This window comes from Triplophysa rosa, linkage group LG12 (assembly GCF_024868665.1).
Source record: "Triplophysa rosa linkage group LG12, Trosa_1v2, whole genome shotgun sequence".
Taxonomy (NCBI): domain Eukaryota; kingdom Metazoa; phylum Chordata; class Actinopteri; order Cypriniformes; family Nemacheilidae; genus Triplophysa; species Triplophysa rosa.
The window spans coordinates 20352140-20476230 of record NC_079901.1 but is presented as its reverse complement, the minus strand read 5'-3'; the positions used below and the strand labels follow the sequence as shown (position 1 = coordinate 20476230).

The 124091-nt window shown below is 38.9% G+C and overlaps 5 protein-coding genes across 14 annotated transcripts; 2 read left to right on the top strand and 3 right to left on the bottom strand.

Moving 5' to 3' along the window:
- Positions 1-2436: 2436 nt before the first annotated feature.
- Positions 2437-11454, bottom strand: slc23a4 (solute carrier family 23 member 4). 2 transcript variants are annotated; one of them, XM_057348192.1, is made up of 12 exons: positions 11231-11454; positions 10318-10455; positions 9899-10056; positions 5773-5932; positions 5495-5676; positions 5105-5225; positions 4856-5012; positions 4234-4487; positions 3827-3991; positions 3634-3742; positions 3297-3392; positions 2437-3181 (listed from the first exon to the last, which is right to left on the bottom strand). In XM_057348192.1, the coding sequence occupies exons 1-12, from the start codon at positions 11276-11278 to the stop codon at positions 2916-2918; spliced, it is 1854 nt and encodes a 617-aa protein (XP_057204175.1). In that variant the 5' UTR covers positions 11279-11454; the 3' UTR covers positions 2437-2915. The 2 variants fall into 2 exon arrangements, with proteins under 2 accessions (XP_057204175.1, XP_057204176.1); XM_057348193.1 differs by having other exon boundaries at positions 5495-5640.
- Positions 11455-13722: 2268 nt separating this feature from the next.
- On the top strand, positions 13723-45274 carry bicd1a (bicaudal D homolog 1a). 5 transcript variants are annotated; one of them, XM_057348168.1, is made up of 9 exons: positions 13724-14332; positions 28014-28226; positions 28995-29147; positions 29893-30369; positions 33383-34486; positions 34600-34751; positions 35797-36007; positions 42518-42603; positions 43036-45274. In XM_057348168.1, the coding sequence occupies exons 1-9, from the start codon at positions 14117-14119 to the stop codon at positions 43142-43144; spliced, it is 2721 nt and encodes a 906-aa protein (XP_057204151.1). In that variant the 5' UTR covers positions 13724-14116; the 3' UTR covers positions 43145-45274. The 5 variants fall into 5 exon arrangements, with proteins under 5 accessions (XP_057204149.1, XP_057204151.1, XP_057204150.1 ...); XM_057348167.1 differs by having other exon boundaries at positions 13725-14332; positions 43033-45274; XM_057348170.1 differs by having other exon boundaries at positions 13725-14332; positions 42528-42603; positions 43036-43148.
- Positions 45275-46043: 769 nt separating this feature from the next.
- Positions 46044-85789, top strand: fgd4a (FYVE, RhoGEF and PH domain containing 4a). 4 transcript variants are annotated; one of them, XM_057347439.1, is made up of 18 exons: positions 46044-46393; positions 63690-63776; positions 70148-70288; positions 71868-72027; positions 74985-75360; positions 78391-78480; positions 78662-78807; positions 78890-79046; positions 79134-79272; positions 79364-79422; positions 79751-79897; positions 80137-80309; positions 80395-80425; positions 80560-80640; positions 81281-81415; positions 81499-81645; positions 82858-82998; positions 83085-85788. In XM_057347439.1, the coding sequence occupies exons 1-18, from the start codon at positions 46279-46281 to the stop codon at positions 83340-83342; spliced, it is 2583 nt and encodes an 860-aa protein (XP_057203422.1). In that variant the 5' UTR covers positions 46044-46278; the 3' UTR covers positions 83343-85788. The 4 variants fall into 4 exon arrangements, with proteins under 4 accessions (XP_057203422.1, XP_057203425.1, XP_057203423.1 ...); XM_057347442.1 differs by lacking the exon at positions 46044-46393 and adding an exon at positions 57407-57428; XM_057347440.1 differs by lacking the exon at positions 46044-46393 and adding an exon at positions 59039-59166 and having other exon boundaries at positions 83085-85789.
- Positions 85790-85865: 76 nt separating this feature from the next.
- nup205 (nucleoporin 205) lies at positions 85866-100620 on the bottom strand. The gene is made up of 41 exons (XM_057347438.1): positions 100512-100620; positions 99709-99851; positions 99292-99463; positions 99039-99183; positions 98695-98854; positions 98387-98615; positions 97975-98139; positions 97710-97885; positions 97477-97593; positions 97118-97255; positions 96841-96991; positions 96529-96737; positions 96258-96440; positions 95738-95788; positions 95453-95662; positions 95142-95379; positions 94839-95028; positions 94633-94753; positions 94066-94144; positions 93647-93811; positions 93425-93549; positions 93226-93340; positions 92887-93036; positions 92725-92799; positions 92030-92187; positions 91862-91942; positions 91578-91769; positions 90499-90703; positions 89938-90036; positions 89716-89861; positions 89326-89639; positions 89105-89243; positions 88830-88956; positions 88642-88715; positions 88401-88532; positions 88214-88319; positions 87978-88135; positions 86778-86907; positions 86525-86629; positions 86372-86430; positions 85866-86185 (listed from the first exon to the last, which is right to left on the bottom strand). The coding sequence occupies exons 1-41, from the start codon at positions 100585-100587 to the stop codon at positions 86033-86035; spliced, it is 5961 nt and encodes a 1986-aa protein (XP_057203421.1). The 5' UTR covers positions 100588-100620; the 3' UTR covers positions 85866-86032.
- A 1087-nt stretch (positions 100621-101707) lies between these two features.
- On the bottom strand, positions 101708-122306 carry fam107b (family with sequence similarity 107 member B). Of its 2 annotated transcripts, none has more exons than XM_057348433.1 (4): positions 122133-122306; positions 107407-107584; positions 103140-103296; positions 101708-103060 (listed from the first exon to the last, which is right to left on the bottom strand). In XM_057348433.1, exons 2-4 carry the CDS (start codon positions 107532-107534, stop codon positions 102941-102943), a joined length of 405 nt encoding a protein of 134 aa, XP_057204416.1. In that variant the 5' UTR covers positions 107535-107584; positions 122133-122306; the 3' UTR covers positions 101708-102940. The 2 variants fall into 2 exon arrangements, with proteins under 2 accessions (XP_057204416.1, XP_057204415.1); XM_057348432.1 differs by lacking the exon at positions 122133-122306 and adding an exon at positions 108617-108781.
- Positions 122307-124091: the final 1785 nt, after the last annotated feature.

Sequence of the window (124091 nt, the reverse complement as noted above, 5' to 3'; positions counted from 1 at the left end):
TGGTGTAATGGTGTGGGGGATGTTTTCTTGGCACACTTTAGGCCCCTTAGTGCCAATTGGGCTACAGGTGCTGGTCATATAATTAGAATATCATCAAAAAGTTGATTTATTTCACTAATTCCATTCAAAAAGTGAAACTTGTATATTATATTCATTCATTACACACAGACTGATATATTTCAAATGTTTATTTCTTTTAATTTGATGATTATAACTGACAACTAATGAAAATCCCAAATTCAGTATCTCAGAAAATTAGAATATTACTTAAGACCAATACAAAGAAAGGATTTTTAGAAATCTTGGCCAACTGAAAAGTATGAACATGAAAAGTATGAGCATGTACAGCACTCAATACTTAGTTGGGGCTCCTTTTGCCTGAATTACTGCAGCAATGCGGCGTGGCATGGAGTGGATCAGTCTGTGGCACTGCTCAGGTGTTATGAGAGGCCAGGTTGCTCTGATAGTGGCCTTCAGCTCTTCTGCATTGTTGGGTCTGGCATATCGCATCTTCCTCTTCACAATACCCCATAGATTTTCTATGGGGTTAAGGTCAGGCGAGTTTGCTGGCCAATTAAGAACAGGGATACCATGGTCCTTAAACCAGGTACTGGTAGCTTTGTCACTGTGTGCAGGTGCCAAGTCCTGTTGGAAATTGAAATCTGCATCTCCATAAAGTTGGTCAGCAGCAGGAAGCATGAAGTGCTCTAAAACGTCCTGGTATACCGCTGCGTTGACCTTGGACCTCATAAAACACAGTGGACCAACACCAGCAGATGACATGGCACCCCAAACCATCACTGACTGTGGAAACTTTACACTGGACCTCAAGCAACGTGGATTCTGTGTCTTTCCTCTCTTCCTCCAGACTCTGGGACCCTGATTTACAAATGAAATGCGAAATTTACTTTCATCAGAGAACATAACTGTGGACCACTCAGCAGCAGTCCAGTCCTTTTTGTCTTTAGCCCAGGCGAGACGCTTCTGATGCTTCCTGCTGTGTGCGTGCGTGCTGGTTTAGCTATATTTGTGAGGGCCAAATGTCCTCAGTACCACAGTGAAATACGTGTGAACCCACTTGTGAGGACATTTTACTGGTCCTCACTAAATAAAAAGGCTTATAATTCGCTCAAATAGTGTTTTTCTTTAAATGTAATAGAGTGCACATGTTTCTGTGATTATTAGGGTTAGGGATAGGGGATAGAATATATCATAAGCCTGATATAAAATCAATGGAAGTCTATGTAATGTCCTCACTATTATACTCAAACAAACCTGTGCGTGCATGCGTAGGTAGGTAGGTACGCACACACACATATACACTTTTCTCTCCTCAGGGCGTGACCCTCCTCCATTCTTGAACTGATTTCCTCATGTCCTGCTCCCCGCCCATATTTGCAGCTGCATACGACCAATAGTTGCGTGCTCAATGCACAATGTCACCGCGGCTTTAACGCATGGTTTGTGTTTGTAATGGGTGTCACACAAACACAGTTACACGCACACAGTTGTAGTTGCATCTGTAAGCCCATTGTTCTGTTTCTTCAAGTTTCTTTCATCACTAGTATAATAGCTGAAGTGTGGAACAGCATCTTTTATTCTGTGATAAATTGAAGACTTGTCTTTCTGATCTGCTGAGTGAACACCATCCGGGAAGAAGTCTTAAATTAGATCTGCCAGAGACTGTTAACTGTTCCAAAGTCCAAACTAAAAATCCGCTTTTGCGGTAGCCGCAACTAAACTCTGAAACAGTTTACCTATCAGAACTGCACAAACTTTATACACTTTTAAAGTAAAGTTAAAAACGTATCTTTTTGCTACATCTTATGACATGTGATGTTTCTTGTTGTATGGTGTTGTTGTTATTTTATTTGTACTTATAACATTGTACACCACATTGGTCAATCTGTGATTGTTTTTAATTGTGCTTTATAAATAAATTGAGATTGAGATTGACATGAGTTTGCTGTGTAACTGATCAAAGTAGTCAAATTGAATAGTAAAATTCTATTGAATAAAATTGGTTGTTTTGCGTATAGTGGATAAATTTCACTGGTAACTGGAAGGTTTGATGTGATCGCTATATGACTAGAGCAACAAGCAGGGCCTTACAGCATATACCTTTGAACATGAATGCTAGAACGCTGGCAGTTTGTAGGATATATGTTCTAAATGAATTGTAAGCGACTTCAAACATTAGTGCCATGCAGCTGAAGGGATACTTAGAATTTTTTGACCAGTCGTTTCTCAAAACTGGATGAGTAGGAATAGCAATATCTGTACAGGCTAAAAGTCATTGTATGCGGATGAAACAACCACAGGTGTGTACTGTAGGTTGTCATGTATTGACTTTAATCACAAATTACAAGATTCATATTTTCTTTTGTAGTAATAAAAAGGGTAAAAACAAGGTTAAAGAAAGGACAAATGTCAGTTGTGAACAATTTTATGGCTTTTAAATGTGTGTACAAAATACAATATAGTATCAACATAATCTCTCCATTTAAAACGAGGCATTAAAAATAATTGAAAAGACAGATATAACATGGTAAAGCATTTAGATAAATGTTAAATGAGGCACTTCCATGTTCAATCTAAATCACCCCCTAAAGAGCCAACAAAAAAAAACAGAAAATAATAAGTCAAATTGTCGAGATGTTACTTTAAACACCACTATAATACTTTAAAGTAATTCTTTGCTTTCTCGATCCAGTGTTCATTAAGCGTAAAATGTGATAAAAATGGTCTCATACAATACAAAAACACTACCGTCCTGTGTGGGATTAGAAATATAAGGTTTTAAGGGGTTCTCAAAATGAGACGTCATGGTAGCTACCTCTCAGTTCAGTGAGTGTGTGTTCCACTGGTGACAGTGAATACAGAGCCTTTTCTATTTAAAACCAAGCTTTCACGTATTATAATGCCACCCCCACTATAATGTGTGAATCATCTTTGTTAGGCTCTGTTTTGGTGTCCAAAGAGTCCACGCTGGACGGTGTGTCATCCTCCACTCTGGGTTTGTGTGAAGGGCAGAAGGGCACATATTTGGTCCAGGGGAAAGATGAGAGGCCGGCGCTTATACCGAAGGGCAGCCCGTAAACATCATCGCTTTCCACAGTGTTGTCCGATGCTTTGTGGTGGACTCTGTTCCATACGGTGATGCCTCGTTCGCGTTTTGTTCCTGGAATACAGTGTTTTGCATTTAGAGCATTCTAAGATCAATGTACTGCTATTTTTTATTAACTTGTGATTTTTTGGAATGGTTTTTAAACCCATGCAGAGAGTGTAGAACGTACCGGATATTGTGTTATCCAGAAAAAAGCCAAAAAAACCTCCAACAAACATGCTTGTTGTGAGAAGTACTTGAAGCACCTGGTCCAGTTCAACAACACCTAGTGGAAGTTAAAGCATGTGGGAAATGTTAAGACTGGTTACAAAAAAATGTGTTTTTGCTGACCACTGTGCTGCTTTCTTTCTGTTTCTATGTAAAATGCTCTAGACGGACTATTTCGAAATGATACTTTTTCAAAACAGTGGGGTTAGGCATCACAAATGTGTTGACAAGCACGACCTCAGTGTTAGGAGTGGATGTGGCTACTTTCTGACCGTAGATCATTCATACAGTTTATGTACCTGTTGCAATGGCTGTGGGGTTTTTCAGTATCCAGTTGGGAATCACAAGTCCAGTGAACATGGAAAATCCAAAGATGAAGATGTTGCGTGAGGAATTCATGTCGGCGTACTAAATGAAAAGGAAGTCACATTAATATTGTAGGTACTTCTTTTGGTGAGTGTTTTGCTTTTTGCACAAGGCTACGATATCTACCTGTAGGTTTGAACATCCGGCAGCAGTAATGACCCCAAACATGACCAGAAACATCCCACCAATGACAGGTGTTGGTATTGTAGTGAATATGGCTGCAATTTTCCCAAACATTCCCATTATAATCATTAAAAATCCACTGGCCACAATCACCATGCGACTGCCAACCTGCAGTTTAGACAAAATGTTAAATGCTCTCTTATTTGTCAGTCACTTTGGATAAAGGTGTCTGCTAACATACTAAACATGACACACAAGTTATCACATTTAAATGTGTCATAAAAGATAAAGAAGACGCTTACATGCAGCAGAGGGGTCTTGTATAACCCTGAAAGGGTTTGTTTTGCGATAGCCAACTGACTTGACATTTTTGATTGACCAATGTATGTGATTGCTGTGAAATCTTGTACCTTGGTGATCCCCAGAGCTCCTACATTCTCACTGTAAGAGGTGGTGCCGTTTCCTGTGCCCCAGGCACCTGCCAGGAGACATCCAATACCTTCAATACCAATGCCCCTGTTGATGGCATGTCTGGGGGGTGGTGGGGCACCAGATAACCTGGCACAGGCGTGATAATCACCCACTGACTCAATCATTGAGGATATGACTCCCGCCAGGATTCCAAAAACCCCGGCCAGGCTTACGGTTGGTACACCCCATTGACCTGGAAATTGTATACTGTATCTAACCTTAATTGTACATTTTAGGACAAAAAAATTGCTGATTATTTTTAATAGACAAACAACTATCTCAGATGTATTATTCATCATTTATTCGTCCTCATGTTGTTCAAAACCTGTATGATTGTCTTTCTCCTGCGGAACACAAAATAGAAGATATTTTGAGAAATGTCTCAATGTTTTTGTGTCCATACATTGGAAATCAGTGGGAACCAGTGTTGTTTAGTTACCAACGTTCTTCAAAATATCGTCTTTTGTGTTCTGTAGAAGAAAGTATGGAATGACATAGGGGTGAGTAAATAATGGCAGAATGTTCATTTTTGGGTGAACGGTCCCTTTAATATTGCAATACCTGGATAAGGAAATCTGAACCAAGGAGCCCTGCCAATAACATCCCCTTTAACATCAGTGCGGGCTAGATAGCCATATTGGACAGGGTCAGAGGGTAGGACGTTGTAGATTGTCAAGATGTAGCAAATCAACCAAGACAGAGTAATTCCAAACAGGACCTGAGGAATCACGCAAAAACAAAAAACACATTGCTTGAGAAGAACTCACTTACTTTTGTGATGCATTCAGATGCAGAATTTGAATGACTTACTGGTAGAATCTGAAATATGTACATCTTGGTGGTGTGAAATTTCTTGGCTTTGCTGTATGTCGGGAAGGGTATGGCAATATGGCGGAGGTACTGAGAGAAGATCACAATTAAACTTGTTGTCCTGCAGATGACAGATAGATGGGTGTTATGGTTGGGCGTCTACATTTTTGTGTATAAAAAGCTTACGAGAGCTTAGCCTCCAACATCTCAGACCTATACCAACATGAATATGAGAAACATACGAGTTTCAAACTCTCTTCTTTTTTCTGTTTTTGTTCTGTTACAGGTCAGAGTTCAACGTGAACATTGGTAAACAGCACAAGACGTTACATTGGAAATCAGCTCTTCTGTGTTGCCATGACACACAGATGGAGTTATACTACTACACACATAGCAGAGATGCCCCAGTGGTGTCCTGCGTTCACGCCAGCAGAGTCGAACAGCGATAGGCCGATCAGCGAAATGGTTGGTGCGATGGTCAAGGGACCAATGAAACGCATGAAGAGGCCAATAAGACCGGTGAATCCCACCAGCACCTGAAACAAAGATCCAACCATGATCGATCCCTGAAGCTGTGCAGAAAATAAAACAGGAACGGGAGTTTTATCATGGCTTTACAAGGAAGCTTCTTAGGATGTCTGATTCAACCAGGCTGTTGTGATACTCACCACCTGTATGCGACTCCGCCAAACTTGAATGAATTCAGGTGAGGAGACATTGACCAAACTGGAATTCTGTGTCCAGGCCGGGCAGCTCCACTCGGGCATTGAAAGCAAAGCCATGCAGGGTGAAAGAAGAGTAAATGTCCCACCCTGGAGAATGGGTAACCTTGTAATATAAAAATAGAAGAAATATTACACACAACTTATGATGCTTATGAAACTTAGTGATGTGTTTACTTCCGTCGCAGCTATCGTCAAGAAAGTACAGAACTTAATGCCAACAAACAAATTACTGTACAGTTTTTCAAATAATTTCCAAACTCTATGATTTCTGACTAAAGGGCTTAAAGGTGCAATGAACTAGGACCACAATTTTAACCCGAGCTTTTGTTATGTAAGAGGGAATCGTATTCAAGCGAACATCCTGTAAGTGTCAGATCTGAAAACGCCCTTGTTGCTGAAATAACAACTGTTATTGACACGAGGCCCAGCGAACGCCAGGTCCTGGAATGCACCTATCTATAGGTTGAACACCACCTCCACAGAAGAATATCAACGACTACTTCTCGAGCCCTGCCCACTGGTTCGCGCATGACAGTACTGAACACAAGCTGCACGGAACCAGATAGAGCGAGTGTAAGCATCATGCCGTTAAAGATCGCAAAATATTGTGCAGTGCCTGGTTGTGGAAGAACACAGTCGCTGCATAACCTTCTTTAGGATTCCGACAGTAGGAATGTGTGGTTGAAGTTCATTTTTAAAGACGTTCCAGCTCACGTGGGGAAAACATTCAGTGTTTGTTCGTTTCATTTCAATGCGGATTCCTTGAACAAGTCTTTGCGGAGAGACTAAAATTAAAAAGCAGTGCTGTGCCGTCAATATTGGATCCGATAGGAATGGCGCAGCAATCTTATGTGAGTAAAACATATTTGTACTATGCGTCACTATTGCTTTGTTAGAGATCGCTTGATATGCCCTGATAGTATTACCTGGGGACCTCTAGTCATTTGTAATAATTGTAATCTGCATCTCTGTGATTTGGCGGGCTCATATGCAGGTGCTGGTCATATAATTAGAATATCATCAAAAAGTTGATTTATTTCACTAATTCCATTCAAAAAGTGAAATTTGTATATTATATTCATTCATTACACACAGACTGATATATTTCAAATGTTTATTTCTTTTAATTTGATGATTATAACTGACAACTAATGAAAATCCCAAATTCAGTATCTCAGAAAATTAGAATATTACTTAAGACCAATACAAAGAAAGGATTTTTAGAAATCTTGGCCAACTGAAAAGTATGAACATGAAAAGTATGAGCATGTACAGCACTCAATACTTAGTTGGGGCTCCTTTTGCCTGAATTACTGCAGCAATGCGGCGTGGCATGGAGTCGATCAGTCTGTGGCACTGCTCAGGTGTTATGAGAGGCCAGGTTGCTCTGATAGTGGCCTTCAGCTCTTCTGCATTGTTGGGTCTGGCATATCGCATCTTCCTCTTCACAATACCCCATAGATTTTCTATGGGGTTAAGGTCAGGCGAGTTTGCTGGCCAATTAAGAACAGGGATACCATGGTCCTTAAACCAGGTACTGGTAGCTTTGGCACTGTGTGCAGGTGCCAAGTCCTGTTGGAAAATGAAATCTGCATCTCCATAAAGTTGGTCAGCAGCAGGAAGCATGAAGTGCTCTAAAACTTCCTGGTATACGGCTGCGTTGACCTTGGACCTCAGAAAACACAGTGGACCAACACCAGCAGATGACATGGCACCCCAAACCATCACTGACTGTGGAAACTTTACACTGGACCTCAAGCAACGTGGATTCTGTGCCTCTCCTCTCTTCCTCCAGACTCTGGGACCCTGATTTCCAAAGGAAATGCAAAATTTACTTTCATCAGAGAACATAACTTTGGACCACTCAGCAGCAGTCCAGTCCTTTTTGTCTTTAGCCCAGGCGAGACGCTTCTGATGCTTCCTGCTGCTGACCAACTTTATGGAGATGCAGATTTCATTTTCCAACAGGACTTGGCACCTGCACACAGTGCCAAAGCTACCAGTACCTGGTTTAAGGACCATGGTATCCCTGTTCTTAATTGGCCAGCAAACTCGCCTGACCTTAACCCCATAGAAAATCTATGGGGTATTGTGAAGAGGAAGATGCGATATGCCAGACCCAACAATGCAGAAGAGCTGAAGGCCACTATCAGAGCAACCTGGCCTCTCATAACACCTGAGCAGTGCCACAGACTGATCGACTCCATGCCACGCCGCATTGCTGCAGTAATTCAGGCAAAAGGAGCCCCAACTAAGTATTGAGTGCTGTACATGCTCATACTTTTCATGTTCATACTTTTCAGTTGGCCAAGATTTCTAAAAATCCTTTCTTTGTATTGGTCTTAAGTAATATTCTAATTTTCTGAGATACTGAATTTGGGATTTTCATTAGTTGTCAGTTATAATCATCAAATTAAAAGAAATAAACATTTGAAATATATCAGTCTGTGTGTAATGAATGAATATAATATACAAGTTTCACTTTTTGAATGGAATTAGTGAAATACATCAACTTTTTGATGATATTCTAATTATATGACCAGCACCTGTATAATTTTTCAAGGTTTTATTCACCGTTTGCGAATAATGGAGGCTGTTTTGAAGTGTTTTAATATTATTTGCTGGTGCTAGGTCATATCCATATCTGCCAACACTGTCATTTTGGCCGGGAGTCTACCATTTGTTTATTTATCATGAAAACTATGACATTTGAGACCCGCGATCGCGGTGATCTTCTGTCCGGTTCGTGGGTCTTAAATGCTGACATGTACGGTCATATATCACTAAACACCATACAACTATAGGCTATACAAACTAAGTCCTTAGTCGTCTGTAAATTTGAGAAAAATCACGTTACGTGTCTAACCAAATTCACAGAAGGCTCCAACTAAGTCAACTACGCAAGCTGCTTTCCAATCATAGCAGTGGCCGTTTACTTCCAAGTCTTCTATGAGGCCCGTCCTTAAAAACCGAGCGTTTCTCCAGCCGGCCTCAAAACCAGGGTAGAAAATAGCCTATTACTTGTTGATTTTGATGTTTTCGAATGTAAAAACCATGTGAACGTCATAAGTAGACATCAGACAATAGTATAAAACAGTAAAAACGGCCAGTTCACTACACCTTTAAATGTACTCATGTAACCTACCCTGAAGCAAGGTTGCCAAAGTGATTGAATGAATATGGCTGTAGATAAGATTTAAAGTCATACAGCCTGATTAAAATCTTGTGAAAGAGCATGTAATACCTTTACTGTAAAATGAATGTCTGGACACGCTGGATTTTTCCAACCTCTTATTTTAGTCGGTTACTCAGAGGAATTATTATCGTTTTGTTCAATTGTACAATAGCTGAATTTAAACAATCGTACAGCTTTACAAAAAAAGGGAGCTACACGGCTAAGAAGAGGCTTAAGGAATGTGGATTTTAAATGTGATCAACCTTTAAGCTAATAAAATGGAAAATTCTTAATCTTATTAAGGTTTCTAGCTGCTTCTGAAATACATTTCTGTTTCATATTTGTCATGTTTTATTAAAATACAAGTATGTTACCCGTAATGCTCCTGAGGACCAAGTAGGTTTGTCGAGTTAGCGTAAGAAAACGTTCTTTTTCAGGTCCAGAATCAGCTCCAGCAGAAGAATACAATAGAGATTTAGCCTAAAACACCCAGAGGCTTATAAGATTGCTTAGGCGACACTGCTCACACTTTTCTAGGTCAATGAACCCTTGGTTTGAAAGTTTGAATTATATTGCTGAATAGGAGATGGCCACTTCTGCCTATTTTTTTATATAAGAACAAAAAACTTTTAGTCGTTAATTTCTTCTTTAAAAGTCCTACATTTTAAATTGATAAAGAATATATTTTATGGCTGCTATTGTTTATAAATGGGCCCATTTTTTCGGTGAATCTTAAAGTGATGGTAAACCGACCACAGCGGTACCCATTTACTTCTATTGTATAGACACCAGTACTTGGCTTTATAATTTTCTCATGGTTTTGCTATTTTCTTGTGCTGTTCATTAGGTTTCCAATGAAGAACATTTTGCCAAGACCGAGTTAAGGAGCCGTACCTCACTCCAAAAGTGACCTGCAGTAAGGTGCACAGGCCTGACACGAAGAAGATGGTGCTGATGAGGTGACTTTGCGTGAGACCATCATGCTGTAGACACAAGCCCTGAGACAGGATCAGAGGAATGGCAATAATGCCACCAAAAGCTGTAAGACAATGCTGTTGGAGAGAGAGGAGGTGTGTGTTGTTAAGAGTAGTTTTGAGGAGCCTACTGTACAACATAAACAAATGTTATGTGGCCCAATTTTAACTTCCGGTAGACCTCCACAAAGAATCAATAACTGTTGAGCAGTTTTAATTTAATATAAATTAATATAAATTAAATATCAAATAAATTGTTATATTATAACCAAACACAGACTGGAAGTTAACTTCATCATTGACATGCATTTGATGAAACCGTCCATACATAGTACTCACCTGAATCCCCAAAATAATGCAGAGGTACCATGGTGGAATATCCGTGACACAGTATGCCAGTTTATTTCTTTCTCCGTCCTCTGAAAGCGTATCGTTATCTTTTTCCGGCAACTTGCAGAAGCGATCGACACCTTCAACCTAAAAGCAATAAAGCAGAGTCAAAAATATTATTTAATGTGACAGATTGAACCTTACTATGCGAGGTTGTTTGGGGTTCCGATACACATAGCTCCATAGTAACGGCACAGTTTCATTTGGTACTTTTAGAATTGCTTCGGATTATCTTTTTTTCTTAAGAAAATATACAAATTTTACAGATTCTGTAAGGAGTGCTTAAAGATGAGTAGGCCTGCTTGAATGTAAGGTTCTCGAAACACAGACACACAAACACACACATCTACTAGCTCTATCTATCTGAATAAGGACATATACCTTGAATGTTTATATGCAGATCTTTCTAAACCACACTAACTAAAAACCTTGCATTGCAACAATTCTTGTATTAGAATTGAAAACACAATTCTTCTATATAAAGAGTACATCCCAAATCTTGCATAGAATAGCAATGGCAACACACACACAAACAAAGTGCTTTAGTCACTAGAATGTGGAGCAATAAGCATGACCAAAACAAAACATTAACCCTTAGGTCAATCTTCGGTTACAGTGTGGTTGATAAGGAAGAATTATCACATAAAATAGATTTTTATCACTGTGTTTAAGGATCTTATAACCGCTCACTGACATAACAACTAGAAAGAGTGATGTTACAAAAACAAAACCCAATACACACCTATAATAATAAAGAATTACAAAATATTTAATCTGGTAATTTAGTTCCCAGACTCATCGTAAGTACAATTTAGTCATTTCTGTAAATCTAATGAGCTTTTTCATAACGCAAGATACTCACAGTAAACGCAAAGTTGTCCAGACCGTTGCCGTCTTTCTCTGGAGCCATGAGCGTGGCGTGGGCTCAGGAGGTTATGTAGAATTCTCAATGGGAATCCTAACAACGAAATTTACCAGATAGAGATAAAGATCGAGAGAGAAGGGCTAGTTAAGGACAGTATTAAAAGAAAAGATGTGGAGAGGAAAGGAGGGGATAAGAGAGAGGCACGAGACGGGTCAGTGGCTGCTGATGATTGTGAAGGCAATGGAACCAATCAGCTGCTCATGTGAACTTCATTTCACCACAACTAACAGGCAGCTGATCAGAGCCACGTGCTGGCAGAGCTGAGCTCCTTCTGGATTATAGGAATACACAAACTAATGTGTGCATGTGCACCAGGGCATTTGCCTGTGATATTAATCGTCATGCTTTTTTTTTACACATATAGGACCTTAAAGGTATGGAAGAAGATGCATCAGGGGTTTTGTGTTCATCAATGAAAGTTGGTGGGCCCCCAAATGGTTTGATCACCTTCAAAATATCTTCTTTTGTGTTCTGCAGAAGAAAGCCATATTTGGAGTAGATGATGAAAGGATTTTCATTTTTAGGTGGATTATCTCTTTAAAATGGTCCCTGTGTGGAATTGTGGAGGTACTTTTGAAAAACTGTTGACTGTATTAATCTAATAGGTTTGAAAGAAAAACTACAATGGCAGCAATAAGGTTGAACTTTGTTTTCAGGACAATTTTTCATTTATTTTAGGTTAGGAATTTCTTGAGACAACTTGTTTTGTGATTGATGTATACATTTAGAACTTTTGTTATACAAAACTATGCTGTTTTAGTTTTTTTTCATTGTATGATCGTTTCATTTTTAAATTGTATTTTAATCTAGTTTCCTATTATGCCAGCTAATTCACAACATGCTGTCTGTCAACTTGTTACATGAACACAATTTTCTCTGGGCAATCATGCAAAAAATGTTCAATGGCTCATTTGTATCCGCAGCTTTAATGAACATGCTTAAAGGCCTACAGAAATTTACAGACTTTCAAAATAAAAAACCTAAGAGGTTAAAACTGTGACCCCAATCCCCTGCGCATCATTTCTTTAGTATGCTAAAAGGATGCACTGCCAAGCCAGAGATTCAAAAATACTAGGCTACTGATCACATGTTTAGCATTTTGGAGACACTAAAATGGCAAACATAATCATTCTTTCATCACTTCAGCCCAGCAGGATGCCCGGCGGCCTACAAATCTCTCTGTGGCATATCTCTGAAAATATTTCAATGTTCCTTAATAAGATATGAAAGCATGCCATGTACCTACCTTAATGGACATTCCACAGATGTGAATCCTGCTGTGTGTTGACCGACCTCTCCTATAGTTAATGATTGTGGCGTGAGACACCTCAAGGAAGTTGTTCACATCGTACTTGTAGCATCTGACCTTTCCCCCTGTTTGATTGTGCAAACTTATGGAGACTTATGTTTGAAGGCCAATCAAATTAGTGTGAATTGTTGCAGCACTTAATGATATATAATGGAGAGGGTTGTGTCACAGAGTGTCTTGGAAAATGAAATCACGTGCAGATTCATACTGTCAAAAACGATTCTGTACAGTGTGTCATGAGTTTAGTGGCTTATTTTCCGCATCCTTCCCATAATGTCTACAGATCATTCGGTCTCATTCCCATGCACACTGCTTTGTGTGTGTTTGTTTACAAGGAATGTTTCATTTAGTTGAAGTGAGGGAGAGTCTAAATGGATGATGTATTATCAGTTTTCTTGCCAAGGGTCAGCGATTGCAATAGATACACAGAAACAGTGGCTGTGGCAGAAACAAGCATTAAAGTAATAGTTCACCCAAAATTAAAGATTCTGTCATCATTTACTCACCCTCTTGTAATTTCTAACCTGTATGGCTTACTTTCTTCCGCACAACACAAGAGAAGACATTTTGAAGAATGTTGTTAACTGGCCCCCATTCACTTGCATTGGTTTTGTGTCCATACAATAGAAGTGAATGGGGGCCAGTGCTGTTCAGTTACCAACTTTCTTCAAAATATCTTCTTTTGTGTTCTGCGGAAGAAAGGTTTAAAACGACAAGAGGGTGTGTAAATGATTCAGAATTTTCATTTATGGGGAACTATCACTTTAAGCATGCATTTTCTGCACAGCTCTATTACCATGACTGTGAGTCTATTATGTAGCTATGTTGTCCTTCAGGAATCTGAAGGAAATTTGTCTTCTTGTAAGTCGTTTCATAAATCTTTTTATACTGCACTAAGATGTTAATTTAATTAAATTGAGCCTGTTACATGTTATTCTACGTATTTGCATTTATTTTAGTATTTGACAGGAAATCAGGTGGCGATACAGTTTATTACAACGATGGATGATGATTTCTGTTTATAGGTTTTGTCTGTGTGCGTGCGTGCGTGTGTTAAACTGAGTAAATAGGAGGGGCGGTGCTGGTGCGTGACGTCACTGGCTGACAGACAGACTCAACTTCTGCTCGCTTTGCACTCCTGTGGTGGAGGTTGATGGCGCCGTTCCGAATCAGGTTTGATTAAATCTGCCCTTGTTAAACGGGGCAATGGTGCAATAGAGCACATCACATTAAAACAAGGAAGGAATCGCATACAGCCCGAAGTATGAACATATTTTAAACCTGAGCAAACAGGAGGCGCGTCGGGACTGACTGCAGCATCCACCTGCATCCCGCGGGCGCATCTCTCTCTCTCTCTCTCTCTCTCTCTCTCTCTCTCTCTCTCTCTCTCTCTCTCTCTCTCTCCCTCTCTCTCTCTCTCTCTCTCTCTCTCTCTCTCTCTCTCTCTCTCTCTCTCTCTCTCTCTCTCGGAGTAAGCAAAAGTGTCGGGACTGAGCTCCTAAAGATTGAAAGCGATGGCTGCCGGCGCAGGATGCGGGGAGTCGGTGGATCAGTACCGGGCCGAGGTGGAGAGGCTGACCCGGGAGCTTGCCGAAGCCAACCGGGAGAAGATCCGGGCTGCGGAATGCGGTCTGGTGGTGCTGGAGGAGAACCAGACACTCAAACAGCAATACGCGGAGCTCGAGTCCGAGCAGGAGGCTTTGAAACAGGAGCTAGAGCAACTGCAAGAGGTAAACAGTGATGATAGTCTGAAGTATCTTAAGATAGATGTGCATGTGTTTCATTGCTCTGTAGAGATACTGTATCAGTGCCAAATATCGTTACATTAATACTGTCTTAGTTACGCAGATAACGCCTGTTTTGGCCCTATCAATTTTGACAAGAGAATTTTGGCCTCTTGCAGTACTACTACATTGTCAATATCATTTACCATGCTGCAGTACCACCCAAGAATCTGAATTTATTATTGGCTACTGTTAAAATAATTTAAAATACTCTCTGACTTTTTAAGAGGGGGGGCTTTAAACATGTTATTGCATTTCTGTGGGTGAATGGTTTGCATTTATGCATTTAGCAGACGACTTACATTTGTTTGTAAGTATGTGCATGATCGAACCCACGACCTTGGCATTGCTACCGCCATGCTCTAACCACTGAGCCACAGGAAAGCAGTTTGAATGGTTGAACCAGAATGGTTACTTTAGATTCAAAATTCAGATTTGGAAGCTAAATCTTAAAGTGTGGCGGGTTGCTCATAACTTCATAATTGTGTAAGTGTGTTGTTGTACATGACCAACTGCAGTCTAGAAGTCAACATGTATGTTTCTTATAAATAAACTTGTACTGCAGAGGTTGGGGGGCGAGTAAAGTTGCATGATGAGCTCTACATTGTTAGGGAGCCCGAACACACCCTATTAAACTCAAACACAGATGCTTGCTTTGTTGTTTTAAACCAGCATTTGTCCCATTTCAAGGAGTGTGTCTTAGTTATTTTTATAACTAGGTACGAGTATTATTGTATGTTTCCCTACGGACCCCTAATTTCCACTGAAAGTAAAGCACACTAGAAAGTAAAAGACTCTGACTAATGGCTCTTTGTGTTGCGTTACGATGAGTGTGAATGCTTATCCCAAACATAGTTATTTACTGACGGTGCTGGCAGTGAGTTACTGTCATACGGTTGTGTTTGTCAGTAATTATGTTTTGTTTATAACAAGATCTGTATAATCTGACCTGTTTGATTGTCTTAATAAAGCAAATAATTTTTGTTGTTTATGATGACCTTACGTCTTTTTTTAATAATCATTGACTTGGAAAATCTGTAGTAAGTATAACTTTAAGTTGTTTGCAATACGTTAAACCTATTTTATTTTTTTATATTTCACTATGTATAGAATGGAATCTTTATGGTTATTTGGAAAAACTATGAGCGCAGTGCAGACATGTTCAACTGCAGATTTGTCTGCGTAGGCTATTTATCACGATCAATAATGCACATCTGTGTTTCTCCTTGCCTTTCAGATATCTATATCTCTCTGTCTGTTCAAATCAGCTGTGCTGTTTATAATTCAGTCTGTCTGTGGCTGATATTCTTGTGAAGGGCACAACTGCTGCCTGGAGGTGATATTTCCCCATGACGGAAAAAACCTTCCATATCTCTGTCTAGTTCTTTATTTTGATGAATATTAAGTGGAATGTAAAAACCCCACCGCCCCATATGCCTGGCAACTCAATTCATTTGAGAGTTGTCCATGAATTTACTTGCAAATCAGATTTTTTTGTGTTTGGTGTTGGACAGGGTTTTCCATTCACAGTAAGAATAGCTATTAGTACTCATTGCTCATACTCTGTAGCTGCAGTAAATTCGATCATCATTTAAACTTGTATGACTTTCTTTCTTTCGCAGAACAAAAAAAGAAGATATTTTGAAGAAAGTTGGTAACTAAACAGCCCTGGCACCCATTCAGTTCTACTGTATGGACACAAAACCATACAGTAAAAAAGTGAATGGGTGCCGACGCTGTTCCCTTACTAACATTCTTTAAAATATCTTCTTTTGTGTTCTGCAGAAGAAAGAAAGTCACACAGGTTTGAAATGACAAGAGGTGAGTAAATGATTTTTCATTTTTGGGAACTATCTTCAGTTTTTCACCATATAAAAACAATAAAGAGTAAAAATGATTCACTATAAAGCTGTGTTAAACAGTAAATAGATCTTTAAATGTTTTAGTCCCTCATGACATGGACTGTAGGAAATAGACTACTAGTGTTTTACTCAAATGGAGAAAACTTATTGTGTTAGTATGTACTTGAACAGTGTAGAGAACAGTATTGCCCTAAAGTTCTGTTTCCACTGAAATGCTTTGATCATGACTTGATACATAGTGACAAGACTTTTACATTTACATTTAGTCATTTAGCAGATTTACAAGTTGGGTAAACAATGGAAGCAATTAGGAAAACAAAAAGCATAAGTGCAATAAAACATGTGTTACAAAGCCTACTACAGTGTACAGAGCTAAGTTTTTTTTATATATATATACAGATAGAGTAAAAAAGATATAGAAGTCAGAAATGATCGGTCAGGTGCTGACGGAAGAGATGTGTTTTCAGCCGATTCTTAAAGATGGCCACAGAATCTGCTGATCTTGTAGCAGCAGGGAGATCATTCCACAAATGTGGAACCGATCCAGAGAAAGTTTGTGAGAGCGATTTTTAATTTTTAATTTTGGGATGGCACCACAAGACGTCGTTCGTTTGCAGAGCGTAAGGATATGGCGGGTACATAAGTCTGCATTAGTGAATGAAGATAAGGGGGTGCCAAACCAGTGGTGGTCTTGTAGGCCAGGAGCAGAGTCTTGAATTTGATGCGAGCGACTATAGGGAGCCAATGTAACTTAATGAAGAGAGGGGTGACGTGTGCTCTCTTCGGTTCATTGAAGACCACTCTTGCCGCTGCATTCTGGATCATCTGTAAAGGTTTTGTTGTGCAAGCAGGAAGTCCAGCTAGTAGCGCATTGCAATAGTCCAGTCTGGACAGAACAAGAGTCTGTTCTAGGACCTGCGTAGCATGCTCGGATAGGAAAGGTCTAATTTTCCTGATATTGTAGAGGATGAATCTACAGGACCGAGTGGTGCTGGCAACCTGATCTGTGAAGTTTAGCTGATCATCGATCACCACTCCCAGGTTTCTGTCCTTTCTGGAAGATGTGATGGTTGATGAGCCCAGTTGAATGGAGAATCTTAGGGTCAGACGGGATTACAAGCAGTTTTGTTTTAGCAAGGTTCAGCTGCAGGTGATGGTCCTTCATCCAGAGCGAAATGTCACTCAGGCATGCTGAAATGCATGCAGAAACAGTCGTATCGTCAGGCTGAAATGACAGGTGGAGTTGTGTATCATCCGCATAGCAGTGATAGGAAAAGCCATGTTTCCGAATGACAGAGCCAAGGGATGTCATGTATACAGAAAAGAGCAACGGCCCAAGCACTGAGCCCTGAGGCACCCCTGTATCGAGATGTTGGGACTCAGAGACCTCACCTCTCCAGGATACTCTAAATGACCTACCTGAGAGGTAAGACCTGAACCATTGTAGCACCATTCCGGAGACGCCCATAGCCTTGAGGGTTGACTGGAGGATGTGGTGGTTAACGGTGTCAAAGGCGGCAGATAGATCCAGTAGGATGAGTACAGATGAGTTCGAGGCGGCTCTTGCCAGTCTCAGGGCTTCAATGACAGAGAGCAGTGTAGTCTCAGTGGAATGACCGCTCTTGAAACCTGACTGGTTGCTGTCCAGGAGGTTGTTCTGCGTGAGAAAGGAGGAGAGCTGGTTACATACAACACGCTCAAGAGTTTTAGCAATGAAGAGGGGAGAGATACCGGTCTGTAGTTATCTAACAGTGCAGGATTAAGAGTGGGTTTCTTCAGTAGTGGGGTAATACGGGCTTCTTTGAAGACTGCAGGAAATGTACCAGTGGTGAGAGACGGGTTGATAATGTGGGTCAGCGTTGGAACACAGTGGCCTGGAGGAGATTGATTTTAGCATGGTAGTACTGAGTTTTCGCAAAGGAGACATCAGCAGAGAAAGAAGAGAGGAGAGACTGATAGAGACCGAGGTCAGCGTGTTCTTTAGATTTTCTCTCAGCAGACCTGAGCGTGGCGCGATGCTCGTGGAGAACATCAGATAACCAGGGGGCAGAAGGGGATGCACGAGATGGCCTAGATGTAAGGGGGCATAAGCTGTCTAAGCAGGAGGTAAGTGTGGAGCAAAGAGTGTCGGTGGCGGTGTTAGTATCTAAGAGAGAGAGCTGTTTGGAGGGAGGGAGCATGGCGTAGACCGCAGTCAGGTTGTTGAAGTCGGCAGCCTGCGGTTTTTCAAGGTGGATATTGAAGTCTCCAAGTACCACCAGAGGAGTACCATCCTCGGGGAAGGATGACAGAAGCGTATCCAACTCCTCTAAGAAATGTCCAAGCTGACCTGAGGGACGATAGATAACTACAACATGAGTTTTAACAGGGTGGATTACAGTAACAGCATGTGACTCGAATGAGATGTTGTCACATGAGGGTGCCAGCTGTTTAAATTTCCAGTCGTTAGGGATAAGTAGACTGGTTCCTCCACCCCTCCCTGATATGCGTGGGCTGTGGGAGAAAGTGTAGTTATTGGAGAGGGCAGCCCGTGTGGCACTGTCCTCATTTTGCTGAAAAATTTGGAAAATCAGAAAAAGCAGTTAGCAGTGCACAAATAAGTCACTGAAGTGTTTGCATATCTTGCTATAACATCTCCATGTTCTTACAAGAAACTCAAATAATGTTTTTTAAGAAGAAAATTTATTTCATATAATGAAAGTAAATAGGGACTGTAAGCTGTGAAACTTTTTTGCATTGAATAAACATACTTTTATGTTGTAGTCCTTTATTAACTTGTGTTATGTGTAAAACACACAGATGGATCAGAACACAAGGGTTGGTAAATTATGTCAGAATGGACTCTCCAGAAGTCGGGATATTGGTTTCCAGTTTACTTTCACATCGCTCAGGTGGGACTTTCTAAAAGCCCTAAGGGGCAGTCGTGGCCTAATGGTTAGAGAGTCGGACTCGTGACCAGAAGGTTGCCGGTTCGAATCCCAGGGCCGGCGGGTAACGACTGAGGTGCCCTTGAGCAAGGCACCTTACCGGGCGCTGCAGTGATAGCTGCCCACTGCTCCAGGTGTTCACGACTTGCTGTGCGTGTGTTCACTACTCTCTGGATGGGTTAAAAGCAGAGGTCACATTTCGGGTATGGGTCACCATATCTGACTAATAGGTCACTTTTTTTCTGTCTGATTTTACTTGCAATAAACACCAGCTTCTGTCAAAAGAACAAGCTATTATTCCACAGATTAGAGGAATAATTCTCCCCCATAGAAGTCTATTAAATCTTAAATCTGCATTCCAATTTTTACCGTCGTAACTGAACTTCTTTAAAGAGGTCTAGATCTCTGTTTTTGAGTAGGGCTTTCACAAATTAATTGGACGGCAGATTTAAGTATGGTCTGACAAAATATGTCTGAACTCTGATGTCCAGGTCTTACTCCTGCAAGTGTCAGGCCTCATTTGAATATTCACAAAAGGGCACGGAGCGCTTCTGGGTCGTCCATATGGACTCATAAATCTTGCTTTCCTTGACTGAGCAAAACAAGCAAGGAAAAGACAGAGGGACACAGTAGAAAGCAAACCTTATATGACTCCTGCTCACCCTCTCTGTCTACATCAGCAGGGGTTTCAAGGAATCAGATCGATAAAGACTGGCCCTGCAGACCAGAGTTTGTCTGCCCAACCCCCAGCACTGGGCACAAAGAGCCCATCTCTTAAGGTCCCCTGAGGTGAGAGATATTGATTTAGGTCTCTCTCGCCAGAAGGGTTTTTTGTTGTTGTTGTGATTGTGAAGACGCACCACACTCTGAATTATTACAAATAAGCACAAATTTGTATTGCTACTCCAGAGAACAGACTTGTAACACACCTCATTAGTTACAGTATAGACCACTTCGGAAACATAACAATGCTGGTCCAGAAGCTCTTCCTGTCTCTGTTTTTTTAAACATTACAGAAACATTTGAACAAAATATACAACCAACTGAACATTTATAACCAAATCAAAATGTTAAACGAATATCTTTAAGATTTTATTATATATGTAAGATTAAAAAATATTCATATTATATAAAAAAAACTGAAACCTGAAGTGCTTCTGAACCAGTGTTTACATCTTGCAAAGTGGTCTATAATGCCAGACAGATAGCAGTGGGGTCTGAATGAGTTGATATGAATATTTTTATTGCATTTGTATTATATTTTGACTCCTGGATTCTTTTGAACCTCATTTTACATATTATTAATTCTGTAGAAAACAATGCATTAAGATGCTAGTTGTTTTTGTTGAGAAATTATTTAAAATAACACAAATGAAAGAGAAAAAAAGAAGATAAGAAAGACCATTAGAAATTTGTAAAGCATCTGTTCTGTGGTTTTGCATAACTGGCTTCAGATTGCTAATGGATCAGTGAATGAATGTGAGCATCTCTTACATTTGGCAGACGCTTTTATAAAAAAAGCGACTTACGTTGCATTGTACTATACATTTGTCTCTGACTATGTGCAATCCCCTGGGATCAAACCTATGATCTTGGCGTTGCTAGCGCCATGCTCTAACCACTGAGCCACGGGAAAGCTCTTCATGTTGAAGCTGTTTAGAACTTTGCAGTTTTATGTTCAGTATGAGTCTATTTCTGCTGCAGTGCGACGTGGGGACTTTACCCAAGGGTGTGTGTATTTATCATATAGCTTTACTTTAGCTTCCTAGGTTCAACATCTACAGTAACCAATTGATTCTCACAATGTACTGAATAAAACCTGTACTTTGCTCTTATAGGGCAGGCAGTTATGACTGTTTCCGGCTGTGGACCGTAGATTCCATAATGCTTCATTAGTGTGATAAATCCATTTGCTGCCTTATAGACTCCATCATGGCACAGAGAGATACCTGAGGATTAAAATGATATATAATGTATATTATAATTCATATGAAATACTTCTGAAAATATTGAAAACTAACAAAAATGCAATTGTAGTATACAAAGCTTTTTGTTATATTGTTTATTCAGAAATATATACAAATGTTGTAATAGAAAGATTTTTGGATTGCAACATGTTGGTAAAGTATTTTACAAAGTTTTACAAACCCAGAATAAAAGTTGTTTACACAATATATGTCTGTGTACTATGCATATTAATTTTGTATAAATAAACACAGACGCATACATGTATATATATTTAGGAAATATTTAGATGTATTTATTTATACTTACAAATAATTGAAATTATACATAAACAATTTGTTTTATTGTTCTTATATATATGCATGTATGTGTTTATAAATACAAAATGAATATGCACAGTACACAGACATATATTATGTAAACGCAAACTTTTATTCTGGATGCGATTAATCACGATTAATCGTTTGACAGCCCTAATTTTAATATATATATTTAATTTATAGCAACTTGCCAAAAAACACTTGCAAGCTGAATGATGACACGTTCAATTGTTATGATTGCAACCACATTGCCCCTTTGAGTCCTGAGGTTGATAACCACAAAAACCGACAAGAATGCATGTTGAGCACATGCAGCGAGAGGCATTCACTTTTACCTATACCACCATTCTAAGTCAACGTGTTAAACACCGCCCCAGTCATCCATTGTCACAGTTTCCTGTCCTTCAGTGTTTGTGTGTTCAGGTGTTGAGTGGCACCTGACCTGTGTGCTAACCCCCTCTCTGCTTACAGTACTTCCTGGCTTGTATGTAGGGCACTTAGCCTCTAAGGATGCTGTTAAGTGACATCATTATTGGATTCTTGAGGCAGAGGACTGGAACACAGCCTTCACAATACAGGACAATTTACTGCCATAAAATACTTTAGACTTGACCTAGTCTGGGCTTATAACCAATGGCACTCCAACAGAGAAAGAGATGGAGAGCGACAGCGAAAGAAATAATCGGAGATGAGCACCATATTGGATCTCGAACCATTTTAACCGTGATGAATAGGCTTGTTTTCATTGCCTCCGGAGGCACAGCTAATTTATACAGTAGTTGTCCTTGTAGTGCTGCATGATATAGATGATGAGGTCTGCTTTTATCACTGAAGAGCCCAAACAAGTTGCAGATCATTTACTGTTTGCCCAAAAGATGACCCTGTTGCCCGTGAGCAGTGCTAATTTATATTTTCCCCCGGTGAGAGGTCCAAATAGCCTTGGTAAAAGATGAGGCCCTTTTCATGTCTGTTGCATTATCATTGCATTTCCATTAAGAAATAATTACATTCATCCTCTTTTATTCAACAAGGTATAATTGAGAAGAAAAGCTTCATTTCTGCTCAGGGATCGAAAATCCCAGACATCTTTACTCCTGTCCCAAAGGGTAAAGTGCTTTAAAACAGTCTTCTGTATTCCTGTCGGCCTAACATGTTTGGCGGATAATAGGCTGTGCTGTAGTGCTGCAGAGGTGTTCACTCTATTCTTTTCTGTTTCTTTGCTCTAATAACCCAGGGGTTTTGGTCAGCCAAACCTCTTTGACCTAAATAATTTACATTTGCATGTTTAACTTTAAAAACATTTATTTTGATCTGTTTTTATTAGTAGCCTAGTATTTTACATAACTATTGTTATTTCTTAATATTACATTGCTTTTTAATTTGTTCTCAAAATAATAGAAACAACTTGTACTGTATGTGCACTGGTAGACATACAGTGTACTTCACCAACCGCCTACAATTCCCTCGTGAACCCCAGTTTGGGAAACCCTGCTCTAACCTTCTATTTTCGTAAACATAACTCACAAAATATGCAAGATCTCAGTAGTTTATTGAGGTTTGCTAGTGCAGTTACTTTAGCTTTGTGTACATGCCTAACAACATATTTTGTGCTTCGGATGCTTGGTCTCCGCAGGTGCTCCTGGTTTTTCCCACACGATGTTGGAAACTGATTGCGAGTTCCTCATTAAAAAAACACAACAACAGGAATGACCTTGCATGTGGGGTCAAAACCCCACCAAAACGCAACAAGCTCCAGGTGTACCCTAACCACTGCGCAGGGTTGACTTCACAGGGATATTCCGTTGATACAGAACATATGGATTATTTATTTACATTGTCAGACCACTCTGCTAGAAAATAAATATGAGTGAATTCATTATTCTACCCATTTTGAGAACATTTCACATTAGTCATAATAATTATGTTGAACGTGTACAGCTTTAGGCAGTGCAAATCCTATTTGTATGGCAAACAATATGCTCACTGAGGCTCAGCTGCAAAGTATGTTGCTCTATTGTAAATATACGTATGCTGTGCTTTGAGACTCTTTAATGCTGGCTTGCTATTTTACCCAGTTCCATCTATTCTTTATCACACTGTCCATGAGTCATTGTGATGAATCACTGAACTGGCAGTGTTATCACGAGCCCTCTTGTGTATTTTGCAGTACAGGTTTCTGCCACCGGGCAGTTCAGACAAATACGGTAGCCTTGAAACATGAGGGTAGGAGCAGTGTTGGATGTAACTAGTTACTAAGTAATTAGTTACTGTAATTTAATTACTTTTCCCTTGAAAAGTAAAGTAATGGATTACTCTCGTTTTTCTGTAATTTAATTACAATTACTTCTGATGTAATTAAACTTAATACTTTGTGTAAGATATGTGTGCGCAATAGTGGAATTGACATCAAAATTCAAAGTCTAACTTTGAAATCCGCACTTTAATGTATAATTCTAACATTTGTAATACTTGTCAGTTAATAATACTACTTTATGTAGTTTTATATCATTTATTTGAATGAATTAAAAGAGCCTTTCCATGTCTATCCTTGAATCACTTAACTAATCAAGGTTGATATAGGATGTAGAACGTAATTAGTAATAATAAGTAATTAAGTACTTTTTGGAAAGAGAAATTTGTACAGTAATCTAAATACACTATTGAATATGTAATTAGTAACTAGTAATTAATTACTTTTTCAGAGTAACTTATCCAACACTGGGTAGGAGTAAAATCACTCGATCTGATTCGTGTGCTAATGTTATTAGATATGGATAATCTGTCAGGGAATCTACTGATTAAAATGCATTCGCAACTACTGTACATTTGGAGCAAAATGAGACTTCTATTTCACATATGAACAAGTTTTATTTAGGGAAGTTTTATTTAGTTAAATTATTAATAGATTTAAAAGATAAATTAAATATATATTTTATTAAAATTGACAGCTGTCTGTGTAGATGAAACAGCTCAGTAGGTTTTGAGAGACAGTATGTGTTTGATTGGGTTGCTTTTATCAATATCTTACAGACGGTTTGACACTTTTCACAGCACATCTGTGACAATGTACAGAAGATAGTTATGTTTTCATCAAATAAAAAGTCATCACAATTCTACATCGTATTTGTCTAAAAGTGACATGAGACATTGAAACATAATGAGCTTTGGCAAGACAACCTTGCATCTAAAAGCAGCTGTAAGCGGATAAATGTAACCGCTATGACAAACACTGTGGACCTTCTGGGTTTTTAGGGTTATCCAATCTTCCTACACGTTTAGTACTGTATGTGCTGATGTCAGGATACGATCAGTCTATGATTTATGTTTGCATTCATTTTTGTTTCTTTAGTGTATTTGCGATTCGTGAGAACCTTAGTTAGGAGTATGCAGAAACTGTGTGCCAATTATTTTCTCTTTCCAATTTGTGTTGCCCATACTTCAGGAAAATATGCTGCACTATGCAGTCAAAAGAAGTTTTACTTTTGCATATACTGTATTCTGTAAAAATAACATGCATCATGATACCAAAGAAAAGCACTGCTGTTCTCCTGAAACTTCGTATTTTGTGATTTTTTACATAAATCATCATACAGTATAAGGGTAATTATTAGTCACCCTTTATGTTTGTCACTGGGATTTGCAAATGTCTAACCAATAAAAAATATTGAATCATTTAAAAAGTACAGTGTTTTTTCCATTTCCTGAAAAACAGTGAAGTTGGACCTTTGAGGTTTCAGAAGGACAACAACGACATGAAAAGTACATACAGTGGTGATTATTGGTGAAAATTAGTTGAATGTTGTTTGCTAGAATATGCAAAAAATGTGTAAGGTAAATTCAAATTATAATTGAAGTTTAATTAAACTTGAGTGTTACTTTTAATTTGGGAAGTGTACGAAATGTGAAAGATGGTTTTTTGCATCATGGGAGTTCTGTGGGCGCAGAGTTTGAATGGACTTACCAATAACCTCTAATTCTGTTGGATGGTTGAGATAGAGGTTGTCGGGTGTGACTGTGGTCTAATTGTAGAAAGAATAAGGATTTCAAGAATTGTGCTAAAAGCGAAACAGAACAGACTACTGTACTTCTGTCACACTCACCGAGATACAGAGTCTTGATCTCTCTCCGCCTGACTTTAAAGCTTTTTTATTTAAAGTTCTTTGTTTTTTACAGTATGTACAACAATTGTTTTTTGATCATTTATGTTTCTGATGCATAGAAATGTTCACTCGTGATTTAGTTTCAGGATTACATGTTGCCCTTAACCAAAACATTAAAGGGATAGTTCACCCAAAAATGAAAATTCTTTTTCAAGAATCATTTCAAACCAGAACAGACTGTTTTAAAGAATGTTGGTAACCGAACCACGGTGGTACGTATTCACATGCATTGGTGTTGTGTCCATACAATAGATGCGAATAGGTACCGCCATTGTTGTTCGGTTACCAACATTCTTCAAAATATCTGACAATTATGCCCCTGACACCTGAAAAACACATGAAAGCCAATCAGATTGAAACTGATACGGATCACATGTAACAATGACTGAACACAGTATGCAGTCTGAGGTTTCGCCATCACATTTTGTTAAGGTTTTTCCGTTACATTTCACTTTGTCTAGAGTCATGTACTGATTATCCCTTGCAGAAATCATACAAACACATTTTAAGTGATGTGGAATGGTTGTGCAAAAGCTTTTCAAGTTGTGCAGTCACGAGTGAGCATGACAGTGTCTCCATCCCACTCTAAATGGAAGAAACCAGATGGAGACGGTGGGCTTTGTGGACGCACTTCCTTCACAAACCATCTGCCCTTTTACATTATACACTCAAGGCCTATCGCGGTGCATGAACCAGTCTCTCTCTCTCTCAGGGTGCAGCTGGGAGGCCCAGGGCTTTCAGCAGGAATTCTGGGATATTGGCAGGCCCTCATTTTAAATAACAATGAGGGCCTATTCACACTTCTGCCACTGAATTTATAAAGCAGCGTTTCCATTTGCAGTTTTTTCCCCAGAGTTCACCGGTCAAAGGGAGAGAGAGTTAATGAAGAAGTGCAAGCTGTCGGTGTTAATGGATTCATTTCTTTTGTTGGTGCAGATTTCTTTTTGCTTCTTGGTAAGTTATAATCACAGCTGTTTACTGTGCACAGTGTCTGCCTCCCAGAAAACCGTTTAATGATACTTAGTGGATATATTTGTGGTGGATTCATGCACTGTGCCAGAGAGTTTAAAAAATATCTAATCATTAACACAGGCGATGTTCATTTCAATAGATAATGTACATGTAGATCTCATTATATAGTGTATTATCGTCATTTAAATGTACCTACTGTAACAGCAGACTGCAAAACAAATATTTCTTCCTGAAGATAATGATGACAGGAATCAAGGCAGTGATCTTTGGGAAGTTCAGTATTTGACTTTTCCTGCTCTCATGTCAGCAACTTTTCATCCGGCTGCTCCCTTCAGTCAGAGTTCCACTACAATTGATTTTTCTCCATCCATATCCATATCTCGTCCTCTTTTCTACAAGCTCTTCATTGATTTTCTGTTTTCATGGGATGTGTCTGCTGGTCCTCATCCCAGTTATGATTTTGGCTCATAATAGCTCAGTTACGTGTACTTTGAGCATCATAATATAATCTGAAAAGAGCAGCTTGCCATCTGATGCGTCTGATTTATATTGGTGCTTTAAATGAATCATTCTGCACATATGAAAACAGTACGTTAAAGGTGACGTGTGCAGTTTTCTTTATATAGGGACGGTATACAGTATATACTTTAAAAGGATAAAAACTGTCCTGCCAATCCTGACACAGCAACATTAGCTAAAACCAATGAGGGGACATTGAAACATCTGTTGATCGTATGAAACACTAGCCAAGATTATTACACGTAGATTTCAAAGAGAACTTTTAAAAAGAGTGACTTAGCAGGTCAGGTGGTTGGCTCAGTCGTCTTCCTGTTTATCATCACTGTGATCTTCCGTACAAGACAGGATGCTTAAGTCATGATGTGCCGGATCTGCATGGCGCTAAAACCTGTGTCAGGGGAATCGGAACACTGTTTCTATTGATCAGAGCGAGGAAGTGAAATGTTATCTCGGTTACCTTGAAGGGGCAGCACTTGAGTGCAGGTGAACAGAATAACTAAATGGTGGATAAAAAGTACAAAACAACATTTGGTCGTTTTATTTTTGCATTTGGCAGACATCCCCCATTTACTGCCATAGTAGGGAAAATAAATACTATGGGAGTCAATGGGAGATGAGATCTGTGCGTTTAGCAGAACAAAAAATGTATACAGGTTTGGAACAATCTGAGGGTGAGTAAATGATGACAGAGTTTTCATTTTTGGTTTTTGAACTATCGATCCTTTAACTTTGTGGTGCTTCTTGGTTCATGTTTGCTTTTATCAATGACAGTGCCAAACAGGGTGTGAATCTGTATCTTGACAATCGATTAGTTCTTGCATCTTGCTGAATACAATGTTGGCTGAGATTTGGGCCAAGCGCTTTTTTGTCTTCTGTCTACTGTTTGTTTCTGTCTTCTGCAGGCGTTCGGTCAGGCATACACCAACCAGCGTAAGACAGCCGAGGATGGCGAGACGCACGAGGAGACGTTGTTGCAGGAGTCTGCTTCCAAAGAGGCCTATTACGTGGGACGTCTGATGGAACTGCAGAGCCAGCTCAACGTGAGCAGCTCCGTGGCCTCCAACGCCCAAGCCGAAACTGAACGTCTAAACACCGTGGTGCCGGAACTCAGAGATGTCAGTTTGTATTTGTGCACCATAGTACGACTAGATTGTCATATTGTGCATTGAACATTTTTATTGTGGTTGAAAATTTGTCAAGGTCATGAGGTCAGCGGGTCAGTTTGAGGACACTGGAAGCAGAGGGTGGTGTCAGGGTCGTACACTGTCGCCAGATCCCATTGTTGGGGCAAATCCATGGCTAAGCTGGGGCATAAGAGAAATGCCCTGCATGATCACCACTGTGACAGCGCAGTACTGGAACATAATTGGTCAGTAATCCCCTGGACTTTGAATCAGATGGCACAGCAGGGCTTTGAAAACGTGTGACATCCTCTGGGAGAGCTGGGGTATACAGTAATCAATTCCTCAGCTCACAGGAAGGTCATTTGTCAGGCCGGGCAAAATATAGATCATGACAATGTGTGATCCTATTTTTTCCATTCTGAGTGGTGTAATCGTTTGATGATGAGTATCAGGTGAGAACAGCTTCGGCTGAAGGTATTATGATCAATATTTTTGCGGCGTCAGATGAAAAGCGACTGGGAAACATTACATGCTTAGTCCGAGTAAAAGGTGTGGTAAATAGAGTATGATTTCAGTAAACGATGTGAAAGTGAAGTGAATTACAGAGCCATGTGAATTCTGTCCAGTAAATCTTTGGGTTCCCCAGAGCTGGCTCAGTTTCCACCTCGGAGTTTTCTAACGTTCTGTTCGTTCTAACAACATGAGGTCATACTTTCCATACAGCCAATCATTTTTGTATGGGTCTTTATTCTCTTTCAGAACAATGAGATGTTGGAGCTTCAGAGGAACAGGATGAGAGAAGAAATCAGAGAGTATAAGTTCAGAGAGACCAGACTCCTGCAGGACTACACTGAACTGGAGGAGGAGAACATCACTCTACAGAAACTAGTGTCAACACTCAAACAAAATCAGGTATACAAATATGTGCATTCAGCTACGTTCCTTTTACTTATTATTTATCTGGAATTAATATCTTTTAAAAAAATCTGTCATTTTTATACATAATTCTCAAAGTCTTTGTTTAATTCAATTCAGTTTTATTTATATAACTCTTATACGTTTCATTGTTTCAAAGCAGCTTTACAAGAAGAAAGACAAAACAAACAAAAGTTAGTATTAGTATTAAAATAACAAGGGTCAATCTTTGCTCTTGGTTGTTTACCTGCTATTCGTTATGTCCATAATCCACAAAAGTCCTGGTTTACATGCAGTTGAGGTACTTAAATGTAGTGGTCGTACTCAGGCCCAGGTAGGGGGCAATCATATATTCTGGTTGGGTAGATATAAAATCACAGTTCATTACATGCATATTTTTTTAATTTAAATTTACAGATTATTAATTAATAGATCATACAAATAAGTATTTAATAATTAGTATTTAATTTTTACATTTTTCTATAATTAAATGTACATATTATGAATTAATAGATCATACAAATAAGTATTTATTAAGTATGTAATAATTAGTATTTATTTTAATTGTCAGTTGGATATTTTTGAAGGGGCCCAAGAAAAATCTGGGGGGGAAATGCCCCCCTAGACCCAGCCCTGGTTGTACTTTTTCTCTACCTAACCTCTCTTTTGCTTTGACATTTAGATGAAAAGTATTCACATTTATGCCCATTCACAATTTCTGTCATTCCTCTTCGATTTGCAGGTAGAATATGAGGGTTTAAATCACGAGATCAAAGTTCTGGAGGAGGAGACGTCGCTCCTCAACAGCCAGCTGGAGGACGCCTTGCGTTTGAAAGACATTTCTGAGAGCCAGTTAGACGAGGCCTTGGATGCTCTAAAGAACGAGAGAGAACAGAAGAACAACCTGAGGAAGGAACTAGCCCATCATCTCAGCCTGACAGACAGCGTGTATGGACCCAACAACCAACTGACCATCTCTGCTGTGGATGGGCTGAAGTTCTCAGAGGAGGCTGCGACCAATGGCATCTCTGCCTCCGAGACTAGTCCCAACAATGAGGATAGTAACCGATGTAATGAGTGCAATGGTCACGCACTAAAGCTGAATGGAGAATTCCACCGAGCTGGAGGCAGGAAGGGAGAGATGCTGCACCCCGTGTCTGATCTCTTCAGCGAACTGAACCTGTCTGAGATACAGAAACTCAAACAACAGCTCCTACAGGTTAGTCACATGATACAAGGGCATAAAATATGGAAGGCGCTGGAGTACAGGGGGTCAAATTCATCAAATCTGGTCTGTTTTCAAATTTTTCCAAATCATATTCTCGCTGTTCAACGGCATTGACACGCTTCCCTGCCATTGATGCCATTTTCCAACTTGACATGTTGTTGATGTTGTACAGTAGGGGTGCTGTTACTCGTCTCCAAAAACAAGTGAATGGTCTATAAACATATATAAATTCTGCCTGATAAATAAAGTGTTTTCATATTCATGCAACAAAAAAGTTTTTTAATATGATCAAAAAAGCTGGCGCTGGTTGGCAACTTTTTTATCATTTAAAAAAAAAATTTAAACACAAGAGCTGAAAAGCCAAAGAGAAACATTTTAGAAATATCAACAAAATTAAAAAAGATTATTAAAATCCAGATTTTAAATATTTATTCATAATTTCATGTTCTTTTTTTTGTTCAGATAGTCCCAGAAAAACAAATTGATGCAGAGTGCTTAGGGAAAACTAGCTATTTACATAAATTGACTAGTGCTGAGTGAAAGGCTTCGGATTAGGGATTGAAGGCACATATTTGTCCCTTGATAAGCAGTCACAGATCTCAAACAATAATCTATCGCTTGACCTACAGTATCACACACTTTCCTATAGCCTTGTGTTAGCATTTGCTTTGGATGAAAGCGTCTGCCAAATGCATCAATGTAAATGTAGTCTTTTGTAAGACACAATACAGTGTCTTACTGTGAAGTGAAGTGATGGTTTGTGGCACTTTGCGCTATGGGAGGAGGATTCTGTCAGTTCGATCCTGAGCGAGTGTTCTGTGGCAGTTGCTGTAAAAGCAGGACACAGTGATGTGTGTGTGCGCCACGGGCGTATTCATTGAGAGAGCAGTGTACAGGAATAGAAAATCTGCCAGGGAGGACACACAAACATAGAGAGCATCGGCTGATTAAAAAAAGGATTTTTCAAAAATCATGTTTTTTATTGTGCATTCCAAACTGCAGTTGGTTTGTTTTGATTTAAAGCATGATAACTCAAAAAATACATCTAACTTACATAATAAAACACAATAAAAACATGATAACATAATAAAAAACATGATTTTGGAAAAAAATTAAAAACAGAGTTATCTCATTTTGGAACCAAACTCTATATACTGTATATATATGCCAACTGTCATGAAAAGATTTGGAATGGTATGTTATTTTATCAAATACAAGATTGTAAATGATATTGTTTAAAAAATCTTTGCAAATTCCATGACACAATTTTTTCAAAATGAAATTTCATATACATGTGACAATCTGATAATCCTATATCCATTCACTCCTATATGATAAAAATAATGCAGTGATAGCACGCATAAATTCACCCATGTAGTCTAAACAGATCCATTTTCTGAAACGTTTTTTATAACATGTTGTGTCTAAGGGACTCGTACAGGGAATGTGGATGTTTTTTAGCTGCCACTGCCATCAAATATATAGCCAAGAGCCTATTGTGGATCTCTATTGCACAAATGAGTTGCCCTGTCTCTCAGAGAGCTTTGTTCCTCAACTTAGATGTCCTTCTTTTCACAAATTTCTCTCAGAGTCCTTTTCTTTGTTTTATACACTCACACACACACTTTTATATCTTTTCTTGAGTGTACCAAATCGAAGTTATCCAGACAGAAAACTAAAACCAGGCCACCCTGTTCACTTCTTAAATATGTTTCCTTTTTTGTTGTGTTCTTCTTGGATCTCCTCCAGTAAGGAATCAATAGAGTTTTGCTTTCTCAGCCTTAAGTGTTAGAGTTGGCTGATGCCTGTAATACAGTGACTGATCAAAAAGCAATTAAACAGTACTTCAGCTCAATGACAAGAATCACATGTCTGCGATGACGCTAAATGTGACAAGCAAGCCAACACAATAACACCAGCATCACATCTCAGGAGTTATATATAATGAAGTGAATATTCCATGTGGTTCCATTGGTCTTTTGCTTAAGTTTTTTACATTTATTCATTTTACAGTCTTTTTCATCTTATACATGCTACCAGAATCATTGTAGCTTTACTGTAGTTTTACTTCTATTTCGAATTAGCTTTTATTTGATATTTTTAGCTTTGATGTTAATTTTTTGTTTCAATTTTTAGCTATTTTGTTATGCGAGTTTGTCATTTAATTATTTATTTGTTTATGTTGCTATATATGTTTAAAAATATATATTATAGTTCTTATTTATTTTCATTTCATATTTTAGTGCTTTAACCTGAACTTATTTCAGTTTATTGCTAGGAAAACATTTCTTATTTTAGTTTACGTTTTTCAAATAATATTTAGGCCAGTATTTTATTTGATCTCAATTAACAGGAATGTTTTAATAGTTTTAGTTTTAGTAAACTATAATAAGAATGTTATACATTTTAGGTATACATGTGGGAACCGAACCAACAACCTTTCTGCTGCTAACCAAATGCCCATTGAAAGGAATTTATTCTTCCTTCCAAATTAAAAATATATATATATATGACAATAGAAAACAAATTAATAATTTCATAATAAAAAATTGTATGCAAAATATGTGCCAAAATGGAAATAATCGCAGTTATGTGAATGAGTGAATCGCAGTTATGTCAAGATTGTATTGAATATTAAATGTCAAATCACCAATTGCATTTTATTCCATTCGACAGGGGTGGTGTATTGTCACTGAAAATTAAATTGAAATCATTTCATGTTATTTTCCATTTTGGCACATTTTCTATAGTGAAATGGTTAATCTGTTTTTTTTTCTCCAAATAAAAAAACAGCCTAGTCCTTTTCAGCTTGGTGGATAGAGCTTTTACCACAGAAACGTAATAAAATAAAATAAAACTAATGATGCTCAACACTTTTATTGTTGTTTCAGTATTAGGGATACCAACCTTCTATGAGCAAATATTGTGCATAGCTGCAAAAGACACCTCTGCTTTGAAATGCAACTTTTTTTACTAACTAGCAAAGTATCATCTTGTTCACTAGGTGGAGAGAGAAAAGGCATCTCTGCTTACCAACCTGCAGGAGTCTCAAACGCAACTGCAGCACACGCAGGGCGCTTTAACGGAGCAGCACATGCGTGTTCACCGCCTCACGGAGCGTGTCAACATCATGAAGCGTCTCCACAGCGACAAGGAGTTTGACACGGAGGAAACCGAAAAAGGTGACGGGCCCTTCAACGGTTGCTGCGAGACGGACATCAACGGTATAGAGCTCTTAGAGTGCAAATATCGAGTTGCCGTGACGGAGGTCATCGACTTGAAGGCGGAGCTTAAGGCTTTAAAGGAAAAGTATAACCAGTCTGTGGAGAGCCAATCAGAAGAGTGCAACCGCAGCGATGGGAAGGTCCAGGCCCTGGAAGCTCAGGTGAAGCGTTTGGAGAAATCTTGCCGTGAGGGCCGAGAGCGGATAAGCAACCTAGAGGCGGAGCTTCGGAGCGCTTCGGGAATGGCAAGCGAGAGTAACGGCATGTTGAACGCAGCTCAGGATGAGCTGGTTACGTTCAGTGAAGAACTTGCTCAGCTGTACCACCACGTCTGCTTGTGCAACAACGAGACGCCAAACCGCGTCATGCTAGACTACTACCGTCAGAGCAGGGTCACACGTAGCGGAAGTCTCAAAGGCACGGATGACCTGAGAGCCCTGCTTTCTCCACGATTAGCTCGTCGTCTGGCTAAGGTCACTTCAGACATGTCCAAGAGCCCTCAAGAGTCCCCGTCGAAGGAACCATTGGGAGATGGATCTAAAGGGGAGGCAGCAAGTCAGAGTCCCAACAAAACCCCATTTGGTTCCCCAGTCAACGGTTTGCTCTCAGCATCCCTAACGCCAGAGACCGGAGATCTCCGCAAGGAGCCCATGAATATCTACAACCTTAACGCCATCATCCGTGACCAGATCAAACATCTGCAGAAGGCCGTAGACCGCTCGCTCCAGCTATCCAGGCAGAGAGCTGCAGCGCAAGAGTTGGCGCCCATCTTGGACAAAGACAAGGAGGCCTGCATGGAGGAAATCTTAAAGTTCAAATCTCTCTTGAGCACCAAAAGAGAGCAGATTGCCACTTTGCGTCTTCTCCTTAAAGCCAATAAACAGGTACAGTAGAAGACACCAGACAGTGCTAACTCATTCCAACAACTTATGTTGTGTTTTAAATCCAAAGCTTTAAGAGTTCTTTACTGTATGTGTTTGTTCTTATTTTCCCTCAGACTGCAGAAGTGGCTTTGTCTCACCTGAAGAGTAAATATGAGAATGAGAAGACCATGGTGGTTGAGACAATGATGAAGCTTAGAAATGAACTGAAGGCTCTCAAGGAAGACGCGGCCACCTTTTCCTCACTGAGAGCGATGTTTGCCACAAGGTGCACTTAACAGTCATCTGCACTTAAAGGGATAGTTCACCCAAAAATGAAAATTCTGTCATCATTTACTCATTCTCTTGTCATTCCAGTCTTTTATGACTTTCTTTCTTCCGCAGAACAAAAACGATAACGATATGATATTTTGAAGAATGTTGGTAACCGAACAACAGCAGTACCTATTCACTTCACACAAACCAATGCAAGTGAATGGATACCGGTTACCAACATTCTTTAAAATATCATATTTTGTGTTCTGCAGATAGAAAGCCATACAGGTTTGAAGTAAATGATGACTTTCTAGAAACAGAGGCTCTGTTAAACATTCTTTTTTCAACAGACTTAATCTAAAAAATGTGAATCAATAGCCAAGACTTTAAATAATGCTGAATTTCTAAAGTATCAGTAGTCGTTAACAGTATAATTTTGAGTATATAGAAAGTACCAGTCAAAAGTTTGGACATACTTGACTGAAATGTTTCTAATGATCTAAAAAATCTTTTAATCTGAAACTACTTTTATAGACTAAATATAATTGTGCCAATATCAATTGCATTAGAAAACAAAAATGTATAAAAATTTGAAATGGATGACTTTGACCAAATAATGTAGAAAAAGCAGCCAATAAGAGCCCTGAATAGATTGGGAACTCCTTCAGTACTCTTTAAAAACTTCCCAGGGTGAGACCTCAAGAAGCTGAATGATAAAATGCCAAGAGGACGATTTTGCTAATTCTAATCAATGGGAGCTACTTTCAAGATGCTAAAATATAAAATATATTCTAAAAGATCAAAAAAGTGTGTCTAAACTTTTGACATGGAAGCACCTTCTTATCTTAACAAAATATCTATCTATACATTTCTCTTCAACTGCACATTTTATATTCAGTTTTTTATGTCGGATCGCTGACTAAGAATGTGACGAAACGTCCAGTTTACCCCACAAAATTAAATTGACCTTAAACTCAAAAATGTAATTGGAGTTAGGCATGATTCTAGGATTGATGCTCTTAAAAACTTTCCACAACTTTACATCTCTGTTTCTGTAGATGTGATGAGTACGTTACTCAACTCGACGAAATGCAGAGGCAGCTGGCTGCCGCCGAAGATGAAAAGAAGACTCTGAACTCGCTTCTCCGTATGGCCATTCAGCAGAAACTAGCTCTGACCCAGCGGCTCGAAGAACTGGAATTCGACCACGAGCAGTCCCGCTGCGGCCGCGGAGGGAAGATGCCACGAATCAGGAGAAGCCCTCAAAAAGTAAGTCAACGAAACGCATTCACCGCTCCACCCAGCCCCACCGCACCGGTTTCTAGTCCCCTTGCATCAGCCGGTAGCTCACCTTTGCTGGACAAACCTGCTCCATCTACCTGGAGCTCCTCAGCCCAGCCGTTTTTCTTTGTCGTTCATAGCAGAGACTCTGGACACAGCCCACAGTGTTCGTCTGATGTTCACGTCCCTAGATCGGCTCCTACGTCACCTTATCATTCCCCTGTCCTGAGCACACGCCAGCTGTCGCCGCACTCATTGAGATCTCGCGTGCGCTCCACCGTGACTCAGTTCACATCTTCAGGGACCTCGAGAAACCTTGCAGTCACTCCTGTGGCTCCCGGAAACCCTCAGTAGGTGACAGGGCTGAGGACAGACTGGTTTCCATATATTGTGTTGATGGCTGTGTAGTGTGTATGTTTCAACTCAGGGATTAATTTAGGTTCTTTTAATGTCAACTAGACTGGATTCTATGTTTTGTTAAATCTGGGTTTATTTGGGTCCCGTGTAGCAATTAAAATAATAAATTCTGTCCGTAAAAATAAGTTTAAATCAAAGATTTGGAATTACCTTTGATGCCTTTTTTGTGGCCTGACTAAGAAATCAGGTTTTCGCATGCATACTTGTTGGAATCTAAGTAAGGAAGTGTGTTTGGACCATGTTAAAATAATTATTCAGAAATGCAAGACAGGTATTCAGTGGGGTATGTCTTTATTTAAATCTTTCTTATCAGAATATAATTTCTGCTTGCACGCTTTCGTTTCATGGCTTGGTGAAATCGGTGCTGCATTCTGCATGTCAATCTGTTATTTACAGCCATTGAAAAATTTAAGATACCAGTCCAGTGTCTGTTGAATTTCAACAAAATCATAGAGTCATACAACAGCAATGTGAAAGACTGACAGCATGACAAGACGCTTGAAAACTGTGATAAAAATCCAGGTTATAACATAAAACATAATTTTAAACTTTTCCTAAAAACATGTACTTTACTGTTGTATTGCTTAGAAGTGAATTTGAATTTGTTTTCTTCGCAGTATTTGAGGTTTGAAAAAATACAGTGCATCTTATTTATTTTGACCTGTTTCGCCAGTTTTTATTTTCTGCAAATAAATGCAAATAGAAACAATATTTTTACTTAAAGTTTAGAAATATTGTTAGTAGTTCACAGAATGAAACAAAAGTGATCATTTTACCTAAACACAAACCAAGAATAGGCCTTTTTCACGCTTCTGGGTTTTTGACTTCCGCATCGTTCGACGCAGGGTAAACGATGTTCCGGTTACAGCAGTATCCAATACTAACAAGAGTGTCTGGATTAAATGTCTTCGTGTAAATATTGTAAATGAGCTTAATACCTTATTACCGCCTGTTTAAAGTTAAGATCTTCATTTAAAAACACCTCGCAGCTAAGAGGGGGCTCTAGTACTGCTGTTTTGGTCTTAATCTAAGGTTTGTACCGTTTACGGGACAGCAACCTGAGGCAGGTGCTGATTTTAACTACTGAACTGCATATAATAAATCCAGTGATGATGTTCTCTGTCTCATTTTATTCTTTATGTCTGTATGGTTTGGTCCTGCATTATATCGATAAAATAAATGTTACAGTAAAGGCAGCGCGTTGTGCTGGAAAGACACCACCCAATCCCCTTCCGTCAGACTCGCATCACACTTTCTGTTTCAGAACATTTCAAAAAATGTCTTCTGTTGTCTGTTCTCAGCAGTGCTTCTGACATTATAAAAATATTTTAATAATGTAAATATATAATATCAGACGTTTTACATTTAGTCATTTAGTCATGAGGTAAACAATGAAAGCAATTGGAACAACATAAGGACAACAAAAAGCATAAGTGCACTGGTCTCATATAGCCTACCACAGTATACAAAGCTAAGGGTTTTTTTTTATAGAAAGAGTAGAAAAGAGATAGAAGTCAGAACTGATCGGTCAGTTTAAAAACGGACGTACGCCTTAAAGTTTTCCGCTATATTTATTTGATTTACTTTTGAAATTTGACCGTTGCTCAGCTCCCGTGACATCATGGGATAAATAAGTGTCCATCCGATCCACACTCACGAATCTCGGCGGAAGTAGTAGACCATCCGGGTATTTCTCGCCTACTGTTTTTGCATACTGAGGTTTCGGACATACTATTCATGACTCATACTCATTTTCGCTTACTATATGGAAGTAGGCGGTTTTGGACGCAGCCATGGTCTCTTATTTATTTTTCTGCGGCTGTATTTCTTTGTCAGACATCAAATCTGATGTATCTACAACTCCATCCAGCGGCAACCATACTGTATAGCAGCTAGCAGTAGGCCCTAAAACAAACCTTCATGTGTTCATTTCAAAAAGTGTTTACAATATTAAATCGTGATAAGAATCTATAATCGAAACCACATTAAACTATCCATAGCGAATTGTTTTGCCATGCTCAGATGAGCTCAATGTGCAGCCGGAGAGAGCGTTTCTATTCATGGATATGGCATATGGCACTGCAGGATCTGCCATATGCAAATATAGGGACCTGCTATTGCACATGCCGCCCGCTGCCCGGCTATAACATACCAATGAGTTCTGAGCCACAGTGGTCACTTCAAATGTGTCATTTATTATGTCTGGCAAAGAGCCGTGGGCCAAAAGGCATTTGACAGGATTAGCGGTCAAGAAGAACAAATGTGTTAGCGTGGCTCGTGCGAGACTGACTAATGCTCCGTTTATGTGGATGTAATGGTTGTTGGTATAGATCAGATTTAAAATAAAAGTTCTGTCATCATTGATTCACCTTCATGTCGTTTAAAATATGACTCTTCTGTGGAGCACAAAGGAAAAATATTTTGAGAAAAGTTTCAGAGGTTTTGTGTCCATACAGTGGAAGTCAATAGGGATCCATGTTGTTTGGTTACCAACATTCTTCAAAATATTTTTTGGGTTAAGAAAGAGAGTGAGTAAAGGAAAGAATTTTCATTTTGGGGTGAACCATGCCTTTAAAGATGCACAACTCAGTAGATGGTGTTTGTGTAACCAGGATGGAAACCAGTCTGATCCTCTTAACCTTCGAGTTATCAAGACCCCTGTACAAAAAGGATGCAAAACACTCGTTCACCTCATATTTTAATCGTCGTAATTTAAGGAATGTTTAACATAGAATTAACATTGTGAGTAGCATAATTAGACATTTTTTTAATAGTTGACAGCGATGAAATGAAATGTAGCGATGTAAATGTGCCTGTACTGTAAATAAGCAATGTGTGATTCCACTCTCTGGCAACAGGTGTCAGTGTGTCATCTTGTCTATATTTCTCATCACTGAACCTGTCAAATGCTCTTTCGCTCATCGCCGTTCACATAACAGTCATATAAAATCACACTCCTCCTTAACCCAACATAATATTCCAGTTTAAAAAAATGTAAATCAACATGTATTTATTTATTCTGAGGCTTTAAGTATAATTGACAGCTAAATGAAGAATGTCACTGCACATGCACAGCTTTTTAAACGAACAATACTGGGTTTTTAGGAGGATCTATTGACAGAAATGCAATATAATATACAAAACTATTTCTTCAGAGGTGTATAAAGACCTTTCATAATGAACCGTTGTGTTTCTAATACCTTAGAATAAGCTGTTTATATCTACATGGTGTTTCGAGTCAGATCCGTGGGCGTGGCTTGTTGGTTTTTACTAAATCTTTGGTGTTTCAAGTCTTACGAAACCTTTACCCTAACCTTACTCTAACCATCTAAACTACCTATGATTGTTAAAATTGACGAAAAAACACGTTTGGGTGATGACGTCAGACTCAAAACAAGGATTCAGTGAGAGCCCCCTGAAGGCTTACATTGAATTCGCCGCCATGTGTTGTACAGCAGCCCTAAACGGACAAACAACTCTACAACGCGCGTTCCCTCTCCCCTGCGGTAGTTGTGAAACGGGCCGTACGGATCGTACTCTACGGTTCGGAACGCATGTGACCCGCGGATTAAATATAAGTTTATTCATCATTGAGTAAGAGAGTAAAACGCGCTCTCTCTACCGTTTTCGCCAACGCACTGTCGCTCTCTCTCCAGTATCTGGACGAGTACAATATTAAAGCGGTTCCAGATAAACAATGATGCTCAAAACTACTCCGTCACACAGCTAATATTAGAACAAAAACAACAACATATCTTGGTTCTAACAAACAGAAAAACCAACATTACTCACATACTTATCCGAATCAAAGCAACCTCCTCGGGAGTGATTTTAATAAGACGATCTTTCTCTCCAACGACTCTGCTGGAAAGTATCTCCATAGATATCTATTAAAAGCCGCGGGTCTTAACGCGTCTCTGCTGGAAAGTCTTTATAATATTAACACAGGTCCTAGCTCCTGCCTGACTTTTATCCTTCTTTTTATACTTAAAATCCACAGACCTTTTATTTTATGTAATAAATAAGACATCGCTCTTTCTACAGTCTTTCCAATGCCCACATGATCTCTTCCCTGCGTCAACATGAGAACGACATCTTTTTGTACTATGGTGGCCACCGTCGTGTTTGGACTGAGCGATTCGTTGCAAATTTATAATAACGCTAGTGGCCGCTGTAAATCAAAAACTGCGCCTTTAAAGCATCGCAAGCAAATTGAGACTTATCATAATCTTCAGGAAAGCTCTTGATGTGTATGTTTGCTCTTACGTGAAAGCATCAACTATTATATTTTAAAGCTGCAGTGTGTCATTAACCAAAAGCAGCACCAACTGTTATATGGGACGCTCTAGTAGGTGGTGTAGCTTCACCATTCTGCAGGCAAAATGCCCTGTTTTCCATTGATAGACATTGAAACAATAGTTGATTATGACAAAATATGTTTTTTTTTAAAGTAACAATATAGTGCAGATATTTTATTGTATAATAGTAAGTTTTACCAGTTCCTGATTTCAAGATAAATTAACTAGATTTTCTCTTTCACAGCTCAGTCGCTAGTGAGAGGCTTGGGATTGAGTGTTCTAATACTGCCACCAGCCAATCAGACCTGTCAGTAAAAATTGCATTTACTGCATATGTGATTGTCCAAAAAAAAACACATTATTGTACAACAACTTAAAGGGACAGTTCACCCCCAAAAAATCTGTCATCGTTTACTCACCCTCGAGTGATGAACACAGGGAAAGATATTTGGAAGAATGCTTGTAACCAAACAGTTCTTGGACTCTATTGACTACCAAATATCTTCTTTTGTGTTCAACAGAACAAAGAAATTTATATAGCAATTTTCTCTACTATGGTAGTCAATGGTGGCCAAGAACTGTTTGGTTACAAGCATTCTTCCAAATATCTTTCTCTGTGTTTACCAGAACAAAGAAATCTATACAGATTTGTAACAACTCGAGGGTGAGTAAATAAAGACAGAATATTTATTTTTGGATGAACTGTTCCTTTAAGCATCCATGAGATGGCAGGTCTTGTACATCCAGAAGGACATGCTAGCAGATGGCTGACTCTATGGGTAGGCAAGGAACATCTGTCAGATATGCAGCATTATTTTTGCAATTATGTTTGGTGCTGCTAGTGGCACGGAAATGACATATTGCAGATTTCTTCATCATGTCTTGTCACATGTCGATGTATGCTGTATGTGTTAATACGGCAGCAGCACTAGTGCATCATTTGTGCCTGATACAATGAACCATATTCTGGGTTTACCCTTCAAACTTGTTTTTCTTTAATCTAGCATTTCATGTAAATGTATGCAAAGATAATTGACTGGATGTGTATTGCTGGCTCATAATTTGATGACTCTGACAATGGCCCTAAAACTATCAAACACGCTAAACTCATTTAAAGGGATAGTTCATGCAAAAAATGTGAATTCTGCATGATTTACTCAGCCTAAAGTTGTTCCAAATCTGTATAAATTTCTTTGTTCTGTTGAACACATGGAAACAGTTCTGGGGCACCTTTGACTACCATTTAAATTTTTTCTACTATGGTAGTCAATGATGCCCCAGAAATCTCAGTTGCTAACATTCTTCCAAATACATTTCTTTGTGTTAGACCAACCAAAGAGAGAGTGAGTAAATCGTGAAAGAATTTCTATTTTTAGGTAAACTATCTCTTTAAAATGTACTGTATGTATATCATTGCATTAGATTTGTCAAGGGACAAGTGCAAAGAAAAGAAAACATTTTCTCATTTAATTTTTCTGTGGCATTTTATAAATGACTTTCAGCTTACTATCAAGGTCAAACTCTGTAATTTTTTTAATTAATTGCAATTGGTTTGGAAAAGTTATAATTACTGTATGTTTTAGGGCCACTGTATATAAATTCACCCTCGAAAGATCTATAAGTTGACTTTGTTTCTTCCTGCATGAAATGAACACCCTGTCACATCCCAGATTCATTTCATTTCCCCCACTTTCAGTCTGTCTCACTTTCACATCTCACATCCGATCTTTGTGCCCATCTGTGTGTCCATGACTGTCACAAATCTGTATATCTAATTTATCAGTTTCTCTTAGATTGTCACCAGTCTGCTGTCTCAGTACCGCCTACCTCCCCACAACTGAGGCACGGGGGGGCACCCACAGGCCACAGGTAACACGCCTTCAGAGGAACTCGCTCTATTTTTTCTCACAAGATCTGAAAGATGTCACACTTATAGAAGCATCCTTTCTACCACACTGCACTTTGTCACACATTTTCTCTCTTTTCAATACTTCTGCATGCAGTCAGCATATGTCCTCGCAACCAGATGCAAACATACTATTTTGATGCCTCTCGTTCTGAGTTGTCAAATAAAGACAACAATCCTTAGTTTCCATATTGATGTATATACTTTGTCTCAAAGCTGCTTGCTGTTGCATGTGTGATGGTCAAGTGTGTTTTTGTTATAATGTTTTTGAATTATTTACAGTATGTCACCAGTAATGCATTGTTTAATCATTGTTTTAATCTCAGGATTTGAAAATTTCCCACGACTTACAGTCATGTTTGCTTTTTCTTACTTTTGTATGTGGACCTCAGTAGTCCAAATGTGTTGTTAGCTCAAGAGGACCAGACATCCGCGGCCAGATACAGACTTCCATGTGACCCATTCAAATGTGTGGCCCATCACTCTCATCATTTTGGCCCCTAGCTCCTGTCAATCAAAAGGGAAGTCCTTGGAAACTTCTTACATTTATCAATGGCCTATCCTTTCTCACACACAGAAGACGGATCACATGAGGGGGCGGGGCATATCATCCATCAGCCAATCATCAACTTATTCTTATTGTGTGATCATTGAGGGGCCTGTCCTAATTTCACCCTCAAACACAGAGAGCCATGCATTGGATGAATTATTCAGTGCTTATTGTGAAAGTACACGTTACTAGGGATGTAACGATTCACTCAGCTCACGATGCGATGCGATTCACGATTCTGATCTCACGATGCGATTTATTCACGATTTACTCACGATTTATTTTGAAAAAATGAGTTGAAACAAATTAGAAATGAACAACGTCCCTTGCATTATTTCTTAAATGCTTCACGTTTCTTTGTATGATAAAATAATGTTTTTATTTCAAATAACAAAACTAAACTGCAATTTTATAACAAATTAATAATAGAAAAAGTCTCTTTAATATAAACAAACTAATACTGTCTGTGCTTTTCTTGGATTTTTTTTGCATTTAAGAAATATCAGCATCCACGTTTAGGTTTGCAGTGAAAATAGCGGCCCCTGCTGTTCAAAAAATGTATTGCGATTCAGTTCAAGCCTCAACCGATTTGAATCGTCACTCATTATAACCGATTTTCAACCGGCTCACGGTGAATCGTTACATCCCTACACGTTACCACCCAGAGTAACATGAAAGCAATATGACAGGTAATGAGATTCACTTATTTATCTATTTATTGTTATATTTATTTACCTGTTTATTTTAAACGATTAAAGTGTTATATTTCATTGTTTCTTGCTTTTGCAATTGGATACAAGTTTGTTGTGGTCGTAACATTCGACCATTTTACAGTCTACTTTAAAATACACTTCCAAATTTTGAATATACAAGTATTTATTGGATCAACCCCATACATACATTACAGTATTCAGAGTGAGTTCATAACAGTTCAACTAATGGTTGTGTTTAACTTTCAGAAGAAAAACAAACAAAAGTGTGATAGAGATTTTCTTAGAGAGTTGCTTTGGTATTAAAACTAGACTCTTAAGAGTTATTTTAATGAGAAATGTGCTCTTAATGATGTTTGAGTGATTTTTGAAGTGGAAACCTTGAAATAATAAAGCCTTTGAGGTGATATTACTTCTCGATCAAATACCATGGCATATGGGATGTATGTTTAGGTGTCCTATGTTATTTTGTAGCAGTTAAAAGGTTTATTGCAATGCACAAAGATTATTTTTAATACCTTAATTCTCTTATTTATTTCTGAAGTGATGTCAAATATTTGTCTATTTGAGGGAGTTAAGCTTACTAAACTTAAACATTATGTGGGTTTACTTTGAGTTCTGCTCCAAAAACAGCATATGAGCCATGTTTACTGTATTACAGTACACAATCTGTTTCTTTGTCCATTTTCTTTTTTTCTTAAAGTTATTTAGTAATTCTCGGTCCATTTTTTAAAGCACAAATGCATTATGCTCTATGCGTTACGAAACAGTTATTTGGTCATCTATTTTCCAAACATTTGGGATTTGTACCAGCAGTAGGAGAGATGTCAGATGTGATTGTTTTTAATAGAGCGGTAACCACAAAACACATTTTCACTCCTACAGATTACACATACACAGAGAGTGTCTAAAGAACACAATCAGTACATTTTTAAAGCAAAACTGTGTGTTAATTGTAAAACTGTAACAAAGGAGAAGGATGCAAGATCAATGGTGTCATTCACTATCTTTCTCAGCCTCCTGTTCTCTATTCTCTTTTCTAAACCAATCATTTATGTGGTTTAGGTTATATTTGTCTCTTCCAACCAGAGTTTTATTATGAAGCAACTGGGTTTATTTACACACTACAGAGCTAAATTTGGTGGATCTTCTGACTCTTAATCTGAATAACTTCAGGACAAACAACCCTGCTTTCACAAGGTGTGTACTGGATAAAGCATGATCATGCTGTAGGATGATTTTTGTGTATACAGTCATAAGTGACAGTGTGAATTCATGTAAATTGGGACACTTATTAAGACATTAAGATGACTTTCAAAAAGTGTCCCAGTTTACTTGAAAGCACCCTACTTTTTGTGAAATAAAATGTTAAAACATTACACGCCAAGTCCTGTCTTGTTTGTGTGAAACAGTGTTCGTAAAAGGTTTTGTAAATGCGGATAAAAGCTTTTTGTGTACCTTTTAACAACTATGTTTACACCTTATCTCAAGTTACAGGAACAGACCAGTGAACCCTGCTAAAAAAAACAATAGAACAATAAAAATGTAATGGTTATAATGGGAATTGTTTCTAAAATGGTGTCTAGTATGTGATGATTGGTGGGATGTTGTCTGGCCAATTAATTGTATTGGAATAATGCCCAAAACATACTACAAAAAGAATTTTGTAATGCTTTTATTGGAAAAAGGTAATAGTTCATGAAAATCAATAGAATTTCTATTATGGTTTCTATTGGGTTTTTATTGTTTTTCCAACAAGGAACGCAACTCCTCGTCAGAAAATAAACTCTGCCAGTTAGATTCATAAACCCCTCCACAATTTATTAATTTCACCATCTCAAAGTGTTACATTAAAAATGTACATTCTTTTTTGTTTAAATGGTTACACTTTATCTTTTTATTGTTTGCTATGTCCATAATCGCAATTGTGCATTACTTAAGAGTTTGGTGAGCAGCATTGAGAAATCCTGATGTTGTGACAGGTAACATAAGGAAGTTACATCCTATAGAAATGATGAAGTATGATGTTTATGCTCGGTGAGTCAGTTAAAATTACAGCAGAGGGTTATGGGACAGAGGAAATGACTGGACCAATCCCGCTATAGAGGGCGGTGATACGGTCTGTGCGCGCGTGTGCTCGACGGCGGCGCGCTCTGATAAACCGATAATAGTCAGTACAGTGCGCAGCCATGACGTAACATGAAATTTAGTCAAATAATCTCATGAAAACACTAAATGCGAGAGCTATTGCTTAACACTACATTGTTGCGAACTCTTATCCCGCAAACGACCGCGCTTTGGATATGCTTCGCGCACGAAAATCGCGCTTGTGAACGAGGATTAAACTCGGCTGTTGCTTGCTCCAAACCACGTCTTAAATGTTGGAACGAAGTAAAGAAAACATGAGTGACATGAGGAGAAACGCTATCAGGAGGAAGTCCAAACCGATGAAGCGCGCAGGGACCGAGGTGGAGGAATGCAAAGAATGCTCAGGTGAGTTCTGGGTTCTTGAAGTTGTGAGCCATAACCTAAGCAATGTTTTGTGTATGTCTTGGGTTGTTTTAATCTCTGACAGCACAGGGGGCATATGGCAAATGTATTGGAATACAAACCAGGCTTCATTTTTCTACTGTACCCTGGAGAAGAGACCTGTTCTGGGAAATGAGATTGAACAAGTCTCGACTGGTCAAGTGTTTTCAGTAGACATCATCTCTGAGTTGGTATGTCTAACCAGTTTGCGCAATTTTATAGCTTAGAGACATGGAATTTTCAACAGTATTCCTGTTGCATTGTCTTATGGATCTTGTTTCGTCTTGTAAATCATGAAGACCGAGTCAGTGCATATGTTTACAGTATATGGAGGCAGTCATGATGACAGTAAAATGTTGCGAAAGAGTCCTGCAATGCCAGTATGAAGATTTTGACTTCAAATAACAGCAAAGTATGGTAGTTCTGTGGAAATTGTTGCATTTGAATTCAATTCTAGGGAGAACAGTCAACAATTTATGTAAATGTATTTATTTATAATACCATATTCAGTTGTCAGACAGGCTATTCACTATCGTCAGTACAGAGAATCTTTGGTACTGGGATCTATTCAAGAGACTGTACTACAGTGGGTCTTGCCATTGAGGTTCCTCTGTTTTTGTACAGTCTCTCTCTGTACTGCTGTTACCCAGTGAAACAGTGAGAGAATTAAGAGCTTACTGTGCAGTTGTGTTGGTTGACAGTAGAAATGGGAGTTCATTTGCCAAAAAAGCTTATTTAGGAAGTGAGTCCTGTCTGTGCACCAAATGGAATTACGAACATGTCATTGGTTAAGCCATTGTTGCTATGTTGGGCTGAACAGGATGCAAAGATTAGAAAATTTTAACCATGTTTTTGCCTTTCCACTGTACTGCAATTTAAGGCTAAAATATACTGCAAGACTTTTGCTCAGATTTTTAGTCTGGACTTGTTGCAGAAAGTCTGTGCCAGTTTGCAGATTTGATCAGTTCGTGTGTTTCTATCTGAAACTTTAAAAACGTTTGCGAGTGTATTGTCTTGTCCTGTAGTGTATTCCAGCCATTACTCTGAGAAAAAACCAACATAAGGCTTCTTGTATACAGAGGATTAATACAATGGGTTTGATTGTGTACAGAGACAGCAGAAGGAACAGAGTTTAGGGCCCCTAGGGAGCAACTTTCTCAGACTTAGTGTGCAGAGAAATAAGAGTAATTATGAGTAGTTTTGGATGAATAAATCTGAACAGATTTATTTTCATTACATCTTTGCAAAGACTACATGATACAGCCCAGTGAGTGAAATAAAGGGAACTGTAGTGAGGAAACTCGCTGTAAAGAAAAGAAATTAACAATTCTGGAAAGCATGCATGTCATGTACTGTAGCATTTAAGAAGAGATTAACACTTAGAAATATGAACACTTCTAAATTAAACAGTAATAATGTTCCGTAGACTTTACGAATTTTTGTTTTTCCTTTTTTTCTGATATTTTCAGGGGACCCCCTAGAATATTCTGGAGGCCCCCTGGGTCTCCCTGGACCCCAGTTTGAAAATCCCTGTTGATACACTCGAGTGAAACAGACATACATCATCAGAGCCACCAGTTTATTGGTTATAATTAAGATTTTATTGAGTTTCTGGGCTGTAGTTTGCGATTTGAGAGATATGATTGTGCGGTGCTGAATTTAGCTCATGGAGAACGCCCTCTATTATGCTCCAGTAAATATTTAGCCTCATGTTGGAGGACGCTGGGCTCCTGCCACAGGAAATAGAAAGTCATTCCAACATTGTACAATAATCATTTAAACTAATCTGCACAACATGATTTACAGTACATACTGACAATAACTGAGATTTATGCTTCAATATAGTATCTGGCTGCTGCATAATAGTTTTAAGTAGATTACAGCACCTTCCTCATGAGCGATAAGACGCAATAACACACGAATCCAGCAGGTGGCAGTATAACATCAAATATGGTTTGCCGATGTCAACAGTGCTTTTAAAGGGATAGGTCACCCCAAAAAGAAGCATTTTTCATCCTTTACCTCATGTCTTACCAAACCTATTTGACTTTCGTCTGCAGAACACAAAATGATATGTTGATGAACTTTGGTGACCAAACAACATTGGATTCATGAGGGTGAATAAACAAAGAGAGAATTTTTATGTGCTTGGGAAAATCCACTAGACAAGGTCTATCCGAAATGACGCACGTCCTGTGTGAGAGGAAAAAATCCTGCTCAGGTTCTGATGTTATAAGCGGTGAATTCCTTTCTTGGCTATTGTCAAGAACACAATGCAGGCAAGACGGATGTGTGTCGCAAGGTATTAGTCATGTAAGTCATATTATTTTATAGATTATAAAAGACTAATATTAATTACCAAATAAAAAAATAAGATATGCACACAAGTCAGGATCTTTACCTTTAAGAATTAAAAGCACAATAGGAATTATAATGTGTGTGGTAAAGCTCTTACATAACTCAAATCCTCCCCCCAGGGCACTTCTGCCCCTTCCTCTTAATAAACCTGGCTTTGATTCATCTGTTTAGCAAGCACCAAGCTGGAGTTTCCTGAGTTTTGTCCTCCCCACCCCCAGGATGGAGGAATAGGGCATTCCTGTAGCTCCAGCACCACACGATCCTCTTTCACCATGCCCTTAATGTTGTAGACGTTTAAAACCTCTTTCAACCACCTACAGTCCTTTTCAGATCCTCAGACTTAAGAATCTAGTGGAACGCCTTTTTTGTGCAACAAGGACATGGAGATATTTCTTCCAGTCGATGAGAACCAGAACGGATTATTAGGATATCTGGTTGTTAAATACTGACCCTTCATTCGTTGTTGATTCATTTGGATCTTACAAAGCATGATTTGTTGATCAGTAGTCATTTTTAAAGTATAGGTAAAGAGAAAGGAAGAGAGAGGATTCAAGGAAGCAGGGACAGTGGATATTTTTGTCCACTTCTCAGCTTCAGGAAGCCTGGCTTCACTTTCTCGACCAGCTTTCCTTTCAGTCCTTTTGTGGAACCCGTGGACCCTTCCCCATGGTTCTGTCACTGTCTTAAACTCCGCTCTCAGCTCTTAACCGCCTCACTTTGTGTGGATGTCCTGCTGATGGACAGTGATGGATTTCATGGGCTCTGGCCTCAGGAAAGCTCTTCTCCACCGCACTGCCTCCGGTAGGTGCCCGAACAGTTTCACTTTAATGAGTTCCGACATGCCATTGATGGAATAATGGAAAGTAGCGGTCTAGATAGTGTCATATAGGCAGGGGTTGGTCGAGTTTTGATGTCCCCCCACCGCAAGCTGAAAATATTTGATGTGTAGGAAACTGCATCCATGTATGATGGGGAGTGGATTGAGAAAAGTGAAGTACCGTCGGAAGTATTGGTTTTGGCCATCCAAAGGTAATGTAATTGTTTTCTGCAATTGTTTGAGTTGGTCATAGTTAGATGTTTGGGGCCTTGGTGTTATGTGGGGGTTTATTAAAATGCTACATTCTAGAAAGCAAATTGTTGGATGAAGTGTGAGCTGTGTAAAAATGTTACTAGAAGTAACCTTGAGAATTTTATTATGTGTGCTTAAGGGTGTGTTAAGGTAAGAAAAATGCATGTATGAATTGTGCACAACACTATCGGTATATAAAAAGAATGAAATGGGGCGAGATTTTCTAATATGACCTTTTTTACATTTACTTTAACAGTGTGCATGCAGTTTGGCGTGTCTGTCTTTTTTATGTTTTTGTTAAAAAAAAATAGTGTAATGAGAGTTTGCCAACTTATAAACAACATATGTTTTAGACCTCAGTAGTTTCACTTAAAACAGTTTGTATTAAAACACACATTTCTGTTTATACAGTGCTTGCAGCTGTTTTGGGGGTAATCCAGATACACTGACCTCGACGTTTGCCCCCCCCACAAATGAACTTAAAGCTTTGTTCTCTAATCTAAACCTTCATTGATTTATTGCTGGCTGTTGGTCCAACTACAAACTTCATCTCTCTGGTGTATTTTTATAAGCCATAAACAAAACGAATTAGTGTAACTTTGTGAGTTTGTTTGAAGAGAGCTTAATCTTGAATCTATAAAAAAGCTTTAAAATCTCATAGATGCTTTATAAACTACACACATGAAACCTGACCTCAACATTGGGGCAGTTTAGAGTAGAAATCAGTGTTTATGTAAACCTGACCATCACTCAGTCAGGTGATCACCACTCTCTGATGTTTATGTGGCCATAAGTTGGTAAAATAGTATACACTTCTACATTGTTTATGTGATCATTTTATCTTTAATCTGCACTCGGTACAGTGCTAAAATATGTTGTGTTTCTTTACCTAGAGACAAGATGGTTATGTGGATTTTTTTTAAAGAAACAGTTGCAAACCAAAGCAGAAGAAAGGTGTATCCCTTCTGAGATCTGAAGAATCAATTCGCTTTTGTGGTCAATACGATTTTGGTGGTCAATGAAATTTGGCTAACGATTAATTGTCTAGTAAATCATTGCGATTATGACGATTAATTGTCTGTTTTAGAGCTTTTTAACATTTAATTCTCATACATTTTTTATTCAGCTTTGAAACGACCATATTGTTCTGAATAATAAAAAATATGTTTTTTTTCTTGGAAATACATCGGAAAATATTGGTTTATCATATATTTAAGGTTTAGGCGTTTACCTGTCAATAATACAACTGCCAAATACTTGTAAATTAAGTAAATTGATCAGGAGTGAAGCCACCATTGATATGCTATCAGTCATAGAAAAGCTTCTAGTCTGTTTTTTTCTACAATAAAATTTTACTTCTATGTTAATGAAATTTTGGTAGACTGGTTTTCACACTAAGATTAGCTTAAATAATATTAAATTGTACTGCAGGTTATTTTTATGGTATATGCTTTAGTTTTTATTGTGTTGTGGTGGTACATTTTACAAGTATTACAATGCTTTAGTTACAATAAATACACTAAAATATGTAATATACAGGCACTACAGCTCCCCCTAGTGTCTTCTATAGAGATGTGCAATAATTGCGATGATCTGAAACCATCGCGATGAGGCCAAACAATCGCGATGAGACGATTATTTAATAATAGTGATAGCCCAAGTGGTCAATTTAATGCTAGTTGACACTGCAGTAACAAGGAACGAAGAAACGTCACGCAATGTAAGTTATGTAACGAAGTAAAAGTACAGATTTTCTATTAGAAATTTACTCAAGTAAGATTAAAAGTACACACTTTTAATTTTACTTAAAAAGTACATATTTTCCAAAATGTTACTCAAGTAAATGTAACGAAGTAAATGTAGCGCGTTACTACCCACCTCTGACTATAAGTTTGTGTTGTTTACATTATGCACATACGCGCCGATTGCCAACAAAACACAGACATATGACTTAGTTTCACTTACCACGTGCGGTACATGTCCGGCATTTTTCAGCGCTGGGACCGCTTCATCCATCTGTTTCAAACGATCTCCAAATCCAGCGTTATATCCACCATTTAAGTAACATCCATCACTGAAATGCTGTGAACAAACAAACACACCTCAACTTCTCTCACTATCACAAGAGTAAAGAGCTGCAATCTTGCAGCCAATCTTGATGGTAAGCGGCTTTTTTAGGCTTTTATTAACTAATTAGAAGATAGTGGAGAGAGATTGGAAGGAGAGAAGAGAGTAGGATCGGGAAAGGACGCCGAGCTGGGACTCGAACTCGGGTCGCCCAGGACACAGTTGAGCCCTATGTCTGGAGCACTGACCACACAGCAACAGGCTACGAAAACAAACTTGTTACTAAATGTTACATGCACCTGAAGAATGACGTCACTTCCTTTTTCAGCCTTTCCTGTTCTGCCTCCGATCAGCCCCCTCATTTAAAGCCTCTCTCTTTTCCTAGCCCAGTTTGTCTTTGTTGTGTTCATCTGTGCATATTGACCAGTAGGCGGTAGAAGTTTGTGTTGTGTGTATGTCGAAAATAGAAGAGTAAGAGGAAGAAGTGTTCCACCTGCTGCTGCATGCGGTGTACTGTTATACTACTTGATTTGGTTAATTAAAGTATTCATTATTTTCCTCCTCATTGCATCTTACCTAGGACATAACAGTCTTTCTCTCTTTTTGTTTTATTTTTCTTTCCCTTTCCTGTCTGCGTGTGCATTTTGACAACAGACAGTTAAGGAAAACAAAACCTAAGCAGTCTGTTTTATGCATTTGGAAGTCCCTTGTTTACTAATGTGTAAACCCAGGTTGTCATGTTTGTCATGTTGCATGTATGTTTAAATTTATCCAGAACTGTAAGTATTCCGACATTCTGATACTTCTGTAATGATAATGTGAAAAATACACACACGTGTATGTGGGGATCTCAGAAGGCCACATGTCAGATTGTCCAGCAGGGGGCAGAGGCGCTGTTAAAAATGTAAACCAGACTGTGTTGTGCATGGTGACAGCACTTATTTGACTCATTCCATTGACTCTCACATACAGCACTCATTATAGAAGAATGCGTTAAAAATATAGTGGCCAAAATGAAAGACAAGAATGCGCTGTGTGTACTGATACTTAAAGTGTCTAAAATTCCTTTACGTGTGGATGTTTGAAATAGTTTTGTCATGTTTTTGTATATGCACTTTTAGGGATGTTTCTATTTGGTTTGACTTATGATATTAACAGCTGAGCTGAACGGTTCAGCAATAAGGAACAGTTTTTCGGACTCACACCCACACAAAACTATTTGACAGGAAATCTGTAAAAGTGTTTTTAATGCCTGAAGGCATAGTAGATAATATTTGTTTGTATAGTAGAAAATATTTGGTTGATTCGGAGTCATTGTGCCATTTTTGGGAATGCACAGATCTGTATATGTGTGCATACGGTCAGGTGTGTGTGCTCAAAATAAAAACATTTATTGTCAGGATAGGATGTTTTTGTCTTATGAAAATCAGCATTACAGGTTAGGTCACCTCAGAGATGAATAGATTGATTTGTACATTTTCAGAGGAGCTCAATGTCAATGAAAATATGCTCCTCTAAAACATAAATTAAATGGATTTGAATTGTTTATGTCTGGCAGCCGGCTGGGTTTAAAGTCTACACTCAGTTTAGTTTAAGTCTTCTATGAGAAAGAGTCAGAATAAAAGAGTCTTTGGGGAATACTGGTTGTCTAAAGTCATGGCCTTTCATTTACGAAAAGACATGGGTGGAGGAAAAGACTGAAGATGTATTGATGGGAGGTGGAGATAACACCAGGAGTGTGCCACAGAATAAAGTGGAAGCTGAGAGTGGGGGAGATGAGGGTCGTGTGCGTTCTCAGATGATGTTAAGGATGCTGGTGTCCATTTTTAAAGGGGTCATATGACATGGCTAAAACAAATATTACCGTTTGTTTTAGATGTAATGCAATGTTTATACACGATTTAAGGTTAAAAAACACTGTATTTTCCACATACCGTGCATGTTTGTATCTCCTCTTTGCTCCGCCTCTCTGAAATGCGCAGATTTTTTACAAAGCTCATCGCTCTGAAAAGCGAGGTGTGCTATGATTGGTCAGTTAACCAGTGTGTAGTGATTGGTCAAATACTGCAAGCGTGTGATGGAAATGTAACGCTCCATTACCGTATTTGGAACATCAGGTTCCAAAGCAATTGTACTGACAGGTACGCCCACCTTACTTGTGTATACATTTGGGCGGTCTTAGTCAAATCATACCACGAACTGACGTAGATTTGTGGGTGTGTGGTTATATGAGGCGTTTTAGACAGGTCTGGGTGAGCATTCGCTTTTAGATAGAATGCATCTTTTGTTCCGACACTTTAATTTTTCAATTTTATGTGTCTAATACATGCATGGGCAACTTATAACACACCAAAGACACAGAAAAACACGTATTCGCGCCATATGACCCCTTTAAGAGAATAAACAAAGGGTGAAGCTGGAGTAGTGAAAACGGAAAGAGGTCTTTCAGTCTGATTGGTTGAATTAGCATGTTTCAAAAAAGGTGCTCGTCACTTTAAGGGTGTTTACAACAGCACTCTTTACAGCAGTGTTGTGTATGTTTTTGCATGCAAGTGTTTGCGAGCATTTTCGGAATTCAGTGGGATGGTGTGACCTTAGGCTATACGCCTCAGCATTCCCGCATCTCTAAACAACTGCGCAATCGTCACATCACCAAAAATCAACAAGGAAACATGCAGTCGGGTGAGAAGTGAAAACCAGCATTCGTCTGCACGCCAGCATTTTTTTTACAAGCTTAATCGTGCGGTCTGTTAAATATTTCCTGTAAAGTATATAATTACTTACAGAGCTGTTTCTCGACACAGTGCTTTACTGTATACCGGCTGATGTGAGAAACAGGAAGTCAATTTCATTCATTCCCACACACTCGACAAAAGTGTAATTGAGAACTACATTTCTTGTAAACTAACATTTAGGGTGCGCTCATATTTGTAGTTTGGTTCTTTTGGTCCGGACCAAAAAATAAATGTAGTCCTGTGACCGGTTGCATAAACTGCTTAGAAGTTTGTCATCTAATTTTTTTCTTCAAAACTGGTCATAACTTCTTTAAGTCAGTCACATAAAAAGGTAGATTGGTCTAATTAAAATCTGAAAAGTAAAACTAATTAGTCCTAACTAATTGCTAGTCAGTGAGACTAGTTGTTAAGACACAGGCTGCGTCCAAAATCGCCTACTTCCATACTACATAGTAGGCGAAAATGAGTATGAGTCATGAATAGTATGTCCGAAACCTCAGTATGCAAAAAACAGTAGGCGAGAAATACCCGGATGGTCTACTACTTCCGCTGAGATTCGTGAGTGTGGATCGGATGGACACTTATCTATCCCATGATGTCACGGGAGCTGAGAAATGGTCAAATTTCAAAAGTAGATCAAATAAACATAACGGAAAACTTTTAAGGCGGACGTCCGTTTTTAATGTAAGTGCCAATAAATTAACTTCTCGTGACTAAATTATGTTTTTATCAACTCTCACGTGTAGGTTGTTGTTAATACGTCATAGGTCAAAGAGCATACGTGTCAAATGACCATAAAACATGGCGGACGCAGTATCTCCGAAATGTATTCATACTACTCCCACTCATACTATATAGAACGTACTGTTTTGACGGCCGATAGGTAGGTACTTATTCAAATTCAGTGCGTACTGTCACAGTATGCGATTTCGGACGCAGCCACAGTCTTAAATTAGCGGCTATGTTTATGCAACTGGCCCCTGGTTCGCTTTGCGTTCAGACTGGTATTTTAACAGCGAACCTAAAGTTATCAAACCTAACAGCTTACGTGTAAAGTCGCAACGTGATTGCACAGCTTTTATGATTTATATTTTAAAACCGAACTTACCGGACATCCAAAACAATGCTGTGTGCTGGGTTATACAGTACATGCTCAGTGTATGCCTGCGCATATGAGGGTATTTATAGCAAGCCGGTAACTCGCGAAGACCTCATGAAATGTTTAAAGCAGTCAAAACGGCGCCAGGAATTCCTGTTACATGCACAAGCACAGATCTAATAAACACTCCTTTATACCAAATCACTTGATTTTCGGGTCTTATACTGTTATCACTTCCTTTTTTTGGTTCAGTTCGATGCCTTTGGTCCGTGTTGCGTTCATATTTCAAGCGAACCGCGCCAGAGTTCGTTTGAAAGTGTACCGTGACCCATCGTTTCAGCAGTCTCCATCCACTTGTTTGATGCGCACCAAGGTTCGGGTGACATTGTTCACACTTACACAAATACACCACACTAACAGAGCAATCGCACCAGACGACCAGAGTTAATTTTAATCGAACCAAACATGGCATAAGTGAACACACCCTTAGTTAACACTGAAATCAATCAGATTAGACCCTAATGAGACTTTATCTCTGTATCTTTATTTACTACAGTAAAGACGCCATTGTAATGGAGATTTACTGGTGGGATTTACTGATTTACTGGTGGGCTCCTGAAAATAAACCAGTAAGCAACCCCCAAGCCGGGCACTTGTGAAATCTAGTTCTGAAATGGGTTACCATGGTAACGGGGTAAAAAAAACCTAACATTTCTCAGATTTATGCATTTGGCAGATCGTTTTATCCAAAGCGACCTGCTCGTATCAGTATGTGCAATCCCTGGGATCGAACCCATGACCTTCGCAAAGCTCTACCAAGTGAGCTACATTACAAGAACACATATGGTGCTGTGACACATCCCATGGTACTATGTTGTTGAAAGTTATTTTTTTCTCTGTTGGCTTTGTTTCAACAATTGAAAGCATGAGAATATTGTAGGTTGTGACCTATTCTCTTTTCCCCCTTCCCCCACATATCTCTGAGTCATCTGTATTCTACCGCTGTCTCCCATGTGGCCCGGTCCTTTCGTCAGATGACCGGTGCGTGCCCTCCAATAGAATCCGCCTCATTTTCGCCCCCTCCGCTGAATTTTAATGACACATGAGCTCCTGTGACCCAACCGATTCCTTGATAGACAGCCATTCACGGCATCATCTCATCAATATTCTTCTAGTTTTCCTCCGTTACCCCGCCCAAGTTTTACCCCACCCCTTATTCCAAACCCCTCACCCCTCCGGTGGCAGCCGATGAGAGCTTGTGGCAGTCATCTCCTCCAGCAACACAATAGGAGTAATTGTCCATGCGACGCTCACAAGCGCATATTGGCACGAGCGTATAAAGCGTTTCCTGCCATATGCTGTCCCTCCTCTGGAATGTGATTATCCTCGCTGCTGAAAAACAGAACGGAAAACACAGTGTGCATGGAGAAGCAAGCGAGGGAGAGAGGTGGAGTAAAGCAAGTAGAGAGAGAAATGCCGAGAGAGTGTGACGGCAGAGCCACAGAGAGAGAGAGGGCGCTCATGAGAGGGCTGTTCATTCTGGCGTGATTCTTTGGATAAGGACGGATGTTTCTTTGGTGAACTGCTTTGGAAATCTCTCTCTCACACGCATGTATACATGGAGACGCATGCTGCGGCTGTCTTCTTGAATCGTAGGACGATTCGCTTCAGGTCAGTGCTTTTTTTAACACTATACATCTAATTTTATTCTGCGCAGACCTGACCACAGTTGAAAAGGGCTGTGGCTCTTAAAACGGTTTGGTTTGCTGCAGCAGACGATGCACTTGAGCACTTTGACAGAGAGAAAACAGAGCTAATGTTTACATGTCGGCACGCATGAATGCATTGCAGCACACCGCATACTTCTCTGTGCGAATGAGCCGTCCGTCTGTGTATGTGTGTGGAGTGCTTTTGTGTGAGAGATCAAACCTAATGCAATAATCTATTTAAACAGGACTTGTTACGATTTAGTCAGTTCTTGCGCTGAAGCGATTATGCGCAGACACACGCAGATGGGTTATGGGAGCAGGTCAGGTGCTTCATGGAAGCAGGTGGAGATCTGCGTTTGTGCTGTGTTTGAAGCAGCCAGCGTACACCAGACAGATTAACCAGAAAAGTAGCTCTTAACAGGATTAGAGACGTGTTAAGACTGGTCAATGTGTTAAAAGATACATGCAAAGAGTTTACACACATCACAATTTTTGTTTTGGCACCTCAATTCTGCGTCGCTCTTTCTATGTCTCTCATGTTCTAAATTGAGTTTTTAAGTGTAACTGCTCTGATGTTTCGCTTTTTTCTTAGAGAAAGGAAATGAAGACCTTTGTTGAATTGTCTGTAAAAATAATATAGTTAGCATAGCTTGTATAATTTGGTTTTGTTCATGAGCAACTTTGGATTGTAGGTGTTGCGCAATCCAAGCAAATGTGACATGGTTGAGATCTCTTCTTATATTTCAGGATACAAACGTTAGACGTTGGTCTCAATTTGATTCTCTTTGAATATCACAGAGTTTAAGAGAACCAATTCCGATACTACAGTGATTTCTTTTTTCTCATTTTTATTTGCCATGTGTTGTGCCATCCATCTTTACAGTCTTGTGTGAAAGGCGGATTGTCTCTATGATCGGTGACCTCACCACCACCTACGTAGTCTCCTTCTGAGAATAGTGTACAGAAATAACAGTGTGATCTGCTTCTCACTGTCACCCATGAGACTGCTTTCAGTTGTGCAGTCCATAAAGCAAGAACTGAAAAGCAGAACTTTGCAGGAAAGTGACACCATGTAGATGCTCAGAAAAGGAGAAGCAATTTGGTTGACTGATCAAGAGTAGCTGAATCCGAGTTGAGTGCAACTTTGGTCATTTAAATGTGGACTTATACACTATAAAATATATGTATATATGTATGTATTTACAGTATGTGTATAGTGTATATATATGTAAGGGATAATCCACGTCAGTTAATTTCAAACGTTGATCAAACTGACTGAAACTACTTGTGCATTAAACGGTTTTAATGCACACCTTCCAGCCAATCAGAATTAAGTATGTATTTATATACTGTGTGTATATATACTACTGTATGTGCTACTATACTACTACTGTATGTGCAATAAACTACAAATGTATGCTCGAAGCTGATGTTTATGGTGACTGTCAGTGTACCTGTCAAGTCTCCAGCTTCCTCTCACGTTGGCTGAGAAACCGGTTTTTGTGACAGATGAGGGGAAGGGGCGTGACAGGTTGCCAGACGTTTGTTTTGGGTGACACTGTCACAAGCATACTGTAGACATGTCAAGAGCGCTTCCTGGTTGATCAGTGTCCTCAGTTGCCTGATTGAAATGGAGAGTCATCTTAAGAATGCAAAAAAAAGGGAAACCCAGTCGCAGTGGACATCCAAGAGCCGAGCAGGTATTATTTTTTCCTAAAGCATTTCCTTTTGTGTCAACTGTCAAGTGACATGACCTTCAGCTGACGCTCTATACAAATATTTTTGCCAAGGCCAGATAAAATGTCTCACTTGAATGTTTGACCTGTGCCCCTTTAAAATATGTATCAGAGAGCTGCCAATATCCTTCATGATTTCTGCCTGAATTTCGTTGTTTGGTGAAAGCGCTTAAACATTTGTGTCAAATTGAAAATGTGTATATTATATTAAAGAAAATAATGAGCTGCAGTTGCTGGTCAAGTATTTATACTGTCTACATTCATATTAAATTCTTTTTTTTCCTTACAAAAATATATCATGGTAACTGCCAAAATTACTACAGGAAAATTGTGGTAGAAAATTTGTCACCATTGTCCTAAAAGAAAATGAGACAACAATCAGAAAAGGTTATCATATTATTAATATTGTTATATATTAATTAATTTCTTTTTTTTATCTTTTAGTAAATTTTTACTAGTTTTGGCCTTTGCTTTCTTTGTCAGCGTATATTCAGTGTTTCCACAGATTGATAAACCAAAACTCAAAAATCTATTTCACGGAATGAGTCATTTTATTTCACGGTAACAATATATTTCACGATAAAAATCTCCCATTATAATTATATATCTTATAACTCATTTTCTTAGATTGATTTAATTACTTTATTTATTACTGTTCATTTAGATCCTCACCATAGTTAAAATGTAGACAAGCTATGAAATGCACCAAAGATATCAGCTTAAGTTCTGAATCAGATATTATTTATTTATATTTATCTTCTGTCATATCATATTGTTTGTAGGCTATAGTTGGTGCCATCGGTTTCCATTTGCATCATAGTACATGTAGTTCAGCGGTGTGATTACAATTATTTGAAATACATCTGTACAAACCGACAATTGATTGAACCTGATTTAGAGACGCATTTCTATTTGAATCGACCGAATCCATAATTCACTGCCATTATAATATTTACATTCAATGTGTCCACTTGACTGTGAACATAATTCATGACACATTAACTTTAATAAGGGTCAACATAAAAGCTACACGTATAATCATAAATGTGTCAAACCAGTTTACTCTTGTATTCCGATAAAGGATGACTGTAAACATCGATGGCCCACAATTCTATGCGTCCAATCGAGCCAACGGGTTCATTGAGGCCTTGGCTTCCATGGCAACCCAATTTCACATATGGGTTGTGCAGTGTTTGCTAAGAGAGTCATTAACCACCTCTCACAGCTCATAAAGAGGGCTTTCATTTAGGTTCTTTCATCAGCCCCCTCTTTCATGTTCACTAAAATTAGTTTCTTGTGGTTGTTTTGCTTCAAAACCCTCCATAAAAAATAAAATGACTGGGGGGGTTTGATCAAGAGACCGTTCAGGTGGACTTAAGGGCTCCAGATGAAAAAACCCTCTAATCTCACAGGCAGGAGACCATAGAGTACACAAACCGTATAAAATATGTTGCTTAAATACACTGAATCAAGCAAAACATCAACACACTTCTGTTCTTTTTTTACTTGATTAAACTTTTTAGGGGAATTTTAAGTATGCTTTAACCCTTTTCATTATTCTTTAGTTCATTTTATTATTTTATTTGTTCATGGCATGCTGCTATTGTCTTTCCCATGGTCTTATTCACGGTCACATAGTTGGGTGTAGAAGTAGGTGTTACAATTTTAGCTTTGTGTTTTAAAAACTTTGTGTACTGTATGCACATTTGGAAACCACAGTCTGCTTGTTCTCTCGTGCACTTTCATCTTTTATGTGTCTCATAAATAGAGTACATTAACAGCTCTGTGATGCTCTAGATATCGCAGCAGAATTCATTAGAGGCGACTCTCCGGAGATTAACTTTTCTTTTAATTGGCAACACATGCATTAATGTTTCCTCATAATATCTATCCACCGACCTTCTGCTCAGTGTCTTTTTCATGCAAAAAGCTTTTGTCTGTAATTGTAATTGTTCTACAAATATAATTTTTCTGTAAATAATGTAAATTTCAAAAGGATGTCTGGGTCATATTTCACCAAAAAAATCAAAACAAATCTATATTCTTTAAGGCTGCACAATATTGAAGAAAAATGTTTATGTGATAACTTAAAAATAGGCACATATGCAATACAGTAATGCTACAGTACAATAATTATAGAAAGTTTGTGAATAAAATATGTAATTTATTGCAAACTATAGTGAAATGAATGCTGTGGTAGGCACATTTTCAATATTTCAATAATTTGGATTAATTTTGTTAAAGCAACACTTTGTAGTTTTTCGACCTTAAAAAAATGTCTCTAAAATTATTTCAGTGGTAGAACAACTCTTAACCGGACTAATTCTACTCCCGCTGTTACCAGAGCAGCCTCATAGCACCTATAACCACATTCTGTAAGTTCTGTGGTCGGGTCGGTACACATAGCCCCGCCCATCCCCTGCCTGCGGAAGAGTGCGACATGGTTTTATCAGCTTAGTCAACAAATTCACGTGTATTGCGCTGCCCACGGGTAGCTTATACAGCGACATTATTTATGACACTGGAAACAGACAATTGACCCTTCGCGTGAGTTTGATTGACAAACAACCGGACCAATCATAACGACGATATAATGTGCCCCTGTTGCTATTCACCATTTTGTCCGACAATCAAACCATAGAGTTTAACCCGTGAGCATAATGCGGTTATAAAAAGTCCTTCGCAAATGTCGCTGGTCGTCACACTGTACGAACATGATCCCAGCTAAAAGTCATGTCACTGTGGAATCTTAGTTGTCATAATGTACAACAATAAAGACTTCTTAAAACAGACTCATACAAGAAGAATTGTCCGCGGAGTTTTACAGCATAGACTGACTGTCATATGATCCGCGCTGAAGGACTGCATCTCATCAACACTGCCAGAGGTAAAATTGAATCTTTATAGTCATAATCTCAGTTTCACCCGTGTCAGAAACCAATGGCACTATCCAGATGTTATGTTGATACAGCAAGCACAGTACGTTGGGCTAGAGCTTCGATCTTTATTTTTGTTTACTTTATTGAGTCACTTTCTTATTGCAGACTTTCTTATTGCTTTTGGCTGAAAGTACACGTTTTTTTCCCCCAGAAATTATTATTTCACAATAAATATTATTTAGTGCAGTGGGAGCGCTCTGGCTGATGTCGAACATAGCAAAAAGGGGCATGCTTTGCGAAGGGTCAATTACGCACATGGGGGAACCGTGAGCAAAAGTTCTACCGTGTTGCTTTAAAGAGTACATAACATGAGATCATGAAAATTACCTTTCATGCAGTGTGTAATGTTGTTGTGTTTGAAAGTAAGCAGTCTGCCAAGTTGTAAATCCGAAGGTGAATGAATAGAAAAGTTATTGGCTTGGAAAAAAGTGAGTCGACTCTGATTCACGCAAACGAGTCGTCCCTAGTCCGATTTGCGAACCGCCGCGGATTTACGTCACTACATATAGTCCCCGCCTATGTTTTGCTAGGACTGCACGCGAAAACTTCATTCTTCTCCCCCAAACACTGTAGCACGTGAGCCTCAATCGTGGTAGACCAATCACAGCAGACTAGACCATCTGACCAATCACATCAGACTAGGCTAGCGGAAAGGAGGGGATTTAGACAGATGAATCCTGGAGCGAATTATTTGAGAGTCAGTCAAGAAGTAAGGTAAGAATAACTACCTGTTACTACGAAATAATAGTGTTTTTTCACCTTCTATGTACATAAACTTGTTGTTGGACACTCCATAAACCAAATTAAGACCTTAAAAATCCCTGGTTATGTATACTTTAAAAGAAAATGAGGACTATTTTTAGGATCAAAGGTTTTCTTTTTGACATTACTTTAAAATCTTGATCTAAAAATCTAAAAAACTTTTAAAAAATTGTTAAAGTTAAGCTTACTTAAAAAAACTTTAGAAAAGACAAATTAGACAGATGAATCTCTGAACGAATCATTTGAGAGTCAGTCAAGAAGTAAGGTTATAATAACTGCCTATTATTAGAAAATGAAAGTGTTTTTACACCGTGTACTGTATGTACGTAAACTTGTTGTTGGACACTCCATAAACCAAAGTAGGACCTTAAAAATCACAAAATATTCAGTCTTTAAAAAATTAGGAGGATCAAAGATTTTTTTTGCGACCTAATGACGGTAAGGCCAAATTATCATTACACTAATGGATGCAGGCAGACTTTATTGTCTCAACCATGTCACATTAGCTTGGATCTGCCAATCACAAAACGTGTTGCCTATCACAAAAACATCAACACGCTTTGTTCTGCATACAGGTCATCACATGGAGTTCCGGTGAAAACAGATTAATGATAAGTTTTCTACAGACACAAAAATTGTTATGTTGCATTTCCTCAAAGTTACTCTCCCCCGGGCAGTAAATTGTGCAGGTCCGAGCAGTTATGGCTGCATGTGCTCTTAAGCATTAATGTGTCCCCAACAGTTTCCTGTAATAAAAAAGTGCAATTAATACAATTTGTTTTTCAGATAAAGCTGGAACGCCTAGCTGCTTTCCCTCCAAACAATCTGATGAAGAAGAGGCTTGTGTTGGAGTAAAGATCGCTCAGAGCAAAGGTGGGCAACACCACTATCTCACTCTCTCTCTCTCTCTCTCTCTCTCTCTCTCTCTCTCTCTTTTAGGTCTGTTCCTGTCTGTTCCTCGCTCAGACCGTTATTGCAGCTGTTGATGCAGTATTGCGGGTGTAATTTATCATCCTGTCTATTCTGCATGAAGCAGCCGTTGTTCGCGTGAATTAGGGTGATTGTGCCACACTTCAGTGTCGGTCAGTAGTCTAGCCACAGCTTAACTATTTATAGTCCCCGTGAACCAGAAGTTGTGATGATTTTACTTCCGTATTTTGACGCATTTCCAAGTGAAATGGAAATTTGAATGAGAAAAATAGTGGGTGTGGCTTTCGTCTTTCTCTGCGATTTGATGTATAAAAACAGCCGTTGCATTTTGAAATAGAACTGGCAGCCAGCTGTCAGTTGAAGGGGTGGAGTTAACGGATGCTCTGCTCAAGCCGTCTAAGGCCCGATTCACATTTCGCGTCTAAAACCGCACGGATAACGCAAGCTGCACTGCGTTCTACTTTTTTTCCAAAGCGCCTGGACTTTGCGCTCTCCTGGTGTCTGTCGTCGCTAAGCAACCATGGGCAACGATAGCCGTTGAGACGAGGAGGTATAAACGAAGTATATATGGATTATATGCACTGAAAATACCTTGCAATAACTCTGCTACTAGATTTACTTGTGATCATCTATGTCTCCGTTTTCATGGAGCTTGTCTATATTGGCTGGTTGGTTCTTGTCACATGACCTGCGGTGTGCTTGTGGCTTTCTGAAAAGTTGAGATTTTTTCATCTCGATGCGGCGCCGATGCGCCTGAAAAAAAGAGCACGACGCACCGCATGCACATCGCGACCGCGTCGCCCCCTATTTCCAAAGATTTCGAATGTGAAATGTGAATCGGGCCTACATGTCATCTAAGATGGATAGTCATTACAGGACTGAAGTGGATTTTCAGATTTTAACTAAAGATTATGAGGGCACATGACTTTTAAAAAGAGAATGACCCACATTGATAAACTATTTACAATAAACACTGCAATATTTCATGAAAAAATAGGCATTGTAATTTTTTTTCACTGGGACTTTAATGTTTAATATGCAGTTATTTGCAGGGAGATTGTGGTCCAGTAAGATTATATTGTAAGTAGGACTACATATTTAAAAATGCTAAATGAATTAATGTTACTTCAAAGACACAATAGCACTTATTCTTTGTCTGTGTTTTCATTGTCAGGTCTTTTGTATTTCAGACTTTATTTGAATTGAGCTCTATGGTAATATGACATCACACTCGTTGTGCCGGTGGAACTTGTTTGAGTTGTGATTCACCGCTTTACCTCACTAAGATAGAAATAGTGGACTAGTCTGATCACACCTCTGTAAAACATCACTAAGCGGATTACATGACAATTTTGGAGGGGTATGTTTTTCCTGGCTTTGTTGTATTTACAAATTCTTTCTTTTGTTTGTTTTACAGAAGTCACATACTAAGGTAAAGCATTGGCAATAAATATACTGATTATTACATCAAAATCAGACGTAAGCTGACCAATGTAAAGAAATTCATTAGGGTAAATGTAGCAAGACTTCTTACATGTCCTGTTAAACTGCACATATTGTCTGCATGTGATAACTTTTTGTGATTGTTGTGGAGACTGTTTTAACGAGAGGCTGGTCTTCTCACGTGTCAAGTCTACAAGCCTCAAAATAGCTTGAGGAAATACTGAAAGTGCCTTTAAAATAGCACTGAAAGTTCCTAAATCTGAGATGCAAGCAGCGTTGGCAGATATTTTAACTCAATATAAAAATATATTCCAAGTCAAAATAAGAGGGTTTAGAGGAAAATTTTAATTTTGAGTTTGGTTGAGCTGTGGGTACCAAGATGAGAAATCCCAGGTGTCATAAAATACTCTCTGTCTGCACTCGATGTCAAATGAGATTTAAATAAATCAGATCTGCCATGGAATCTGGTAAACAGTTTAAATACGCTTTATATGGAGGGTGTGTCAATATGTTCAGTTTAAGAGTTCCTACTTGTGTTCATGCAGCGTATTTTAAAGGGCCATTTCACTCCAAAATAAAAATTCTGTCATGATTTACTCACCACCTTCAAGTTGTTCCAAATCTGTATAAATTCCTTTGTTCGAATGAACACAGAGAAAGATATTTGAAAGAATGCTTGTAACCAAACCGTTCTTGGCCACCATTGACTACCATAGTAGAACTGTTTGCTTTTCTACATTCTTCAAAATATCATCTTTTGTGTTCAACAAAACAAAGAAAATTACTAAGCAATTTTTCCTACTATGGTAGTCAAGCCACGATCTGTTTGATTAAAAGCATTCTTCCAAATATCTTTCTCTGTGTTCATCAGAACGAAGAAATTTGTACAGATTTGGAACAACTTGAGGGTGAGTAAATGAAGACAGAATTAGATTTTTGGGTGAACTGTCCCTTTAAGTGCAAACCGTATCTTTTGACCGATCTCTGTTTGAAACATAAAATTGCAGGTTGCCTTACTGCATTCTGCAACTTTCGTGTGTCAACACAAAATTACATCTTATTTTACATACTTTTTTGACGTTTGTTGAAGTCAAATGACGTTAACATGATATTTCACATGAAAAAAAAACAGTTCAAATTTTAAATCATTATTATAAACTCTTACCATTGTGAAAATTTTTGAACTCGGTTTTTCAATTTTTTTCCCGCTTCATTCAGAAATACACTGTCAGTGTTCTAAAGTGAAATAACACTTTAGCTGTAACTCATGCACATGGCAACTGTGTCACATAACCAAAATCATAAAGTAGATATGGAGAAGTGTGTGTTTGGAGGGAGGAGTTACTTACTTCCTCACGATTCTTGCCGAGTTTCATTTGGCCTGTGGGGTTTACAGTGGAGTGTAAGGTTTGAATAAAGGAAACGGCTTGTATTATGTGGCATTATTTGGATTTATGGTAATGCACTGAGGGTAAGGTTACTTTGGCTTAACGTGATCACAATCTCACCTCTTCTTAGAGTATATTGGTTATGGTCTGCTTAGATGTTATGAGAGTATAAATCATACTGGCAACAGTAAATTAGCGGAGAGGACTGCGAGGGCTCTCGGTATTATGACACACACTTGTTTTCTTTTTCGCACTGCTGCTTAATCCACTGTGTTGTTGAAAGTATTTTAGACCTGTTATTAGATATACACAGAAAAGATTTGTTACAATTTTGTTGAAATTGATAACATTTAAATCAGCTCAGTTAATGTGATTTTTTTTACTTAACTTTCCTAAAGTTTTGTCTATTTTAGGATAACTTAGTAGGGAAGCAAGTGAACTTAAAACAAAACGTTAAACTTCTACTCTACTAAACTATTATTCAACAAGCTCTCAAAAAATCTAGACATTACCAACCTGTATGAACATGTTGAAGCAGTTGACATTTTCCCCTCACATTCGTTTGTCTTTCGTTTGATCCATTACCAGGTGGAGCTTGTTACATACAGTATTTGTTCGTTTTCTTCTTCTTGTATGATTCTGAATTGCTCGTTTATGTTTTTGTATTGCATGACAAACTTAAAACAGTTCCAGACTTTAATAATCTCATTCTGAGCCATGTTGTGTTCTGTTTTCACATCTGTTTAAAAACAAAAGGAGCTTGTTTCATGTGTACATTATCAGTTGGCTTTTTCCCTTATGGATTCATAATAGTGCAGTGACAGTCATATTCAAATATGTTTCACATCAACTGGAGCTTGTACTTTTCAAATGAAGGGCGAATATTTCGACATATGTGTTGCATGTTGTGTTTGACATCCTGTCACAATGAACATGTCACATGTGGAAGTTCAACACATCCAATACAATCCAGATAAGAACATTCCCGGCTAGGGGATGTACTTTTGTTTTGCATGTTTTAGCAGATTTTACTGTTGTAGTTTGTGATCAGTAGGCTGCGCATTAGAAATCAAACTGTGGTCTTCATTATAGCTGCTGAAAGTCTAGCAAGGGAATTTTACGGATCTGGCTACATGCAGGTGCAGCTCTGTGTATGATGTGCACCAGTTATATTTCATCTGTGTTTTCACAGACAGACGGTAATGTGACCCGGTTACCATGGTAACGCAGCAGCACAAGCGTGCCCTGAGCTACAACATTCCCCTTGAGGATGCTTTCTTTCATACACAAAAATGTTTAGGTTAATGATGTTAATCCAGTAGGAACAGTGTCTGCATATTGCCAGAGTGTTTTTACATTTTCTAAAGAAAAGTTGATTGGTTCCTGCGTTGGTATGTGGTTGCTAAGGTGTTCAGAGACTTTAGCATGTTATGTCAAAGTGTTATTTGTGTTTTTGCTTACTGATCTCTAGCAAATGTTTTTAATAAGTGAAGTTGCTTATTTTTTACAGATCTAGAAAATCTAGATTGACGAAAACTTAAAGTAGACATTAATGAGATAAGGCACAGGGAAGAATAACTTCATTCCTAAACAAGGACATTTCTCAAAGTTTTTAAAGTTGAGAGCTCACTGTCAACATGTCTACTAAGAGAAAATAAAATGCAACCACCCATATATATTTGCCGATTGTTCCGGGATATTACAAAAATATATTACCTTTCAGACACTTGAATAATCTGAAGTCCGTGAAATGACATGGGCAGTAAACAGCCTTAAACAGAGAGCTTGTTTATGAAGTGTTTCAATCCTGGACGGGTTTACTGCCGCAGACTGAGCCAAACTCAGATGAATGAACTTTCACACATGAAGCTGCTACCAGCGCTGTGTATTTGCTGCCAGCACAACAGCATCATTCATCTCCGTCCTGAACAATTCTCTGCAGCCTATCGGCCTAAGATGTTTACAGTGACAAAAAAGTGAAAGATGAAGTCGGGACGGCCAGATAAAGACTCCTTGTGCTGCTCGATGCATTGACGTCCACATGCTTTCATTTAACAGAACATGGGCCCCTGGGAGAAAACACTTTGCCGAGGGGAGAGTGTGGAGAAGTTTTAGTGTTGACAGGTTGTTCAGTTATTTTTCACAACTCGGATGATGTCCCAACATTTCTTGAAAGAATAAGACACAAATGAGACGCATCTCAAACAATGTAAAGTCAACATGAATTCAAAATTGAATTAAAATATTTGTTACCCATTTATAGTTCATGGTAAACCATTTATCTCTCTATGTTATTGTGAAGAAGAAAAGACGTCTTTGTAATCTCATGAAAAAACCCTTCCCTCCAGCCACCTGTCACTTTTCCCAAATTAATTCACTTCCCAGTGGATAACAAAGTCCCGCCTACATTTTCACTCACTGAATATTTTGTTTCGCTTGTGTATACTGCACATTATATAAGTAAAATGGGTTACAAATGCAGTTTCATGTTATTCTTAATGTTATGTATATTAATAAGGTTTGCTCGAGATCAGTGTATGTGTTTTAGTGATCAAGGACATCTCTGTAATGCGCTTTTGTTTGTTTCTTTACTTCTGTTTCTTGTGAGAGCCCCGCTGGATTAATTTTAGCAGTAAAAATAGCTGTCTGCTAATCTGTTATTTTATTCTTGGTTGTTTTACCAGAATGGAAATATGCAGTTTTGGTTGTAGCATGGGAACCCGGAACTTTTTCTAAGCAGCGAGTGCATCTGGATTTAACAGCGGTCTCTAGACGATGACACCTGACCTTGAAAATATTGGCTCTCATAACAACAGAGAAACATGTACCCAATGGCATTCTCTGTTTGCCAAAAATCTGTTTTTCAGGAAACATTCGGCTGAACTAAATAGAGAAGCTTCCTCATAGGTAGAATATTGATTTTCCAAACAATGAGAAAACCTTTTTCCCGTAATCACGAGAGAAACTTGATGGTTATTTTTAGTTTTTGTTTCAAGTTGAAGTCACTGTTAGTTTCAAGGTCACTTTTTATATTGGTCATGACTGATAACAGGAGTATAAAAACAGTTCTCTTCTTTAAACATGCTTTTCACTTCTGCAAAAATAGTATACATGCACGCTATTACATTCTGCATTACATTTTAGTGCTGTTTTAAAAGACTATGTTCAATTCAATTCAATTTTATTTATATAGCGCTTTTCACAATGTGCATTGTTCCAAAGCAGCTTTACAGGAGCAAATAAGAAAAACAGAGAAAGGTAAAACACAGCACAGTGCATGGTGTTTATAGACCAAGCAAGGTCACTATGTTATGTCTGTGCCTCTTGTATCAACCAAAATAAGAATTGTTTTCCAGAAGGTCTCTTGAGCCCTCCTTTTAGCTTGCCATGCACAGTTTTTACTTTTTAAACAAACCAAGTATTTTAACATCAACGTTTACTAAGATAAAAGCATGATGTACCTTCTTTTTCTCTCACTCTTAGTTACTGGCAGCAGCAGCAGTCCTATTGAACAAGGTGGTCGTAGTGAAAGATTATGTCGTGGATCCAAATTTAGCAATAAAAGCAATTCTGGATTAAATGGAAGAGGCTCAGACCGTCGGCCACTGCATCCCAAACCACAAGGTACAGAAATGTATACACGAAAACACAAATACAGTGTTGCTAGGTGCTTATGCAAAGTCTCTAGGGATGTAACGATTCACCGTGAGCCGGTTGAAAATCGATTATAATGTGTGACGATTCAAATCGGTTGAGGTGTGAACTGAATCGCAATACATTTTTTGAACAGCAGGGGCCGCCATGTTCACTGCAAACCTAAACGTGGACATGCTGATATTTCTTAAATGCAAAAAAATCCAAGAAAAGCACCGACAGTATTAGTTTGTTTATATTAACAAGACCTTTTCTATTATTAATTTGTTATAAAATTGCAGTTTAGTTTTGTTATTTGAAATAAAACATAATTTTATTATACAAAGAAACGTGAAGCATTTAAGAAATAATGCAAGGGAAGTTGTTCATTTCTAATTTGTTTCAACTCATTTTGTAAAAATAAATTGTGAGTAAATCGCATCGTGAGATCAGAATCGTGAATCGCATAGCATCGTGAGCTGAGTGAATCATTACATCCCTAAAAGTCACACAATTTACAAGAAATCATCGCGATTCAATAAAACACAATACAACCAGCATTTTCCATTTTATAAGAGTCTCTAAATGTTCAATGTCACCTCTGAAAAAATCAAGTCAGTTTTGCTAAAATATGTTTGCTTCTTTAAAGGGACAGTTCACCCAAAAATAGAAGTTCTGTCTTCATGTACTCACGCTCAAGTTCTTCCAAATCTGTATAAATGTCATTGTTCTAATGAACAAACAGAAATTTATTTGAAAGAAATGCTTGTAACCCTACTATTGGCCACCATTGACTATACCATAGTAGGAAAAAATGCTTTATACATTTCTGTTCTGTTGAACACACAAAAGAAGATATTTTGAGAATATAGGAAAGCAAACAGTTCTGACAACCGTTGTCATTTTTCCTACTATGGGAGTCAGTGTTGGCCAAGAACTGTTTGGGTGATCAAGAATTTTTGAGTGAACTGTCCCTTTAATGTCCCTTTAAACATGTCTTTATACCTGCTTTATCACTGATCAAGACAGCCTGCTGTGTTTAAAAGCGTGAATGATTTTCTAGAGATCACCTTTGCTGCAGTACAGTTAAAGCAGCCTAAGAAAAGTTACTGAAATGTCAAACTGAGTTATAGATCTGTGAAATGAAACAGGATAGACAGGATGGAGCCATGATCTCATTATTATCTTCACTCCTTCCGCTTAACTGTGATTCGCTCACAGCAGGTAGACACAGACTTCTCAGTTTCCACATGCACTTCGTCTCACCTTGACAAGTATTACAGATTACATGGCATTATAGGTAAAAAATATCTGTACTGCCATCTTGTGGTCGTAATAGTTTCAGCTTCCACTATAGTGCAAATGCCTTTCTCTCCTTTCCAACACTGATAGAGCCTTTTAAATATTAGGTTATAAAGGGCATTTTTGCTTTTACTGTTCATGGCTGTTGGTTCTGGTCATGAATTAACAAATGAAGATTTTTTGATTATATAATTATTTACTGGACTACAACATAAGCATGAGTGTGGGTGTCAATGCATGTTTTCAATCACTCTGTGGTTTGCTGCAGTGCCTCCTAAGCCAGCGCACATTAGCAGTCCGGTGACAGAAGTCTCCTTACCGCTGGGATCTGGAAACTTATCCGTCAAACCCAGCATGGAGGGAGGAGTCGAAGGAGCTATGGGAAAGGGCCGAGTGTCCAACCTCATCAGCCGCTTTGAGGAAAGCAGGTAAATATTAGATATCACTAAAATCTTTGTTTGTGCAATAGCCAAATTATGACACACTCTTTTAGATCTGTCCACTATGTTATAATGTGTATTTTTAGATATACTCGCTCGAACACTTCTTTGGTTTGATTTGAGAGCTGTGGCTGGCATAAGTTTGGTGGTCAGGGTTTCTTTCATCTATTTATAAAGATTGGTTTTGTAATCAATGTTGTGCTATGTGACGTGATTAAATGACTCTATGGAAAGTGTTAGCTTCTTCACTGATGTTATACAGGAAGATTAAAAAGCAGAAGCTAGCCATTACTCCATCAGCCAGCCGATGTTTCTTAAGATGAGCCATGTGAGGAGAAAAGGTTTAGCATTTAACATGTACGTTTTTGTGCTTGATAAACCTAAACACAACAGGTAAGATTGATTTACTATTTGTGTTGTTTACAGAAATCTTTTGCAGATTTGATTTCGTGAGATTTCGTTCTGATACTTTTCTCAGAACTGAAAAGGTTTTCGAAAGTGCTTGAAGCTGTTGTAATTCAACAAAGCGGCCACAATACCTCATGCCGTCATGTCTTGCTGTATAATCCAAGCAATGTTCATTTTATTTAGTCCTTTTCTGTAGTATTTAGGGATTATTATACATATGCAATATAGTATTTTTATTTCGTGATAAATATATAACTACAGATTTTGTACCATAAACTTATGTTGAAATTTATGGTGTATTGGCAGTAATACGCTGAGCACATCCAATCAAATACTATTATTTAGTACAGGATCTGATTGGACAAGTCAGTTTTTAAAAAATTGATGCACGTCCAGTCGTCCATCTTGGATTTGAATTCTATATAATTACACCATGCGCTACATTCATATAGTGATATGTGATCTTAATGTTCTTGCAATGTATAGTCTTCTGGTTCTTATTGCTTTAATCCACTAAAGTCATCTGTTATTTTAAAAAAGTGCGTTCAGCATATTTCCTGTATTTCTTTTTCTTGCTGATGTAGTGTCAGTGTTTTGTGTGATCAGGCTTAGGGTGCGTTTACACTTGGCATTTCAATGTGTATGTGGACAACATCCAGATACAGGTCGCATGTTAATGCCAAGTGTAAACGCACCCTTAGTGTCCAATAAGAGAGCAGAAGCTGATGCTGTTAGCAGGGCTCTGATATCTCCAGCAGCTGTCTGGCCTTCTGATCCACATACTTACAAACCCTTACGCAACAGCCATGAGTCCATGACCCTAAACAACTGCAACGGCTTAGTTTTCAAATATACATGCAGAACAGTGGTCAAGATCTCTTCAGCCACGATTTTAGACTAGGACAGTTTGAATGGTTTCAAACACCAGTTTCATAAAAAGGTGTTATCATGGCTTTCATTGCCTATCTACAGTGCTTAATCTTTGTGTCGGATGAATTTCAGTTATTCACGATTTGTATCCCAAGCTAGAAAAATAGATCTATCACACATGAATACGCGTCAGCGGTTTGGAGCCCGGTGTATTAATAGCCTTCTGTAATCTGAAGTGTTGGTTGTGGTGCTCCATACCCTCAGATACAAATCTTCATTCTCTATCTCACAGGAAATGCTATCTGATCTAAAGCGCAGGTGGGCCGTAGACAGGGAAACAGCTGGAGGTGTGCAGGATGTGTGTGTGTGCGCGAACAAGTGTGTGTGTGTGTGTGTGTCTGTGTGCATGAACCAAAAAACCTTGTTATATTGTTGCTCAGTTTTGTTCATGGTTTATGCATGATTTATGTCCAGTTTTCAATGTCATTACAATGCAGTTTACTTAGAGATGCACAATATATGAGTGACCATTTTTTCTACATTATTAGGTATTATTGGTCACAATTTTTATATTAGTGCATCCCTAACATAGTTGGTCAGAAAAAGTATACTTATTACGCGGCACTGTAAAATACTTGATTCTGATTGGTCAATTTTGGCATGCATCATGCATAATGAACTTTTGTATAATACCTGCAAAATGCATTGTTGACCATGCAACCAATGCTCTACATGTCTGTTTTGTCAAATTAACATTTAAACTGCTGGTTCACCTAAAAATGAAAATTCTGACATCATTTATTCACGCTCTTGTCATTTCAAACTTGTATGACTTTCTTTCTTCTGCAGAACACAAAACAAGATATTGTATTGGTTACCGCACAGCGCCAGCACCCATTCACTTGCGTTGTATGGCCACAAGACCAATGCAAGTAAATGGTGCCAGTTAACAACATTCTTCAAAATGTCTTCTTTTGTGTCCAGCCGAAGAAAGAAAGTCATACAGGTTTGAAATGACAAGAGGGTGTGTAATTGATGACAGAATTTTTATTTTGGGGTGAACTGTCACTTTAATGTCCATGTACTGTATGTAGCCGTGCTGAACATTATAAAACCAGCCGGTAATTACATCAAAATAGCTCTTCAGGAGGATTCTGATGTTTTGCCCTAATAACCGGCTCATTATACATGAGTATTTGATTGTATTTTATTCATTTGTGACCAGCATGCACTGTATCTGAAGGTGTTGTGTTGAAAAGAAGCACTGTCTTGCTCTCCTGAGTGTGTAAATGTGTGTGCTCGGCGCATGTTGGCATGAAGTAGGGCAGCTGTCTCTCACGGGACGCTCGGCAGTCCTACCTCTCCTCTTTCCTCTCATCACCCTCCCATTCTCCTCCTATCCTCTTCCTCGACTCCTCCCCTGACCTGCACACTCACACGGCCCCTACACACAAACACGGCTCCTACACACACACACACTCCGGCCCCGCAAGACAGAGGAAGTTTCTTCTGCACTTGCGTTTTTTTAACACTGACACCATCACACTCTCGAGAACGACACATCTTTCTCTTCTCTCTCTGTTTTGTCTCAGTTTCATCTGTTGATCCGTTGGTCGTAAAAGTTGTGTTTTCTGTCTCTGAAAGTCTCTACTTTAACTCTGCCTCAGTCACACAGACATCAGGAGGGAGGGCACACATCTGAAGCAGGTCAACAGATCCACCAACCCGCCGCTCAAAAACCACCAGAGACAGACGGAGGAGTCCAAGGAGCAATCCAAGGACCCCGGCTCGACCAGGAACAGCTCGCGTCATGCCCTCAAACCCCCGAATGGGGTCCCAGCCCATATGAACATAGACCAGGAGAGAATTAAAGACGACTCGGGCGTGAGGATAGACGGATTGCCAAATGGAGATGTTCATGGGGACAGTATGGACGGGAACTGTGTAGATGCGTCTCATGAGGATATAGACAGGAGCCAGGAGCATGTGGAGATAAAAACGGAGAAGGAGTTGCTTGTGGGGGACAGTATGCCTGAGCCGAAGGTAAGAGCTTTTTGTTTGTGTTTGTGAGTTTGGAGCAGTTTCTAGGCTATTTTATTAAACAAATTGTATTAAAGGTGCTGTGTGTACATTTTTGGAGGACGACAGAAATGCAATATAATAAACCTAACTATGTCTTCAGAGGTGTATAAAGACCTCACATAATGACGCGTTATGTTTTTCTTACCTTAGAATGAGTTATTTCTATCTACATACACCGCGGGTCCCCTTACGTGGAATTCACCATGTTGTTTCTACAGTAGCCCTAAACGGACAAACGTAAATTTCGTAAATACATTCTTCGGCAAAGAAGCGAAAACGCAATGACATCTTTGTCCTGTGTTAGCCACCGTAAAAGGAGGGGTTGAGTGAGCCATTGGTTGCAATTCGCAACCTCACCGCTAGATGGTGCTAAATTTTATACACTGGACCTTTAAAGTATTCAAACAATTGATTTTGTATTAATAAAAATGAAAATTCGTTCATATTTTACTCCTGCTCATGCCATCCTAAATGTATATGACTTTCGTTCTTCAGTTGTAAAAACTAATCTTTGATAATTCCTATATAAATATATCGGTCTGTTGCTAGTTTCTGTGCGACTCTAGCGTTATGTACTGTAAATGTTTGTTTGCATTTGACTGTGTTTCTAGAGTCGGTTGTGTATCAGTGGGCAACTGTTTTTCTGCACTCTGACATTAGCTATTTGACACCTCATGCCTGGCTGATCTATGAACTGCCTCATCTGCCAGTTTCACATGCTGATGTAAGACATTAGAGGCTGTTTTTGTGTTTTGTTCAACCTCCGGTCTCTTACGCCTGGTCTTCATTTCCTCTAAAGCAAACGTTGTACATTGAATACAAATGAATTTTAGATGTTGACCAACAAAGTGGTCTTTATACATAGGAATTATGGATCCTCAGTCAGGCACCGTTGCTTTTTGTTGGTTGTGCTTGTTTCCTCTCATTCGTCCTTTCATATCCTGTCCTCTCGGATGCATTTGAACAACAAGCCTGTTTTGAAACGCAGACGTCTGTGCCAAGAGCTGAACGTATTGGAAGGTAATTCGCGAGATGGCTTACTTTCATCAGCTAAGTGGCAGAGGACGTCTGAAATAGTTCGTCGAAAAAGGTCGTTTTTATGAGCTGAGGTTGGCGATTCTGATAAGAAGAGATCGACTGTGTGCTCAAAGTGTTGACAGACGTGACAAGCAGCGCTGTTAGTGGTCAAAGTGCACCAGGAAGATCGTATGTGCGTATGTGTGACGGTGAATGTGTGCGTGTGTATGGTGTGATGGAGAGAGAGGAAAACCGAATGTTATGGCGAGGTGAGGAATGTAGATGGAGAGGGAGTCAACCTGTGAATTCCCTTGACCTTTATGTCTGCTTCCCTTCAGCTATGAGAATTGTGCTGCTACAGTGTTAGTTCAGCAAAATCCAGCAGAAATGTCTTGTATAATTTAGCTTGAAACCAGCTTGAGGCTGAAAATGTTAGACGGTGTGAATTATTTATGGCTTGAAGAAGACCTTGAGTGTCACCATGAGAAAAGTTAGAAGACAAACTTGATAGATGCTTATGGGAGTCTCTCGAAAATCTTGTGGAATGTTTAATGTGGAAACTGTGTGTTTTGGGGAGTATTTTAGGAAGGTATATTAGATTTCTGAGAAGTTATGGCATTTAATTTATAGGAAACTATGGTTTATAAATAATTGTGGATCTGAATCTGATGCTCATACTCTTGGGTCCAATTTACAGAATGAAATTTAGTGGCATCTAGTGGTGAGGTTGTGAATTGCAACCAACGGCTCACTCCCCCTCCTCATTCTAAGGTAATAAAAACATAACGCTTTATTATGTAAGGTCTTTACACCTCTGAAAACATAGTTATGTATATTAATATTGCATTTCTGTCAGTAGATCCTCCCCAAAATTACACGTTGGACAATTATGGATTAGGAAAATTTAAATTCTGTCATAATTTACTCATCCTCATGCCATACCACATGTACATGACTTTCTTTCTTCAGCTAAAATCACTTTCTTCAGCTAAAATCTAATTTTGAAGCTAATTTAGCCAAACTGAGATGTAAACAAACAAAAAATGCATCACGATAACTTTAAATCTTATTGGTTCTCATGTAGTCTCAGTCTCAGACGTCACGCCCACGGACCGTTAGCTAAACGTCTGATGCATGAGGCAGACTTTTCTGGAAACACTTCAGCACGTTCTAAGTCGTCATCTGTTTGGTTGAATTTCACAGGATTTCTGGGAGACGTGCGTGTCGCGTTCTTTAACGGTCCGCCTGGAAACAACACAAAGCCGTCTGATCTAAGAAGTAAGGCGTCGTGTTTACAACGGTTGCAATAAGAGTTCATCACGATCGACTAAACACTTCATTCTTAAAAGTATGCGAGGTTCACGGCATAAACTTATAGTCATTGTTGTTGCTGTTAACTTTTGACACGTTCGTGAATGTACACCTGTCTGTTACTGCGGGGACATTTCCACGCCTCTAAACATGACGCGACACAAAACGAAACGTGATTGGTTGCTTTACCTGTCAGTCATATGGCCTCTTGGGCGGGCCTTGGCCGAAGAAAACCCTGAAAGCTTCCAGACCACGCGAGACTAGTTCTCGTGCCAAGCTGTTATATATGCTTGCTTCCTCACAAGACATGAGAATTCTTTCAGAGGTGTATAAAGACCTTCCATAATGAAGCGTTATGTTTTTATTACCTTAGAATGAGCTATTTCTATCTACATACACCACGGGTCCCCTTACATGGAATTCACCATGTTGTTTCTACAGTAGCCCTAAACGGACAAAGGCGTTTCGTAAATAGTCTAAATACGTTATCTCCTTCAGCAAAGAAGCACAAACGTGACGACATCTTAGTCCTGTGCAGCCACTGTAGTGCTTCGAAAGGGAGGGGTGAGCGGCGCGGTGAGCCGTTGGTTGCAATTTTGCAACCTCACCACTAGATGCCGCTAAATTTCATGCACTGTTCAAATCTCTTTTTCTTGTGTTTAGGAAACAAATGAACAGAAGCTCTACAAAATAGCAAATGAGCTTCTGCAAACAGAGAAGGCTTATGTCGCACGACTCAACTTATTAGATAAGGTAAGAGCTTTTAAAGTTTTCTAACAAGGCTGCACGTTCTTTTCAGAATGACTGACCTCAGTCTTAGGCCCCGAGCGGGAAGCCAGTTTTAGAGTATCATTATTCAATATAGCCATCTGAAAAGGTTAAACATAGTGTGTACACACACATACACTCACAGTCCTGTGACCGCTCTGTGCAGGTGTTTTGTGCCAAGCTGATGGAAGAGGCCAGAAAAGACATGTTCCCTTTGGAAGTGGTGAAAAACATCTTTTCCAACATCTCCTCCATTAACGCCTTCCACAGCCAGTTCCTTCTGCCCGACCTGGAGAAGCGCATGGGGGAATGGTCTGACTTCACTATCAGTCACTGTTTAGTAGTGCAATGTCTCGGAAAATGATCTTAACGGCAGGTCACTGTTTTCCTCCAGGACGTCAACGCCTCGCATAGGGGACATCCTACAGAAGCTCACTCCCTTCCTGAAGATGTACGGCGAGTACGTGAGGAACTTTGATCACGCCATGGAGCTGCTGAAGAGTTGGACCGATCGCTCGCCTCAGTTCAAAGCCATCATTCTGGAGATCCAGGTGATTATTGGACATGTACCGTCCTACGGTAAAACGTCAGGTGAGAATGTTTTGTGGACTCACATCTGCGTGTGTTTATGCGTTTAGAGTCAGGAGGTGTGTGGCAGTCTGACGCTACAGCATCACATGCTGGAGCCCGTGCAGAGAGTACCGCGGTACGAGATGCTCCTCAAAGACTATCTCAAGAAACTTCCTCAGGATCACACAGACCGGCGGGATGCTGAGAGTGAGTTCTGACGGAAAGCGAGAGCTCATTTAGTCAACACGCTGTGATTTTAATATGACACCCGGATGTGAAATATTGATTTTGTTTGCAGAGTCTTTGGAGATTATTGCCATGGCTGCCACTCATTCCAATACTGCCATTAGGAAAACAGTGAGTGTCTCTCACTATATTGCTTATATCCAAAGCAGTCAGTTGGCGAGTCTACCATATCTGAATAAGAAATCTCTAAAAGTGATTTTCAAACTGTTAATTTTAAATTCAAATACAATTATACCAATTGTGTAATGAATTGATATTTTCAGCTCAGATATATTATTTCTTTGGTTGGTGAAGACAATGCACATGTGTATTCTGTAGCAAATGAGGATGCCTTTGCAAAAAAAAATTTGAAAGGCAGTTGCGTAACAAAATCGTTTTTTAAGGCCATTTTATTCATGCTGATGTAGATTGAAACTGTACCGAGCCTCATCTCTTATAGGAAAACCTTAAGAAATTGCTGGAGATTTATGAGATGCTGGGTGAGGAGGAGGACATTGTAAACGCTTCGAACGAGTTGATAAAGATGGGTCATATTCTGAAGCTGGCAGCCAGGAACACCTCCGCCATGGACAGATATCTCTTCCTGGTCAGGACAAAATAACTCTTTTGATAGCGTTGGTTTTTATTTTGTCATTTATTGTATGAGTAAATATGGAACTATGACATATTTTAAAGATTGTACTAAACATAAAGCTGTATGTATACTGTATGTTTAATATCTGATATAGTTTTACTTTCAGTACAGTCTTAATATACGGTCAAGTTTTTCTTTTTAATGCTGGAGCTTCCTAAAAAAAATCATCTTGTCTATAATATTTCCCACAGTTCAACAACATGCTGCTGTACTGCGTTCCCAAATTCAGTCTGGTAGGGCAGAAGTTTACGGTGCGCACGCGCATTGGCATCGACGGCATGAAGGTGACGGAGACGTTCAATGAGGATTACCCTCACACATTTCAGGTTTCGGGCAAGGAACGAGCGCTGGAGCTGCAGGCCAGGTACAGACCAACATCTGGGCTCGACACCATTTCATCTGAAATGATATACAGTGATTAACTCTCTAATGTGTTTGACTGATCACAGCTCTGAACAAGATAGAAAGAGTTGGATAAAGGTAAGAAAGAAATATCAAGCATTATATAGCACATTATCTCTACCTCAAAGTCAGTTTGGATGAAATGTGTATTGCTGAATGTGTAAATGTAAATGATTGGTGTATGATTTACAATAACATTCTGTGTATTGTAGGCATTCCAGGAAACAATACACATTTTCCACCAGAAAAACGAGACCTTTAAATCGGCATCCAAAGAAGCAGAGGACGTACCGGTCAGTATATCGACGTCATTTCTTGTCACATGTAATTAACGTTGCTTACATTTAAACTGTGTATTACATTATGGCAAACGATGTAATGCAATATTTCAATCTTAGTTTACAGAATACATGTATTGTGTATACATACAATATACAGTATATTCAATTGTATATTATACAGTACAGCGACATGCATTGCACCATTTCTGAAATCGAGCATCACAAAAAACTTGCTTTAGCTTGTCTAAAATAAAGGTAGTATTTTACTCGGGTATTTATTGAGGCGAATTATTGAGTATTAAAGAAACAAAAATTTGTCGTCATTTACTCACCCTCAAAAAATCTGTATACATGTCTTTGTTCTGATGAACACAGAGAAAGTTATTTGGAAGAATGCTTATAACCAAACAGTTCTTGTCCACCATTGACTATCATAGTAGGAAAAATGACACTGGTAGTCAAAAGTGCCCCAGAACTGTTAGCTTTCCTACATTCTTCAAAATATCTTCTTTTGTGTTCAACAGAACAAATAAATTCATACAGATTTGGATCAGCTTGAGGGTGAGTAAATGTTGACAGAATTTTCATTTTTGGGTGAACTGTTCCTTTAATGTAGTGGTACACATTTGTTTATGGTAATATATTGGTGTAGGAACTTCAGATATCAGAGCTGGGAAAACGCGCCCCTCGCTGGATACGAGACAATGAGGTGACCATGTGCATGAAATGCCGTGAGCCCTTTAACGCCATCACGCGCCGGAGACATCACTGTCGAGCCTGCGGATACGTAAGCCTGCAAAACAAACATTTGGTCACGACTCGCATGTGTTTGAAAAGTATTGCATGTGCTTAAACGTCTGTTTGGTTTAGGTCGTCTGCTGGAAGTGCTCGGACCACAAAGCCACTCTGGAATATGATGGGAATAAGGTGAACAAGGTGTGCAAAGACTGTTACTCCGTCCTGACGGGTCACATAGACGGCGAAGAGAGAGAGGGCAAGAAGAAAGGCATTCTGGAGGTGAGCCTCTGACCTGTTAACGTTGACCTGAGATCTATCACCAACATGACAGCGGAGCGCTTGGAGAAAGTGTGTACGGCACACTTTAGTGTGAATAAAAATATTGCAGTATTTCCGAAAAAGAGACATGTAATCTTTATATATACAGTTACGGAAGAAAAAACGACATGCACGAACTGTTCAGGTGGGTTCAGAAACGGTAAGATGAGTTGGTGACATATAATTAATAAGCCAATAACAAACATTCAGTTAAAACGTTCAGATTAAAACATGATAATATATGAATCCTGTTTTTATGACATTGCTCACTAATAGAGTTTACATGAACTAATGATTTGTTTAGCATCGTATAATACAATAACGAAGCTTATAATGACGTTTTGAGATTTGTGCTCTGGTACGTTGCTGTTATAACATTCTGGTTTGGGAACACTTTAGAAGAGGGAACAAAGTGACAGTGTTGATCATCATTTTAAAAACACATTTGTTGTGATTTGTGTTCCTTTTTCTAAATTGTCACTTGATGCATCATGGGAACAAATTGTCACTTGATGCATCATGGGAACAAACTTCTGACAGACTTTGCTGAACTGCTCTTACTTACCACAAATACTGAAATGTGTGGTTTCTTTTAATTTCAGTTTTATTCCACTTAAAGTTGCTTTGGATGGCTCTCACAAAGGCTCAGAGTCAAATTAACCTCAAAAAACATATTGCGTGAAGAAAATTGGATTTTTATGGCCATTTAGAGATTTTGCATTGTGATGTATTCATGACTAATGAACACCCCAGATTGCAAAGATAATAGATGTTGAATCAAGTTTGACAATAACCAATTTCAACATTAAAACCATTATCTTTACTACAGTATCTCAGGCATTTCCCAGTTTTCATTAATGTAATGCTTTGCAGACCAGATGTTTCTCATTACCGTATGAATTTTGTTTGTTAAAATCAGTCCACATGAAAGTAGACTTTAGTTACAAAAGGTAGTGCTCACATTGTATATATTTCATAAGATCAAAATGTTGGTGTTATTTATACAATGCAGTCAATACAGTGTCATAATCACAATGCAAAAAAATGGTGGTCCTATCATTTTTGTTTTTTAATTTTGGGATGAAAAATGACGCAGACAAATGTTTAACAATAAGCATTTTAACAATGACCTCACATGTGTATTTGTATGATTTCTTTTTCTTCTGGTCACAGATTGAAGCAGCTCAGTTCTCAGGCAGCAGCATCATGTGCGGTTTCCTGCAGTACTGTGAAAAGAACAAACCCTGGCAGAAAGTCTGGTGTGTCATTCCCCAGAAAGAAGCTTTAGTCCTCTACTTGTACGGAGCGCCTCAGGTCAGCATCTTACTAAACCTTGATATTTCCATTTTCGCGCATCACTTCTGTTTCGTTCAAATGAACATTTACTGTCACATTCGCAGGATGTGAAAGCCCAGTCCACCATCCCCCTGCTCGGCTACCTGGTGGAGGACACGCCCAGACCTGCGGACCCTCCAGCGAGCTTCCGCCTATCCCAATCCAAGTCGCTCCATAGCTTTGCAGCCGAAAGCGAAGAACTGAAACAGCGCTGGCTGAAGGTGATACGGATGGCGGTGACGGGAGAGGTCGCCGAGCCCCCTCCACCCGAAGAGACGGTTGCCACAGAGGTCACACAAGAGCCCAGCACTAATGGCGTCTGAGTGGAGCGAGAGACTATTGCTTTTCAATTGCACTACTGTATTGCCAAGCATCAGTAAGAAAGACAACGTCTTGCTCACAGCATTTAAAAGCCATGGATGGGTGCACCCTCGAGTTGTGCTTATATTCTGTTTGGATACGAATGCTTTTATAACTTGGAGATTTAAAGGACCGCAAGCACGATGGATTTTAGGCTCCGTGGTGCTACTGGATTGGATTTTGAGTTTGCAAGGACGTGAGCACTTCAGTATTCATCATCACCGGCGATACTACAGCTGATGTTATCATTACACTGCAGCGCAATGTAAATATTGTACCATTATAAATACATGTTGTAGGTATAGAATATTGAGACGAAGATTCGGTTGTTGACATTGTAGCTTGTAAAGACGAAATCAGGACATGGACGCTCGCTAGGCTTCAATCTATTATAGACTGTGCTGTATGTTGCATTCGGTTGCAGATGAATCTGCATGCAATAAACAATCCTTCATATCACTGGGCCCGAGAAATCAGATCAATAATCTGTTTCAATATTCTCAATCACAGCTGCCATTGTTATCATAGCTCGTCATCATAAGCTATAGCCCATAGACTTGATGCATTCGATTTGATGGAGGAGGTGCTTAATAATATCTTTGAAGCCAGAGGATCTGATAACAAATCTTGAGTATTGATATGAAATAACTAGCTACAGGGGTGTAGGTGTTTTTGAGAATCGTCTTTTTGTGATGGACGTCTTTTTCTTTGCAATCATCTGATCAATTGGATAAGGAAGGTATAAGGTTAAAGGGACAGATCACCCAAAAGAGAAAATGTTGTCAAGAATTACTCGCTCTCTAGTCTAGTTGTTCCAAACCTGTATACATTTCTTTGTTTGGTTGAACACAAAGATATTTGGACGAATGCTTGGAACCAAACAGTTCTTGAACCCCATTGACTACCATAGTAGGAAACATTACAGTGGTAGACAAAAGTTACGTGTTGTGGATGTGACTTGTGCCATATCATCACCATTAATACCTATGAAACTAATGATTAAATTACTACTAGAGCACAAAACAGTTTAGTAGAGTACAAAATTCATCATAGATCTAGTCACTTTATTTTTCTCTCAAAATGCCACCCTCAATAGGACAAAAATGTGAGTCTTATTTGTTTTCTTTTTAAAAAGTAGGATTTTTATTATGATGAATTTGGTATGTTAAACTATGTTTTTATATACCATAATTGGATAAAACTGGTTTTGTGGGTTATAATTATGCCCCCCACTTCTTTCGAGTCATTCTGTGATCCAAACACACATGGCATAGCATCAAAGTTTAAGAAACGTCTGTCTGAGAAGCTCAAAAACGGCATGTTACTAGTTAGTTTCAAGGGAAATAATGGTCAAATAATGTTCTTTTTGTTTGACAAATAACCCTGCGTATGTGTCTACTCTCGCAACTCTGGAAAAAAAGTTCAGGCGCAAGATTTTTTGCTTTAACCCCTGACCCCAGAACTGTTTGCTGACCTACTTTCTTCAAAATAACAGACAAAAAAAACAAAAAGTCATTATTCCTACTATGGCAGTCTATGGGGGTCCAAGAACTATTTTGTTACAAGCATTCTTCCAAATATCATTCTCTGTGTTCGTTAGAATAAAGACGTATACAGATTTGAAACAACTAAAGGGTAAGAGTAAATGAAGACAGAATTTTCTATTTTTGGGTGAACTGTTCCTTTAAGAAGATGGTTGTTATTTTGTAGGTGATGCTAATTCTATGTGGGCTGCACAATCAGCTTTAATAGCCCGCTGGGGCGGAGTTTGTTCTTTAAATACTGTAATTATCATTTTATTTAATAATTTATAGAAGATATGCATGATTTTACATCAAAACATTTTCATTCCCTCCGTCGGTTCTGTTATTCAGCTCTGAATATGAATATTAAAGCAACTTAATAATTCATAATTAGCCCAGTCTTTTTGCCTTCTCTACAAGTTTCTACCACTGTGTCTATTGGAAGAAATACAGAAAATGTAAAAAGCTCAAAAAATACAATTTATTAATAGACTCCCATAGAAACGTGATGCGTCATGAGTGATTTGTATGTTATTGGCTGACTTTGAGTTGATGTGTGTGCTTTTGTTAAACTTGTAGTGCAAAATGACGCCATATTTGGATTTGGCTATGTGCCTATAATGTTTATAAACCACGTGCATACATTTTAAGGAGTTATTTCTATATCAATTGTACATGCATAAGTGTGCGCTTCATGGGCTAAACTTTATTTAAAATGATTTGAAACGATCCTTATCATGAATGTATCTCCCCAGAATCGCATCTACCCGTAAACCCAAAGGTGCTGAGAACGGAGGCCTCATCTTATACATACCAACTGAAGCTTACGCACTTTACTGTCTTCTATAAAGCATACCTTGTCAAATAAAACAAGATTATTCTGCAAGATGATTTGTGAAGCATTGTCATTTTGTAGCATTCGCAGATTATGCCAAAAGTAAAAAAATGTTACACACTAAACAGGTTGTCTGTTCAAAAGTAATTTATTTCCCATATTAGAAAAAAACAAAGACAGGGATAGCAAATGTATTTCATGACATTATAATGAAAACTGCCCCAAAAAAGGTTGTACATATCAAGTCTAAAGACACAAATATCACTATTTCTTAATGGCATATAAATATGTGCGTTTAGCCTTTGGCGTGGTGCACTAGACCCCGGATCCTGCGTGTCAAGGCTTGGATGAAGGTGTGACGAGAGCGGCTTTTACTATACAGCCCCTCGACCTCCAACAACTTCCTCTGTAGTGACTCATTGAAGCTGCTCGCCATGTCGCTCTGCAACTACACAAACAAGCACGCGTCAAGAATGTTACCCATCATCCTCTTGACAATGTGAGGTAACATACTGTACTACATGTAAAAAGTGCCCAAAGTATCTTTCAGGAACTCAACCCTGGTAAACGTATTCATTATTGATACTGGAACCATCACTTTTCTACCACAGAACATCTTTTGTAAAGGATGTACCTGCTCAAGGTCTTGTTGACTCACTCTTGACCCACTTAAACCTCTGTCGCCGCCAGCATCTACATAAGAAAAATGGAATTGTTTAGACTTACAAGACTCTAAACTCTTGGCAATTCATTCTTTTAGGAAAGATAGATGCAAGAGTCAGCCCACCTTTGTATACTGGAAGCAGTGATGTTTTGGGGTCACTTGGGGTGCAGTAGAGCAAGTAGAACTCCAGGTGACGCCATATCACAAACAGGCATGTCTCAATAATGTCTTCAGAGAGAAGTCAAGAAAAACTAAACAGTGTTGCCACCTCTTTGTGTTAATGTTACAGCTATCAAAAATAAACGAGTCAATGAATATGTGGCATAAAGCTTCTCAAAGGCAAACAAAACAAACTGGCTGGTGTGTGTTAGGATACAAGAGCAGAGAGCAAGAAGCTTGGCTCTGTTGTTGACTAACTGGACGAGTCGACGTTTGGCAAGCACATTTCTCTGCACCGATGAGATCTTCTCCACTCCAGCAGAACCTGACACCAGATCCTGACACAGCTGAAAAAACACAGATGCACAAACATTTCTTAACTCTTGAAGGGCCAATGTGCCATTTTTTGAATGGTCTACTGGCAGAAATGCAATGTAATATACATAACTATGTCTTCAGAGGTGTATAAAGACCTTACATAATGAAGCGTTATGTTTTTATTACCTTAGAATGAGATATTTCTATCTACATACACCGCGGGTCCCCTTACATGGAATTCACCATGTTGTTTCTACAGTAGCCCTAAACAGACAAACTGCTCTACAGAGCGTTTCGTAAATACATTATCTCCTTTGGCAAAGAAGCGAAAACGTGACGACATCTTAGTCCTGTGTCAGCCACCGTAGTGCTTCCAAAGGGAGGGTTGCACTGAGCCATTGGTTGTAGTTCGTAACTACACCACTAGATACCGCTACATTTCATACACTGAACCTTTAATACTTGTATAGATTTCATGTTGTTGTTACTTAGCTAATTTTTACAGGTATAGTGGACTATAGAATTAGTACAAATTTATGTAAACTTCATGTAAAAAGCCATAAAATGTATGTAAACATACTTTTGCATGTATTGGGGAGGAAGAAAACATGTACAGACAGGTAATTGACAAAAACTGTAAATGTGTCCTATGGTGTCAGCAAATATTGAGAAAAAAGTAACAATGAAGATAAATAGATCTCATGCCGTTTTATATTATAACTATAAATAATAATAATATAAAATTATTAACAGTTTGTTTTCAACATTTTTGCTATGGCACACCACAGGACACATTTACGGTATATCTGTCAACCACCCATGTATAGTTAATATTTGTCATTTACTTCTGATAAATAACATTATAAAAAGAGAAAGTAAAGAGAAAAATCTATGATATGGGTGAAAAAAAACAGTTTGAGGTTGAAAAACAAATAAACAAACAAACAAACAAGTAAACACTGAAAACGGGTGCCACATACCAATCCCACACAAAATATCAAATAAAAACCTTGTAATACAACATTTTCAAAACTAAATTCCCTACGTTAGGAATGTCACACTTATCCTTCGTATTCCATAAGACTTTTGATGTGTATACCTCCTTCAGTTCCTCTGGTGGAAGCTGTTCCACTCGCTCCAGCTTGCTCAGGCTCTGTCTGTGGCTGTGGTGGTATCGGAAGAAATCAGTGGCGCTGTTCTTCAGCAGAACAAGAACCAAACCTAGACTGGGGACTCGTGCGGAGGGCACGGCCACATCTGAACAGGGGAACAGAGCTGTTAGCACTTATTTTAACACTAGTCCGTGTGGTAGCAAAGCACAGGAAAAGTCTTCACCTGCTGGTTCACTGGCAGACGGGCTGAAGAGGCAGAGCGTGAACTGAGCCTCGGCTGAGCTCTGCAGGAGCAGCGTCTGGCAGTACTCCATTATATTTGCACAGATCTGACACAAAATCAACATCATTTACCAAGTCATTTACAGTGAACAACACAGAGCTACTGCAGCTTCACTGTGACATCACACCTGTTGCATGGCAACTTCCATCTCCTCTCTCTTCTCTGCAAGATCACCGGGGGCCACCGCATCCTCGAACTGCTTCAGGTAGCGCGCGCGATCCGTGCCCGCCAGCCGCACGAGCAGAGACAAAGACTGACGCTGAGAGACAAACAGACGAAAGAGTCAACGGTCTGCGAACACTACCATGTGCACGTTTATGATGTAATGCACAAGGCACTGTTGCTTCCTAGCATTCCCAGTATTTCACCTGGAATCTGCAGATATGTCCCCGAATCTCCATGAGGGCGGCACTGTTGATTTCTTGTCCTGTCTCAAGAGCTCCTGAAACACAAAACCAAGTACACATGATCACAGCATTGTCCGCCACATTTACATCGTTGAAGTCATAAAAAGACAAAAAATGAATGAATTTGACACAGCAGATTTTTGTAGTACCTGGAAGTGCCGTCTTGCTGACGATGGCCGTGAGCAGAGAGATTTCCTGCAGAGCTCCTGAGCTCATATCTTGACCGTGTAAGATGGACTGAATGACATCAGAGTAAACAACGAGCCACTGGAGGATCTAAAAGTAAAGACGCAAAATATTACAAACACAGACAAAACCATCACAACCGTTTCAAAATGCAAGAGCCTAAAAGTTACACGACAGTTCATTTCAAGTTTTAAACTAGACCCCATTGCAAATCGTGTAGCATTGCGTGATGGTTTACCTGTGCCGCCCCCTGCTGGTGCTGAGTGGTGGTGGAGGTTAAGATGACCCGCAGTAACCTCAGGGTGGGTAGCAGGATCTGTCTGTATCGCTCCAGAGGACTAGGAATAAACCCTGACGGATCTCTCTGTCCAAACACTCTGAAAGACAGATCAAGACATGCAGAATAAGACAAAAAGACCAGTGTGAAAACATCATTTCTTCGCATTCCAGAGGTCTCACCTGAGCGCATCATTCTGCGGGAGCATGTGGAACACCTGACACTCCACCAGCTGAGCGACCAGGCCGCAACGTAGCAGCTCCATCGCACCCTGCGCCGTCTTGGCCACACGGGTGAGCAGGGCCATTTTGGACTCGTAGATGTATAACGGTTTGAGGAGCGGGGACTGAGGCGCGAGCAGGGTCTGCAATGCCACGTCGTCTTGCCGCAGGCTCTCGACCAGCACTCGCAGGTAGCCGCTGTTGCACAGGTACACCAGCCACTGGTTCTGCTTATCTATGGACAACACCCTGTCCAGCACGGCCAGAGCCAGCATCTGCAAACAGACGAAACGTGTGATGGAATACGGAGCGAGCTGAATCATCGATCATATGATGCTGACATGTTCTTACCCTGCCGATCTCGTGCCCGTCGCAGGCATCTCTGCACACCACTTCCATTAAAGCCGTGCCGTAGCTCTCGATGATGGCCAGGTTCTCTCTCTGCAGCTTGGAGAAACAATCTTCCGGAGCAGTCAAGCGCTCCCACATGGATGTGCCTGATGTTAGCAAATGTATGGTTAAAAACACCTGCCCACCGACTACTAGCTTGAGGAAGCACATAAGAGCATGTACCTGTCTGCAGAGTCTCAGGCTCATCGGGTTTGTGGGTGATTTGCAGGTAGTAGAGCAGAGCGCCATAAAGATGAGCTCGCAAACGCTGGAAACCTCCACCTGCATGATGTAAACACACACCCCCCGGTCATTTAAGCATTTAAAGGGACAGTTCACCCAAACATTAAAAATCTGTCTTCATTTACTCCCCCTCGACTTGTTCCAAATCTGTAGAAACTTCATCCACTACCATAGTAGGAAAAATTGCTTTATACATTTCTTTGTTCTGTTGAACACAAAAGAAGATATTTGGAAGAATGTAGGAAAGCAAACAGTTCTGGGGCACTTTTGACTACCAGTGTCATTTTTCCTGCAATGGTAGTCAATGGTGGCCAAGAACTGTTTGGTTACAAGCAGTCTTCCAAATATCTTTCTCTGCGTTCATCAAAACAAAGAAATGTATACAGATTTGGAACAAATCAAGGGTGAGTAAATAGCAGAATTGAGATTTTTGGATGAACTTTCCCTTTAACTATTGATGTTCACGTTATTAAGCTGCCTACAATAGCAAAACTCTCTAACCTGTGCACAGGATAAAATCTAGCAGCTTCCTCAGGATGAGGTGAAGGGCCGAGTTAGCGATCGAAGCAAATCCTGATGCAGATCCGCTCTCTGGCCCCACCCCTTGCTGCTCTGACAGCACTGATTGGCTGAGATGTGCTGTTAAAGTAAAGACTGCCCCGGCAACAATCGGCATCAATTCTTCAGCAGCGTCTTCTGATAACACCTAAAGAGGGAAAAGAGAATCTCATCATCCAAAACAACCACAAAGAAGACACACCCACCTAACACATCATCATCCTGGACCAGCCATTATAAAGACTTCCTGGAAGATCTGTCAAACATCCAGAATAAACGTTTGTGTTTACATAATATATGTCTGTGTACTGTGCATATTCATATTGTATTTATAAAAACATACACATACATGTATACATATTAAGGAAATATTTATATGTATTTATTAGGGCTGTCAAAAGATTAATCGCGATTAATCACATTCAGAATAAAAGTTTGTGTTTACATAATATTTATCTGTTTACTGTGCATAATAATTTTGTATTTATTAACACATACACATCCATGCATATATTTAAGAAAAATCTAAATATTAATAAACATTTATATATCATTTCAATTATTGGTAAATATAAATAAATACATGTACATATTTCCTAAATATGTATACTTGTGTATGTGTTTGTATTTATAAATAGAAAATTAATATGCACAGTACATAGACATATGTTATGTAAACACAAACTTTTATTCTGGATGCGATTAATCGCGATTAATCTTTTGACAGCCCTAGTATTTATTTATATTTACATAGAAATGTTTATTGGTTTTGATATTTTCTATTTTTCTTAAATATATTCATGTATGTGTATGTGTTTATAAACACAAAATGAATATGCACAGTACACAGACATATGTTATGTAAACAAAAACTTATTCTGGATGCGATTAATCGCGAAGAATGCTTTGATAGCCCTGCTTTCTGAAAGTTAGCACTGACAAACCAACATAAACCTTTCTTTTTTTTATTGGCTTGTGGCATTTTAAAGAACACTCTCATTCTCTCCATCTGTTGTTCACACCTTGTCGTGCAGGTCTAACAGCAGGTCTCTGATGATCAGCTGTCGCTGGTCTGCAGGGATGAATTCTGAAGGGCAGGCTGTCAGGATGGTCTCCACCAGATTCCTCCAGCTCTGCAGAGCGTGACGCTTGGCGCTCAGACTGTGCCTCACGCGGTTCCTATCCACCACCTGCTGCAGGATTGAGTTCACCTCCTTTTACAGAAACAGACACCAAAAGAACCAATCATAATAAGGAAGGAGAACAGGAAACACAATTTTACTTCCTTAAAATATGAAAGATTAACCTCCATCAGCAGTGGCCTTTGACCGATGGCCGCCATCCCCTGCAATGCATTGATCTCTGCAACTAAAACTCGATGCAACAACTGCAAAGTGACAAAATATCTAATGAATATGATGCATGACGCGGTAGTAAAGAAAAATCACAACACACACAGGAGACACGCACGTACCTTGACATTGCAGACGGTGTGGCCCTGCTCATTGACGTGCTCACAGTTGGTGATGACCTGCTCGATCTGAGCACGCTCAAAGAAGTCCAGCTGTAAAAGCTCTGGAGCCTCCTGACTGAAGTCTATGGCATCCAGAACGCTCAGCAGTCTTCTGCGTACTGAAAAAAAAAAAATTCGTCAAAATCAGAAATCTTATTAAAGTGGAGAGTTCAACCAAAATCTAAATTTGGTAGTCAATGGTGGCCAAGTACTGCTTGGTTTCAAGCATTCTTCCAAATATCTTTCTCTGTGTGTTCATGAGAACAAAGAAATTTATGGAGGCGAGTAAATGATGACAGAATTTCTATTTTTTGGTAAACTGTTCCTTTAAGAGCCTTGTTAATGGGTCAGATAAACGTTTGGCAATGGTCACATTAACCATAAAACATTACACATTTTATTTCAGATCTTTTTGCCTTTAAGGTGCAGTTTGTATAAACCGCCGCTAGAGGGCGCACGATCAAAACAACAACAATGCTGGAATCGATTTTCTCACCATTTACAAGTAGTTGGAAACATTTGAGATATTGTAAGTACTCAGCTGAACAAAATATATAACACTAGTGGTTTTTGGATATTTTACTGCAAAATTGTTTCAAACTGCACCTTTAATGAAGAAATAGGAGTATATTTGATGTATAAAGTCTGTCCCCTACCTTTAGAGACGGTGCCAAAGTGCAGAAAGCCACTGACTGATCTGCTCTCCTCCTCCATGCCTATTTCTCCATCAGCTACAAATGAGAAACCAGCTCTTATGAAAGCGTTTTTGTTTTCACAGCAGGAAGCTGTTTTTTAGGAATAGTATTTCCGTGTATTACCTGAATGCAGTGTGTCTTGTTGGTCATCGAGGAGGAGGTTTAGCAATCGCTGTGTGTGAGAGCGCTGGCGGTTCAGTGATGTCACTCTGAGTTCGATGGCTGCCGTCTTCATCAACCACGACATCTGAGACAGAGCAGCGATGTCATTCCCTGTAGGACATAAACACGGTTCACTTCATGGAAAACATCTGAAACGCATTCCACATCTGTTTGATATCTAGACCAGTACTTTAACAAACTTTAAATATCTCAATATTGGTGTACTGGCTAACTTCATATTTAAATACACATACAAAAAAAGCTGTCTATTTGTCACGTGATAAGTTGCATGGCACTCACCTTGTAGAATAAAAGGCAAATGCTGGAGGTGAGAGAACAGGAAGTCCTGACTGGTCCTGAGGTATCTCATGGTGGGCCCAGAAGTGTCCGGGCACGCACACAGCAGATAGATCACCTGAAAAACACACCATACTCTTTACTAAAGGACATCACAGTGTTCAGAGGTAAATCATTTCACGTGGGAGATAACCGCATATACCTGATAGCAGAGTTCAGCCAGGTGAGGAGCTTCTTTGATGAGCACAGGTCCAGAGCGCCCCTCACTTCCTCTCTGAAGCAGACTGAGGATTGCATGCAGGCAGCTCCGCGGACAGCCGAGAACTCCTAATTCACCAAAACACACGTCCATTTTCAATACCGTTTCGTCAAAAAACACATGGCGGGATGTGTTTGTATTGTATTTGTATCGGACAGAACTCACCAGGGTCCTGCAGGTTGGTGGAGGATACTGGCTTCTTCACTTCGTAGCCCAGCAGATACAGACCCAGGTTGTGGCCCTTCAGCTCCAACGAGGTGATCAAGAGGTTCAGGATGTGGATCTTGGTCTCATGACGGATCCTGGCGACCCGTTTCTCAGGGTCTGAATCTAAGGCAAAAAGGGTCGTAGATGTCCACTTGGCTATTTAACAGAAGTGCAAGAGGCCACTTTTCTCTCGCTTCTTAAATAAACTGACAGCCTTCAATATTACTATATACTTATTATAAACATTCTTTTTAAATCAATGATAATCATGGTAATAACTAAATTTATGAAATTTCTAAATACTTTGTATAAAAAATCTATTATAACTTATATAATTAGTATATTCATTTTTAATATTGCTTATATTTAAATCTCACCATCTGTTGTCAGACCCTCTTGAGCTTCCTCACCGTCCAGACACTCCACAAATCCAGCCATCAGCTTCTGACTCACGCCCTGCTCATCACAAAACATCATTTACACTAAAACTCAATTCGATCAATCATCAATTCTGTATTATGAGTGCTTGAATGTGCTGATGGTCTAAAGGCGAGTCTCTTGCTGCGTCCCAATTCGCATACTATCTTTCCTAAATAGTATTCGAAAATAGAATTAGTATGTCCCAAATCATAGTCATAGCCGTGGGAACGTATTTTGAGCATGGGGTGCTGGGATGATTTTGACGTTATGAAGTTTAAAGGCGGGGTGTCCGATTTCTATTAGCCGTTGTTGACGTTCAAATCATCAAAACAAACACACCCCTACTCCCATCTTTCGCTTTCGAGAACCCCGGTCTCCTGTGCCGCGCTATACAGACTTCACAACTTACGCCCTGGAGTTGCTGTTTGAAATGGCGTCGTTTTTCCATAACAAAAACAGTACATACTTTTAGTGCATAGTATAAGTAGGCGAATTGGGACGCAGCATCTGGCTCAATGTCACACCTGGTCATGCGTGAAGTCTCCGACGAGTCTGGTCTGGATGTTCGGGTAGCGTGCGATGCGCCGCAGGATCTTGGCACTCTGAAATGCAGCCTCGGGGTTCGAGCTGCTGTGGTACAGGTACCTATGAGGGCCAAAAACACAAAAGCATTAAAACCCATATCATTGGGCTGCTAATGTAAGTGAATAAATGAAGGGCGAGGGGTCACCTGGCGATGTTGGTGATGTGATCGGCCCGTCGACTCTGAGCGCTGACCCCCTGCAGCAGCTGTTCCAGAGGTGACACCAGCAGTGATGTTTGACTTTGTCTCAGGATGTCCATAAACGTCACCTCCTTCTGCAGGGCCAGATCCAGTAAACACAGACAATGCAGCACTGCTTTCTCCAGATGTGTTTTACCTACCAAAAAAAACACTTATTATCACACTTGTATCATTTAAAACCATATTCACAAATCCATCACTTAAAATTAAAGTGCACGTTTGGGCCAAACATCAGCTTCCTGTACTAACCAGGGAAGGGGGCGTAAGTGTCCAGCTGGCGAGCACCCTCCTCTAGGAGACTGAGACAGAGAGAGAGGATGGCCGAGTCGTTCAGCAGGTGGAACATCAGGCTGTGTCCAGGCGGCTTATGGGCCAGCACCTGCTCCCCCTGTAGCTCCACCATATCCTGCAGGAAGTCTGAAGCCTGTGGCTCATACTCTTTCAGAAGTTTATGAAACACCTCCAACACGGCATCAGCCACCTCCCACTACAGAGAAAAAACCCAGGTTGGCAAAATGCTTTTGTCATTCAATGAGGTACAACCGGAAGCTCTTTCGAACCTTTTCTGCCGGGCGGCGGTAGGCCCGTGTGGGGAAAGCCAGAAACACGGAGTCCCGCAGGAAGTCAAGATAAGGCTGGAACCCAGGAGCACGCAGTCCTGCTCCGAGATTGACAGGAAGCGCACTCTCCACCAGAGTACTGATCAGATGACAAAAAGCTCTCGTCAGGGGATATTCCTCACAGCTCGATTCGATCTCATTCAGCTCCACCTACGGGACAAAACAAACTTAGAATCACAGTAACAACATCCAGTTCTATATTAAGACAGGAAATGGAGAGCTCACCTCAATCCCGGCTGCCTGCCTCTGTCCAGGGGCTTTGTGTGTCTGTAAGACCTGAGGAAAGATGTAACATAACATTACAAAAACAGAAATAAAATCCAATCTATTTGAAAGTAGGAACAGTACAAAAATGAATACAAAACGAATCTGACTTAAAAAGTATATGGTTTATTAAAGGGATAGTTCACCTAGAAATAAAAATTCTGTCATTATTTACTCACCCTCTTGTCTTTTCAAACCTGTATGACTTTCTTCCGCAAAACACAAAAGAAGATATTTTGAAGAAAGTTGGTAACAGCGATGGCATTTACTTCTATTGTATGGACACAAAACCAGTGCAAGTCAATGGGTACCACCATTGCTCGGTTACCAACTTTCTTCAAAATATCTTCTTTCGTGTTCTGCGGAAGAAAGTCAAACGCGTTTTTAAGTGACAAGAGGGTGAGGAAATGGTGACAGAATTCACATTTTGGGTGAACTATCACTTTAAAACTTTCCTCCGGTCAGATGGGTTTTTGTTTACCTGTGTATACTCCAGAGACTGCCAGAGGGAGGCTGCGATCTCAGGGGATTTGCCAAAAGCTGCAAGAACATGCAGGATCTGACCTTTTAGCACGGGCTGAACGCTGCACTGCAGTAAACCCAACATCACCACCACAGGCGTCCACTGCGGATGCTCGCAAAGAGCCAGACGTGCATTTTCACTCTGTTATACAATAGGAAATAGAATAAACACGCATGCAGACTCAAAGAGTAAAGTAACAGCATACAATCATTTTGTACATGTGAAATACCCATGTGATGATAGTGGTGAGCAGTTGGAGGAAGGCAGTGAGGCCCTCCAGCTCTCTCTGAGTGATGCCTCTGATGGGCAGGTGGCGGTATTGCGTGCTGTCGACGCTGGGCACGTCCCGTCGCAGGTTCTCGTGGTAGAGCATGAGAGAGTGGAAAAAGTGCTCCCACGACACAAGACTTCCAGACACGCCTGTCTGACGGTTCTCTCCTAAAACACCGCACAGAAATATATAAAGTAGTAGAGTAGTAGAGACATCCCACAATGCTTTACAGCAGCACTCATATGGGTTATGCTCTGAAGGTGCACTTACCGTGAGGAGCTCCATTGGTTTTAAGCAGACTGAAACAGTAGTGAGAGCACTGAGGACCATTGGCGAGTCCTTTCAGCATGCGCAGGTAAGGAATGTAAAGAGTAGCAGGAAGCAGGTCGCCCATCTGACGCACAAATTTGGACAGAACCACCTGAAAAACACACACATAAATATTGATCTACATTTAGTTTCCTGGAAGGCACTTTTATCCAAGAGATAAAACAAAAACCCTCACCTCTGTTTAACTAACGTTTTAACACAAATACGTTAAACACACCTGTTTGTGAGGAGGTCTCTGCAGAGCTACTCCAAGAAAAGATCCGGTTAGTGAGGTGTGCTGAAGTGACTCTGAAGGACACCAGAACTCAAGGGCCAGTTCTAACCCAAATGAATCTTTACTGTAAAACTCTCCTATCTGAAACCGAACAAACAAACAAAGTGTTAATACGGCATTCAGCGCCAGGTTTAAAACGGCTATATGGCGCAGTACGTAATGCTTTATTATAAGTATTATTTCTAATAATTGTTATAAAGAAAAATATTTACTGTATGCGATTTTTAGTAAAAAGCTAAATTATTCTTCTGATCATCATTTCAAGTCTTTGTTATATGTGTTAAACGTAAAGGAACGCTCACGAGGATCATGAGGTGTTCCAGGTCCTTGCGTAGAGAGGATGGTGGCTCACTGCCCATCTGCAGAGCCATGTGGATCAGTCGAGCATCCTCGTCGGCACGGTTACGCAACTGCTTTATCTGCAAAGAACATCAATCATTTAGACTTCAAAACCCCCATTTGTGACATGAAAACAATGTATGTATGATACTTATTCCCAAGCAGGAACAAATATGAGAATTTCTATATCTTCTACCTTCATGGGCATGAGAGCCAAGAAATCAGTAATGATGGAATGAAGTCGGCGAGTGTAGAATTCCTCCTGGCTGAAGCCGTCACTTCCCAGAATGCCCTCTGTCAGGAAGAGGAACACGCCTCCCAATAGGGCCTGGTCAGCCAGGGCTTCATCTGCCTCTGTGAACTCCACCAGAGCTATAGACGGAAATATTTGAGCTCTTAGTATATCACACATATCGGTGTGGATTTCGTAGCACTTATAACCATGGAAGATGTGTAGATACCTGCACCCTGTGGAAGTTGTGACAGGGCCCTCAGAGACAGAGCCCAGGCCAGCTGCACCACCGCTTTCAGTCCCGGTAGTTTCCAGGCCTGACCGTTAACAAGCCGACTGTGCACAGCCGCCACATACTGTTTCTCTGTGAGTAACGGCAAAGCCTGAAGAAAATCTGATGGCACAGTTAAAGGTTAATAACATTTTAATAACTTATAACACATTAAAAACTATTGTATGATGTAAATGAATATACCTTGAAGTGTTAAAATAGAATATAAGATTAACCAAGCTTTATGACTTACTCGAGCTTTTGCATTAACCAAAGATAATGTATAGAACCTTTTTAAGTAAAATTATATTATTTACACACATCAAATATAAAACAGTAATTTAGTATTTACAGATGTCAGATACCACACCTTCTCTATCCTCCATTCCTTGGTCCAAAAAACTAACATCGAAGCAATAAACCAAGGCCATGACTACAGCAAGGTTGACGCTATCCAATGAACCGTCAGCTTCTGTGGTGACCGTCTCCAAGTAATCAATGACAGCGAGGGTGTAATCTTTGCTTAGGGGTGATTGGCACGTCCAAGCAAACAAACACTCTGCCAATGACTGTCGGCACTCTTTGATGAGGTCAGATACCTGTACCACATAAAAAAACCATTAAACATTTGCATAATAAGCAATGTGAATTTGAAGGGAAGGCTAACGTAAGATTGACCTCTTTCCTGTGTTTCTCGCTGCCGAGGCCGCGCTCCTTCTGAAGCCTCTCAAACTCACGGGTCACGCTGATCTCTGAGACCAGGTTTAGGATTTGTTTGGTCAAACCCTGAGCCATCAGTTCATCTGTGAATCGTGTGGTCAGATGCACCAATTCAGGACTGTTGGGGAAATAACGACAATAGAGAAACAAAACTGTTAGTGCAGTAATGGATTTTTGTACAATTCATGTGGAAAAAATAGCAGTATGTTTTAAATGCGTTTATTACATTTTTATAAATGGAAGTACCAAAGATCATGTTGAGACCAAACTAATGAGATTTCCAGAAAGAATGGGACACAAACCTTAAGTCAAGAGTGAAGGTCTTCCCATGTCTAGACTGGATGAGTGTACGAAGGGAGTTAGCCACACAGCGCTTGCCATCCCAGTAAAGGAGCACGGCGACCAGACCTCGAGTCAGTCCAGGGAAGTGAGGCTGCTGATGCTCTCCTAAACGAACATGTAAAGATCCAATATGGGCAAAGCTATAATAATAATTAAACTATAACTATTGCTTCTTTCAACAGAAGTTAATGTTTATTTTAAGAGGGGCTTTACCTGCCAGGAGCAGTTCTAGGGCAGCTAGTTCTCCCAGGTCAAAGAGGTCACTAAGGATGAAGGTTTCTGCGATGAGCTGATCTGGAAGGAGTCGTGCTCCTTGCTGGCCCTGAATAGCAATGCCTTCTGTACTTGCCTTCCGTAATTTGTCTCTCTGTTCTGCACTCTTTGGCTGTTTCGAAAAATAAACATGACTATATTTTACAAGAAAAACTATCATAACGTTTTGCTGTTGAGCACGACTCTCAAATCAGGTTGATCGTTATTTGCATGAAAAACAAGAACGTTCCAAGGTTCATTTTCATTTAATACTCGAAGCCATGCCAGGGCACACTTTCAAAGTATATGGGTCACTATATAAGTTCAGAAAAAAGGTCAGCTCTAAAATGATCTGAATGTACATAAAGGAAAACCTACTGGGTTTTTGAAGAGTGACAGAAAGAAGGGCTTGTGTTTCTTTAACTGCAGATCTAAAAGATGAACACTCTCTGGTTGACGTCTCCATACGGCCCCTTCCACAGCTTGGAACAGCTCTTTCAGTGGACCCCACAGACTGGCTCCTGCAAAACATGACAAATCAAATACACAATTTATTAACATCAATTCTTCCGGTAAACATACTCGATCAATGGGATGCGGTTGTGTTTTGTAGGATTAGATTGTCATACTGTATTATTTGAGTTGAAAACAAAAAAACAACTAGTTTTAAAAGCTTTAACTAAACTTGGATATTATTTGATATTTGTTGTAAAGCATTTGAAGTGGACAGCAAAACACTCCCTTTGACACGCACAACATAAACATGTTTAGTTTGATCACTCAGAGCAGATTACACCAAAATGTTTTTTTTATAATTTCACATTTAATCGTAACATAGACAAATATAATAATACACAAATGCAGATTCACATTAGTCAGATACGTTCATCGTTTTTAAAAATGAAGATAAGAACAACGAGAACAAAATATGACTTTGTATATTTATTTAAAATCGATCACTTAAAAGTACTATAAATAACATGTATGTTCACTCTGCAGCTAAAACATGAAACATGATTTTTAATGGACTTTCAGCATTTACTTGAACGCAACATTCAATTAGAAAACTGAATTTTGGTTGAAATGCCAAAAGAAACTTCTGACACTAAATGAGACAATCTCAGAACAAGGTATTTTGAAAAATGTATGAAATACAGTTAAAATAAGACACATATTTATACCTGAATTTACCGCCATCTGTGCCGCCATGTCCGTAGCGTGACTGAGCTGCCCGTAATTTTGCCTGTTTGAAAACATAACTTTCGTTTTCTTTTGCAAAGAGATTATTTCATATTCACGTTGCTATAACATTCATTAACGTATTTTTATTTGATTATTTATTTGTTTTTCGCAACATGGATTCGGTTTTTGTATAGGGTAACGAACAAACAACAAATTTAACTGAGAAAATAAAGTGGTAGAACAGACACGTTTCAAGTAGCCTTGAAGTGGGCTTATGTGGTCCGGTCTCTGATTGACGAGGAACTCTGATATAAATAATACTTTTCTTGTTTTAATGCATCATTGTGTATACCTCGTAGTAGTTAAAGTTTGTAAACATAGTTATTTAGTTGTACATCATGTGTAGGCTGCGGCTAAGACAACATGTCGCGCACGACGTGGTGGTTTTCTCTTACGTTACAGGGAAGCAGCGTTTCGAAAATAGTATGCTGCGTCGGATATTTATTTATGGGATGCCGTTTCTTGCATTTATTAGATTTTAACATTTATAAGGTCATTGTGTCTCTAAAAAGAATATGTCCACTTATTTGAATGTGGCTCCGGAAGAGTCTGCTTTGTGTCTGTGAGCCGTCGTGCGCCCTCTACAGTTGATAAACAGTGTTACAGGTCTTCTTTATTAACTAGAAATCAATGGTGCTGGCTGGATAAAGGGTACCCCACGTGTTGCCTGCCAGGACAGACTGTGTGGACCTGTTACTTACGAGTATCACGCTGCTACCTCTCATCTTTACTATGCAAATTTTATACCCCCCTTTTTTTTAAATACATACCATAGTCTAAGACTCATAAAATGTGCAAAAGAATGTAAATAGAATGTCTGAATAGGATTTTTTCTTTAAAGATGCACCCTTATTTCATAAAGAATGTTTTTTAGAGACCGTAATCAATACATCATATTTTGAACATGATGTCAGAAAGTGAACATTTTTCTTTAGGACATAATGCCCTAAAGAGTGTGAGATAATCCAGAGCGCCCTGCTCGACAGATATGGCAGAAAACAGATTATTCTTGTTATTTCGTGTTTTGTACAATTTAAAACCTTCATACTTTCACAGTCTTTAACTTAGTTCTCTTAACCCAATTTCTACCAGCTGTCCCACATTGCAGTTATGTAAGAAATGAGAATTCACAAGGTTTAGTTTTGCTTTCATTTCTACTGCTTATTTAAAGCGGTTTATTTATATTGTGAATGACCGCCTCATTCTCACATCACTTAAGCACTGTTTTCTGCACTGTCAAATACTAATAGAGCAAAACATCACCTTCACTTTAAAGTCATGTATTCTCAATGTTTATTCCTTTTAGAAGGACAATTTTATTTTGTGGGATGCACAGATGCCAGATGACTCAACAACTCCTACCTTGTTTTCTTCATTCAAAGTTTACATTCTCTCATTCACTTTTAATACGGAGTAAAGTTCCTTTAGAAGACGTTCATTTGTATAAATTATATCCAATCTGTAGTATTACTTGCACTAACTGGTCATATAGACATTGGAAAAAAGAATTCAACATGATAAAATAATATTTATTAAAAGAACGTTTTAAGGGAACACAAGGAGTGGTTATTTATTGGCTCAATACACAAAACCATGTGTCTCTTTTCATTTATAAACATCTTAAATGTTCTCTTCTAGCTTTTCTGATTGCAAACGGCTACCATTCAAGAGAAGAAAAATCAGATGTAACATCACATTGAACTAAAATGAATTAACTTATTAGTAACATATTCATTTTAAAAAAGGTATAACAAAATATTTGTAAAGAAAACTCACGAACCTAGAACTAGTATTGCTTATGAGCAGAGGGATCGCACATATATTACAATTTATAAAAGCAAACATGGTGCGTCACATGAGCAAAACTTGCAATGAAATTTCCTATTTAGTTTACGTTTCAGTCACCAACCAAGAGGAGAATGTGATTCTTGGAAATGAAGAGCCCTTACGCTGAACATAAATAAAAGCGTATTCTTTTGGCTTGAAAGAGTCCATCCAGTGTCCCGTTTCGGCTTTTGAAAATAAAAATAATAGTAAAAAATATGTGCCCCTCCAAAAAAACAAACAAATGGTTTTGACTGTGTTTGTTCCGCCATGCATGTTCTTTGAAGCCAGTCAACCAGTGGCAAAGAGGCCGCAACCATGTGCCAAGAGTTCATGTATGCGTGTTATTTATTCTTTAATCCTCTTTATTTGTGATGGTTGTTCAGGAAAAGAGGCGAGTGAATACTGGTTGTGTCTTGCAAGCAGGCAATAGGAACCCTTCTAGTCACTTGTTTCACAGGGACACATGGGGGAGGAACACCAGGAAATCCCCACAAACCACAGTCTAGTTGTCACGTCAACACGCATGCCACGGGAACCGTTTCTAAGTGGCACGTTCCTGGCTATCCACCTCCTGTTTGGTTCTTCTTAGATTGCTTTTCATTTTGACGAACTCTGGAGTGTTTTCCTGCTCCTCTTCCATCTTCTGTTGTTCCAGTTCCAGCTAAATGGAGAAAAAAGATGGTCAATCATTTCTGGATATACTAATAATGTGTGTGCGTGTTATGTGGGAGGAGACCTGCCTGTTCAAGTGTCTCTCGTCTCTTCATGAGCTCAATCTCAAGGTCTGATCTCTTCTTGTGAGCCTCCTGCTCTTCTTTCTGAGACTTCATCACCTGTTCTCTCTTCCTCCTCTCCATCACCTTCTGAAGTTCAGGTTTATTCTGTGCCGCAAGACCCCTGCAAAAAAGAAAAACAGGGAGACAACGGGAGAGTCAGCAATATTATTTTTGGTTATTATTAAGCGACAAACCCATGACGGCATTTTTCACTCAATGTTATAGATCAGTGGAGACGAGAATGTAGCACAGTTTAGAGATAATAATCCATGCCGTTACATAATGAGCGTGTCGACTGTGATCTTCTCTGTGAAAATCCTGATTGCCCCACATAATGTAATCCGGTATGATGGATGGATGACTTGGTGCATTTTATAGTTAGAAAATGGTAAGTATGGCTAGAGTATTTTGCTTAGTTGTGTAATACTTGACCTCATGTTTTTCAAGACTGAAGGAAGTTCAATATATTCATATAAACCAAAACTGAAACACAGGTTGATGCAATAACATTTAGAGAGCAGATGCATTTAAAAATAGAAATGAAGGTAAAAACAAGATCTAATGTAATTAGAATGGGCACCACTAGTGCCACCAAACAAAATGGCAAAAATAATTTACATTTCTTAAAGGTTTCAAACAATTCTCTTCAAGCCGTTGGTCAAGAAAACAGTAACTTTGACCCTAAATAGAGAAGCAACCTTTGTATGGTCTACTTACAGTATTGTCTGCATATTACAAAAATATCAAAGGATAATATAAAAAAATAAACAAAAAAAAGTCAAAATTCAATCAAAACCTGTTGTATTTTTGCATCTATCTGCATATTTTTGTCTAGAATTTGCAAAAATGTTTTCTTGGCATTTTATCAGTCAATTTCCTGAAACGTATTGATACATATCATAGATCTATCTATTCTGTTCAGTTTCTATCTATTCTGGGATTTTACTGGCTGATATATTTGAAAATATATATTTCTGACCATATCCCAGCTCTAATTCATGGCAGAGATTAGTAGCCTTCTTTCTCATTTTGTTCGTTCGCCAAAACTTGTAGACCTGTCTAGACTTGTATAAAGACAAAAAAGGAAATGATGAGAATATCAGAGCTTTGGACACATGAGATACAGTGTTTCAGCGGTTTGGCCAGAGGTTATATAACAATATGCCTCAGAGGTGGGAATACCCCAAAAATTCTGAACACCTCTCCCAGCGGAGACTATAAACACAGCTGCCCGTCCTTATTTTCTGTGTCATGTCACTAATTTACGTTCAGAACATTGTGTCACTTTCTCCCTCCTCCATTACATTACAATAGCTTGAGAAACTCATATTGCACTGTGTGCTTCACATTTCCACTTGAAAACAACAGCACGTCAAACATTAGTAACACACAGATGTTTGGCTAGTTATTTACAGCATATATGAGCTGTGGAAATAATAAAGGTGCTTTTAGTACCACAAGCCTGATAAGAGGAATCAATCAGAAACTGGAAAACCATGACACTATTTATGGCTTTACAATTCAGGTCATATTTCATATTGATTACATTTGTATGTCATACACGTGATTTCGTCTGATAAGACTATAGTTTACTTTCCATCACATTTTCTTTAGAGGTAAACAATGCATTGGCTCTGTAAAACGGTCTGTATGTTATATTATAGGACATAACCGTGCATTTAAAATGAACTTTTGAACTGACCAATGGTTCGACACTATCAATTTAATGGCTCTATCTTGGATGGAAAGATTGCAATCTGCTGTTTTGTGAACAGAATAGCCCACGTATGACTAAATGAAGGTAAAAGCAATTACAGGAATGGCAATGTATGCAGTCAGGGATTACATAACAGTACCGGTTACTCATCACAGCTGGACAAAATAACTTCAATGTGAGAAAGAAACTAAGAGGAATAAAGATAGTAAAAGAAAGAGAAACGGGTTGGCCTTGATTACATAAAAGAGTCCGAGCTCACTCCTGCCCCCCACCCCAGACTCAATGCATTATCTAATATATGATGCAACAGACTATATATAGTGTGACCTCCATCACTCTTTGTTCTTTACCTTCTGGCCTGGCTGTAGATTTCGTAACATTACGAGTATCCAGACACACTTTGAGTACTTGTGTACAACAGGGTGGGCAAGAAAGAGGGGGGGGCGAGAAAGACAGGGAAAGAAAAGGGTGGGCTGGATGTCTAGGGGATGATGTAATCCTTCTTATGTAACTCTAGATCTTTTAGCATCTCTCCGAGCACCACATCTGGAACTAATCCCATTTAGATGATGCTAATGTTCTCTTTCCCAAAAACAAATCGTGCACTTGCAGTCAAGTATGTGTCGGTGAAGACTGAAACTGTAGCCTCTTCCGAGTCTCTGTATAATCTCCAGGCTTGTGTTTTCCAGACCTTTTTCGTCTTACGCACCCTCACAGCCCCATCAGGTGGGCTCAACCCGCCTTTCATAAGACTAAAAAGGAATTATATTTCATATTATTCAGCAGCACAATATTGTGGGTAAAAAACAGACTCACTCAGTAGCTTTCCATCTCCCTAAAAAGATACCTGAGCTTCTTCGTCTTGCACATGTTGAGATCATTCTGGGATCAATCAGGGAAAATGATATGTGAGAAAAGGCGAATTTACTTTGAAAAGAAACCCAGATGGGACGTTTAACAAAAGTTAAGTCATTTGCAGTCTTTGTGTGGTGGGATTTCAATAGCATAACCTGTATCTTTATCCACACAATACCTAAAATGTGTTATTTTGATCTCATTCTGGATATAATTAAGCATTATCATTGCAATAAATCCAAATAAAACGGATAAATCATTCATATACACAAATAATTCCTATAAAAGCATCACTTTTTTTAAAAGCAAGTAAAACCGGTGAGTATATGTTTGAAGTGATAGTTTACCTTAAAAATATGAAAATTATAATTTACTCACCCTCATGTAATTTCAAACCTTTATGACTTTCTTCTGCAGAACACAAGAAGATATTTTAAAGAATTTTTGGTAAAAAAAACTCATTGGACTTTATTGACTTCCATTGTATGGACACATTTCTCAAAATATCTTCTTTTTGTGAAAGAAATTCATTTTTTTCGGATGGCATCAGGGTATCCCTTAGGTACCTCCTGTACCCAAAAGTATAAAACAAATTCCACAAAAATGTACCATCATTTCTAACATAAATGTTAATGAGACTTTTTATACAGATTCACTAGATTTGATTCCTAATGTGTCTACAATATTTCAAACACAGACTGGCATGAGAACAAACAACAGTGGTATGTGAGAATAAATGGACAGGAGTTTATATAATCTGTCTGCGTGCGTGTTATTGGCAACACGAACGTCTTGTGCTGTGACTAATCAAAGCTGCGAGAACAACTTCAACCTCCGAGGAATCTTCCTAATAACTTCCAAATGAAAAAGGACGTTTTACATTATAACCCGCATGTCTCCTCCCATGCTGTTACAATTCATCAGCAATGACTTTGAGAGGGAGAAACACATACACAGAAATGCCTCGAACCCATGACTCAAACAAACTTATTGTTTCCAGTGCATGTTTTCCTAGTCCTTGTCAACCTAGAAACAGGCCACAAACACAGACAGACCAGTAAAGAGAGCCTCCTAGATAGCATCATCTGTCAAGAATCCATTTGTTAAATATGCAACAGCAGAAGACATCTGTAAATGCCACATTAGCATCCATGTATTGCAGAGCTCTATATAATACTTGTTTTTGATTGGTCAATTGGATGTCAAATATCATTAAACTGTAAAGTCAAATCATTTATTGATATGGTAAGAAGCTGTGTAATAAGATGGATCAATAGCAGTAACAGGTCATCATCGGAAAATAAACCCCTTATGAGTGTTCTAAGATTTCGCAGTTTTATTCAAGGTTCGTGATCATCCTGTCTTGGTTTATTGAACTAATGATTAGCTAGCTGTACATTATTCATCGGATAAGAAAAATGTATGCAATGAAGACTGGTATCGGCTTCTCCATAAAATCCTCAATATGGTAACAGAGTTTATACTGTATATGGTCATATGGGAACACAGCGTTATCTGAACAAAGCACGTCCGCAGTGAAGACGATAATGACACTGCATGAGGAGAAAAACAAGTCTCGAATCTCGAAGATGAGATTAAGACATTGTGAGGAAAACTATTATGATGAACGAGGTTTAATGTCAAAACCACAGGAGTCACCTTTTCTGGTTCATGAGAAGCTCTCTGTGCAAGTCCTGGTGGTTTCTGGAAGTCTTCACCGGGTTGATGAGTTTCGTGGGTTTGATCAGCTCATCACTGTCCCCGTCCATGTAGTCCGGCTCGGCCATGATGCTCCGCACACGAGATAATCCCTCTGGTATTTCTGTCGGGTCCAGACCTGAGAGAGAAACAGAAATGACACCATGATTTTGAAACATTAAACCTCGTCAATTATAAGAGAATTTGTGGGCATTTTTTTATTTAATAAAAGGCAAAGAACCTCAACAATGTACTGAGAACCGAACGTCCTTCAACAGTGCATACAGTACATGTTCTATTATTACCTTGTAAACATACAGACTGCACACATGAGTAGAACACGGAGCTTTATCATAATAACAATTTATCAATCAACGCTTTACTGTTTACAAAGATAGCAACATTTACAACCAACTCCATTAGTCACATAAACGATAGTTTATAAAAGGGTCAGTTCTGGTCCTTGATTCTGATTGGCTGAGCCGAGTTCGTAGCCGTTATAAAATACCCCGATTTATAACGGCTGACCGCATTACATAGCCTAAATGTCTTTTTATTTACTTTATTTTATGAAACCATGCTACGCATATGGAATATCCGTTTTATAATGCAATAAGCCCTTTCGTGCCACAACGCCCTTAGCTGTTATAAAATGCACTGTAACCCACTGCTTCTTGGGGCTTATTGCTTTATTTTAATATGATATATTTATGATAATGATTATTAAATAATGAAATCTAGACTTTTGTTTTCGATGATACTTGCATTGCAATAAATGAATAAAGGTATTATTCTCTTACCCTTTAATCTTATCGTTATCATGCAAGAATAGACAATAAATCCATGTGACATTAATCTCACATGGTTGTGATGTTTCCTCATTTTAGCAGACACTTTATTTCCAAGCGATTTACAATTAATAAATAGAATTATTCATCATCAACTGGTTTTTACAAGTTCTGCACTAACAAAGCAAGCAAGCATGTATCATTTAGAACTAACATTTTGCCAATTAAAAAGCTGTATTTACTTATGTTAAACTTAAACGTACACTAATCTAAATACATTATAGTGCAATAGTCCTCAGTAAATACGACAAAAACAGAAACAAATACAAAGTGTGTGACCCAACTATGTTAAAGAATGCAGATTTTTTAATCTCAAATCTCACCTGGAAGGACTGGAAACACGGGGTATCTAAACATGGTAGTCATCTCTGCGTCTGAATAAAACCTCAGGTAAGCGCAATACTGTTCTAACTGAATGAAAGTCTCAGCAGCTCTGAACGTGTGGGAGAGATGTGCTCTGTAAACAGCGCTCTTCTGACTCCGCCTGATGTATTACCCAACAGCCCTCCCATCCCTCAAACATCTCTGGTAATCTTTCATCACTTGCGAAATATAAACATCAAAGAGTCTAGCCTCAAATATACGCTGATAACACGATAGACACTCCCAAAGCAAATATTCAAGCAGTTTTGCTTCCAGATATGGAAACATTTCAAACGGTTACTGTAGTGAGTTTACACGTTGATTCATTTAGGAAATGGATTACAGGGCTGTAGTTAAGCACCTTTACAGACATTGTTATTTTATTTTAGAACAAGCATAACATAAACATAACAGTATAAAATAGGGAAATGACAGAAAACGCATTTATAAAATGTTTACTGAAGAAAAACAAAAAACATATTTCGACTGCAAGCGCGCTGCGCAGATCCACTTTGATGTCATTCGCCGCATGACGTCTGGGTGACGTGGAAAACATCTGCGCTGTGTAATGCACTTGATGGCCGCTAGAGGTTGCCAACAACTAGCCGTGAGCCCAGTGACGCAAAACAATCCTTTTACTGGCACCTCTTAACTTAATTTTGCTGAACACAAAGACTTTCTGAATGCCTCAAGAGTAAAATAAAGCAATCCCGTGGGAAGTGTTTTGAGCTCCTTAAAAGCCAACTTAAAGCCACATTTTTATCATATAATGTCATGTGAATTACATAAGTTTTAAAGAACTACGCATATACCTTTGACAATAATGAAAAATGTACAGGCAAATGTTTTGTACGCTAATAAATTATTTTAAATCAAGTCAATATATAAAAAATGGACAGCATCAAAAAATAGCTAAAGATTCATTAGTAGTATCACAAAAAAGTGCATGTTGTCCCTCTCTTTTTAAAACTTTCATCATCTGCAATGTGGTCACTGCCTTACTGTCACTGGTATGCAATACACATGCTAAAATGAAGTTTTATAGCAACGTCTTCAGTATTTCCCGTCATGACATGTTTACACATGCATATTGTATATCACCTTAATGTATTTATAACCAGTAATTGCATTATGTGTTCATGAAGAACACCTTGGGGACAAGCAGGACGGCAGACTGACCTCATGCTGAAACTTCGACCACTGTGGGTGAAAACAGCTTAATTACAAAAGCATGTTTTCTATCTTGTAGTCAAACTTCCTTTTCAGATTAAATCTAGTTACTGTTGCCACTGCAGCGTGTTGAACATTGGGGTTTCGCAAAAAAAAAAAAAAAACACGTCCTTATTTTACAAGATCTTAACTGATTGTTTCTATAAACATACTCACACTAGAAAAGTGTGAATCGCAGGCCATTAAAGTTCATGCATTAACATTCTGAGCGTGGTTGCTATGCATTGCTTTTTTAAAAAATAATTTTCTTCACCAGGAGCAAGTGTATTTAATAAAAGTTTCTAGTTTTTAATTACAGATCTGCACTTTTCAACCCTGTTGAAAATGTGACCACCACAATTAGGGCTGGACGATCTCCCCAAAAAAGCATATCACGATCTTCATAACAAAGAATCTCGATCCACGATCTGAATTGAAATAAAGGGCTGTACATTCACTTTTTTGCACATAGCACTGGTGCTACAGAAGTTTAAAGTTTTAAGTTTTGTAGCACAGGCCAAACAGGTAGCACAAGAACGTCTGTTATCATCTTTAAAAACCACAAATGCAGATCATCACATAAATAGACTGGTTAACAACAAAGGACATTAATGTTATATACAAACGGATCAATTACGGCCATATCATTTTTAGTTTACCCATTTTTTATTGTTCTGTGTTGTCCGTTTTTTAGTATACAATAGTAATATATTTGTCCACAAAAAAATACTGTAGTAGCCTATACTATAATATTTACTAGGCCTATAGTAAACTGCAGTAAAATTCCTAGATAATATAGTGTTTTTGAACCTTACTATAGTAAATATTAAAGTATACTATAGTTGATCAATTTACAACAAGAATACCGCAATTTGCTATATCAAATACTATAGAACACTACAGTATTTTTTCATTCGAGCCTTTACGTTAACATGTGTTCTATTTTGAGGGGTCTTTGTGAAGACGCTCCCACAATAGACGCTTGAGTTTCAGTTTCAGAGTTTCTCTAGATATAGGCTATATGAACTCAACGCAGCCAATCACAAATATAGACTAAAACTAAGTAAATTAGCGGTGCGCCATCGATTAACGTCACACACAAACAAGCACAAGGACAAACACACTTCACACAAACAAGCCGCTCTGTCTAATGTTTCAATGTCATACGCCAATGGGTCTGTGCAGGGCTGAAAGATGTCAAACACACCTCTTGTTTTTGACGACAGACAAAATCATGATCCTCCCGATTCTGTTGAAAAGTGGATTCAAGATCGATCGCGATTAAAGATCATCAGATCGCCCACCCCTAACCACAATACTACACAAACTGCCGGGTTCAAAGCCAAGTGTTAACATGCCAGACCTGCATGTCATTTCAGTACACTTTCAGAGTGACTTTGTATAGAACCACCTCTTTTAATTTGCAAATACTATTTGAGCATTTTTTTTTATGTTTGTAGAACTTTGCAGGGGTTGCTTGTAAAATGTCTAGCTCATTAAGTACAAAAAGGCCTGAGGGTGTTAGACAGGCATCTGTTTGCAGGTTCTTAGTTTGTTAACCTGTTTCACAACACTTTACTGTACATGTAGTGGACATCATACTGCATATGGGCATTCATGCATATTATCCAGATTTGCATAAATGTTTCAAAACATTGAAGCAGCTGTGCTTTTAAGAACGCCCTGCTTCAACTTAAACCTTTGCTTTGTGTTTTTGCAATATTATACTCTTGTGCAGAGACAACTAACAAGATTTGAGGGTTAATTTACATGGACATTATCAAAATATCACAAATGTGCATGTTTGCATATTACAAAGGTTAGTAATAACTAAATGATTTTAAAGGGACAGCTCACCCAGAAATAAAAATTCTGTCATCATTTACTCACCCTCGAGTAGTTCCTGAACTTTATAAATTACTTTGTTCTGTTGAACACAGAGAATGATATTTGGAAGAATGCTTGTAACCAAACAGTTATTGGCCAACATTGACTACCGTAGTAGGAAATATTAAATGGTAGTCAAAAGTGCCCCAGAACTGTTTGCTTTCCCACATTCTTCAAAATATTTTTTTTGTGTTCAAAGAAATGTATAAAGCATTTTTTCCTACTATGATAGTCAATGGTGGCCAAGAACCCTTTGGTTACAAGCATTCTTCCAAATATCTTTCTCTTTGTTCAGCAGAACAAAGAAATTTATGGAACAACTTCAGGGTGAGTAAATGAAGACAAAATTGTCATTTTTGGGTGAACTGTTCCTTTAATTCTTTAAAAAGATATGCAGGATACGTTTTAGGTCAATGCAGATGGAGCGATGCTTTCGTTCATATAATTTACAAACTTTTTATTATCGTATCATAAATTTCACATCACATTATTTAGCAAGTTCTTGAATATCACATTGTTCTTTCAGCATAGGTCAAATTTTGAGTTAAAGGGATAAAAATATCATTAGCTCCATAAAAAAATAGAAGTCAATGGAAAGTCCCCATCAAGATACAAAAATGTGTCATTTCTGGACTGCATTTTCAGGCACTGTTGAATGCTGAATAAATAAAACTGCTCACTGGCATTGTGGAACATTTATTTTCACAACTTCATGACTTGAAAGGCCTTTATTAACTCCATCTTAGAAACAAAAACACAGCATGTGTGTAAACTCCCATGCCCACACACTTTCAGAATAACAGACCGCGGTATTTCAGAAGAGAGAAAATATAAACATCACATTTATACACCCTTCCTTTCAACACCAGCCACAACAATATCCAATCCCAGCGAGAGCAAACAAGAGCTCCTCAATGACATCATTTGGATGTGTGTGTTTATAGTTAGATCACCGTGTAGTCACATGACTGACATCCAAAAATCACAAGATTAAAACATGACCCTACTAACATGACATGTCAATGCATATTTAATCTGATTGATTGTCATATTTCAGCGACTAGCTCTATAAAGCCCTATGCTTTTGTTCAATTTTGCAATTTACAACCTACAACAAACGCACAGAGCAGAGGGCGGGCACAACCTCAATCAATCAAGCTTTTCATTTCCAGTCATCTGCAATAGAGTCCACACGTGGGGCGGCAATAACAGGAAACAGGAGACAAACCCAAAAAAGCAATAATGTTCCCATTTTGGTCACATGTTAAAGATGAAAAATATGCTATTTTGTAGAATATTTTTGCACACAGCTACACGGATGAGGACGGCATGTCTTTGTTCCTGTTCACAAGCCCTCATTAGGGATCTAGACTAGGAAGAATGCAGCAGGGAGCAGCTGGCAGTCTACGGTACCATCTGACCCTTATTGGGCACCGTTTACAGGCAGCAGGAGGATACATTAGCCCCCCTCCCTAATCCCCAAAACCCCTTTCACAAGCACATTGTCACTTTCACCTATTGTTTATAACCTGTTCATTTCTAATGCCTATAAATGCCTTGATTTTTTATTTTATAAGATCTTACACCCTTTTCCAAACTGCAATCTCAGTTTTAACCCCCTATTGGTCAAATCACTCTTTATTGTCAGCATAAAGACATTCTGAACTACCCTACCCCCATTCTTACAGACCACAGGAGTATCAATTCGTATCAACTATCCTCCAGATGATGGCTTTCTCCCACTCGTTTTCTCATGAACCTTCTGTTTTTCCCAAGTTACAGGAATGATTTAGACCACTAACGCTAGAGAGATCCGACACGGATTAAAATATTCCAGGTTAAATATCAAAGAAAAGCTTTTGTGGATGTTTTTATGCACACGGGCGTTACACAAATGTATACACACACATACACACAAACACAGATGACAATCCACTGAAATGTGTTAGTTTCGCCATTTCCTTTAGCCGGGCCAACGGAAAATGTTGAAGCACATAAATTGTGGGGGTTCCCACGGTGGGGTGGGGGGAGAGAGAGAGGAAAAGAGAGAGAGAGATGGAGAGACAGTAACTGGTTCCTTTTGGGGTGTCAGAGGTCAGACTTACGATAACCTAAAAAATCGTCTTCACTAAATCATGCATTCAAATGAAAAATAAAATAACTTTCTATAACACTAAGATACAAGAATAATAAGAAAATTTGGAGTCTATTGTCCATATAATAAAAACAGGAAACATGCCGAAAAGACAATAATTGCAACTCAAGTCAAACTACAAACAACAAAAACTGATACTACCCGTAATTTAACAAAACCAAACAGCAACAATCTCAAGCCATCTATTGTTGTCACGATACCAAACTTCGGTACCAGTCGGTACTAAATGTGACCATACTTGCATTTCCCGCTATCATTTTGAGCGCTGTTGAACAGATTATGAAAGACCTCTGATTGGCTATTGTGTTTCCAAGCTTATCGGATATGTCTTTGAATGGCTCCTTACCGAGCGCTTGCGCAACCAAACCCGGAAGCGCGTGAAATGATCATTGCATCGCGAACTCTCTACCGAGCGCTTACACATACACACGGAAGCGTTTGATTTTTACTTTGATAGACTTTCAAACGCTTCCGTGTGTATTTGTGCAAGCGCTCGGTAGAGAGTGCGATGCAATGATCATTAAATAGTTTAAGTAGTGTAAACTTAATTTTATATAAAAAAAATTGTACTAACTTAAAAGTAAGAATTAGTTACAGGAACTCAAAATATTTAAGTTAGTTTAATTTAAACAAGTTAATTCAAGATGATTTGTTCAGCATGAATTTCAGTTCCCAGCATGCTTTGCGTGCGACTGCATTAGGAGAGTAAATTTTGAAATCAATTGTTATTTTATGAGTTTTTAGAAAGGAAAAAGCCTTGTTTATCTTGGATATTTAGAAGAGTTTGTTGTATTTTTGACTTTTGGGGTTGCCATCGTTCAGAAGAGTGCTGCTTATGCTTAGGTTGTGGGAGGTGCCATTGCAGTCATGTGTGTTACATCACTCTCTGTGAAGGCTGTTTGTTACTTGTTGATGCAGCTGAAATGTTTAGGTTGTCTCAATAAGACCTTTCTTTTATTTAACGGTAAATAAAAATGTTGTCTTACTAAATGTTCAAAATGAAAAGGAATTAACATGCATGAGTACAACAAACTCAAAACTTGACAGTTCTGCTTACTCAAATTTTTTGAGTTTTCCCAGTTTATTCAGGTTTACAGTGCACTTAAATCTGGTCAATCACAGACCCGCATCTGTATTGACAGAAAAATAATACAACACAATATCTGAATCTCTAGCTTCACTTTGTGCTGCCCCCTGGTGGCTGTAACAAAACATCACAATCACAGCTGATATACAAAACTGCGCATCGCCACAGAAAATAACAGGATGCATTTGTTTTGAAGCTACAGTTGAGTCTTAAGAGGCTCTTGCTGTACATAGGTGGATTTTGAAATAGGAATTATTCTTATTTCCTGTTCCTGCCAAGTAAAAGACCTCTGACATTTCAAAGCCTGACCTTAAGTAACCCACAAGAGAATAAGGTCATGTGATGAGATGCTGGGTCACTGCAACACACTGAGAAAAGGAAATGGCCTGCATGTTTCTATGTCAACGTGTGGTCCTATATAAGACCACTCGACTTTAAACATTTTATAAATATTGGCTTGTGCTAATATTACATTTTATTTAGCATATCGTTTAATATAACCATTTTTCTGAACAGATACACCAACATGTTTTGATTTGATGATATCCGTTTTTCATAAATGTGGCTAAATTCCTGTAGACTTTCTAATGAAGCACATGGGTTCGAGTCCCAGGTTATGTATAGCTTGAATGCACTATAAATTGTAGATAAAATTATCTGTCCGATGCATAAGTTTGCAATTTGCTTCTGCATTATGAGCTTCTAAAAACCTTCTAAAACATAGCAAAGGCTTTCAACCACGCCCAATGCGGTTCAATAACTTCCTCCAGTGGATTTGCATGCAAATACCACCCCAGGGTTCACATTTACATTCAGTCATTTAGCAGACGCTTTTATCCAAAGCGACTTACAGGGAGCAATAAGCGATATGTCATACAGGAGCAATAATACAATAGGTGCTAATGTTACTAGTTTCAGCAAAAGACCCGTTGAGAGAAAGAGAGAGGGTTAGTGGGTTTTTTTTTCGTTTTTTCTCTCATTTGTCAAGTATTCACAGAAGAGATGGGTTTTAAGAAGTATTTTGAATGTTGATCTGGTTGACCGGACCGCGTTAGGAAGAATGTTCCACCAAGAAGGAGTTGTGAAGGAGAATGAGTGGGAAAGCGATTTACTGCCCTTTTGAGAAGGCAAGACAAGACGCCGCTGGTTTGCTGAACGCAGGGTTCTTGATGGGGTGTAGGAGTGTGTAAAAGTATGCCGGTGCAGATCCAGTGATAGTCCTGTAGGCAAGCATTAGTGACTTGAATCTATAGGTTTGACATAAGAATAGAAAATATAGTGACATCAGTGATATAAAATTATCCATGTGACTGATTTGAAAAACGGAGAATCTCCAGCGTTCACCGTTCATTTTATTTGCATGACAACAGGTGAACATCTCCAACCACAAACTTTTTGTGTCTCCATTGTTTGGGTGGGGCAACTTTATGACAGGATGTGATATTTAACATCGCACCATCTTGATCCGTGATAATGTCTCACGGTCCAACGCTCATGCGTATCTTTACCGCTTTCTGTAGTTGTAACTGTAATTCAAACCAACTTCCTGTTACGTTTACCCACTAACCAACCACACAAAACTTTTTTTGCCCTTTCAGGTTTTGCACTTCTATACCTTCAGCTGTGTAACCAAAAAACTAAAACTGGCATGTCGGAGGTTAAGCACAGAACACATGGTTTACACAAATGTTACATACAAATGTTTTTGCACTTATAATAAACTGCAAGATTAAAAAGGCTGAAGTCTGTTACAAAACAACATGTAGTCTAGACTAGGGCTGTCACGATTATGAAATTTGACTGACGATTAATTGTCTAATAAATCATTGCGATTATGACGATTAATTGTCTGTTTTAGGGCTTTGGCGATTATGACGATTAATTGTCTGTTTTTGAGCTTTGACATTTAATTCTCATACATTTTTGATTCAGCGATTGAAACGACCATATTGTTCTGAATACAAGACTATGTTTTTTTATTGGAAATACATCGGAAAAAATTGGGTCATCATATATTTAAGGTTTAGGCTTTTACCTGTCAATAATACAACCGCCAAATTGATCAGGTGTGAATTGAAGCCACCATTAAAATACTATCAGTCATAGAAAAGCTTCTAGTCTGTTTTTTTCTCACTTGCAAGACTACAATAAAAGTTCATTTCTATGTTAATGAAATTTTGGTAGACTGGTTTTCACACTGAGATTTGCTTAAATAATATTAAATTGTACTGCAGGTAATTTGTATGTTTTAGTTTTTTTTTTTAAGTGATTGTGTTGTGGTGGTACATTTCACAAGTATTACCATGCTTTAGTAACCATAGATACACTAAAATATGCAATATGCAGATGCACTACAGCTCCCCCTAGTGTCTTCTATAGAGATGTGCGATAATTGCGATGATCTGAAACCATCGCGATGAGGTCAAACAATCGCAATGAGACGATTATTTAATAATCGTGACAGCCCTAGTCTAGACTTCAAACTGTCAAACCACAAATAGACAAACTTGCAAATAAAAAAATAGCCTTGTCGAGGTTATTTGTAGTCTAGGGTGAACTATGTAACTTGGGTGCGGCCGATGTGTGTACGATCATAGAAAAGAATGGTTTAAAATTGTATTCTTTTTTAGATAGCAGCAAGCATGTGTTGTGTGTCCCCTGAAGAGCTCTAAGAAGAGAAGACGAATGGAGATTATTCAGAGTTTACAATGTATCATCCACCTTATTTTTTAACGCGGAAGTAAACGATGTGACGTACTTCCTTTTTGTCTTGAGACTTCCTTTTTATTAGCTGGCCCCCAGGGGGTGCAGCAACTGTCCAGAACGGGTCAGGTGTGCCAGTATGTATATGAGGGATCCAGCAACTGCGTTCTATAGAACTAAGGCCGCCGAACAGAGGGTCCATTGATTCCGCTCAGCTGTGTCAAGCACCTGCTGGGTCACAGATTACGGTAAAGGCCGTGCGAGAGGTGCTAATGTATGTTTGGAAACATGTGGGTAAAGATGTGAAATTTAGGATTCTTAAATAATGTCTGGTTTCATGTCACGAAAACCACGCAGCACACCAGAACCGACACAGCGGACAGCACAGGCTCATATGAGCCATGATGATGTCACATGCTATGACACAGTGACATGTGGTGCCGCTCATGTGGGCGATGTGACTTCGAATCCATCATTTTCCCTCATCTCATAATTTATGAGTAAATTTGGTACAAATGCCAAAACAGGCACTTAAAAAAATGATATACCAAAACTAAATCTACAATGAAAGCATATTTTTAACACACATGGTGCATATAGGGGAAATTCTAAAAACGCAAACACACACACTCTTCTAAGAGGGGTGATCAAGGAAAAAGCCAACTGCTGCCATTGATTATTGTGAAAGACAGACAAGAAGACCGCTGACCTGGCACATGAACTGAGAACTACAGGTGTCGACATGACATCTGTGGTTTATCTAAATAACAGAGAACAAGTTTAGTGGCAGAAAAGACATCTAGGGATAAAATTATAACAAAAAATATTTAAAAAATAATATATTAAATCAATAAAGATATCATGTTTTGAAAAATATACAAATTAAATATTAAAAAATATTAAAAAAAGATTATTTTGTTTTAGGCCAGCAAGCAACTTAGAACACCCTAGCAACCACCACGTGGCAATGCCTTGGCAACAGTTCAGAATACCATAGAAACCAATTAGCAACACCTTAGCAACAATCCAAAACAGCCTAGAAATTGAACAGTAATGCTTTAAAGGGATAGTTCACCCAAAAATGAAAATTCTGTCACCATTTACTCACCCTCTTGTCCTTTCAAACCTGTATGACTTTCTTTCTTCTGCACAACATGGAAGAAGATATTTTGACGAATATTGGTAACCAAACAACGGTGGTACCCATGTACAAAACCATTGCAATTCAGTGGGTACAGCTGTTGTTCAGTTACCAAATATCTTTGTGTTCTGCAGAAGAAAGACATTCTCATTCTCACAAAAGGATAACAGAATTTTCATTTTTGGGTAAAATATCCCTTTAAAAAGAACAGACTAAATAGCATCCAGATGTATTACTTGTATAAAAAAACCATAAAAATGTAGTTATAACAAAGGTAATGGAACAATACCCCTCGACCGCTTTAATAGAGCAGCATGAAAACAGAATGTTTCATTTCAGTCTATGACATCCTAATTCAGATCTGTGATTTATCCTGTGGTCATGAATTACACTAAATAGCCCTGCTTCTCCGTCCCATGAATTTTTTTCGACCATGTGAGCCGAGACAGATTAAGGAATATCTGATTGTTTTGCTTCTTTGTTTGATTTAAAGAAGGAAAAAAATCAATGGCAGCAACAGAATGTCAGCCGGCTGGCTATTGGACAGATATGACTAAAGGATTTACAGACAGCTGTCCGTGTGTGGATTACTCCACAGATCTATGATTCACGCAAACACCCTTAAACTTATGCACAAACAACATGCAAATACTACAGATTATGCACAGTTCTTCATAAGGCGTTTAATGACCAAATTACTACTGAAAAGAAACAAAAACTGCATTACTACTACACATTCATTCATATACCTAAAGGGACGGTTCACCCAAAAATAAAAATTCTGACATCATTTACTCACTCGAGAGTGAACACAGAGAAAGATATTTGGAAGAATGCTTGTAACAGTTCTTGGCCACCATTGACTACCATAGTAGGAAAATGACAATGGTAGACAAAAGTGCCCAAAAACTGTTTGCTTTCCTACATTCTTCAAAATATCTTCTTTTGTGTTCAACAGGACAAAGAAATTCATGAAGACATTATTTCCTTTTGAACAACGTGAGGGTGAGTAAATGAAGACAGAATTTAAATTTTTGAGTGAACTGTCCCTTTAACAACGGTTTAGGACAACCTTCTGTATCACACATAATCCTACAAACAGCAGATTATCTCATGTCTCTGACCTCTTCCAGCTCTCACCTAACATTAAGACAAATCTTGAGAAAATAATTACAGGTTTGGGAAAAACTTTTCACGAGCAAACAAAAGCACCAGTTTGACAAAATAATGTACGTAATAAACACAACACTTTCACAGAGCACATCTTTTCTGACAAGCACAACAACAGATTTTAACGTTTGTCTAGTCATTCTTCAAATCATCTTCATATTTAACACAATACAGTACAGCATAGCAACTCTTAACCCTTGAGTGAAAACGTCACTGCAGAAATCCATGGCAACGAGAAACAAAGAACGTAAACATTTCAAATCATACATGAATATTGAATCATGCCTTAATGAGGAGAGCTGACAGAAGCGCATGCGCCATCGTATTAAAACGATGTATTATTATGGTTTATTTACACGAGACTGAGCAAAGGTGAATGTATTAGTTAGTTAAATATAGGCGGACAAAAGAATCGAGAACAGCTCTATAACAAAAGGACAAAGCCCACTCAGCATCACTCACACATGAGCGCCTGCACACGTGAACGCACAGACCAAAACAAAGATCCATATCAATGCACATATACAGAAGTCCCCACGTGCCGTTCCATAAACGGAAAGATGTTCATCTAAAGCAACATGTTTGTAAAGATAATCAATATTCTGCATATGAATGCGCGCTGGCATGCGTTCAATAAACAGCATAGTCTTGATCTCAGTGTGATGCTGACTCATAGGAGCATGAAAAAGGTCATTCCAGCAATGGACATTCCCGGGCACTTCCACTTTGCTGGGAAATTAACTAACCAAATATCCATTTTTAATATTTGAATGCATTTAGAAGCCGGTGATAGTACACGAGAGAATCCCACGGGAAAACAAAAAGCTTCTCTAACAAGTGCATCCTATTCCTTTCAGAATAACTGCGTGAAAGTATGACACCACTGCAAAAGAAACATAACCAGTTAACCTGGGTTGACCCCGTGCGTTGCATAAAGCAGAGCTGATGTGAGGACATCAATCAGGACGGTTTGAACAGGAAGGCAACACAACTTGAAGTGACCAACCCATGACTTGAAGTCCGAAAAACCTGTTTTGAAACCGAGGACGCAGCATGACTACATCAAACCACTCATGTTCTCTACTCTGGTACTACCCATCGGCAGGGGACAGCATCATCGTACGGGAAGTCCAAAATCATGACTGTATGTCTTTCTCACTCTCACTGTCACACGGTTATACAGAACTGAAACCACATAGAGAACGATAACATGTATGTGACAGAGATATAGATAAGGGAACCCAACGAAGGAAGACTTCACTGCTAGAATGGGGGAACTAGTTCAAAGATCAAAAAACAGATGTAACGCTTTAACAAAACAGCCTCCAAATGACAAACACATGTGGTCGGGACCATCCTCTCCCTACCCCCAACATCCCTCCAATACAGAAACTCATCTTAGTATGATCGTATTGAACATTATAAAGGTTACTGAAATATCCACAAACCGATCTACAAGAGTACTGGACGTGTATTTAGATTATGCTTGTCTGGACTTGATATTGAATTAATATTAAACATGACACCTCTGTTTTGATCAAACATGATTATTTAACGTTGTCTTGTACCTTGCAGTGTGACAGGATGGTGTAATGTGTAAGACAAAGCATAAAGCATTGACTGTATGGTGAATGAGACATACTGTTCTACAAGCCATGACATGACACATACCATGTGCTTTGAATTCCTGCCCTATTCGACTCCTGAACTCTTACTCTACTTAATGTTGTATGTTAAATATAATCTAACATAACTCGCAGTCATCCAATAAAATCTATGTAATAACATATCTTTTGTTCAGAATGTGACGCAAACCAATATAAAAGTTACCTTACAATAGCGCAAATGATTACAAATTAAACTTACAACAAATATTCCATATTACTTACTACAAATATTTTGTACCAGTCATGTGAAACAATATTTTTAACATTTGTTTGCCATTGTTCTCAAGCGTGTGATTTTGAGCGCTTTGTTGCTCTGCTGGTCGTTGTTTGACTCGTTGTCTGATACATGCATTACTATGAGAAGTGCATCATGGGCTTGCATTCGCAATCATTGTTTCCAGTAACGCGCGTCTCAGTTACACTACCATAAACAAAAGACATTGAAACACACACATACCTCGAATTCAATCCCGAGCGCACTTCTCTATAGCAAGTGACTTGGTGTGGACGTCAAAAGAAGGAAGAAGCATCAGTTCGTTAAACGTTAACCTCTCCTCTTATTAAGGTGTGTCTATTAAATCTGTTTTCTTCACTCCTGGAAACCGTTCAGTTGTAGACGGGACCCTTACAAATGTAAATTAATACTTGGAGTGGGGGGCGGGCGGACTATATGACCCAACGCCTGAGTCACATGCGATGCTCCTCCCATTTGCGCTCATGATTATTCATGAGCCGGGGAGACCCCGAAAGCTAACTGGGCGTCGCGCAGTATCGGTGGGCGGGGGAAAGGGGGTGCGGCCACACAAAGCGAAACCCGTTAAATAAATTGGACAGTCAGTGTAACAGTCGTGGTAAACGTAAAAAGTATTCGCAATATGAATACATAGTCAAATGCTTTGGAATAATACACTGTATATTTAAAACAGCACGCGATCACAATTTTACTGTGTTCCTGGTTTCGGCAAGTGGATTATTTATAATAATCGGTTTATGAAGGACAGAAAAACCAACCACATCCCCACTACTCCAACATCCGACCGCCGTTTTTACCACTTTGATACAGGCAGATCTATCAACACAGCTCAGCCCACGTGCTCGTGTGGGACGTGTGCTGTTTAGAATTGGACTTCCGGTGACGCTTTGACAGTTGAGCGCAAATGTGTCAAGAGAAAGTTTCCTGTCGAAGACGAGGCGACGACGCAGACATGCAAAGCATAAATCGCACACAACAAGCAAAATTACGCATTTTTCTTTCCTTATCTGTCTTTTCTCAGATTCAAATTAAAATCTTATAAAAACCCCTGCAGAAAAAAAACAATACAAATTTGAATGGATTTCAATGCAATTAAAATTATAAACCAGCTGTTTACCATTAAAATCATTACATTTTTTTCTTTTCAAGCAGGGATTAATCAACCATAGTTTACTCAGAATACTTTACTGATACTGTTTTAACATCTATTAAAGGGATAGTTCACCCAAAAATGACCCAGATTTTTTGTAAGGTTAGATACGGACATTCACCCCCATGATAAAGAGTGGAAGTGAGAGATATGCTGTCAAAATTACCACAATTGTTGGTACTACAGAAAAAACAATAATGATAAATTAATATGAAAACACATTTAAACTGTAAGATATTTAAAGGGATAATCCACCCCAAAATGAAAATTCTGTCATTTATTCACCCCCAGATTGTTCCAAACCTGTATAAATTTCTTTGTTCTTCTGCTAAACACAGAGGAAGATATTTGGAAGAATGTCTGTAACCAAACAGATCTCATCAGCCATTTACTGCCATAGTATGGAAAATAAATACTATGGGAGTCATTGGGGTATGAGATCTGTTTGGTTCCTGACATTCTTCCAAATATCTTCTTTTGTGTTCATCAGAACAAAGAAATTTATTCAGGTTTGGAACAATCTGAGGGTGAGTAATGATAACAGAATTTTTGGGTGGATTATCCCTTTAAATATTTTACACTGTTTAAATGTGTTTTCATATTAATCTATCATTATTGTTTTTTGTGTAGTACCAACAATTGTGGTAATTTTGACAGCATATCTCTCACTTTCACTCTTTATCATGGGGGTGAATGTTCGTATCTAACCTTACAAAAAATCTGGGTCCTGCTCCACATGTCAAGGTTTATTTTGTGATAAGGACCAGACGGCTCTATATTTTCCCCTAGTAATTATATTTTTTCCTATTTTATGAATGACTGTTCCCTCAGAGGCAGTTTCAGTGTGATGCACTGATGTAAAACATTCCACCATCACAGCTCATGTGCAGAGAGGACTTCCATAACACTAAAGGAGAGTGAGTCATAATTCTTCCCGAGGTTTCCCAGAATTCAGTCCCACAATGCTTTTGGGGAACATATGTTGACTAGAAGTTACGGGAATATGGGAGGGG

Excerpts from the sequence above, each read along its gene's own strand:
- fgd4a (XM_057347439.1), top strand. The coding sequence starts at position 46,279 with ATGTTGGAACGAAGTAAAGAAAACATGAGTGACATGAGGAGAAACGCT. Across the intron at positions 79,898-80,136 it reads TGGACAGATATCTCTTCCTG|TTCAACAACATGCTGCTGTA; the intron begins GTCAGGACAAAA and ends TATTTCCCACAG. Across the intron at positions 80,641-81,280 it reads AAGAAGCAGAGGACGTACCG|GAACTTCAGATATCAGAGCT; the intron begins GTCAGTATATCG and ends ATATTGGTGTAG.
- slc23a4 (XM_057348192.1), bottom strand. The coding sequence starts at position 11,278 with ATGGCTCCAGAGAAAGACGGCAACGGTCTGGACAACTTTGCGTTTACT. Across the intron at positions 10,456-11,230 it reads TGGACAACTTTGCGTTTACT|GTTGAAGGTGTCGATCGCTT; the intron begins GTGAGTATCTTG and ends TATTGCTTTTAG. Across the intron at positions 5,226-5,494 it reads CACTGGGGCATCTCTGCTAT|GACAACAAGTTTAATTGTGA; the intron begins GTGTGTAGTAGT and ends TGTCATCTGCAG.
- nup205 (XM_057347438.1), bottom strand. The coding sequence starts at position 100,587 with ATGTTTTCAAACAGGCAAAATTACGGGCAGCTCAGTCACGCTACGGAC. Across the intron at positions 96,441-96,528 it reads TCACCACTATCATCACATGG|AGTGAAAATGCACGTCTGGC; the intron begins GTATTTCACATG and ends ATTGTATAACAG. Across the intron at positions 92,188-92,724 it reads CTTTGGCACCGTCTCTAAAG|TACGCAGAAGACTGCTGAGC; the intron begins GTAGGGGACAGA and ends TTTTTTTTTCAG.
- fam107b (XM_057348432.1), bottom strand. The coding sequence starts at position 108,659 with ATGACTACCATGTTTAGATACCCCGTGTTTCCAGTCCTTCCAG. Across the intron at positions 107,585-108,616 it reads CGTGTTTCCAGTCCTTCCAG|GTCTGGACCCGACAGAAATA; the intron begins GTGAGATTTGAG and ends TTTCTCTCTCAG. Across the intron at positions 103,297-107,406 it reads CTTCTCATGAACCAGAAAAG|GGGTCTTGCGGCACAGAATA; the intron begins GTGACTCCTGTG and ends TCTTTTTTGCAG.
- bicd1a (XM_057348166.1), top strand. The coding sequence starts at position 14,117 with ATGGCTGCCGGCGCAGGATGCGGGGAGTCGGTGGATCAGTACCGGGCC. Across the intron at positions 29,148-29,892 it reads CAACACTCAAACAAAATCAG|GTAGAATATGAGGGTTTAAA; the intron begins GTATACAAATAT and ends TTCGATTTGCAG. Across the intron at positions 34,487-34,599 it reads TCCTTAAAGCCAATAAACAG|ACTGCAGAAGTGGCTTTGTC; the intron begins GTACAGTAGAAG and ends ATTTTCCCTCAG.